The sequence below is a fragment of the Cheilinus undulatus genome, linkage group 8, assembly GCF_018320785.1.
Source record: "Cheilinus undulatus linkage group 8, ASM1832078v1, whole genome shotgun sequence".
NCBI classification, from domain to species: domain Eukaryota; kingdom Metazoa; phylum Chordata; class Actinopteri; order Labriformes; family Labridae; genus Cheilinus; species Cheilinus undulatus.
The window spans coordinates 3,462,726-3,585,882 of record NC_054872.1 but is presented as its reverse complement, the minus strand read 5'-3'; the positions used below and the strand labels follow the sequence as shown (position 1 = coordinate 3,585,882).

General features: G+C 39.3%; 4 protein-coding genes and 2 long non-coding RNA genes across 7 annotated transcripts; 1 reads left to right on the top strand and 5 right to left on the bottom strand.

Annotated features, from left to right (window-relative positions):
* Window positions 1-6,197: 6,197 nt before the first annotated feature.
* On the bottom strand, window positions 6,198-31,094 carry kpna5 (karyopherin alpha 5 (importin alpha 6)). The gene is made up of 14 exons (XM_041793513.1): window positions 30,990-31,094; window positions 23,887-24,020; window positions 22,439-22,540; window positions 22,224-22,323; window positions 21,935-22,029; window positions 19,655-19,786; window positions 19,228-19,316; window positions 16,067-16,166; window positions 15,776-15,939; window positions 15,245-15,323; window positions 13,875-14,000; window positions 11,675-11,802; window positions 11,386-11,564; window positions 6,198-8,177 (listed from the first exon to the last, which is right to left on the bottom strand). Exons 2-14 carry the CDS (start codon window positions 24,013-24,015, stop codon window positions 7,990-7,992), a joined length of 1,611 nt encoding a protein of 536 aa, XP_041649447.1. The 5' UTR covers window positions 24,016-24,020; window positions 30,990-31,094; the 3' UTR covers window positions 6,198-7,989.
* Window positions 31,095-33,468: 2,374 nt separating this feature from the next.
* rwdd1 (RWD domain containing 1) lies at window positions 33,469-38,602 on the top strand. Its single transcript, XM_041793750.1, has 7 exons — window positions 33,469-33,661; window positions 35,307-35,372; window positions 35,457-35,587; window positions 36,293-36,436; window positions 36,715-36,847; window positions 37,078-37,140; window positions 38,242-38,602. The coding sequence occupies exons 1-7, from the start codon at window positions 33,589-33,591 to the stop codon at window positions 38,352-38,354; spliced, it is 723 nt and encodes a 240-aa protein (XP_041649684.1). The 5' UTR covers window positions 33,469-33,588; the 3' UTR covers window positions 38,355-38,602.
* Window positions 38,603-45,583: 6,981 nt separating this feature from the next.
* Window positions 45,584-61,110, bottom strand: LOC121513376 (amine sulfotransferase-like). The gene is made up of 7 exons (XM_041793102.1): window positions 61,044-61,110; window positions 60,619-60,772; window positions 55,965-56,179; window positions 52,443-52,569; window positions 49,161-49,255; window positions 48,894-49,074; window positions 45,584-46,703 (listed from the first exon to the last, which is right to left on the bottom strand). The coding sequence occupies exons 2-7, from the start codon at window positions 60,764-60,766 to the stop codon at window positions 46,579-46,581; spliced, it is 891 nt and encodes a 296-aa protein (XP_041649036.1). The 5' UTR covers window positions 60,767-60,772; window positions 61,044-61,110; the 3' UTR covers window positions 45,584-46,578.
* An 8,315-nt stretch (window positions 61,111-69,425) lies between these two features.
* On the bottom strand, window positions 69,426-100,266 carry LOC121513375 (zinc finger containing ubiquitin peptidase 1). 2 transcript variants are annotated; one of them, XM_041793099.1, is made up of 12 exons: window positions 100,140-100,266; window positions 93,299-93,715; window positions 92,710-92,811; window positions 89,896-89,952; window positions 87,386-87,478; window positions 87,204-87,313; window positions 85,778-85,946; window positions 78,909-79,097; window positions 75,212-75,377; window positions 73,235-73,392; window positions 72,070-72,290; window positions 69,426-69,580 (listed from the first exon to the last, which is right to left on the bottom strand). In XM_041793099.1, the coding sequence occupies exons 2-12, from the start codon at window positions 93,711-93,713 to the stop codon at window positions 69,533-69,535; spliced, it is 1,728 nt and encodes a 575-aa protein (XP_041649033.1). In that variant the 5' UTR covers window positions 93,714-93,715; window positions 100,140-100,266; the 3' UTR covers window positions 69,426-69,532. The 2 variants fall into 2 exon arrangements, with proteins under 2 accessions (XP_041649033.1, XP_041649035.1); XM_041793101.1 differs by having other exon boundaries at window positions 85,778-85,940.
* Window positions 100,267-116,067: 15,801 nt separating this feature from the next.
* LOC121514218 lies at window positions 116,068-117,312 on the bottom strand. The gene is made up of 4 exons (XR_005992266.1): window positions 116,964-117,312; window positions 116,657-116,711; window positions 116,369-116,531; window positions 116,068-116,250 (listed from the first exon to the last, which is right to left on the bottom strand). It is a non-coding gene; the product is annotated as an uncharacterized LOC121514218 (long non-coding RNA).
* A 1,468-nt stretch (window positions 117,313-118,780) lies between these two features.
* LOC121514219 lies at window positions 118,781-121,535 on the bottom strand. The gene is made up of 3 exons (XR_005992267.1): window positions 121,401-121,535; window positions 119,502-119,574; window positions 118,781-119,202 (listed from the first exon to the last, which is right to left on the bottom strand). It is a non-coding gene; the product is annotated as an uncharacterized LOC121514219 (long non-coding RNA).
* Between the last annotated feature and the right edge of the window lie 1,622 nt (window positions 121,536-123,157).

Here is a 123,157-nt window from a genome sequence, read left to right as displayed (position 1 = left end):
GTATAATACCCCCTCTTTAAACTGGTATTTTGACATAAGTCAAGTTAAAGCAATATTGCAACATGTGTGATTTGTAAATTGCAGCATGCCATATTGCAATTTCATCTCATTTGCAATAAATTGCCCAGCCCTACTTTGGCCAGGGACGGCCTTAAATGAAATAGCTGATATCACTCAGGGCCTCACTGTCAGCTGCTGTCTGGGCCACGACTCACTCTGATGATTGCAGCCTTGCTTGGTGCAGAAGCATCAAGCAGCTGGGATTGCTCAGTGATGAGGGTCAGCTGACATCAGGGTTAGCATAAACTAAATAGGAAGCATGTTTGTGTTAAAGTGATGTAATAATAAGAAGCAAAAGATGAACATGAGGCTGGCTGACCATGACCTTTGACCTCAGTTCATTCTGGGGCCATGGAGGATAGAAGTGCAAAGTTTGGAGAAGTTTTCTTTGGCTCTGGCTAACACAGAGACATGATAAAAGTCAAACAAAGAGGCTTTTTTCTAGTGTCTGTTAATGTCCAGCCCTTTTTAAAAAAAAAAAAAAAAAAAAGATATTTCTAATTGTAGGATGTCGAGTTTTTCCGGCCCCTTAGAGACACTCATCTGTGTTTGACCATTGAAAATTATCCACATATAAATGGATTTTTTTATTTTTTATATTGTAAATACAGTCATTATTTTACAGTTGCTGTTTCTTAAACTAACATTCCATTCCCAGCAGTGAGGTTGAGACAGCATGTGTTGGCGTCTCGTTTCCTCTTCCTGTGGTATTCCAGGCTAAAGTAAACTCTGGGGCTAATGGAGATAAAATTACCTTTACTCTGGGTCACCTGTCTGTTCATTTTCATCGTTCCAGTGACGCTGGAATTAGCGTGAGACTGTTGTTTGGTTTGCGATGTTCTCAGTCATTACCAGATAAAACAGAGGCTTTATTTAACCGAGTGAATCATCTTCAGACACAGATAACTGGATTCACAGTCAGCCAAACCGCTGCAGGTGTTTTTTTTTTTTGTTTTTTTCTGTCATAGTTTCATCCTCAGAGAAAATCCCCGACCTGAACCCGTCTGTCTGGTTCAGCCACACATTAAAAGAAGAGGGAAGAATTTAAATATCTGACAGCTTCTCTGAAATCCTCCCACTGCATCCGCATCCTGGAGGAGGGCGTGTCCACGGAGAGGAGGATTGTGGGAATGTTACAGTAAATTAACACTCCTGTCTGTATTTATCAGAAAAACTCCAACGCAGGGAAGTTTACGGTCTGCAGAGAAGCTGAGAGCTCAGCAGAAACTAAAATGTGCCTGCAGAGAGGAATGTGAACGGTAATCAGAGATGAGATTCCTCTGTGTTGTAAACTATTGTTCGAGACCCTGAAGGATATAATCAGTGTTAACAAAGAGAGGCCTGCAGGAACCCAGCATTGTTCTCTGTGACAGGAGAGCAGACGGCTGCAGAACAACAGAAAAATAAGAAATATGTCAGAATACTCCGACGTCTGGACTGTTTAATGATCACAGCAGAAGAACCAGGGATTTACACAGAGTCCAGACCAGCTTGTCCCAGAGTTTCTGAAAATCCTCTAGGACCCCTTTTAGTCTCATAACATGAGACTAAAAGTATTTTCCCGTGTTTGGAGTTCATTAACTGATTAGGGTGTGACACCATGACTTTCCAATATTTAACTTTTTCACAATATTCTAATTTTCGGAGACACTGAATTTTGGGTTTTCATCTCTGTAAGTCATAATCATCAAAATTTCAAGAAATAAAGGCTTGAAATATTTCACTCTTTGTGTAATGAGTCTATATAATATATGGGTTTCAATTTCTGAAACAAGTGACAAAAAATATTGAACTTTTTCATGATGTTCTAATTTTTTGAGATGTACCTGTGTTATGATCATTGAGGCCCAGTTCATCACGTTTCTTTTAGCATTTATCTGTCAGAGCACTGATAAGCAACAGCTAGCCTGACAGATTGGGGGGTTTTGAGAAAGTATTCAGGGCTAAAGCCCCCCTCGCTATGCAGGGAACCTAGAATGTAACGTTCTCATATGAGGACAGGGTTGTAAACCGCAGTGTTTCATTCTCTGTGTTAAACATCTCAGTGTTGGGTGTGTCCAAACTTTCCCACTGAGGGCCACATACATTAATATGTATCCACCTTATTCCTGGGGCCGCTACTGTAAATCTGAATTTGTAACATGTAATTTAATACAGCAGCTGACGATAGACGCTAACTACGAAAGACAGTTGTTGATAGGAATTCAATGGGAATTTGTAAATATTAATATATTTTTGTAATCACATGTTCATATTGTTTGTTTTGTAAGCTGTAAGTAAGTAAATAAGGTGGATACCACATTATTCTTGGAGGGTGGAACTTCTCGTACAGTAACAATAATAGCAAAACGCGATTCTTCCAAGGGTTTACTAAAGTGATTTAGTGTCAACAGTGGTGGAATAAGGATTTCAGCAACCCCACAAACTAGAAATGTTATCTGAAGGTGGTGTCCAAACTCAGTTAACAAAACGTGATCATCTATTACTATACTGATCTGAGCTAATAAAGTTAGCTAAATATGCTAGTCTAGGTTATCTGAGGTAATGTCGTCACTTTACTCTTTAGTCGAGGGCGGAGAAATAATAATATTGTCCTGTTTGAGGTGAAGCAGTCGAAAGTTATATATTTTAATGTCCAACGTTTCGCATCTCGTATTCAAGGCAAAGTCCCATTTAGATAGAAAGGACCAGAAGTTGCGCCCATATTTCACGCAAAAAATCATGGGGACTAGGAATAAGGTGGATAAGGACTTAGGGCAACTTTACTATCCACAAGGCGAGTTATATGACATTGATTAAGTCAGAAGCAGAATAAAAGATGAGCTGGGGTGGAGGAGGGAGGGAATAAGGCAGCATGAGAGTGATTGGCCAACACCGTGCTTAGAGCAAATCAGCTGGCCGTCAGATGATGAGGGCTTGCATTAGATGAACTGATCGGGAGAGAGCTTCACTCCATGGCCTGTCTGTACTTACACTAAACGCTCGATTTAATGGCTGACAAGGCAAATAAACATTCGTTTCCACGTTTTTGGGGACGCCACTCTGACTTCAGGAGGTCTTGTTTGGCCCTAGCTGCCACTGGCTCAGCCACTGGAATATTACTGTTACTGCTATTTGCTGCTTAAACTCATCAGAGAGGTAGAAAACAAGATATTATTTTGATTGCCAATATTTTTACCATGTATAGTGCTGTCCCAGTTTAGTCACAAAGACACATGAATTTATTCTTCTTGCTGTGATGTTTGGACAGACTGTCTTGTGCTGAAACTATGAAGTACAATACTGTGAAGCACAAGCTCCATATTCAAATGTGGGCCATATTTCATTTCTAGATTTCTAGAATTTGATGCGGGCCAAACAAATTTGGACTGTGGGCTGCATTTGGCCCCCGGGCCATCGTTTGAACACCCCTGTTCTAGAGTCTCCTGGTCTGTAGGTTGGGCTGTAATTGTATCTGATTTCTGAACCAGAAATCAAAATTCTAATTTAAACATACCTGTTTGATATCAGAGGGGGAGAGTCATTTTGTACATGCACTCCTGCATACATCTTAATGTAAAACAGCTTAAAGTAATAAATCCAAAAGTCATCAGAGACTACTTCTGTGTAAACTTTGATTTATAGTCAAAACACTGACAGGAACCTCTTCATGTGGTAAGAGACATGAATTCAGAGTTCATGTGGTGGATTCTCAAACCAACTACAAGCTCCTAACGATTAACGATAATGTGCTCAGGCACAGAGCTATGATACTAGAGGGTATCTGCTACTAAACCAGGGAATAAATGAGTTATTTAATGCTTACTAGCATTAGATAACATGGAGATGGAGGGAAATCTGGTTTTAAATCCCTTTTTATCAGTGAGTCTCTGTATTTCTACCTCAGTTTTCACTTAAACATGATTTACACGTTTTAAAATTCCCTTAAAAGAAAATGTATGCTGTTCAGAGATTTTTTAAATGGATGTAATGTTTTATCTCCTGCGTGTTTTGGATTTTGTGTATACATTTTTCTCTCTCTCTCCCTCTACAGGCTGTTTGGGAGGGCAGGAGCACTGGGCAGTTACGACTGCAGCAAATCTTCGGTCTGTCAAGATCTCCTCTTTATCACCCCGTGTTGAGCCTTCAGATGCCAGAGTATACTACAGTTTCATGAGTGGTAACCTGGCTCTCCCAGCATTAACTTATCCTGTTTTAGCTGGTGACCTTTTGCAGTCAAGTTTTGACTTTGCTAATACTTTTTGTCCTCTTCTCTTACTGCATCGTCTACTTCCTGACAGGGCTTCAGCCTGCCACCAGCCAGCTCACTCTTCGTGGTCTTTTTCCTCTGTTATCTCCCGTTAAACTTGTTTCACCTTCGACCTTGGCTCGGGCTCTGCTTCTGGGTCCTGCTCAGCTAATCGACATGCTATACCTTTAAGTGTTTGTAATTTCTTAATCATTGCTGCTGATTTTCTGAGCTGATTCTTCTGTCCTTGTAGAGCAGGTTGTAGCTTTAATACTAAAAGTGCAGTAAGAATAAAGGCCATTACTATTATTGTTATTATTTAATCTTAACAAGGGCTTTATTTGGTGAACATGACGCAAGACTCCTGCTTCATTAATCACTGAGTCACTGTGAAAAAAACCTTGTAAAGATGCTGACTCATGATATGACTAGTTCAGTTTTATGATCTAACATGATGATCTATCTTTTAACCGTTTCTGACTTTGACTTTCGATTATTTTCTGCAGAATTAAAGTCATCCATAAAGAACCAGACGCCTCTGTTTGGTTGTAAAGTGAGAATGGTAAGGTTCCATAATAACTGGGACATAAGCAAACACTGAGGAGTGATTCTGCTGAAGAGCTAACGTGACTCTCATTAATCAGGTCCGTTTGCTGTTTGACAGTAATCCTTTTAATGAGTGTACACAGAGCCCTGTGTTATTCTAACATTATGACTACTGAGAGCCTTTTATAAACAGAGATTACAGAAGAAAGACGGGTTATTTCATTCTCTGATGAAGATTTATTTTAGATAAAGACATATAAACCACAGGTTAACTCCATCAGCTGTTAGCTTTGAGGATTCTACAGTTCATAAAGAGCCCATTGTTTCACCACCACAGTTTATTTTAACTTCTTTACCACCTTTCCCTCTCTAATGTTGAAGAAAAAACCTGGAACAGAAAATTCAAAGCACTACATTTACCTTTAAAAGACACAAAATTATGACAAAAGCAGTCAGACACTTTTGATGAAGAGGTCTTTTTGGGGATTTATTCCCTCAGTGAAGATTTTCCTGAATAGTTTATGATCTCTGTCTCATGTTTTCAGTCTGAGGACTTGACTAAATTTATTAAACAACAATCGTTCCCTTAAGCTGACTGATCTTTGTTGGCAGCTGTGGAAAAGTGAGTGGATCACTGCAGGGAGCAGGGCCAGCTATGAGGCCAACGTTTTTAAGTTCTCTAAGTTTTTAACTCTAAAGTATTGTATCCTCTCTGGTTTTACGACAACACATCTTTTTTTCAAAGTCAAGGATAAACGTAGAAAAAAAAGGGGGTGAGTGCCACATGGGGTTAAAGTATCCAACACTGTGTAGTCAGGATCAGGTGCTCTTCAGGAAATGGACAAAAATATATTGTTTGCAAAAAAAAGGGAGCAATGATTTGCCTGTTAACTCATCAATTAAATTCCATAGTATAGATGGCAGTCAGAACTGAGAATCCCAGGCACTCTGATGTAATAAAAATCCTTTATTAAAAAGGGATATCTACGCATTTCAACTCCAACGGGTCTTCATCAGGACAGGACAGGACAGGTCCTGATCAGGACAGGACAAGAAAGGACAGGTCTGACTGCCATCTATACTATGGACTTTTATTGATGACTTAACAGACAAGTTGTTGCTCCCTTTTTTTTGCAAACGACATTTCTTTTTTTGTTTTATCTTGCACTTTTTGGGTGTATTATGAAAAAAAGTTACTGGTCTTTTTACATTTTCTTAAAAGAATTTTACTCATCTAAAGATGAGCCACATCCATTTCCTGGGAGGGGCGTGGTGAGGGGCGGAGTCAAACAGCTCATTAATATTTAAAGTCACAGACACAGAAACAGCTCGTTCTGAGTAGGGCTGAAACAGAGGGGTTTTTAGACACGCAAAACTGGAGTGTTTTTTTCAGCAGCAAACACAGGAATGTTTTGGGGACCTCTGAGAACAGGATCAGGAGAGGAGGGAGGATCATTCTTCCAAGCGGGGGAGGGCCAACCAAACATAGGGGCAGGACCAACTCCAAACATGACATAAGGGGAAAATCTGAGAACTGGTTTCTGAAAGGCGGAGAAAGAGAGAAGGAAGGGAAGATTTTTCTGATTCTCAGTTGGATTGTGATCAGGCCAGGCGCACATATTTTTGCTAGAAAAGCCTGGAAAAGTGTATTCTGCATATGTGACCTTTAAAACTAAAATAATTGCATTCTTTTATAAGATAATGTAATTGAAAAGTCTGTTACTGTGATTAGATAAATAGTGCAGCACTTTTGACTTTTGCAGACTTCTTTCCCTCTCTCCTGACCATAGATGTGTTAATGACTTTCTGTATTTGTAAACTCTTACTTTGAGAGGTGCTCCACAAAGAAAGTTAAGATTATTATTCTCCATGTGATCAGAAGAGATGGAGAGGCGTTGGCCGTTTGGTTTGTATCCAACAGATCTGTTTATTAGTCGTCATTGTTACACAGTAGAAGTGGGTCACTCTGCGTACACTTCCTGTTTTGAACATTTCTACTGAGAGCCACGAAAACACCGCAAAATAAACCCCAGAGGAGAAATCAGAAACACTACCAAAACCTAAAAAATGATATACAATCATACAAACCAGAGAGATTAGAAAACTATACACCATTCAATGTGCTTAATGTCATTATAAACATTTGATTTTATGTTGGGCTCTTCATGCTGCTGGACTTCGGCCGTCATGGATCAAAATCCTCCGATACTGACGAGAAAACTTCAAAATCAACGAGCTGAGAGGAGAAATAAGACACAGCCGGCTCTGCAGGGCCGGCATCAAACATCATTGCATATGACAGCTTGACACAGCCTGTTAAATACTCTCTTTAGACTTTCTTACATGTATATATAATATACAAACGGCTGATCCAGCGCAGCACGCAGACGACTGCAGCGAGGAAATAAGTTAAGGTGTTACGTCGCTAGAAACAGAAAAACAAAAATCTCATTTAACCTGCGACACACTGCATCATGTAACACAGAGAGCAGCGTCCTGATCCTGCTCTCAGAGCTGAAGAAAAGCAGCAAAAACACCAAGGATGCACCATCCAGGACGCCTTCAGTCAGAGCTGAGGGCGCGGACGCTCCACATGACTCACAGGACAAATAAATTAAAGATTCAGAGCATCCAGGAGCTCGTAGAGTCCTTAAAAAGGGACAGGAGAAGAGAGAGAGCAGCTGGACGTACAGCGGACATTTATTTACATCCACACCTCCCCCGCTTTACTGAACGCCGCCATCAGCCAGGATTAAGGAAACGTCAGTCTGTTCACGCCGGGCTTTCTGTCTGCACAGCACAGAGGTAGTTTCACATTGAAGACGGGATATGAGCGCCGATTTAAGAGTCCGCTTTCTGATTGGAAAAATCCTCCACACCGTTTACAACGTTTGAGCGACCACGACGACAGGAAGTCAGAAATGTCCGATTAGAGACAGGGTTCATTTGAAAGGTGAACAGACGTCATCATCAGCGCGGGGAAACTCTCACTGCTCCTCCATCTGTCTGCAGAGGACGGGCCAATGCACAGGGTCGTTTTTGTTTTTTGTTTTTTTACCTGCAGAGACGAGTCCAAGTCTCGACAGGGTCAGCGGTCCGTTTGGGTTATAAACTAAGGAGAAGAAGAAGTAGGCGGGGCTGTAGAGGGGACCGGGTTAGAGCTGGAACCCCTCCATGGGTCCTTCCTGCTGCTGGAAGACAAACTGGCCCTGGTTCTGGTCTACCTGTGGGGCCAGGCTGGCATCCTCCTCGTCCACACCAAAGTAATGCTCAATCAGGTCAAAGGCCTTCTGGTAGATCTCCTGGTTCTCGTGACTCTGCAGGAACTCGATCTTATCCAGACCTGAAGGGGTCAAAGCATAGACACAGTGAGGTTATTAACTGATAGATAACTCATCTTTATACCAGAGTTATACTTTAAATAACATTCTCTATTCTCACTGAGCTGTTTGAGTTAAAGAGGAACCTGATATTTTAACACCATGATCTGCTTTGACATGACCCCGACTCTCTTTTTCTGGAGGTAGTTCTTCATAAGGAGCCACGGATGTTATGGGTCGTCATCATGTTGAAGACTAAGACACGACCCAGACCCATCTTAACTGCTGACTGCTTCAGGTTTTCTTTCTAAATCTTCTCATATCCTTCTTTCTTCATGATTCCTTACTTTACCAGATTCCCAGTTCCAGACTCACTGAAGCATCCTCATAGCATAAAACTCCCACCACCATGTTTTACTGTGGGGACAGTGTTCTTTGGGTGACACGCTTCTCCTTTCTTTCTCCAAACATCACTAACATCTCTGTGGCCAAAGAGCTCTAGTTTAGTTTCATCTGACCAAAGGACACGCTTCCAGTAATGATAATCTTTCTCCAGGTTGTCCTTAGCAGACTGCAGTCTGGCTTGAAGGTCTCTTCTGCATAAGTTGACTTTTTCTTGGTCCATTCCTGTGCAGGACTCTAGTGATGGTCTTCTTTGACTTGGCTAAGTCCTTCACTAGAGTCTTGGCAGTTGATTTGGGGTCTTAAGACAAGTCTCTCACTCGGGCCGTCACTTTTTATTTGAAATTCATTCAAACCTGAGGGTGAAAGTTCATATTTGAACTGAAATGAGACACTCAAAGTCAAAATACACCCTCTATCGGTGCATCATGCAGTCTAAAGTAGTTTGCCATTCGACCCCACTGAGGGCGCCTTCAGAGAAACTTGTCCGTTGCATGCCCTCTTGACCTCTTAAGACTCTTTTTATAATTTGCTATGCTATTTTACAATGGAGGGCGTTAGCAAGCGGAGCAACGAGCAGACAATTACGACACCAAAACATCTTAGAAGCACTGTGTGAAAGTATTTTGGATTTTACTGTGTAGATGGTAAAATAACAAACAAAGATAGAGCCATGTGTCGATTCTGTACCAAGCAGCTCTCATACTCGTCAACAACTACAAATCTACGGACACACCTGGCGGCTTTTCCCCTGAGTGAGACAGTGGAGGAGGCTCCGCAGAGGAGTGGCGCTATGCCTGGTATACAACCTCATGTGACAAACTATTTTCCAGCAGGCCCTTTGCCAGAAGCTCATAAAAGGGCAATAACAGACAACACTGCAAGATTCATATGTAAGGATATGCAGCCTATTCTGTTGTTTCTGGAGAGGGTTTCCCGGATCTGATAATGGAACTGGAGCCACGCCTCACCATCTCAAGTCACACAACAATATCAAGTCACAGTGTTAAACTATATGATGCCACACAAGAAAACATGACTGACTGTACTGAAGGATAAGACACTGTCTCTTACCACAGATGGGTGGACATCGCTGGCCACTAATTCTTACGTGACTGTCACAGCTCACTGTATCTATGACTCATGGGAGCTTGACAATTATGTGCTGTGCACTAAGGAGATGAGAGGAAGCCATTCATCTGTCCACATGGGGGGGGGGTCGAATATATCCAAGCATCACTTTGTCATATTCTAAATTCGTTCTAGGTTGTTTTTTTAAAAGGTGACAGTCCTGTCTCTCACTAGTTTTCTTTCCAGGGTCTTTGAAATCTTTCTCCTCCTCCCTCTGCCAGGCATGTTCTAGACTGTGTGGCTCTCATTCAGTTTCTTGATTATATTTCTCACTCCAGTTCTTGACTCTTAGAAACGCTGTGATAACTTTCTAGATCCTTCTCCTGCTTTGTGAGCATCAATGTTTTTTTTTCTCCAGTCTAAACGGATTTCTTTGGTTTTTGCCATGATGCTTTCTCCAGCAACAGCTCAAACCCTTACTTGAGCTTTTATACTGTGTGTAAATGTGAGGATAGGCCTCAGTTTTACTTGATTTTACAGCTTTGAGTGTTACAGAGTTAAAGACCATCACTGAAAACCAGTGGTTTGTGGTATGGCTCAACAAAAGGGTCAGTTCTAAAGGGGAATCATCGTTTAGACCCTGGTAGTTTTTGGGAAATATTTTAGTTTAAAATAATGTTAGCATCCAAAATAAAACTAGGATGTTTGGAAAAGCTGGGTTAAAAAGTAAGTATTCTATTTAACAGCACTTGGGAAATACTAAAAAAAATTCATGGGTGGTAATAATTTAATTCCCTGATCCAGCTGTTGCAGGATTTTGTCAGTGGTGATTCAAAGAGGTCATAGAGCAGGTCTATTCAATGAGCGGCCCGGGGGCCACATGTGTCCCAGAAGCAACCCCTAAGTGGCCCAGCCTGTGGTCATGCCAGAGATGCAGAGGGCAATCTGTTTTGCAAGATTTCATAAATTCCCACAGTATTTCAGACTGGGAATGCAACACTAAGTGTAGGCTGGCAACAGTCTACCTAATGCACTGTGTTGTTTTGAAGCATGGCTAGCGATGCTGACAGAAGTAGCCCCAAAATATCGAGTAGCATGTCCTTTTCAACTGTAGCTAAAACTGTGCAGATTAAATTTTTATGCACTTTAAGATATGCCCGGGTAAGATGTAACCAAAATTATTATTTGTAGAACTTCATTTTATTTTTTCATTCTATTTATTTTATTTTTATTCAAGTGAAAAACATTTCTACTACCTCAGGTTATGTTTAAATACAGCTCTGCTGTTGTGTTTTTATGCACTTTTTGGTATACTTTCGTTAAGTTGCCAAATTTAAAAGGGAGACTATGACTTAAAAGTGCATATTTGTCATCAAATTGATCTGTATTGGTTCCAAATTTGATGTTACCAGCTGCTTAAGGGGCGTCAAACATGCCTGGCTCGGCTACATTTCTTGATTTGAAAATTTGGCCCAGTTGAATTTGTAATTGAATAGCCCTGACATAGAGGATCAGCTAAGATCTGTTTTTTTAAAAGCTGCCATTCAAACTATCTGAGAGTATCAGAGGTAGTTACGTGGGCACTCCCCTGTTCAACTGGACCACTCCATGACAGCTGCGGGTCTGCCTCCTTACAGCCTGATAACCTAATGAGACATTTTTCACCATGACAAGAAATCTCGTTATGTTGTAGTCTGCTAATGCCACCAGATCTCATCCCACCTCTACATGAGGTGGTCTGACCTATTTTTTTCATACCGTAAGCCTCCTCGATGAGAGCGCAGTACGGGTTGATGCCCGTCCCGTTCTGTTTGGCCTCCTGTTCTCCCAGTCTGAGGATGTTCTCCAGCCCATTCAGTGACACCTGAACAATCTTTGAGTCCATCACAGTCAGAAGGTCACACATGGGCTTGATGGCATTCAGGGACACCAGATACCTGAAGAGATACCATCAGATTCAAAGAAAAATCTCTGCCTGGGTGGAAATATTCACTGATTTTTATATTTTTTCTTTATTCCTTAGAGATATAGAAGCAGAGTTTTCTACCTGATCTGAGCAGGAGTTCCTCCTGAGGTGGCGTTGGTGATCGCCCACGCTGCCTCCTTCCTTGTACGAAACTCAGCCTTCTGAAGGATCTCGATCAGGACGGGGAAGATGTTTGCATCGATCACGTTCTGATGAGAGAGAGAGGAGAGGTGAGCGAAACAGACACAGAACAGGAGCATCACCTTTAACTGAATCCTCCTAAAGACTGAAAAAAGCTGATTTATTTACTGCACAGATCAGCAGAGATCAGAAAAATCAGCTTAATAAGCTAAAATCTGATGGCTGTGATCATGAAGGGACCGGTGTAGAACAGCTTTCTTTTGTTATTGATCAAACATAAATAAAGATTGATTTACCTTGTGTATGAGATGTGCCTTTGGTTTATCTATGGATATATTTAGAGAGTGGATAAATCTGAGGACTGTTAGTCCATCAGACAGAGAGGATGACCTACCAGGGTTGTCCCTATGGGCACCAATACGCGGTCATTTCTTGGTTTTGTTGTCCATACTTGTCATTCTCCGTTTATCTATCATCTACAGTCTATCATGTTCAGAGATACAGTCGGACCCCGCCGTTATTGCTGACTAGAGGCGGAGCTTAGCCAAGCACAGAGCTAACATACAGAGACAGAAACATTCACACTCACATCTACGGGCAATTTAGTCACCAATTAACCTAATGAGCATGTCTATGGACTGTGGGAGGAAGCAGGAGTACCCAGAGAGAGCCCACACATGAACAACATGTAAACTCCACACAGAAAGGGAATCAAACCAGGAACCTTCTGCTACTGACCACTGCACCACTGTGCAGTCTGGTTCTTCTCCAGGTTTCTGCCTGGTATTGGAACTTTTTCTTCTCCACTGTAACTGTGCTCAGTGTTAATTAGTGCAGAACTCAAGGTGATTGATTTATTGAATAAAGGCAGATACTTGTGATGGACGGTCACTGGTTTTTGCCTTTGTCTGACTTCACACTTTCATGATAAAAATCTTGATTTTTTTCTATATCACATTAAGTTACAGTCCATGGCCTCATACTCATCTAAAAAACTAAAGATAAATTAAAGATGATTACAGATTCTAATAGATATGACAGAGAACGTGAAATACACAAAGAGGACAAGAGGACTGACAAGAGGACTATCCAGGTAAACGCTAACCTGACATGCCAGATGGATTTGCTTCACACATCCATCTAGAAAACCTTTCATAGACAGCGTTTGGGCAAAGCCTTAAAAAAAAAAAAAAAAAAAAAGGAAAAAACTGGGGGGGTGATTGGATGAACGTTCTGTCACATCTTTACAGGCCAATCAGAGCAACAAAACGTGACATCTTAGCGCCAAACCGAGGTGTGCAGCTTCCAAGGAGTAAACTCCATAGAGAACTGCAAAATGTGAACCGTGGCGACTGTAGACATGTCAGTACATGATTTTTGTGTATTTTGACAGCCTGTTCTTCTTTTAACCAAGAAATGTCGTCAACTTCTAATAAAACTGGAGCTTTAGCAGCATCCACGCTGATCTCTTCCATCATAATTGCACCGGCCTCTTCTCGCTGCTTGCTCATGTCTCGATTTGCAGCACCTGAAAGCACTGCCCCTTGTCGCTGATTGGTCACTTTCTATCCGGGCCAAAACGGTTCAGGTGGGAGCTTTGTAAGATGGATTCACCAGTAAGAAACACAGAAACAGGCGAATCCATCTGCTTTGCAAGGTTAAGTGCCGTGCCTCTCCTAGGGCAGGACAATTAAATCACAACATGGCCAGCTGCAATTTTCAAATCGCAGAAGGTGCAAAATTTCTCTAACCTGAAATTTGTGTCAAAATACCAGATTAAAACGTTTTTTTTGCAGCAGAGGCGTTATGCATTACATATTATGGAATCATTTAAGTACCATTTTTAGCAGACTGCAGTCTGGCTTCAGAAGTAATCGCATATCAAATCGCAATATTCAGGGACAAAATCACAACTGGATTATTATTCCTAATCATTCAGCCCTAGTCTCTGCTGTGCGATCTATGTTTATATCAAACAGGATAGGTTTGTATTTTTATCCTTTATGCCTGGCAGATATAACTCAAACAGATCTTCGGTCCAGACGGTGCACAGGGTAGAACTTTAAATCAGTCAGAACTTCTAGCTCTAAGTTTTTCATAACGTTACCCCCAGGTGTATTACCAGGTAAGGCGATCTTACCTGGATTTGAGCTCTGTTTCCTGCAGTGATGTTGGACACGGTCCAGCACGCCTCCTTCTTGATGGACTCCTTCGGACTGCTGAGGAGGTGAAGTAAACACGGGAGAGCCGAGCAATTCAAGATTACCTGAAACCACAAACAGACACAATTATAGTGGTTTATCGTCTTCTATAACGGTGGTTCTCAACCTTTTCAGCCTGTGACCCCCAGAATAAAGGTGCCAGAGACCGAGGACCCCCACTGTACCTGAACGTGGTTGAACAAAGCCATGCATAATCTAGAATAGTCATGTGCAGACAAGGCCGCCCATAAAGGGAGATAAATGGGAGAGCTTTCTGTTGCCCAGCCAAACTGGGGGCCCATGGAGGTCAGCAAAATCATGGTCCATTGTAAAGTTAAGCTGTGATAATCATATTTCATTTTTAACCTGAAAAAAACAAAACAAAACAAAACAAAAAAACACTCCTCTCAAAGAATCTCTTTTGTGTAGTAAAAGCCTTTGTAAATCCCTTTTGTTAAAGACAGGGATTAAAATGGTTAAAAAATGGCTAAAATTGGTAAATAATGGCAAAAAAATGGTGAAAAGGGAGGTAAAATTGGATTTAAAAAGTAGCAGAAATAGGTAAGAAGTGGCAATGATTGGATAAAAATGGCAAAAAAAGGTAAAAATGGGTTAAAGTGACAAAAAAATGTGTGTAAATAATGGTTAAAAAGGATTTGAAATGTGGCTGTAATTGTTTTAAATTGGCATAAATGGGTGGAAATTTCGTGAAATGGGATGAAAAATCAATATTAACTGGCAAAAAAAAAGGTTAGCTGAGAAAGAAAAAATAGGCAGACATTGGCAGAAATTGGTTAAACTAGCAAAAATTGGCATATCAAATGATGAAATGGGGTTAAAATGGGAAAAACTGGGTGCAAAAAGTAGTTTAAAGGTGTTAATAGTGGCAATAATGGGGCAACAGAGGCAACATTCAGCTTGAGTGGTAAGAATTGGTTTAGAAGTGGCAAAAACAGGCAGAAAAAAAGTGGTGGAAAAAGTTTAAAACTGACAAAAATAGGTGTTAAATGGTAAAAATGTGAGAAAGAATGATGAAAATGAGTAAAAACTTCACAAAATTGGTGTAACGTTGCAACAGCGTATTGTTAAAAATATTCTTAGTTTTTTTAAGGCAGCTGGAGACCCCCTCTCAGTGTCTCGCAACCCCCATGGGGATCCCAACCCCAAGGTTGAGAACCACTGCTCTAAGGAACACACAAAAATGATTAACTAATTCTCTGTACAAACATATTTTACCCCAAACACACACGAGTATATAAACATGCATGAACTAGTATAACCATATTACAGTAGTAGGATGAGAGCGTACCTGAGTCTGGATGTCATCTCCTGTCACGATGTTTCCCACTGCTCTGAGAGCTGGAGAAACCACCTTATAGTCACTGTGCCTGGAAACAAACACATAATGAGGTTATAGCGCCATCTGCTGGTGGTAGGATCTTGTGATGTGTCTATCTTCATCTGGTTGACATTTCTCCACCCTGAAGTCTAAACCGGTTAAAGACTTTTGGATGTTAAAGTTGGAGCTCTGGTGAACTCTACATACAGGTGAGTTTGTAGCTCTGTTCTAGTTATATCAGAAGCCTACAGTCCCTCCAAGCTCTCTGCTTGTTTGTGTACAGAAAACCATGCTGACTGAAACCTTATAGAGTTCAGTTATAGCTGATAAATACCAAGCAACAGTCGATGATACTGTAAATGTGGATAGAGTTATGTGAGCCTATGTCTGCTGTCTCTCTGAAGACGTCTACATGTGTGGATCTGATATATAATCATAAATCAGGCTAAGAACTGATCCAAAGACCCTCCTCTCTGTTAATATGAATGTGTCAGTTCTTACATGAGCAGCTCCACCAGCCTGCGGCAAACCCCGGAGTCGATCACTGTCTGGATCTTCTCATTGGGACCGTCAGAAAGGTAGGACAGAGCCCAGCAGGCATCGGCCAGAACATCAGGGTCACTGCTGAACAGCAGCCGGGACAGAACGCTGAGACACGGAGACACCTGGGACAGAGACACAGGGACAGGTCAGTTAGAGTTAACTCTGCAGAGGAGACATGCAGACAGATCAGTTATGAGTTAAATCAGCAGCAGAGACATGCTCTAGTCTTCGCCCTTTTAACAGACTCACTTTTGCAAAGTCTGGAGGTGGGTTCTTCCCTCTGCAGAGGTTGGACAGAGCCCAGACGGCATTACGGGTGGTGGTGAGACGATTCGACTTGGCTAGAAGTCTGCAGGAAAAATTAAACAAAGCATTTATAATCACAATGTCTGAGACAGTGAGATGGCTGATTTCCTGTGTCAGTGCAACTAAAACTGGACTTTAAATCTGTGTGAACATGTCAGTCTGACTGAAATGGTACTGAATAGAGTTTTCAAAGTCAGACTGACACACTAAGGTAATGTAGTTGGAGACAGTTTTACTCTGCGTTACAGCTGCTAGATTCTGTCAAAAAAAACAGCCTCAGGATTATTTAGGATGATACTGAGATAAGCATTATCAAACAGGATTACCAACTAATTTTAAATCTGCATCTGTGGGTGAATTTCTAATGATTAGTCCTCAGTGAATCATTGTGTTCCTCATCCTGAGCTACAGGCTCCATGCTGGGCTCTGACATGAAGGTCAGACAGTATAAAAACTAATGGCAGCAGAAGTAAAGGTTTCTGGAATAGTATTTTTCCACTGTACAGTGTTAGGGCTGGGCAATTATGGCAAAAATCAAAATCACGATTAACTGAACTTTTTACCTCGATTATGATTAACGGACAATAATTCCACTCCCAACCTCCTACTCTGTTTGTTCTGTAAATATTTGTATGATTCTAAAACAAACAACTGAAAGGAACAGGTACAGATTAACAATTGATGGTTATTTATTGAAATACTTGAAATCAAAACACACACTGGCTGAAATGAAAATGTTTTTCGTAAAAAGTCCAATTTTTCCAAGAAAGGTGAAAAATTGAAATAATTGACACAGCAGGTTTACGTCGGTTACAGGCTCTAAATGTCGGTTTCAATTTTTTTTTTCTTCGATTAATTGCCCAGCTCTATACAGTGTGATATATAACAGACACAGCTTTAATGTGATACTGTGGTTGAATCCTTATCTGACCCTTCCCTCTACTTCACAACCATGCCTGAGGTTTGGTATGGTAACAGCAAAGAAAGTTATCCTGAAACAGAGAAATCATCTTCCCCACCTTGTTTTAAAAATTGGTTAAATGGGGAGCAGGTGGCCTAGTGGTTAAAGGCGCTGCCCATGTACAAGGGCGGCCCGGGTTCGAATCCAGCCTGAGGCCCTTTACCGCATGTCTCTCCCCCACTCTTGACCCTGTTTCCGACTCTATCCACTGTCCTCTATCTAATAAAGGCACAAAATTGCCCAAAAATAAATCTTAAAAAAAGACAATAATAATAAAAATTGGTTAAATGACATGATCACTTTCCTAGATCCAGTGTTGCCACATTGAGCAGGTTTTCCACCACAGCTGGGCGATTTTATAATGATTGTGAGGGTTAAAATGGGTTTGGGCAGGTTGACATAATTTAGGCAGGTTTCAACTGCATCTTAACAGCCTGGATACATTCTCAATTGTTCTGTTTAGTTCAGTAAAATGACAGTAACTCAGTTCTCCTTGATGTCAGCGAAGGTGTCCAACTGACAGCAGCTCTCTGAGGCCAGTCACTCTGAGTAGCCTCTAGTGGGGGAAGTCCAGCTGTGATTGGGAGGGAGCACAAAAGAGAGAGAGACGGGTGTGCAGGTGGGGCTGAGTGTGCGTGTGTCTGCAAGAGAACCAAACTTTTGGATACCGATAAAGACAGCTATTTTTTTGTCTGGGCGTTGGCTGCAGCCCACAGTAGCCTGTGCTAATTTAGTGAAAGCCTTTGCAAAACTGGAAAACATCCTATTGTACAGGTAGAGTAGGAATTCATCCAAAGGCCAGATATCAAACACAATCTTCTCTGTCTGCAGTAACACTTAATGGTTGAGTTAATAAGCTGGTTTACCTCTGAAAGTGGAGTGTGTGCTTGTGTGAAACTGGATTCAGATATGAGCACATTATATGGCTAGCTGCTGCACTGATGTAAGGAATGTCCGGTTTACTAATTATGTTGTTGAGTCCTGTAAGATTTGGCATTTTCAAGGACTATAAATTAGGTCTGAGCGATTAATTGTAGATTAGATTAAATCGCAATATGGCCTGCTGCAATTTACAAACCGCAGAAGTTGCAACAAATTTGCAATATGAACAAAAATAACTGCAATTAGGTCTTTTTTGTAATTATTCTGCACTAGTTCATTCTATCTAAAATATTGATGAAGCTTAGCATAAGTTCACAGAAGTCATACCCCCAGCCCCAATTAGCTGATAGCCAGCTGATGACAATTATTGCAATTATCACAGCTCTTTCTCTCGATACAGTGGTGTATTTAAATATGACGTACTTCTCGCTAATCTCTGCTTGCATAAATGCTGATGCACCACGCTGCTCCTGCTGGCAAAGCCTCACCTCCTCCATCCCAGCCTCCTCCTTTATAGCATAAAGCTTGTTGCATCTTTATATTCAGATTCATGCTACTATGGATTAATTGATACTGAAATATTTCTATTGTTTTCAATATCCATTGTCATTAATGTATCTATCACTATGGAAGTTTCTAGCCCTGTACTCCCCTTGAAAGTCAAAGCATGCTGTTTGACTAACCCAGGGAGCATCTTTAGAACAGAGCCTTCTCCGCCAAGTAAAACTGACACATACATTTTGCAATAAAATGGTTAAATTATCGGTTCTATTTGGCAACACCTGGATCTTGAACAATTCAGGTCTTTGACCCTCATCCAAAGGAATGATTTTGGATAATTTATTCATTTTATAGGAAAGGAGAAATGTCACACTGTTAACTGATTATGTTGGAAAATCTCATCATGGACTTTAATCTACTGCAGTGAGCTTCACTGATTCATGCTTGCTGGTCTTTACTCTCCTTCAGCTGTGTTCAGCTTAGGATTGATGGGCTGTAACGTGACCTTGATTTGATTCCCAGACGTTATATGCTGATATGGATATATTCCTATTTTAGGTGGCAGTCTATCTTCTTGTTTAAGTCTGTTGTTGTTGTTTTTATTATTGTGTATTATTTCTGCTGTGATAGTCTGTTTTTATCTTTGTGTCAGAGTATTTATATTGACAAAAATCTTAATAAAACGAATCTTTAAAAACCTCATCATAGCTCCACTTTCCTTAGAATGAAACATACAGATGGATGGAGAGAGGAGACTTACTGCTGCAGAGACGGTAGGATGCCACAGTTCAGCACATAGTCTCTGCACTCAGCGTTATCTCCAGCTATGTTTCCCAGAGCCCACACCGCCTGAAACAAAACACATAGTTAGTTATGATTGGCACAGTAAACCCACAGTGAGCCGGCCTCAAAGTGCTGCAGTAACAGTCATTCAGCAGTGATTATTAAGACTAAGACTGTGATACCAGAATTTTCACTCTGGCATGGTCAAATTAAAACCAAATATCTCCACCTCTTTAATATTGAAGGGAAAAAAGAACCACACTGACAGCTTGGTGCAATGCTGAGAGGATTACAAGAGACCAAAGTCTCTGGTATTCCTGATTTTGATTACAATATTTGGAATAAAATCAAAAAGAAGTGTTTTAATCCTTAAGGAAACTCTTGTAAAACTTCTGACATCTGACCTGCTCCTGGACATCCTCGTACTCAGAGTTCAGCAGCTCAATGAAGATGGGAACAGCTCCTGTTTCAATCACCACCTTAGTGTGCAGGAAGGTTCCAGAGGCGATGTTGGTCAGAGCCCAGGCTGCCTCAAACTGGTGGGGATAGACAGACAAAATAAACACAGGAAGGACAGTCAGCCAGTACAGTAATGTCTTCATAAACATGCTGGTGTACTATTCAGTCAGAGAATGCGTGATAATGGTTTCTTAGAATGAAACTTCCTCCAAGATGAGAGATAAGTTTATGGTCACAGCTGCCATAAATTTGTTTTCCATTTGTTGTTTCTCTTGTCCCTCTCTTCTTCCTGCTTTTCTCTCGCTTTAGGAGCAGAAAGACTGTCTCTTATTACTGAGCTGAGGTGAATAATCCAGATCTATCTCTCTGAAGGGGGATGGATAAACATAAATAAAGCCATGCTTTTAGCTTACAAGCAGAATACAGCAGATCACATCAGCTGACAGGGCAGTCATTAATGTGTACCAGTAAACAGCAGGGCTGTCAATATTTATCTACAGTCCCGTCTTTATTATTTTTTACAGATTTAGAATTACATTTGAACATCTATGCACATTTTTTATTGATATGTATGTAAAGCATTCAATTGCTTTAATCACTGTGTAGTTACACATTTGTCCACTAGAGGACCCTCCAATGTTACATTACAGATTGCAATGAAGAAATAATGAACTAAAAGCTAAAGTGGTTAATGTTCATTTTTATGTACTTTTTAGTGCAAACACAGCCGCCTGCACCATTCAGAGGCCTTTAACAGGTATTTTTGGTACTGATGGTCAACTTTAAAATAAATGGGTTAGAAATTAAATGTCAAACAAAAATATATTAAATTTGCGCAGCTTACAGCAGTGATGACTTCATGTTTATAATGAACAAAACACTTTAAAAAATGTTGGTACTATCTTGTCCCCACATGTTTTTACCCAAAAACACAAGGCGATCCACATTTTCTGAATCAACAACAGAGCGTTTTTTGTTCACTACAGTCCCAGCCGTGGAAAAAAACCCTCTCTGCCCTGAGGTGGTGCCCGGGATGCACAGGTAACGGCATACCAGCTGGGACAGGAGAGGATACCTGGACTGAAACGTTTTCCACCATGACAGAAGGACACTGTCGGTGGGCAGCGTGGTTTTACTCTCGTACATCAGCTTCTCTTTATGTGGCGAAGCCTCACTCGCCAAATCACCAACAGCGTGTGCGCCACCTTGGAGATAAACATCCCCAATGGCGGCCATTGCAGCGCCTCTGTGTTTTGGTGTGAAAACTTTATTGTTCATCATGTCACGTGTCATGTGACGAAACATTTGGTTCCTTCACCTACATATGGGTGAAGTAGAGGCCAAGGAGAGACGGGAGGACTCCAGAACGATTATATACAGCAAAAATACTTTTTAAAACACACGCTCGAATAGTAACTTCAGCTTTCGAATATTAATGAGTTTTTAAAATTGTATTTATATTTGAACCCCAAAATTCATTCCAACAGCCTTAGTACATGGTGTGTCTACACAACCAATCCAATCCAATCCAATCCAGACTAGGATATCCTGGACACCCCTGTGTCAGTCTGAGCTATCAGATATTAAACAGTTTTAGTACACATTGAGGTGATCCACACAAAGCATGGAGGATTACCACTTTGAGTCTGAATGCACAAAAGTACATAAATCCCCATTAATACATGGTATAAACAGTGTCTTAGTGAAAGTTACTAAAGGGCAATGACAGTTTTTGAAGACCTTTACCTGTGAAAATCATGCAGATGCAAACTTTGGAAATAAAAGAATATTCAGATTTAAGTGGTGTTAGACTGTGAATTATTTTTTATCAGAGGGAACATCTGTAAGTGTTCCCCTTGGGCTCCAACACTCTCTGAGCACCACTGATGAACACTGAAGTGTCAGCTAGGGACTAGTTTCTCTCTTTAGAGCCTGGCATTACTCAGTAAACCATGACACATCTAAAAAAGATGAGCAATGTTTCCTGTGACAACTCAGCACTTCAAATACGTGTCAGTACTAATGTGTCAACACAACCAATCTTCTTTAATCAAGAAGAAGACACCCAGATTTTCTCTGAATTAGTCAGAACTATCAGATATCCACACAAAACTTTAAGATCACCACTTGGTATCTGAATGCTCAAAACAGATATCAATCCATCTTAATGCCTTACATATTCAGTCTAAGACTATTGAGACTGTACCTGTGTATGAAGCTCTCACCTGCAGCGTGCAGTTTTCACTCCTCTTCAGAAACTCCACAAAACGGTTCACGACCCCGGCAGTGGAAATGACCTCGTCTATGGGGGGGTTTGGCTCTACATAGAGAGACAGAAATGGTTCATCTTAACATCAGCAGGTTTAACACATGCATGGTTCTGGTTAAAGAGCTTTGGTTCAGTCCCCATCCCAACCTTCCAAGAAAAGTTTGCAGAAAAAGCTGCAAAAAACACTCATAACCCAGAGGCAGAATACATCAAGTAAACCTAAGAAACTGTGGGATAGGACAAACCTTTGGAGAGAAGTTTCCTAAATTTCTGTGTGGCAATGAGCTGCTGGTCGGGGTCGTCAGAGAAGATCATCTGGATCATATCAGGAGTTATGACTCCATCCTGTCACACCAGAAACACCATAATGTTAACAAAGATAAACCAACTCGAGGTTACTTTATTATCCTGAGCAGAAGACCACTGAGAGAGTAAAGAGGACAGATAAATAAACACTTACACCTGCGACAGGTACAGTGGAGCTAACATCTGGATCCTGGATCGGACACTCCAGCATGGACTCGTCGGTGGATGGAACACAAACGTTTCTCCTCTTAAACAGCTGTGGAAACACCAGTTGTTGACACACTTTTTTAACAGCTTTTCTCCCTTGTTACGTGAAATTCTTACTGTTAATAAAAAACCCAACAAAGGGAAGTTCTCATGAGCAGAATCTTTTTCTTTTGTTGTTGTTTTGACTGAGAGGCCCCCGGTGGTGGAACTGATGACATCAAATATAACTGGAGGCTAAATGCCGTTAGTGTGGGGCTCATGGTGATTAACGCAGGTCTATTATAATAGGCTACATCAGAGAGTACGGTCTAAACCTGCCCCCTTTTGTAAAGTTTCTGCAGATAACTGGTTATTGATTGGTGCTGTACAAACAAAGATTGATTGACTGATTAGTCAATTGATTGATTAAGGACTTGTGGGAAACTTGTATTAAAACATGTGACAAGTCAAAGCTGAACATATGATTCTAGACAAAAACAACAGGAAAAGGGGTATCTAAATATTTCTCCCGAAGGTCGAAGCAGTGTTAATTTCGTCGACTAACAAAAACAGATCTGTGATGACTAAAACTGACAAAATTAACTTTAGTTTTTGTCAAGATGACTAAAACTAGACTAAAATGTAATGTAGTTTTTGTTGAACATTCAAAATCTGTGATATTTCTCTACTGGTGATAAATCTGTCAAAAAAACAACACAGCTGTATCTATTCTGCCTCTCAGCTGTAGAAAGCAGGGACCCCAGGTTTGGCAGGGTGCAGAGAACACACTACCATGATTTGGTACCAGATTTAGGCAAGAAAATAAGTGCTTGGATTAAAAGTAAAGACTAAAATGTGAGGACTTTTCATGTACTATAACTAGACTAAAATAGTTTTGAGTTTTCGTCGACTAAAACTAGACTAAAACTAAAATGTATTTCATTTAAAGACTAAAAATAAGACTAAAATTAACAGCTGGCAAAATGAACACTGTTCAGCACATATTTTTTCAAAACCGCATCTGACCTGACCAATCAAAACGCAGGCTGATGGGCAGACAGAGGAGCTAAAATTCCCCCTCTTTATAACACTGCATGATATTTGTCCCTTTTTTACAGAGATATTTGTCCTAGCCAGTGTGAATTTGTTAGTCTTCAATCTGATATTATGTGGCTCAGATGGAGCCAGGTGAAATTAACACTGGTGCTGAATAGGTTTTATCATTAGACAGCGTGTTTATGATATGAAAGCACCAGCAGATGTCCCTCTAAGGTGATACTGGTCAGCTAATTTACTCAGGTGGCTGTAAATATACCTGGGTGTCTGCCGTAGTATTGTAGATATGTGGTAGACACTGCTGTTTGTTAAATACCTATTTGTAGATGGTTTTACTCGTGTGTTTGAGTTAGCGTTTACCTGCTCCTCTCTCTTCTGTTTACGAAGCTGGATTCCTTCCTCCTCTCTCCTCCGACGCATCTCCTGAGGATTCAGTGCTTTGTTTTTATAACTCTTCATCCTGTAGTTCTCTTTCCCCGGACTCGCCATCGTGTCTGAGAGGGGACAATGACGGATGGACGGTTAATACCCAAAACTGAGGATCTTAGTAAAATATCTATGAGAGACTTTCTCTGTTTTTTAACAGTGAGTGTAGGCTGAACATACATGCTTTAACACAGAAAATCTCTGTACTGCTATAAGCCATGTTTTCAAGAACTACAGTATCTCATCTCTCTATCATCATCACAATACACTGATCTTTTGCTTATATTTATTGTCCTTTGTTGGCAACTTTTAGAAAACTGGGTGGAACTGAGAGGAACAGGTTACTCTATAGCAGTGGTACTCCATCCTATTCTACCAAAGAGCCAACTTGTCTTAAAAATACTTTAGCGAGAGCCAAAATCCAAACCAGGAATGTAAGGTAGATGATAGATCAGTGAATCCACAGTTGAAATGGAAAAAAAAAAAACAGTGAATTGGTGGATAAATGTGAGGTTAAATAGGATGCAATAGGCTACATAAAAATGTCTGTATAGTGCCAGAAGAACCAATATGTCACTGATTATGAGCATAGATTTATTTTATTTTTTGCTGATGTCAGGCCAAAACCTTGTATCTACATTTTTCATGATATTAATTCGTTTTTATAAATCACTGCTATTGGTCACCCTTTACCTCTGTCAGTGGGTTCAAACTAGGGCTGGGCAATTAATTGCAAATTAGACTAAATCACAATATGGCCTGCTGAAATTTTCAAATTGCAGAAGTTGCAATATTTCTTTTACCTGAAATGTGTGAAAATACCAGTTTAAAAAATTATATTTTTGCAGTGGCAGAGATTTTATGCACATTACGCAAACATTTAAGTGTCAATTTTTTAAAAATAGTTTACAAAAATCCTCCTTTTTTGCGTTTTATGTATGTTTTTCTTAATCAAAATGAGTGACATACAAATGATAATGCCTTGAAAAAAGAAATGACATCATATTTGCAATACGAGCAAAAATAGTTATCTCATTCTAAATAAAACTGATGAAGCCTAGCATTGCTTCACAAAAGCCATACCCCATCTGCTTTACCTCCTCCACCCCAGCCGCCTCCTTTATAGCCTAAAGCTTGTTGCACCCTCATATTCAGATTCATAATACTATGGATTAATTGCTTCAGAAATAATTTAATTGTTTTCAATACATTTTGTTTTTATTTATGGAATTATTCATTGCTTGAATTTGTCAAAAAATACTTAGGATTGACCCAAGAATAATCGCATATCAAATCGCAATTGCAATATTTGGGAAGTAATCGCAATTAGATTATTTTTGCAAATTGTTCAGCCCTAGTTTTTTAACAATTTTAAAGCAATAAAAACATAAAAAGATGAGTTTGTCATTCCCTGAGAAGTAGTGATTTTGGAGATCCCAGTCTTTGGCCTGACACCAGCGTTATGTGAGTTTCACCTGGCCTAAAGATTTTTTAAGATATTAGCATGTGCTGAGTTTGAGCTCTGAGGTGCTTTTCAAAGAGTTGACGATTTATGGTTGACTATTTATATCTCATAAGGATTTTAAAAAATTAAAGGTTTCATTTAAATTTGGTTGATAAAGCCTGTCTTCTTTGTGTGGGCAACAGATTTAATAATATGACCTACAAAAAATCTTTACTGATGGCGGTGTTACCTTCATTAAGGTTTTCAGTCTTAAAAGAGCTGCAACTGGTCACTAAAGAGCCACACACAGCTCTCGAGTATCACTGCTCTACAGCAACATGTGTGTATTATAAAGGGCATTATTAAATACCAATACAACATATATCCTGAGTTAGCAAGACAAAAGTATCAGAATTACAGAATTGTATACATATAGACAGGTTTTACCTAAATATCTCTGTTTTTATGAAAATATCTCTATTATCTCTACCTTTCTATGCTCTGTTTTATATACATATCACTATCATCTCTATTAGTGCTCTGTTTTATATACGTATCATCTCCATCAGTGCTCTGTTTTATATACATATCACTATCATCTCTATCAGTGCTCTGTTTTATATACGTATCATCTCCATCAGTGCTCTGTTTTATATACATATCACTATCATCTCTATCAGTGCTCTGTTTTATATACGTATCATCTCTATCTGTGCTCTCTTTTATATACATATCACTATCATCTCTATCAGTGCTCTGTTTTATATACATATCACTATCATCTCCATCAGTGCTCTGTTTTATATACATATCACTATCATCTCTATCAGTGCTCTGTTTTATATACATATCACTATCATCTCTATCAGTGCTCTGTTTTATATACGTATCACTATCATCTCTATCAGTGCTCTGTTTTATATACGTATCACTATCATCTCTATCTGTGCTCTCTTTTATATACGTATCACTATCATCTCTATCAGTGCTCTGTTTTATATACGTATCACTATCATCTCTATCAGTGCCCTGTTTTATATACGTATCATCTCTATCAGTGCTCTGTTTTATATACATATCACTATCATCTCCATCAGTGCTCTGTTTTATATACATATCACTATCATCTCTATCAGTGCTCTGTTTTATATACGTATCACTATCATCTCTATCAGTGCTCTGTTTTATATACGTATCACTATCATCTCTATCAGTGCTCTGTTTTATATACGTATCACTATCATCTCTATCAGTGCTCTGTTTTATATACGTATCACTATCATCTCTATCTGTGCTCTCTTTTATATACGTATCACTATCATCTCTATCAGTGCTCTGTTTTATATACGTATCACTATCATCTCTATCAGTGCTCTGTTTTATATACATATCACTATCATCTCTATCAGTGCTCTGTTTTATATACGTATCACTATCATCTCTATCAGTGCTCTGTTTTATATACGTATCATCTCTATCTGTGCTCTCTTTTATATACGTATCACTATCATCTCTATCAGTGCTCTGTTTTATATACATATCACTATCATCTCTATCAGTGCTCTGTTTTATATACGTATCACTATCATCTCTATCAGTGCTCTGTTTTATATACGTATCACTATCATCTCTATCAGTGCTCTGTTTTATATACGTATCATCTCTATCTGTGCTCTCTTTTATATACGTATCACTATCATCTCTATCAGTGCTCTGTTTTATATACGTATCACTATCATCTCTATCTGTGCTCTCTTTTATATACGTATCACTATCATCTCTATCAGTGCTCTGTTTTATATACGTATCATCTCTATCAGTGCTCTGTTTTATATACATATCACTATCATCTCTATCAGTGCTCTGTTTTATATACGTATCACTATCATCTCTATCAGTGCTCTGTTTTATATACGTATCACTAACATCTCTATCAGTGCTCTGTTTTATATACATATCACTATCATCTCTATCAGTGCTCTGTTTTATATACGTATCACTATCATCTCTATCAGTGCTCTGTTTTATATACGTATCACTATCATCTCTATCAGTGCTCTGTTTTATATACGTATCATCTCTATCAGTGCTCTGTTTTATATACATATCACTATCATCTCTATCAGTGCTCTGTTTTATATACGTATCACTATCATCTCTATCAGTGCTCTGTTTTATATACGTATCATCTCTATCAGTGCTCTGTTTTATATACATATCACTATCATCTCTATCAGTGCTCTGTTTTATATAATTATCAATATCATCTCTATCAGTGCTCTGTTTTATATACGTATCATCTCTATCAGTGCTCTGTTTTATATACATATCACTATCATCTCTATCAGTGCTCTGTTTTATATACGTATCACTATCATCTCTATCAGTGCTCTGTTTTATATACGTATCACTATCATCTCTATCAGTGCTCTGTTTTATATACGTATCACTATCATCTCTATCAGTGCTCTGTTTTATATACGTATCATCTCTATCAGTGCTCTGTTTTATATAAGAACATGTGGTTTATAAAAATATCTCCTTATAAGACTGTTTTAATGTATCTAGGCTTTGTTTTGTATAAATATATGTATAATTTCTATTTTTTTTTACCCATCTATGCTCTTTAATTTACAGAAATGTTAAAATTATTTGATATATTCATGTTTGCCATGTTTTCATACAAATTCCTCTGTTTTTATATAAATATCTCCTATAGCTCTATAATTTCTATGATTTCTGTCCATCTATGCTCTGTTTTCTATAAATATCTCCACTATTTAACCCATCTATGCTGTTTTCTATAAATATCTCCACTATTTTAACCCATCTATGCTGTTTTCTATAAATATCTCCACTATTTAACCCATCTATGCTCTGTTTTCTATAAATATCTCCACTATTTTTACCCATCTATGCTCTGTTTTTTTTAAATATCTCCACTATTTAACCCATCTATGCTCAGTTTTCTATAAATATCTCCACTATTTTTACCCATCTATGCCCTGTTTTTTTTTAAATATCTCCACTATTTAACCCATCTATGCTGTTTTCTATAAATATCTCCACTATTTTTACCCATCTATGCTCTGTTTTCTATAAATATCTCCACTATTTTTACCCATCTATGCTCTGTTTTTTAAAAAATATCTCCACTATTTAACCCATCTATGCTGTTTTCTATAAATATCTCCACTATTTTAAACCATCTATGCTCTGTTTTTTAAAAATATGTCTAGATTATAATATATGTCTATCTATCCTATGTTTATACGTAAATATTTGTGGTTCCACATACATACCTTGAGTATCTTATCATCGCTAAGATTTCTATCTGTGCTCTAGTTTTGTATAGTAATCTCTATTTTATCCATGCTCAAAAGCTAAATGTCTTTTTTATCTGTGTTGTTGCTATCTACCTTCACCCTGTTGTATATAAATATCTATTATCTTTATTATTTATATCCATGTGTTACTTGTTTTAACATGATAACTATAATCTATCTTTTTCATTCTATCTGTGCACTGTTTTGTATAAATATGTCCAGTTATAAACATCTCTCTTGTGTTGTTAAATATCTGTGGTTATTCATACATCTCTCCAGGTATGTTGAATACGTCTGGTTGTGTATAAATCTCTGTTATTTTTTTTTTTTTTTTTATCATCATGGGCACTGTATATCGTTCTTGCGTTGCTGAGTATCTCTGGTTAAGAAAAGATCTTTCTTGTGTTTATAAATATCTTTAGTTATGTATATATCTCTCTGGCGTTGTCTAAATATCCCTGGCTATAAATATAAATTTCTGGTTTTGTTTGTGTATTTATCTTTCTGGTTTTATATAAATATGTCTGGTTATGTATTTATCTTTCTGGTTTTGTATAAATACATCTGGTTATTTATATATCTTTCTGGTTTTGTATAAATATGTCTGGTAATGTATTTATCTTTCTGGTTTAGTATAAATATGTCTGGTTATGTATTTATCTTTCTGGTTTAGTATAAATATGTCTGGTTATTTTCTATATCTTCCTGGTTTTGTATAAATATGTCTGGTTATTTTCTATATCTTCCTGGTTTTGTATAAATACATCTGGTTATTTTCTATATCTTCCTGGTTTTGTATAAATACATCTGGTTATTTTCTATATCTTTCTGGTTTTGTATAAATATGTCTGGTTATGTATTTATCTTTCTGTTTAAGTATAAATATGTCTGGTTATGTATTTATCTTCCTGGTTTTGTATAAATAATCTGGTTATTTATATATCTTTCTGGTTTTGTATAAATACATCTGGTTATTTTCTATATCTTTCTGGTTTTGTATAAATACATCTGGTTATTTTCTATATCTTTCTGGTTTTGTATAAATACATCTGGTTATTTTCTATATCCTTCTGGTTTTGTATAAATACATCTGGTTATTTATATATCTTTCTGGTTTTGTATAAATACACCTGGTTATTTATATATCTTTCTGGTTTTGTATAAATACACCTGGTTATTTATATATCTTTCTGGTTTTGTATAAATACACCTGGTTATTTATATATCTTTCTGGTTTTGTATAAATATGTCTGGTTATTTATATATCTTTCTGGTTTTGTATAAATACACCTGGTTATTTATATATCTTTCTGGTTTTGTATAAATACACCTGGTTTGTATATATCCTTCTGGTTTTGTATAAATATGTCTGGTTATTTATATATCTTTCTGGTTTTGTATAAATACACCTGGTTTGTATATATCCTTCTGGTTTTGTATAAATATGTCTGGTTATTTATATATCTTTCTCGTTTTGTATAAATACACCTGGTTATTTATATATCTTTCTGGTTTTGTATAAATACACCTGGTTATTTATATATCTTTCTGGTTTTGTATAAATACACCTGGTTTGTATATATCCTTCTGGTTTTGTTTAAATATGCCTGGTTTTGTATATATCCCTTTTTTTTTTGGCTAAATATCTCTATTATCAACACAAAGCTATGCTCTGGTTTTATATAAATATCCATGTTGTCTAAAAACATTTAACATTTATAAATGTCCCTTGGGTTACCCCAGAATCTCGTTTAAATATCTGTAATAGTTAAAATATCTCTACCTATCTTTGCTCTGGTTTGTGTAAACATCGCCATTATCTCTTTTTCCTTTGCTATGTTTTAATATAAATGTCTCTGATTTTGCCTAAATCTCGCCTGTATTTATATAAATATTCCTTTATTATCATAATTATCTCCCTGGTGCTGGTTTAACATTCATATCTCTATTATCTATTCCTTCCCATACTCTGGATCTATATAACTATATCTGATCTAATATAAATATCTCTGTCATCTGAATTGAACTGTTCTCTGTTTTAACATGAATATCTATAGTTTAACATAAATACCTCTGTATTTTTAGATGATTATATCCACCTCTGATTCTCTGTTTTAATGATTTAGCTGAGCGGCTAACGTTAGCTCCGGAGCTAACCCGCCATTGTGTCAGATATAAGCGCCGTATTCACTCATAATAGCGGTACCATCCGTCCATATAAAACCATTATCTGTTCCTGGGTCATACCAAGAGGAGATTCAACCTACCTGATAGTGTCTTCAGATGTTTAGAAGCTACAACCTTTGCTGCTCTCCCTCTGTTTCTCACAGCAAAATGGCGACCGGCTCAATCTTTCCCACAAAACACCGCGCGTCAACAACACGTGATGTCACTTCCGTCAGCTGTGCGTGGGTGTCAGTGAAACGCTAGGAGGATTGAGCTGGATTGAATAATCTAGAATATGTTTTTATTATAAATCCTAGATCAGGGGTTTTCAAATTGTGGAAGAGTGAGCCTCCCCTAAGAAGAAATTATTCATTCGGTGGACCCCCACCCACAAAAAGGATTCAAATAAAAAAATTAACAACAACATTTCAAACATTTTTGTGTAATTTTTAAATATTTTTAGCATTAATTCATTTTGGATATTTTGGTTTGCAAGTGTCCTTAAACATCTGTCTTTGCCTCTTATTCAGTCATAATGACATTAAATACCCCTTTATCATATATTTTGTGGCCATTTTACAATGTCTTTTTGCCACTTTCCCCCCATTTTTTCCATTTTTGTCCAATTTTTTCCCTTTTTTTATCTTTTGCCTGTTCAAGCTACCTTTCATCATTAAATATCCCTTTTCCCATTTTTTTTGCTAATTTTTGCTAAGTCTTTTAGCCACTTTTATCCCCATTTTTTGCCCTATTTTCTTTTTACATTTTTTTGCCACTTTTTATCTGTTTAAGCTGCCGATTGCCATTTAATACCACTTGTTTCCTTTTTTCCCAATTGTTGCCCTTTTACACAATTGTTTTTGCCATTTTTTCACAATTTTTTGCCACTTTTATCCCTTTTCTTGTCCATTTCTAATTATTTTTTTGCCACTTTTTGCCCATTAAAACTACCCTTTGCCATTATGTACCACTTGTTTCCTCTTTTTTGCCCATTTTTGAGTGAGTCCACTCATTATTTTGCCACTTTTCATCCATTTCTGCTACTTTCTGACCATTTTTCCGCTTTGTCTCCCCATTTTCACCCCTTTTCACCCATTTTTTGTTGCTTTTTGACCACTTTGCCACCTTGAACCTATTTTTATTGCTACTTCAACCCATTTTGCCACTTTTTACCTCTTAGATTGTGGCTCTTGCAAAGGTATTTTTTTAAACATTTGGCTCTTTGGTTGAGTAACACTGCTCTATAGCATAGTCACTAAAGTAACTATAAGTCTATTCATTTTGCTCAATGCATAGCAGAGGTTCACAAAGAAAAATCAAATTTTTAGGTTTATGGCTCCATGCCTCCCCTGAAGCCTTGTGGCGGCCCCCAGGTGAGGCCCACCTCACACTTTGAAAACCACTGTCCTAGATCATTTATATCTTGTCTTAGTGATGGAGGATGGAGCTGTGTATTCAGATTAATAATCCAGTATATGGGTTTGATATTAGTCCTAGATTGAATCCCTAGATTGATGAAATTTTTAAAACAGTCAGTGAAGAGTCTATACTGACACACCTAAAAATGTTTCAGTATCAAATATATTCTTTTAAGGTACAATAATGAACTTTATATCTTTTGAATAAGGTTTGAACATGTGTTTTGTTGTATTCATTCATTTACACAGCATCAATGATTGGTACTATTACATGTTCTTGGACAGAATATTTCCAAGAGAAATGATTTGTTCATCTGTTAATTGTCCCAGAGGAAGCAAATTAATTATTATATATTTCAGAGAGAGTGTCAGATTAAATTAGCATGCTTCTGTGGGGGTTTTTTTGTTTGTTTGTTTTTTTTTTTTTTTGTTTTGTTTTGTTTGTTTGTTTGTTTGTTTTTTGTTTTGTTTTGTTTGTTTTTTTTGACAGAAAAGGATAAGAGCCACCATTTGTCCCCCCTTAGGTCCAACTTTTTTTTTTTCAAATTCTTAGAAGAAAATCTGAATTCTGAGATTAAAGTTGGAATTCTGACAACAACACAATCTCTGGTTTTAATCTTAGAATTCCAACTTTATCTCACGATTCCTTGCTTGATTCCTTATAACACCTGGGCACATGTAGGGATGCCAACTTTAAAGTCAGAATTCTAATTTTTCCTCTAAAAATGTGACTTTTATTTGATCTCAGGGTTCTGAATTTGATAGCAGACTTTTAATTCTAATCTGAGAATTGTGATTATAATATAAGTAGTCTGACTCTAACTTCAGAATTGTTGATTTGATCTCAGAATTCTGAGGAAAAAACATACACAGAAATCTTTTATACAGAGCGAAAACTTTGGTGTCGTCACACCTTAGTGTCAATAAAGTTAATTTTAAAAAGATGGCCTTTTTTTAAGCAGACAGAAGCAGTAGATATCAGATGTGTGACGTCGGCCCTGTAACATCCGTGTAGATGAAAAGCTAATGACTTAAAAAGAGAGAATTAGTTTATTTTATTGAATCTATTATAGTAATATATCAGTGCTGTAGATATTTTATTAATTAGGCTAATTACGTACAGAGATGGACATGCACCGTTATCAGACTAAAGAGGTCGAATGCCGACATCATCGCTGTGCTCGGGGCCGGTGAACACGCAGCGTTAGCCTGTAAGTCTGCTAGCCTGGAGGTTAGCGGTGATGGTTTTTTCTACCTGTAGACACCTGTCAGAGACCCGAACATGACGGACTACGCCGAGGAACAGAGGAACGAACTAGAAGCCATCGAGTCCATCTACCCCGACTCCTTCACAGGTCCGAGTTCTTAAAAGCTGAGAGAGCTAACATGCTAGCATGGAGAGGGGACGGTAGTTAGCTTTGGTTTCAGACTCTAACGAGGGTTACTCAGACATAGATAGTCATAGTATTACTGTAGAAACAGAAAAGGTCTCTGTTAATGCTGCAATGTTAGTCCATTCAAAGTCAGACAGGCAGCTGTAAAAGGAGACGTTGACTTTATCAAATATCCCTAAACTACATCTGGGAAAAGTGTTCACAACTCAGCGAGAACAGGCAGAAATTACAGAAGTAGACGGTAAATGTTAAAGTTGTTTCATATTCTGGAGCTCGTCTTTACAATTCACCATGAATGTATGTTAAAACTTAAGTTTGCTACCTTTCTTGGAGAGTTATTTCTGGGGAATTTACAGAGCTGTGAATGTATTAGATCTTTAAACCAATTTTACTATCAGACAAAGATAACCTGAGTAATTACAAAAGCCACTTTTTAAATGAGGATATCATTAATAAGGGAAAACAGCCATCCAGCCCCACCTGGCCCTATGTAAAAAGTCAGCCCCCTGTTGTTAAATCATGAGTTAAATCTGATTAGCCACATTGTTTTATAAATCTTAGTTTAGTCACTGACATCTATCAGTCTGGAAAGGGTTACAAAGACATTTCTAACACTTTGTGACTCCAGCCAACCACCCTGAGAGCCATTATCCACAAATGGAGCAAACTATGAACAGTGGTGAACCTTCCCAGGAGTGGTCGGCCAAGCAAAATGACTCCAAGAGTGCATGGATGACTCATTCAGGAGGTCCCAAAAGAACCCAGAACAACATCCAAAGACCTGCAGACCTCACCTAAATCAGCTATGGTCAGTGTTCATGATTCAACCATAAGAAAGAGTCCGGGCATTAATGGCATCATGGGATAGTTCCAAGGTGAAAACCACTGCTGACCAATAGGAACACAACGGCTCGCCTCACATTTGGCTAAAAACATCCTGATGATCCCCAAGACTTTTGGTCTTTTCAACAAAAGTTGAACTTTGTGGAAGGTGTGTGTCCCGTTCCATCTGGACTTAACTAACACATTTCATCAGAAGAACATCAGACCAGCAGTCAAACATAGTGGTGGTGGTGTGATGGTCTGGACCAGGACCTGGACCACTTGCTGTAATTGATTGAGAATCCCGAAGGAGAATGTTCGGCCTTCAGCTCATGACCTCAAACTCAAGCGCACTTTTGTTATTTAGCAGGACAGTGATTCCAAACACACCAGCCAGTCCATGCCTGAATGGACTAAAAAACCTTAATGAAGGTTTTGGAGTGGTCAAGTGAAAGTCTGGACTTACATCTGATTGAGATGCTGTGGTGTGACCTTAAACAGGCAGTTCATGCTGGAAAACCCTCCAATGTGGCTGACTTAAAACAATTCTGCAAAGAGGAGTGGGCAAAAATTCCTCCACAGTGATGTGAGAGACTCATTGACAGTTATCACAAACGCCAAGGATGGAACAACCAATTATCAGGTTTAGGGGGCACTGATTTAGGATGTAGTTTGATTGAGTTACTTTTTCCTTTGTAAACAGAAATGTTGTTTGCTCATGGTGCAGTCATGTTGATCAAACAACAACCTGCAGAGACTCTAACATTACTTTGTGTCTGTGTAGTTCTTTCAGATGATCCCACCAGTTTCACAATCACGGTGACTTCAGATGCAGGAGAAAATGGAGAGAGTGAGTCCACTGATGTTAGTGTATATTCATTCTATCACCCAGTGAATATTTGGTTTGTGTTTTAATGCTGTTTTCTACCTGCAGCTGTGGAAACGACACTAAAGTTCACGTATGTAGAGAAATATCCAGACGAGGCTCCGCTGTGGGAGATTCACTCCCAGGAAAACTTGGAGGACAGTGATGTGGACGACATCCTCACTTTACTGCAGCAGCAGGTTGGTATGAACCACAGATAATGTAAAATGATTGTCTAATAGTTTTGTGTGGGATTATAAGAGGGAGACTTGGAGGAAATTAACATTTTGTGCACGATTCCTGCAACCGTCAAAATTCAGGCCCTGCCATACACAGAATGATAAGTCACAAAAGGCTACGATGTATAATGTTTAACCTTTATTTATCTTTTATTTAGTGACAGCATCTTGTAGGAACAGCATGGTTTAGCTCTAGTTTAGTCTAGGAAATGGAGATAAAGTTGTCTAGTGGCTGTCAGACTATACTCACACAGTACTGAATGAATTTGCAGCTTAAGTGAAGTGCTGATCAACTTTGCCTGTATTCAGATGGGATATCAACCGGCTGAGGATGTTGATCATCCTCCATGTTTGTTTTCCTTCTGAAGTCATGTTTGATCCTAAGTTTCTGTGAGATCTCATGTCTGTGAAATTTCCACTGTGAAATCATCACTAGAGACAGAAGCTGTGTGATCTCACCGTCTGTCTAATCGAAGATTATAATGTTTAAAAACAGCAAAACTGTCCTCACATCAGCAGTCTACCACAGTTTTTAACAATAAATATGATTTGAGGATCATCTGGTGTGTAACAAGCTTCCACTCAGCTGTGTGTGAAACGTGTTTGATATGTCCTTGTTTCTTTAAATTTAAAACAGAAATGTGCGTGTGCTCTCTATCTCTGCAGGCGGAGGAGAACCTGGGCATGGTGATGATCTTCACGCTGGTCACAGCCGTTCAGGAGAAACTCAATGAAATCGTGGACGTGATGAAGAACAGACAAGAAGAAGAAAAACGGCGGAAAGAGAAAGAGGCAGAGGAAGCAGAGAAGGTTAGAACAAGGAACCGGTTTATAGTAAAGTGATTGGTCAATAATCTATCTGTAAAGTGATTGACCAATAATCTATCATTAATGTGATTGATCAATAATCTATGGTTAAAATCAGTCATATTTCTGAGCTCTAGTTTAATGTTGATCCTTGTTAAATCAGCCTTGAAGACCATTCATTCCTCTTTGCAAGATTTGGGTAAAGGTTGAAAATACTCTAGGGTTGTCTGATGATGTTGATGATGATGATGATGGTTGGTATTGGTGTCTGTGTTAAACAGAAAGCGTTCCAGGGCACCGTGGTCACTATTGAGAACTTCCTGGCATGGAAAGCCAAGTTTGAGCAGGAGATGGTGGAGCTGAGGAGGAAACGACAGAAAGAGGAAGAGCAGGGCGGGAAATCAAAACTCACTGGTAACCTCAGCTTCAGTCTCTGAAACAAACGAGATCGCTAATCATTTTACATTTAGTTAATTATTAAAATGTGTAAAGTGAAGAAAGTTAATTATTTAGATAATTAAAGTGAAGAAAGTTAATTATTTAGTTAATAACAGTGATGAAAGTAAATTATTTAGATAATGAAGGTGTTGAAAGTTAAATATTTAAATAACTAAAGTTAAGATCATGTGATCTTTCCTCCTCAGGTAAACAGCTGTTCGAGACGGATCACAACCTGGACACCTCAGACATCCAGTTCCTTGAAGACGGTACAACTGTTTGTGTGAAACTGCTGCTGATGATGGGGTTCATACTGCCTCAATTCCATAAAAGTTGGATCACTGTGTAAAATGTAGATAAAAACAGAAGCCAATGATTGTCAAATCTCAAAAACACATATTTTATTCACATTAGGACATAATTTTACCATTTCATGAAAAATATTAGCTCCTTCTGAATTTGAGGACAACACCACATCTCAAAAAAGTAGGGGCAACGAAAAGCTGGAAAACTAAGCAATAATAATGAAATACAGCCAGAGGAGCGTTTTACAACTAATTAGGTGAACTGTCAACAGGTTAGTAAGATGGCAGGGTATAAAAGGAGCATTTTAGGGAGGCAGAGTCTCTCAGAAGTAAAGATGGGCAGAGATTTACTGATCTGTGCTTTCAAGGAGGCCTTGACTATTTCAGCAAGTCAATGCTAAACCACATACCACATCCATCACAACAGCATGGCTTCACAGTAAAAGAGTCCAGGTCCTGAACTGGTCTGCCTGCAGTCCAGACCTTTCACCAATAGAAAAGGAAAAAATCCAGTGAAGAAGACCCGGGACTGTAGAGCAGCTAGAACTCTACATCATACAAGAATGGGACAATATTCCTCTCCACAAAATCCATCAGCTGGTCTCCTCACTTCCTAGATGTTTACAGACTGTTGTTATAAGAAGAGGAGATGCTTCACAATGGTAAACATGACCCTGTCCTTACTTTTTTGAGACGTGTCGCTGCCATCAAGTTTAAATGAGCTAATATTTTCAGGAAATGGTAAAATGTCTCAGATAAACGTCTGATGTTTATGTTCTACTGTGAATAAGGGTTAGGATATTGATTTATGACAATCACTGACTTCCGTTTTTATTTACATTTCATAGCGACCCAACTTTTTTGGAATTGGGGTTGTATACCCTGGTACATGAACAGAGCTGAGTTAGCGGGTTCCACTTGTGTAAATGCATTATAAACGTCTGACATTAGAGGACCTGCGCAGAGTCAGAGCTGTTAGAGAGGAATGTTATGTCTCTAAATTCTCTACAGAGATGTAAACTGGCTCTTCAGCTCAGTGACTCAACATTTATTCTTCCTCTACAGGTGGAAACAATGTGGAAGTGGATGAATCGTTGTTCCAAGAGATCGAGGACTTGGACCTGGACGAGGATGACCCAGACTTTGACCCGTTAGAAATGGGCAGTGATGAGGACTAAACCAGGACCAGGACTGATTGGACTGAAGTGGAAGCCTTTAATCCAACTGCTGCTTTTATTCTGAAAAGACTCTGTGCAGCTGGAGAGAGGATGACAAAGACAACAACCATGACTGTTCATATGTATGTTTGAAGAGCTGATGTTTGACCAGCAGGGGGCGCTACAGTCTCAGCTAACAAGTCCAAGGAAGACTAGAGTGTTCACATACATGAAAGCCAACAAATGAATAAATCACTCTTTTACAGTCACTGTTAAATGTGATCCCTTCACACTCTGAAAAAGGCAAATTAAAGAAGAAACATGAATGGACAGCACTAGTTTAGATGTGTAAAACTCAAATATTTAACAATTATAGAGATTTAATCGCCTAATCTCACAGCAGAACAGAAACTAATGAAACTATGACTATTGGAAGACCTTTACGCATTTATTTGATATGGGTAATATAAACCGGTGGTTCTCAACCTTTTCAGGCCGCGATCCCAAAACAAGGTACCAGAGACCAGGGACCTCACTAAACCGGAAGTAAATAGCCTTCTTAAAAATGTAAATCTCTTTTGTTAAAAAATCATTAAAATGGTTTAAAATTGCTACAATGGCTTAATAATGGCAAAAAAACAGTGGAAAGGATAGTGAAATTGGATTTTAAAAGTAGCAGAAATGGGTTGGAAGTGGCAAAAATTTGACAAAAATGGCAAAAAAGAGGCAAAAATGGGCATATATAGTGGTAAAATGAAGTTAAAAAGTGGCTGAAATGGCTTTAAATTGGCAAAAATGGGTTGAAATTTGGTAAAATAGGATGAAAATTTGTAAAAACTGGCAAAAAAGGGTTAACCGAGAAAGAAACAATAGGAAAACATTGGCAGAAATTAATTAAACTCAGACATTTTACATGGCGAAATGGGATTAAAAAGGGTGTAAAAAGTGGTTTGAAGGGGGTTAATAGTAGCAATAATGGGTCAACGGAGGCAAAAATTAAGCTTAAGTGGCCAGAATTGGTTTAGAAGTGGCAAAAACAGGCAGGAAAAAAAGTGGTGGAAGAGGTTTAAAACTGACAAAAGTACATGCTAAATGGCAGAAATGTGTTAAAATTGGTGGGAAAATGATGAAAAGGGGTAAAAAGAATTGGTGTAAAGTGGCAACAGTGTAATTTTAAAAAATATATTTTGTTTTTATTTAGGGCAGCTGGAGACCATCTCTCAGTTACTCATGACCCCCATGGGGGTCCCGATCCCAAGGTTGAGAACCACAGATATAAACCACTGTACTCTAATTTTTCAGTTCTAGTACTCTATTTTGGCCTACTAGAACCTGATGAGGCCTTTCTAGTAAAGTGTTTCTAGATCGACTAGTAAGGCCAAACGGTCTACCAGCATTACTAGTGTTGGGTATGAATGCTTACATTTGAAATGATTTGTTGCGGAGTAGTTCAAACGGGGGAAATGGACAGATCTCACGTTGGTCGGAGAGTGTTGCAGAGATGAGAGCGAGTCGATGATTGAGAAGGGAAATGCTGCCCGAACAACAGCTTGTGCCCATGCCTTGTGAGTGCAAACTTTATGATCTAGTTATTGTCGCTGTACGCTGCTCCTCGCAATCCGGCCCACCAGGAATTCTCCCGGATCACTTAGCCTCTCCAGGCTGGAGCTGGTTCAAAGAGCTGCCTCCTACATGAATGACAGGAGCTGGGTCCCGATTGAGAGCCGTTTCCTTTATTCTTTTCCTTTTTGTTGCTATAGAGCACAGGTGTCAAACTCAAGGCCCAGGGGCCAAATCCGGCCCCTGGAACAATTATATCCATCCTACAAGATCACATCATATTTGTATTATTACTGGCCCACCAGTATGAGCTCTGCAGATTTCCTCTAGTATAAAAATGTAAACTTTGGGGTGCAGGTAGCCCAGTGGCTAAGGCGCATGCCCCATGTACACGGACGGCCCAGGTTCAAACCCGGCCTGAGGCCCTTCACCGCATGTCTTTCCCCTGCTCTCATCCCTGTTTCCAACTCTATCCACTATCCTCCTCTATCAAATAAAGGCACAAAAATAAACCTTTAAAAAAAATGTAAACTTCAACTTGATTATTTAAAATATCCTTGTCAAGGCATAAAAATCTGAAAAATAAAAGAGTAAGAAAGATTTCATAAAAAGTCAAGAACATGGGGGGGAAATAATTTGTTTTATTTCATATTTTCAATTTTGCATCTCAAGATTACGACTCATACTTATGATTTTGACTTTTCACTTCATTCTTTGACCTTTTCAACTCATAATTTTTACTTTATGTCACGTTTTTATCTCTTAGATTCCCAATTTTAAATTTTAAGTCATATTTTGAACTTTTCAACTCCTTACTTTGGCTTTTTGATCCCATATTATGACTTAAACACATAGTATCAATTTGTTATCATATTTTGACATTTTAAATTAATCGTTTTTACTTTTTATATCATATTTCGACCTTTTACACGCCCACTTTTGAATTTAAATCACATTTTTAACTTTTTAAGTTATCATTTTGAATTCTAGCTCATATTTTGACACTTTCAACTTCTAATTTTGGCTTTTTAATCCCATATTTGGACCAATCAGACTTGCAATTTAAATTTTTAAGTCATATTTTGACTTCCTCCTTGTATATTTGCTCTTTAAAAACATTATTTTTCTATTTTCAATATCGTGTTCTTATCTTTTGAACTAATAAATTGGAGTTTTTATCTCAGATTTGAGCCTTTAAACTTATCTTTTTTACTTTTTTGAATTTCCAAATGATGATGTTTTTTGTTTTTTGTTTGTTTGTTTGTTTGATTGTTTTTTCATATTTTATTACTGGTGAAAATGAGGTCGACAGTTTATGGTTAAATGCTGACCCTGTTAGGCTCTCAGGTTAGACCTAAATCCAGAATCCGACCCCTGCAGTGATTGAGTTTGACACCCCTGCTACAGAGTTAGTAAAGGCTCAGTATTTTCTCCTAGGCCCAGCTGGAGCTAGTTTTCTCCAGCCTGCATGATTTTTTTTAGAAATTTTCAAACATTGAAAAAACACAAGCACAACATGAGAAAAAAACATGCATACATGTTTGTGACGTGAAATACACTGTAAACTTGGCTGAAAAGAAGAGAGGTTTCGGAGGTGAAAAAGCTGGCTTTTCTTGAACCGAGCTAAAAATCCTGATACCTAAAGAATGCAGAAGTTCCCATCGTAACTACTCTTTCTGATCTGTAGGACCGTTGGGCTCGTTGTCAGTTCCTGGAGTTTCGTGGTTCAGACCAGCCCACAACACAACCTTTTACTGGAGGGGTTTTATTGTGAATTTCTCTACAGTTAATCAGTTTGAAAAGTATAAAGATGTTTGGGTAAACACAACTCACAATATGCAAACTAATTTGATCACATGAATCATGACTATCTTATAATTATGACTTACAATAGAATTATTTCATCAATATCACCAAGGAAAGGTTTTACAGTTTTATAAATCTTCCCAACATAGTTTTTATTTTTCAATCATCTTTCGCCAAGTCAGATGAATTTATAAATTGCTCAATTATTGGTTTTTTTTTCAGCACTTTTCATGTAGAACAGGTGGAGACTGTCCTCTTTATAGGAACAACGCTGATTCCTACCTGGCCTCTGTCATGCTTTATGTGTTAGTGATGATGACTCTTCCTCAGTGATGTTCACACTTAAGGTCTTTACATGTTCTCACAGTCCGTTATTTTCAGATTTTTTTTGGGGGGGGGTCCTTTATCTGAAAAATTGTCAACCCTTACACACTAAGTCCATTGCGTTTTTATCTGCCTTCATTGCAGAGTTTGCAGTTTCATACTGCAAGCCTGTGGCTCTGTCGCTCCTTTCTAATCACTCTGGGTCCATCCATCCTAACAGAGAGCTTCATACAGCACACGCTCATGCGTCATAGCGCTGAGCCGAGTTGGAGAGATGCATGCAGAATGTTTTAATTCAGTCTGTTATAACCTGTGAGTAGGCTACAAATGTATGCCTTTATCTCTTATATTTCCATGGTTGATCTCCCGTAATACACAGGCAAATCAGGGTGTTTAAGTGAGGTTTCAGAGAGAGGAAGGGGAGGTAGGGGGGCGAGTGAGCAAGAAGGAAGCACTGATGCTGATCCTCACTAATCAACCATCTAAAGCAGTGGTTCTCACCTGGTCTGACCTCAGGACCCACATGTCTGTCTTATGACAGATGGCGACCCAAGTTTCCAAAACATTTTCAACAATACATGTTAAGATAATTGAATATGTTGCAGTTTGGAGCATGATTGGACCAAAACAGCTCATATAAAAAAGAAAAGGGACAAATTTGACAAATTTAATACCCTCTTTCTTTATCATAATGTGTACATTTTTGCCAGTTTTCCAGAGATCTTTTGAAATTACTTCATTATTATGAGAAAAGTAGCCATTTATTGCAAGAAGAGGAGATAAAATAGTTGAAGTACTGATCAAACATTTAAATTTACCCAATTTCACAGTAAAATAGGATAAAATAAAGGAATTGATGTACGCCCAATAACGACTTCAGGACATTTTTTATCAAACATCTAATCACGACCCACTTTTGGGTCCCGACCCACCAGTTGAGAACCACTGATTTAAATGACTTGGGCTGATGGGAAAATTCACATAAAATCAAACCTGCTCTGAATAAACAATGCCCAATGAAAATATGGGGGGCAGTGTGCAAATAGGATTAAAAATATACATGGACTCCATGTTTTATTTAGCCAAGCAAAAAATTTAGACAACAAAAACGGCCTCAGTGTTCAAAGGTATACCACCATTTTCAAAGAGCTTATTCCCATTGTTCCCATCAGGCTACTACACTTCACTGAATTCATTGTGTTGTGTTCTGTGTTGCACATCTGGCTCTGCTAACTTACCTGTGCCAATTCCTCCTGGAATGCTTGTGTCAAATTAAGAGTTTGTTAAAATTTTAAAAATCTCTTTGTTTTTCAATCATTTTCAGTGACACCTTTGTTCTTTTATTATCCATCCTTTTCTTTGTTAACCAGACACTGGTAAACCTCCCATAGACGGCGTTTGGGAAAGGGCAGAGCCTTTGAAAAAAAAACTCAGAGGGTGATTGGAAGAACGTTCTGTCACATCTTTACGGGCCAATCAGAGCGACAAAACACGCGACATAGCTGCTACTAAGGAGTATACTCCATAGAGAACTGCATAACACAAACCATGGTGACTGTAGACATGTCAGTCCATGACTTTGTCCTTTTTGAAAAGAAAACAACTCACTGCTGTTCTTATACTTTTTTTAACAAAGAAATGTCGTCAACATCTGATAAACTGGCGCTTTAGCAGCATCCACACTAACGTCCTCCACCATAATTGCCCCGGACTCTTCTCGCTGCTTGCTTATGTCATGACTCTGCTACACCTGAAAGTACTGCCCCTCAATGCTGATTGGTCCTGTCACTTTCTGACCGGGCTCAAACGGTTCAGACTGGTGAGAAACACAGAAACAGGCAAATCCATCTGTTTTGCAAGGTTACTGAATTCATCCATAAACTTGCAAATTGTGTTGTGTTCTGTGTTGCACACCTGGCTCTGCTAACTTACCTGTGTCACCTCCCAAAGCTCTTTGTTTTTCAGTCATTTTCAGCATCACCTTTGCTCTTTTATTATCCATCCTTTCTTTTCTATTTATTTATTATCGGGGGAAGTGCATGTTAATGAACATGGACATGTAAATGTTCCAGATTGTAGCCATAGGCTAATTTCCATCTGTAGTCCCTGGAAGGTTATAAAAGTGAACATCAAGCATTCACTTAATAAATTAAAAATATACATAAAATCAGACAACACACAGAGATCAAACAACAAAACCAGAACATTAACCTACAAAGACCCACACGAGCTGCAGACGGACATTGACAGACCTTCTGACCAAGAGTCTGTCTGTCGTGAGCTGGATGGGAGATGCAGTGCGAGAGAGATGAAGGGAAAGAGATGCAGTTGTTGAGGAGAAACACTACTAAAACACTGAATTCTCTGAAAACTGTTTGATCGATTTACTACACGCCCGCTCGGCCCACAGGGAAATCTCCAGGTTCTCCTGGTTTACCCACTCTGGGCCCTGTTGTGGAGAGATGATCTACTGATGGCCCTACCACCCACAGAGAGAGGGACCAACAGAGCGATTTAACAGTGAGTACACAGACGAGACAAACTCTTTATTAGCCTTTAATAAAATTCAAACTGACATACAAAATGTTTCTCCTTTATAATAATAATACAAAAATATAATTTAGATGTGTTTAAATGTGATCTGGGATTAAACAGAATCAGTAACATCTGATAGTAGCCCAGTAGCTGCTCACTCAGTTTGTTCCAGCTAAAAACAAACCGTGTTGAGATCATTTCCATATTAGAATATTTGACTACAACATATTTAAAGACTGTTCAGACTATCTAGATACACGACAGGAACTGTTAAAACATTTAAAAAGGAGAGTAGAATCAGCGGATCAAACAGACACAGGCTGATCCTGTGCTTGAAGACAGAGAAAGGAGGATAAGGCGCGGTGACTGCCCCACTACTACAGGGACAGAAGGTTTAGGTCCACATAGAGCACGGGTGTCAAACTCAATCACTGCAGGGGCCGGATTCTGGATTTAGGTCTAACCTGAGATCCTAACAGGGTCAACATTTAACCATAAACTGTCAACCTCATTTTCACCAGTGATAAAATATGAAAAAAAAAACCAGCACTGATGATAAATCATTTGGAAATTCAAAAAAGTAAAAATGATAAGTATAAAGGCTCAAATTTGAGATAAAATTACAATTTATTAGTTCAAAATATCAGTAAAGATCAGTTTAAAAGTCAAAATATGACTTAAAATCTTAAATTGTGAGTCTGATATTTCAAAATTTGGATTAAAAAGCCAAAATCAGGTGTCAAAAATGTCAAAATATGAGCTAGAATTCAAAATGATGACTTAAAAAGTTAACAGTGCAATTTAAATTCAAAATTGGGAGTCTAAAAGGTCAAAATATGATCAAAAAAAGTAAAAATTATGAATTTAAAATGTCAAAATATGAGAAGAAAATTGAAATCGTGCGTTTAAAAGTCATAATACGTGATTAAAAAGTCAAAGTAAGGAGTTGAAATGGTCAAAATATGACTTAAAATTTAAAATTGGGAATCTAAAAGATAAAAATGTGACATATAAAGTCCAAATGATGAGTTGAAAAGGTAAAAACATGAAATGAAAAGTCAAAATCATAAGTTTGAGTAGTAATCTTGAGATGCAAAATTCAAAATATGAAATAAAACACAAATTAATTCTTGAGTTTGACACCTGTGACATAGAGCCATGGATCTGACAGTGACAGAGTCAAGACCACCTAAAAGGGCTCTCTGGGGCCCAGCCCTATAGTGGGGGCCATGGAGGTCAGCTGATACAATCATTGATCACTGATATTGTTGGCAATGTTTTTAGCACTCTGAAAAGTGTGAAAGTGAGTTTCAGAGGCACCGCTGGTCTACAGGAGAGGGGGTCAGGATGACATGGTGTAAATGTGTTAGTGTTTAACATGGAGAAGGTACCTAGACAGCTTTAAACAGGACTGACAAGCTAAAATACAATATGCAAATTGAGCACCTCGCCATGGACCCACCCTTAAACGGAGGATGAATTCCAGAGGATTGTTTCATCATCCATGTGTCATCTAGCTGTACGCCAAAGAACAAGCTGATCGGATGAAACAAGTTGAGACAAGTTAGTCCTGATATGATCCTGAAAAGGGCCAAAAATAGCCCAGTTTTTGCTAACTCATTCAAGATGACAGATTCCCAGTTGGAGGTACAGTGTTGGCCCAGGAGGCTTTTTGTAGATCTCTCCAAGCTGCAGCCACTCACAAAATTATAACTTTGAAAACTATGAGGAGGTGATTATTTAAGCAATTCTGAATAGTCACAGTGGAGACCCAAAAAAAGAGATTGGATGAACCTGCAAAGTTTCCTAAAACCTGATCATGTTAAGGCCCTCAAAAATCCATGCGATAATGACAAGCTATTAAAATAATAATCTTTACAAACACATTAGGTCCTAGCACCACTTGGGCCCTAATAATGTGTCTATAGCAGACAGAGTTCATGTAGCTGCAGTTGGGACTCTTCTTCTCTGATGTTCTTCTCTGGTGTTTAAGTTGGATCTCTTGATGTTAATGTCAAGATCACATGATGTCCCTGATGTCCCAGATGAACGAAAGGGGGAAATCCTTCATCTCTCTTTGGAAGACCTCATTGAACTTCTCATTCTGAGCCACCGTGAAGTGGTTCTTCCAGTCCCCAATGGTTCCTGGAGATCACAATATATAAAAAAAGTTATGGATTAATGGAACTCAGACCCCCTTCACAGTTTTTCAGTTTTGTTCTGCTTCATCCTGATGCAACAGTCATTGAAATTCTTTTTATTCTAATTTATCTACACTCAGTACTCCATCATGACAAAGAGGAAACAGAACTTTGACATAAGTCAACTGACATAAGTATTTAGAGCCTTTTCAACAACACAGTAAATGTAGCTCAGGTTTCTCCCATTTCTCTGGATCTTTGCTGAGATGTTTCTACGCTTGACTTGAGTCTGCCTGTGGTAAATTAAATTGATTGGACATGATTTGGGAAAGCACACACCTCCTTAGAGAAGACCTCACTACTGACAATGTATAACAGAGCAGTAACCAAGCCATGAGGTCAAAGGAACTGCAGAGCTGCAGAGACAGGACTGAAGACAGGCACAGATCTGGGGAAGGCTACAAAAATCCAGAATTCTCAAAGAGCTGGTCACCCAGCCAAACTGGGTAATCGGGGAGAAAAGCCTTAGGAAGAGAGGAGACCAAGAACCTGAGCTCCAGAGATCCTATATGGAGATGGGACAAAGTTCCAGAAGGACAACCATCACTGCAGCCCTCCACTGATCTGGGCTTTATGGAGGAGTGTCTAGATGGAAGACTCTCCTCAGAGAGAAAACCTGATTGGAGTTCATGAAAAAAAAAAAAAAAAAAAACCTCTGAGAGCAACCAGATTATGTGGTCTGATGTAACCAAGACTGAACTGCTTGGCCTCAGTTTAAACCAGGCACTACTCATCACCATACTAACAGTGAAGCATGGTGGTGGCAGCATCGTGCTGTGGGGGTGCTTCTTTAGCAGCAGGGACTGTGAGACTGGACAGGGTTGTCAGGACCTAAGACTGGGCCAAAGGTCTACCATTCAGCATGACAATGACCCAAAACACATAGTCAAGATAGCACAGGTGTAGCTTAGGGACAACTCAGTGAATGTCCTGGAGGGGCCCAGCCAGGCAGGGCTTCTCAACTTTTTCAGACCGCGACCCCCAAAATAAAGGCACCAGTGACCCCCCACTGTACCTGCAGGTGGCTGAAAACACAGTGATGCACATTTAAGAATAGTCATGAGCAGACAAGGCCGCCCATTTGGGGGGAAAAATGGGAGATCTTTATAGGACCCAGCCAAACTGGGGGCCAGCAAAATCATGGTCCATTGTAAAGTTAAGCTGTGGTATTTTATATTTAACCTGAATAATAACCACTCTTATCAAAGAAACACATTTTAATTCATTTGTGTAATAAGTAGCCCTCTGAAAAATGTAAATCTCTTTGTTTAAACAAGAATTAAAATACATTAAAAATAGCTAAAATGGATTAATAATGGCAAAAAATGGTGGGAAAGGTGGTGAAATTAGATTTTAAAAGTAGCAAAAATGGGTCAGAAATGCCAAAAATTAGATAAAAGTGGCAAGAAAATGACAAAAAAAATGGCAAAAATGGGTTAAAGTGGCAAAAATTGGAATTTAAAGTGGAAAAATGGGATTCAAAAGTGGTTGAATTTGCGTTAAAGTGGCAAAAATAGATGGAAATTTGGGATGAGATTTGAAATTAACTGGCAAAAAAGGGTTAGCCTAGGCAAAAATAGTCAGAAACTGGCAAATATGGGCATATCAAATTGTGAAATGTGGCTAAAGTGGTAAAAGGGGTTAATAGTGGCAATAATATGTCAACAGAGCCAACAATAGGCAAGAGTTGCAAGATTTGGTTTAGAAGTGGTAAAAATATGCAGAAAAAGTGCTGGATAGGGTTAAAAATTGGGTTTTAAGTTGCAAAAATATGTTAAAACTGGCAAAAATAGGTTGAAATTTGGCAAAACTGGTGTAAAGTGGCAAAAGTGTAATTAAAAAATGTTCTTAGTTTTTTGAGGCATTTGAAGGCCTCATCTCAGTGTCTCCCCAACGCTGAGAACCCCTGCAGCCAGGAATCTGACCTGAACCCAGTCTGACATCTCTGAAGAGACCTGAAAACGGCTGTCCACCATCAGTCCCCATCCAACCTGACTGAGCTTGAGAGTATATTTCAGTTTTTATTTTAATCAATTAACAAAAATGTCTACATTTCAGTTTTGTCTTATCATGAAGGGGTCCCTAGTCCAGAGAGTTTAATGATTGTTTCGTCAAACTGATGAGACCTTCTGACCTTTCCTCATGAACCGTCCCTGGCTGTGGTTGAGCAGGTCATCTGATATCTGTTCGTAGGACGCCTGTGGGATCTTCCTCATGTTTTTGAAGGTGCTGTGCTTCACCACGTTAGCCAGCTGCTCCTCCGTAAGATCTTTACCGAGGAAAGACGAGATCCTCCGCACTACCGTCGGCAGATCCTCCACAGAAAACACAGAAATAAGTTAGTATTCTGGTCTGAATGAGGATACAGAGAGCAGAGGGAGGGACAGACCAGAGCTCCTACCTGAATCATCTCCTCATATGTGATAAACAGCATGTTCATGTCGTCTTTATGAGAGTACCAGGTCTTTATGTGCTCGAACCAGCTGCCCCCAAACACTGCACAAAAACAGACAATTATTAACAAGTTAGTTTTGTGACCTCAGAATCTCATCTCTGCCTTTTTACAGTTGATGTGGTTCTGCTGGCTTCCTCAGTTGGGACGTCCAGCAGGCACTAGGACGGTTTGTAGATGAGTGCAAAGCAGTCAGGATGACTGTCAGATAAGACCATGGTTCACTGCCATAAATATTGGATTGCTTCCTTAAGGTTGGGACCGATTCTCTGCTACAGGTGAGGGAGTTCAAGTATCTCGGCAGCATCAGCAGTTCTGTAGATGTTGTACCGTACCGCTGTGGTGAAGAGAGAGCTGAGCCAGAAGGTAAAGCTTTCCATGTACTGGTCAATCTTCATCCCAACTCTCACCTACTGTCAGGAACTCTGACATAAGAGTGGTCTAAATGAGACTCCCCAGGAGGGTAGCTGGGCTCAGCCTTAGAAAATACGGTGAGGAGTTCAGACATCCAGTGGGAGCTCAAAGTCGAGCCACTGCTCCTTCATGTTGAAAGGAGCCCATTAGGGGGTTCAGGTATCTGATGAGGATGCCATCTGGTCGCCTCCCTGTGGAGGTCTTCTGGGCACGTCTAGCAGGGAGGAGACAGGGGTAGACAAGAACTCACTGAAGGGATTATATACTGTGTCCTGTCTGGCCTGGGAATGCCTTAGAATTCCTCAGGAAGAGGTGGAATGTGTTGCCAGGGAGAGGGACGTCTGGGCTGACTTGATTAGCCTGCCACCACTGTGACCCGACCCCGATGAAAGGAAGCAGTGGGACGGATGGAAACTCCAAATATTTGGACCAGAGTGAGGCTGTCACAGTGCTGTTTTTTCTGAATAGATCCAGTTCACAGAAATGTCTGTTCAAAGTCTGGGTGTTGAATGATAATGTGATGATTCTGGGCCAAAAACAGCTGTTTCTCTCATTTGTAAATGAAGCTTTAATGCAGTTGTCAGACTAACTTTGTTGTATCTTAATGAGGTCTTCCTAATGAGGACCAGGTTCATCAGTGGTTTTTGCCTGCTCCTGGACCCCCTCCAGCTCCATCTGGCCACCTATCCTAACCCTGTCCAACTGTCCACCCCTCCACCTGTCCTAACCCTGTCTACCTGTCCACTCGTCCACCTGTCCTAACCCTGTCCTCCATCCACCTGTCCTAACCCTGTCCACCTGTCCTAACCCCGTCCACCTGTCCTAACCCCGTCCACCTGTCCACTCGTCCACTCGTCCACCTATCCCAACCTTGTCCAACGGTCCACCCCTCCACATGTACTAACGCTGTCTACCTGTCTACCTTTTACGTTCTTTTAAGAGTGGTCTTAAAACATTGTTTTTTTCTTATGCCTTTGACTGTTAGATAAAGTACAACATATCAGCATTTTGCCTGTGTACACATGACTTGCACTGTACATATGTATGTGTGTGTGTTGGGGGGGTTGCTTGAATTGCTGATTGCTTTTTTTGTTTGTTTTTAATCTTCTTTAAAGCACATTGAATTTACACCTGTATGAAATGTGCTATACAAATAAAGTTGATTTGATTTGATTTTGATTTGTCTACCTGTCCTAAACCTGTCCACCTGTCCTAACCCCGTCCACCTGTCCTAACCCCGTCCACCTGTCCACTCGTCCACCTATCCTAACCCTGTCCAACTGTCCACCCCTCCACTTGTACTAACCCTGTCTACCTGTCCACCTGTCCTAACTCTGTCCACCTGTCCTAACCCTGTCCACCTGTCCTTACCCCGTCCACCTGTCCACCGGGCCTAACCCTGTCCTCCATCCACCTGTCCTAAGCCAGTCCACCTGTCCTAACCCTGTCCACCTGTCCTAACCCTGTCCACCTGTCCTAACCCTGTCCACCTGTCCTAACCCCGTCCACCTGTCCTAACCCCGTCCACCTTTCCCAACCCTGTCCACCTGTCCTAACCCCATCCACCTTTCCCAACCCTGTCCACCTGTCCTAACCCCATCCACCTTTCCCAACCCTGTCCACCTGTCCTAACCCCGTCCATCTGTCCTAACCCTGTCAACCTGTCAACCTATCCATCTGTCCTAACCCTGTCCATCTGTCCTAACCCCGTCCACCTGTCCTAACCCTGTCCACCTGTCCAAACCCTGTCCCAACCCTGTCCACCTGTCCTAACCCCATCCACCTGTCCTCACCCTGTCCACCTGTGCCAACTCTGTCCACCTGTCCTAACCCTGTCTAACTGTCCACCCCTCCACCTGTCCTAACCCTGTCTACCTGTCCACTCGTCCACCTCTCATAACCCTGTCAACCTGTCAACCTATCCGTCTGTTCTAACCCCGTCCACCTGTCCCAACCCCGTCCACCTGTCCTAACCCCCTCGACCTTTCCCAACCCTGTGCACCTGTCCTAACCCTGTCCACCTGTCCTACCCCGTCAATCTGTCCCAACTCTTTCCCCCAGTACTAACCCTGTGCACCTGTCCTAACCCCACCCACCTGTCCCAACCCCGTCCACCTGTCCTAACCCAGTCCACCTGTCCTTACCCTGTCCACCTGTCCTAACCCTGTCTACCTGTCCCAACCCTGTCTACCTGTCCCAACCCTGTCCACCTGTCCTAACCCCGTCCACCTGTCCTAACCCTGTCCACCTGTCCCAACTCTGTCCACCTGTCCTAACCCAGTCCTCCTGTCCCAACCAAGTCCACCTGTCCTTACCCTGTCCACCTGTCCTAACCCTGTCTACCTGTCCCAACCCCGTCCACCTGTCCTAACCCTGTCCACCTGTCCCAACTCTGTCCACCTGTCCTAACCCAGTCCTCCTGTCCCAACCCTGTCCACCTGTCCTAACCCCGTCCACCTGTCCTAACCCTGTCCACCTGTCCCAACTCTGTCCATCTGTCCTAACCCCATCCACCTGTCCTAACCCAGTCCTCCTGTCCCAACCCTGTCCACCTGTCCTAACCCCGTCCACCTGTCCTAACCCTGTCCACCTGTCCCAACTCTGTCCATCTGTCCTAACCCCATCCACCTGTCCTAACCCAGTCCTCCTGTCCCAACCCTGTCCACCTGTCCTAACCCCATCCACCTGTCCTAACCCAGTCCTCCTGTCCCAACCCTGTCCACCTGTCCTAACCCTGTCCACCAGTCCTAACCTTGTCCACCAGTCCTGTCTGCCTGTAGTAAATTAAACATCATTACTGAACACGCCGTCTCTCACCTCTGTCCGTCATAAACTTTTCAAAGAAATCCTCAAAGTTTTTGGGAGTTTCCAGCATGGTTGCAAAGTTATGGAAGTAGAAATACGACACCAGGACATCTTTGGGGTTTCTGGCCACATAGATCACCTGAAAAGATAAACACAGGTTAAAACGGTGCTCACCTCTGAGTGACTGTGTGTTCATGTAAAAACCCTGAAGGGCTGAGACTGAGAACAGGATTATTCTCTCTGTTTTTTCCTGCAGCAACAGCTAGGAACAACAAACAAGAGGAACACAAACAGAAGAACGACCACCGTTAGTGTTTGCAGTCACGGTAACAGCAGAGCCGCCATGACAGGACAATGCTATGGTTCAATCAATCTATCTATCTAGCTATCTACACTACATGGACAAAAGTATTTGATCACCTGACCACTGTACCCCCCATTTTGCAGCTGTAACAGCCTCCACTCTCTTTGGAAGGCTTTCCACAAGAGTTTTTCTGTGGGAATTTGTGCTCATTCATTCTATAGAGCATTTATATTTAACTGTTGCTGCACAGTTGGAAGCATAGCATTGTCCAGCATGTCCTGGTATGCTAAAGCTTTAACCTCTTCAGACCTGCATGTTCATTTCATACATATTTATGTATTATTATTATTATTATTATCATTATATTTCCCATAACAGCAATTTTTTCTATTAAAAGTTTTTGAGATATTGTCTGAAATGTAAAAAGAAATTGAAATATTTGTTGGAAATTTGGGGATTTAGCTGTAGCCAAGGACCGCCACCTCATACCGGAAGTCGGACAAGCACTGCCATATCTCGTCTTTGAATACCGGAAGTCACTTGAACTGAACGTCTTCTTGTTTTCTCCTGTGTCGCCGCCACTGATGGGCAGTAACGTGTAAGAAGTATATGAAACTCACTGAAAAACCCCCAGATACCCCCACTGACATGATCACTGCAGCTACCACATCCAATTCCGAGGGCCCCTCTCCTGCTAAACAGGTGCAAATAGACTTAAGGGCGACAGGACTTAGTGCCACTGAACTGAAGAAGCTCATGGCTAGCTATATTGTCGAAGACATGTTGCCCATTTCCACTGTAGACTCTGAATCATTCCGACGCATCGCAGAAAAAATACAGACCAAAAGCGGTGTCAAGCTGCCGCAAAGAAAGTCATTTGCAGCATACCTTGAGAGAGAATACGACATAATGGACGCTAATTTGAAGGCTGCACTCAGAGATGTAGACTTTGTTTCCACCACTGCTGACATCTGGACGGTAAATAATAAAAGTTTCATGGGTGTAACAGTTCACTGGATTAATCCCACGTTACAGTGCAACAAGGCCGCCCTAGCATGTAAGAGAATTAGAGGCAGGCATTGCTTTATAGTGTATTCAGGTTGTGCATCATATTTTTGAAAAGTAACTAAGTAAAGTAACTAGTAAAGTAACTAATTACTTTTCAAAATAAGTAATTAGTAAAGTAACTGGATTACTTTCTTGGAGAAGTAATCACTAATCAGTAACTAATTATTATTTCCAAGTAACTTCACCAACACTGGTCGCCGCCATGTTAATAGAGGCAAGTCAGCCACATAAGGAAATACAAGTAGACAAAAAATCGGTGACTTTTCAGACTAACAAGCACAGCGGTTAATAAAATGATTTATGGTCAAAATTCAAGTATCACTTTGCACAGACATAATATGTGACAGAAGATTGGCTGGCCGGACGCCAATGTTGCCGCCATGTTGCCAGAGGCAAGTCTGCTACGTAATTCAATACAGTAGACAAGGACTGTGCAAGTTTTCATAATAAAAAGATCAAATGATAAGATTAATATGTATATATAAATAAAGAATAAAAAATATCTTTACTTATACGAACCTGTATTATAAATTTATTATAAATGATTCATTAAAATCCATGCAATCTTGTCATTTGAGCTTTTTATTCTGAAAACTGTATTGAATTACGTAGCAGACTTGCCTCTGGCAACATGGCGGCGATGTCCACATCCTGCCAGCCAGCAAAACTTTCATATTATGTCTGTGATCAGTGATACATGTAATTGGATCATAAATCGATTCACTAAAATTAATGTAATCGCTGTGTAATCAAAAACACATTTTTTCGTCTACTTGTATTTCCTCATGTGGCGGACTTGCCTCTGTTAACATGTTGGTGACACACGGAGAAAACAACAAAGAAGACGTTCAGTTCATGTGACTTCTGGTATAAGAAGACGAGATTTGGTGGTGATTTTCCGACCTGTGATGTGAAGTGGAGGTCCTCGGCTGCACCTAGGTACTCTTGGGATATTTGAGGGACATGTCTGCATATTTTAGAAAGCTTCATTGGAGGTTTTGGGTGATTTTCCATCAAATTTTTGGGGCATTTTGGGAAATCTGTTTCTAATATTTGGAAATTCGATTTGAATTTCATTTTTTTAGGAAATTTGCATTGAAATATTCTGTTGTTTTTTTTAAATTAATTTAAGGAATTTGGTTGGTAATTTTGGGGTTATGTGCTCTGAATTATTCAAAACTTTCCAATCAGAATTTCAGGGAATTTTATAAGACGTATTTGGGGAATTTGCTTTAATATTTTCAGGAATTTAGAAAGAACGACTGACCAACTGTCTAACACTCAGCCTAGACATATGCTCTATAACTGATCCAGGTCTGGATTTTCTGCAGAAACAAAACCTTCAGGACACTTGTGGACATCATTTTTGGTCCAAACTTCCTGTTCAAAGATGAGGTCCTAGTGATCCCAAAGAAGAGGGGGGAATTTAAAATGCAAAAAACTATTTCTATTTAGACTAATGAAAAATAAAGATTTTTACATTTCTATAACCTTTGTTCTCCTGATTTCTTTTTTGTTTTTTTACCCTCTGTACTGTCCTCCCCCCGTGTCCCTCCTCTATTTCAACCCCATCACTACCCAGTTCAGAACCAGGTTGAAGTCTTGAGGGGGCCCTGGTGGTGTGGGGGCCCTAAGCATCCTCTGACTTGGCCGATGCCTGGGGCCAGCTCTGTCTGTAAATATTCAAACAGTAGTGTTTGGGTTATTTACTCTGAGAAGGACTGAACCTTCAGTCAACCCTGTCTGCTAATAAACACGTTTGTCTTTTGTGCAAACCATGTGATGAAGGGGTGTAAACAGACGCTACGAGCTGTAAAAATCTGTCAGAGTAGATCGGGGGGGTCCACAGGTTTCTCTCTGAGGGACAAGTACAGAAAAATATCAGGCTGATGGGGCCCCTCGACGGCCCTTCACCTTAAGTGTTATAAGGTGAGTGGACGTAGGTTCACACATGCTCAGTGATGGTTCAGATTGTTGGCAAACATTCAGATATTTTTCAGGCTTTAGGAAATCAACAGTAACTTGGTGTAATATTTGCACAGAGTCTGTTCATGTGAGTGTTTGTGGTCTGACAGAGGGCAGCAGATCTCTAGTCCACAATGATGTCTAGACTCAGAGACCAGAATCAGGCCCTGCAGCTTAACCGTGCCCAGAGCTCTTACCTTCCCCTTCTTCCTGCTAAGGGCCGCAGGCATGAACTTGTATGGGAGGTGGGAGACCCTGAAGCGGGGAGAGGGGGCTGAGATGAACCCTTTTCTGGACCCCGTCACCTCAATCCAGGGGACCAAGTCAGCATTGTTGATCCCCTCAGGAGAGACGGACGACAGGTCACCTTTAGCTTCAGTGAGCAGGAGGATCTGCTGCAGCCAGATGGTCCCTGTAACACAGCACAGAAACATAACTGTTGGTCCAAACCCTGTTCCAAAAAAGCTGGGTCGCTCTGTAAAATGTAAAGATAAACAGCAGTCAATGATTGTCAGATCTCATACACAGGGGAGTAGCACGGGGGGAAGAAGGGTACTGATTACCTGGGCCCACAGGACGAAGGGGCTCTTGAGGAGCCTGCAATGGAAAGTGTGTTTTTATCTATTTTTTTTCTTAGTAACTAGTGTCATTATTGAATCAAAAGCAATAAAATGAATTGGTCAACAGACTGAAATTTGTTTTAAATAGAGTTAAGTAAATACTGGGGAGCCTCAACTGCCCCATCAGAAATGCACAAATGATATAGCCAGCCTGCAAAATAATGCAAGTAAATTCAATTTAACCACAGTAAAAATATTACTCATAAATGGGAAAATTATGTTTGAAAAATACATTAACATGCACATATATTTGTGAAAATGATACAACATATGTTGCTTGGCTAGTCAGTTAAAGACTCTGTGAAGGGAAATTTAAAGTTTTTGTCTTAACACTCCAGAAATGTTGGAATATGTTTGCTGTAAACATGTGAAAACACTGAGATCTACATGTGACTGAATTCTGGATTTAGACTGTTAGAAAGTTTTTCACCTCTCTCCTGGCTTGTTTTCATGTGGGCAGGGCTAATACGTGGGCTCATGAAATTTCATCACTTCCAACCCATTATTGCCACGTTTTGCCACTGGTTGCCCATTTTTGCCCTTTTTTAACCTTTAATTGCCACTTTTAAGCCACTTTTTGCCCATTCTGGCAACTTAATGCCACTTTTTGCATTATTCTTTTATGCTACCATTTTTGACCCTTACTGGAAATTTTTTGAGAAGTCCTCATATTACTTTAACTCATCTTTTTGCTGCTTCTTTCACATTTTTGAAACTTTTGTTTTCACTTTTTTCTCATTTTAGCAACTTAACTTTTAGCCCATTCTTGGCACTTTTAACTCATTATTTGAAGTGAATTATTTGAGCAGAGCCTCTACGGAAAATTCTAGTCATGTTTGTGCAGTTTCCATTTGTTGTAACAGTTTCTTTTAGTTTTTTGCATTTTGTTTTTTTGTTGTTTTTGTGCCACTGAAAATAAATCTGCTCCTCTTGGTGTCAAACTTTAGTTCCTTTGTAAGTTTTCTTTGAAAGGAACAATATGGAGGTCTGGGTGATTTGTGGCAGGAAAAAATTCCATAATTCAGTGACCACCTATATGAGTAAAAAGAAGTTTGATACCTGTGATTTTTAAAATGGCAGAGATAGTGCTAAATTGTGCCCAGATGGCACAAGAGAGGATTTCACCTGGATAATTTTTACTGAAACCTCTCTTATTTTGTCCTGATAACCCTCTAGTGGCATTAAAGTTAAAACAGGTAATGTCAAAATGTGGTGCTTTGGCCCACTGGAGATTTTTGGACTACAACTGCATTTTTTCTATGGGATATATATGCTAAAATTGCATTAAAAATAAATAAATAAATTAGACAAAAAGATTTTTTATTTATAATTTGTGTGCCAACTTGATCCACTCTGACCCGGTAACATATATACACATATTTACATTTTTGAAAAAATTTCACAAGTGCCATCTTCATTATTGTACTTTTATCATACTAATAGAACGTGTAGTTACAGAGTTATACTCATTTAAAGATGGACTGGAAACTTCAACTAATAAAAGAGGCTAGGGCTTAACAGCTTAAACTCATTTTTGTCACTCATTTCCACTTTTTCCCCATTTTAGCCACTTTTTTGCAACTTTCAACCACTTTTTTCCTATTATATGTGCTTAATAGCCACTTTCAACCCATTTTTTGTCTTTTCACATGTGTTCAATTCTTTTCCATTAAAGCTTTCTCAGTTTCTTCTACTTTATTTTCTGGGATCCTGATGTTTGTGCACATCTTAGCCCTGAAGTCTGACATTACTGTCTTGTTTATTGAGTGTGTCCATGCACATTGTTAACATTAACAATAAAAGGGTAATTCTGTTTTTAAAAAATTGGTTAATGTTTTGAAAAAGGCTATAATGTACTACAGCGTACTGTACATGGATAAAATGTTCACTGTAAAAACAGATTTTGACTCTTAGTATTTATAACATATAATTATTAAGTTTGTTTCACTAATTTGAATGTGTAATTTAATCCTGCTTATATTTTTTGACTAATTTCAAAATGTGCTCTCCATTTCAAATGAATTTATTTTAATTGTGTAAAAGTAACATAATAAAACTTTGTTCAAATAAGTTGGTTTGAAATGTGTTAAAATAATGTAAAAAAAATTGTGTTAAACTAAAGTGATTTTAATTATGTAAAAGCAATGTTAAAAATGTGTTCAGGCTAGTTGATTTAAATGTGTACCAGGAACATAAAAAAATTGTGTTCAAACGAGGACCACATACTGCCCTGTCTGAGCATGTGCAGGGAGAAACTGCCATTTTGTTCTTTCCTGGTTGGGATTTACACTTTTCCAAGGACATTTTCAGCGCTGCAGTTACCCACCTGTTTGGGATTTACTGTTTTTGGTGGTGAAGCTTGTGTCAGGAAGTTAAATGAGTTTCTGTTCGAAGTATTTTTTGAACACATATAGCTGTTTTTATAAGGTTATAGCCATAGATATCAAGACGTAGCCAACACTTGGTTATTACTCAAATTATTTGAGTTATGAAAAATCTGCAGTTTTCCCAGAATGCCTTTGGGCACTAAACCTGTATGCACGCAGTTTGCTGCTACTGTCTTGGTGAGGACACCCTTGAAAGAGAGATTTTTAATCTCAGTGAGGTTTTCTTCTGGTTAAATAAGGGTTAGATAAAATAATTAAACAAAATGCACCATGAGTGAAGTTGCCCTCTCAATTAAAGAGGTCCCACCTATAGGAGAAAATGTAGCTGTTGTAAATGCGAATGACTATTTAATGGCAGATTAACATTGGTTAATCTTAAGCTACTGGCTCAGTGGATTGCGAACAGTCACTGCTGTAAATGATTGCGGAAGTTAATCCACCTTGGGTGAAATGATAACATAAAAAAAAACCTTTATCATTGAGTACTATTTAACATTATAAGATAAGCAGTTACCTATGATGATAGATATACCTCTAATTTATTGAGCTAAAACTATAAATAAATTAATTTGAAATTATTTAAAAATAATAAGTTGAGTCAACTTAAAAAACGTGGAATTGAGGCAAATTTCTTTTGTGCAACTGCTAAAATTGATAAAATTGAGTTAATTCAACTCCATTCATTTGAGTCTGGTTAACCTAGGTTTAGCTGGCTTTTCTTAAAAAAACATAACACCTTCTACACAAAATTATTAAGTTAAACTTATCTGTATTATTCATCTGCGTTTACTTAAAAATGTTAAGTTCAGTCAACACAAAAAATATATCTAGATCTAGATAAACATATTGTGTGCAATCTGTTGCCTCAGTTTTATTGATTAGTTATGGTGTCTCTTTTTTTTACAGTGTTGGTCGACCATAAATGGAGGATCACTGGAGTCCATATTCCTCCTAGAAACAAAATAAAAACATCCTTTCTTCTAAAATGGACAGCCAGTATCCTCAGTGTTGGAGTCAGGGATCATGAGTTGATTTTTCTTTAAATTAGAAGACAGAAATAAAGCGGAATTCACCTCAAGAATAAAACCTGAATTTAGTGAAGGGGAAACAGCGACACCCAGCGGCCTTAGGGCCCTTAAACAATAATAAACTGAACATAATATCAGATGAAACAGGAGCAGCAGAGAAAGACCATCACTGATACTGATATGGTCTACTTTATTTAGACTGATATCTGAGCAGACAGGGAAAAAAGGAAAGGAAGAAAAAAGACTAAAAACAGATCAAAGACCGTGTTACTCAACCAAAGAGCCAGATTGTTGAAAAATACCTTTGCAAGAGTCACAATCTAAGTGATGAAAAGTGGCAAAAACAAGCAATAAAAATAGGTTAAAGGTGGCAAAAAAGGCAAAAGCAACAAAATTGGCGAAAATGGGGAGGAAGAGGGATGAGAAGTGATGAAAATGAGCTACATGTAGAAAAAATTGTCCCAAAGTGGCAAAAACGTGGCAACAAAATGAGTGAAAAGTGACTAAAATGGGCAAAAATCAGTCAAGAGGGGCAAAAATGGGAAAAAATATGAAACAAGTGGTATTTGATAGCAAAATGTAGCTTACATGGGCAACAATGGGATAAAAGTGGTAAAAATGGGCAAAACAAGTAGGAGAAAGTGGTATTAAATTGCAAAAGCTAACTTGGATGGATGAAAAGTGGCAAAAAAATGGTCCTTTTCACAAATTTTTGCCACTTTTCATCACATCCAATCATCGACCAGAACGCTGTAATTAAAAATAAATCATCAATAACCCATCGCACCAGCCCTCTGCAGCCTCTGACGTCCTCACCTGATTTGGGGTACGTGACGACGAACACGTCCGAGTCACGGATCTCCACGTCAAAGATCTGATCCACATCATCCGGGTCATGGATCCCGCTGATGAGCGCGAATCCTCGGTGAGGGATCAGGACGTGGTTCCCTTCACTCTGCTCCATCGCCTGCTGCAGGGACACCGAGAAGAGGACAGGTGAGCTCACCTGGACTGACGACAGGTGAGCTTACCTGGACCCACTGACCTGGATCGACGACAGGAGACCTGGACCGAGGACAGGTGAGCTCATCTGGACGGATTGTTTTATTATTTAACAGATTTGTACCTTTACAAACTTGACAGTCCTGGTGATAAAGTGATCAGATTCTCATTAATATCAATTTTAAATGATTACCGGTAGAAACCGGTCAGGTCTGATCAGTTAATCGGCTGTTTCTCACCTGCTGAGTCTGCTCGGTGGTTCGGTTTGGAGGATGTTGACTGAAAGCTCTGCTGAATCCATCCTGATCATCTCTGACTCTTTATATGAACTGAACCTCCTCCTCCTTCTCCTCCTCCTCCTCCTCCCTCCGTCTTGGCACACCTGCTGACAGTCAGCTGCACGTGCACAAGAGGAAACAGCTGAGAGCAGAGAACTTCCTGTTCTCCAGCTGACTGAGGAGGCGGGAGGGGAGGGGGTGGAGAGAGAAAGGAGGTCAGTGGAGTGTCAGCTATTCTGGTTTAATCCTGATGTTTCATAACCTAAACAATTTAAACCGAGAAGGGGGCGGAGTCTATGAGAGAGTATGGCCTCAGATAACCCCTCTCTGCGTTAGAGTGATAAATCACTCATGATAGAGGAGCTTTAACCACCTCTGGGGCCCTAAAACCCCTGTATGAGGCCCTCAGAGTCAGAGTCAGCTGTAGTGGCCAAGTATGCTCACACAACAAGGAACTCTAATCTAGATTTCTTTACTCTCAGTGTACAGAATCAGCGTTAATTTTGTCAACTTTGACTAAGAATGTTTGTCGACAGCCTTTTTTTCCATGACAAAAACTAGACTAAGACTAACAAAAATAGATCTGTGATGACTAAAACTGACAAAAACTAGACTAAGACTAACAAAAATAGATCTGTGATGACTAAAACTGACAAAAACTAGACTAAGACTAACAAAAATAGATCTGTGATGACTAAAACTGACAACAACTAAGTTTAGTTTTCATCAAGATAACTAAAACTAGACTAAAATGTGATGTAGTTTTTGTAGGACATTCAAAATCTGTGATTCTCCACAGTGGGTAAATCTTTCAAAAACAATGCAGTTGTATCTATTCTGTCTCTCAGCTGTAGAAAGCAGGGACCCCAGGTTTGGCAGAGTGCAGAGAACACACTACCATGATTTGGTACCAGATCTAGACACAAAATAAATGCTTGGACTAAAAGTAAAGACTTAAATGTGGGGACTTTTTGTGGACTACAACTAGACTAAAACTAAAAAGAATAGAAATGACTAAAATGTGACTAAAACTAAAATGCATTTCATTTAAAGACTAAAACTAAGACTTAAATTAAAAATAGCTGCCAAAATTAACACTGACAGGAATAAATGATTATGTATGAAAAATGTAGAAAACTGGAAAGTATTTTTAAAGAGATGTTTGAATACATTTGCTTAACAAATTTATCAGACCACCTGTCATAAAAATGAGGAAACATAAATATTCTAGAAATCTTTCAAAAACTTGTTTGAAACTAAAAATGTTATTTATTTGGCAAATAACAAACTGAAACAACTAAATAGTCCCCTTTCACACATAATAACCAAAGAACTTCATATTTTGTATGGTTTCCTTTGGTCTTGATAACAGCTTGCATTCTTGCTGCCACTGTTTTTATGGACTTTTCCTCAGTCTCTTTTGTTATTGAGTTCCAAATAGTTTCTAGCTGTTCCCACAGACTTGCTTTAGATGAACCTTTGTGCCATCAATCTTTGGATCTACTAAATCCCAAATTTGTTCAATAGGATTCAAATCCGGACTTTGACTTGGCCAGTCCATCAGCTCCAGTTCTCCAGATTCCTTTTTCTTGGTCAAATAGTCTCTGCACAGCTTTGAAGTATGCTTAGGGTCATTGTCTTGTTGCTATATGAACCCACAACCAATCAGATTCAGTCCAGAAGGGAGTCCATGATGCACTCAGATGTTGTGGTAGACGTTCTTGTTCATGATACCATGGATTTTCAGTCATTTGCCCACGCCATATCCACAAATGGAACCTCATACCATAATGGAATCTCCACCATGTTTCACTGTGGGTGCAATGCATCTGGCATCAAAACGTACTCCAGCTTTTCTGCAGACATAAACACGACCATGCTGACCCAAGAGTTCAAACTTGGACTCGTCCGTCCAGAGTACCTTCTTCCAGTCATGAACAGTCCGGTGTTTGTGCTCCCTGGCAAATCTGGGGCGTTCCTGGATGTTTGCAGGCCTCAATAATGGCTTTTTAGCAGCTATTCTTCCCTTTAAGCCTTGTTCCCTCAGTCGTCTGCTTATGGTCATTCTGGAGACTTTCCCAGACTCTGATCTAGAAGCATTCATCTCTGCCTGAAGATCTGCAGTGGTCTTCCTTCTGTCTTTAGTACTAGGTGTCTGACATCTGCTTCAGTTAACTTTGGTTTCCTGCCTCTTCCTTGGTGCATTTTGTAAGAACCAGTCTGGGCAATTGACTCCAAAGCATACTTGACCACACTGAGAACACTTTATGTCTTTCCCTATTTGTCTCAGAGGCCATCCAGCATCATGAAGTGCTTTAATGCAAACTCTTTCATTTTCAGTGAGCTCTCCACGTTTTACCATTTTCAACAGGAATGAGAAATTTCAAACTGAATTCACCTTTTTAGACCCAAATTTGAAAAAACCTTGGGTGGTGGTCTAATGAATTTGTTAAGCACTGTATATCCAAGCTCTTGTTTGGTATTTTTCCAGTATATGCAAGTCTGTGTGCATTGATAGTATGGTTGCAAGATGTGCAAAGAATGCTGACTAGACATGATTAGAAGTATCATATTTGCGTAAGTATCCACCTTATTCCTAGCCCCCATGATTCTTTGTGTGACATATGGGCACAACTTCCAGTCCGTTCTGGCCCCATCCACATGAAGACGAATTCAGGAGTATATGCAAAAGTTTCTTGTCGTATCGGCGTTTCATCCACACGGAAACAGCGTTTTGGTGACTGTAAACGATACTTTTTGAAAACGGGTCCCAAGGTGCTCAAATCCGTAAACATTTCTAGAGTTCCTCGTCCTGCTCCATGCTCTCTTCTTCAGTTACTGTTTAGAAACAGTCTAATGGTTCACTGAGGTCATGGTTTGGCTCTTTTTGGGTCAGGGTTCAGACTGGATTCAGATTCTGTGTTTCAGTTGACAGAAAGATTACTGTCGCCTGCATGAGAGTGTGGATGTCATGTGTGTTTGTGTGAGCTCTAATTCATCAATCACATGCTCTGAAGGTTTGATGTGTCTGATATTAGAAGCCCTCCAGCATCTCATGACTAACCTGTGATTTGAGGTTAAAATAATCAAGCAGCTGCTCAGGGTCATACAGACACCTTCATCATCATCATCATCATCAGGAGTGTTAGAGGAGAGGACATGAACCTGAAGACTGACCGCTGCTGCTTTAGTCCAGAATATCTAATCAACTACATTTCTCTGTGATTGTGGTGATTCTGGACTAAAGCAGCAGCAGTCAGTCGTCAGGCTCTTGTCCTCTCTTCTAACACTCCTGATGATGATGATGATGATGATGGGGTGTCTGTATGACTCTGAGCAACTGTTCTATCATTTTAACCTCTGATCACAGGTTAGTCATCAGACACGCCTTTGTTCAGCCGCTATCTCACCTCTGACCAGAAACACCTGCTGCTGAACCGGGATTCACACTCACTGACAGTTTAAGGGTTTATTTTTCTATCAATGGAGCAGGAGGCAGGGGTGGACTCAGTTCAGGTGTAAAAATGATCAAAAAAGCCACTGCTGTGTGCAGAGGGGCACCAAAAAGTCGTCAAACATTTAAAGTAGGGATGCAACGATAACCGGTATCACTATAAACCGTGGTAAAATTTGAGATGGTTAGTATTACCATTTCAAATTTTAATTACCGTTAAAACCATGTTTGATTACCGCACTTTGAAAACTCACGGTGATACTGCTCAATTCCTGGAGAAGCTGCAGCGCTCTGTGGCAGTAATGCAACTTCATGGATGCCAGATGCCGTTAAACACCAAAGAAGAAGAAGGAGCAGAGTGAGAGCGAGCGAGAGAGCAAGCAAGAGAGAGAGCGAAAAAGCGAGAGAGAGGGAGAGAGAGAGCGAGCAAGAGAGAGAGCGAAAGAGTGAGAGAGAGCGAGAGAGAGAGTGAGAGAGAGTGAGAGTGAAAGAGTGAGAGAGAGAGAGAGCGAGAGAGTGAGAGAGAGAGCGAGAGACAGAGAGAGCGAGAGAGTGAGGGAGAGAGCGAGAGAGAGTGAAAAAGCGAGAGAAAGAGCGAGAGAGAGAGAGCGAGAGAGCGAGAGAGATATTGTACACAAAGGTACCTGAAACAGTGAAAGTGTTCCTTTGTACCAGTTTTTCTTAGATATGTAAGACTAGATCTAGTCTTGAGCACTGAATGTAAAGAAAAGTATTCTTGGATCTAATCTACAATTTGCACAAAGTGCAGCTACCTCTTATGGCCATAAGGTGCCATCTTTAATGCACATTTGTATGTTTGAAGTTAATATTTTAATGTTCTGCCAACAAAGTACATTGTGTGTGTTATTTATTTTATCTAAAAAAAACTTGGTTAAATGATTTCAGTGTGTGTATAAGTACTTTTTGCACATTTCAACAATACCGTGATATTAATGATAACCATGATAATTTTGGTCACAATAACCATTATATGAAATTTTCATATCGTTACATCCCTAATTTAAAGTGAATAGTTAGAAATCCTGGTTAAGAGTGAGCGTTTTTATTCTGATTACAGCCACAACACCTCTGTAAAAACAGACGAGGAATCCTGAACCATTAATCATTTAACAAAGAAACCCAAGGGAGGATGTCAGTGAGCTTTAGAGCGCTTTATTACGGTTTCTCCACTGTTGGACATGTAGTTTCACCCACTGAGAGGACACCCTGTCTACTGGAAGAAAACTGGAGGAAATGACCACTTATAGGCTACGTCATACTTCCTCTATTAAATGGCCTTGGTGTCTGGCTCAAGTCTTTTCCTTGAGTTTTAGTCCGTCCCACCAGAGACTCATGGAGAGGCTGGAGGAATGGAAGCAGAGGACTGAAGACCAAAGACCGATGTTTAACAAGACATCTTTCCCTCTGCATGATGACGGTGCTGACTGATCATCAATCATGTTGATTTTACAACCTTAAATGTGTTTTATGTTTGATGGTGAATCAGAAAACAAATAAAAGATTAAACTCTGTAGTAAATCACTCTTTTATATGGATTTTATTAAATGTGTTCTCAATATTTCCCTGTATATACTAACTTCAAACGCTCTTTAAATCCAAGCTCATCAGTTATCAACTCTTTTAAAACTGCTGATGTTTATATTCTGTTTAGAGCCCATTTATCATCTATTATTAATCTCCACTGATGTTGTGAAGTTTCATTGACGTCCACTGTGTAGCTAACCTTGCAAAGCAGATGTATCCGCCTGTTTCCGTGTTTCTAACTGGTGAATCCATCTTGCAAAGCTCCCATCTGAACCATTTGGACCCAGTTAGAAAGTGACAGAACCGATCAGCAACGAGGGGCAGTACGGAGTCATGACGTAAGCGAGCAGCAACAAGAGGCCGGTGCAGACATTAGCATGGATGCTGCTAAAGCGCCGGTTTTATCAGAACTTGAAAACATTTCTTCATTAAAAGAAGAACAAAGAACAGCAGTGAGCTGTTTTCTTTTTAAAAAAAAAGGACAAAAGTCGTGTACTGACATGTCTACTGTCACCATGATTTGCGTTATGCAGTTCACTGTGGATTTACTCCTTGGTAGCAGCTATGTCACATGTTTTGTTGCTCTAATTGGCCCGTAAAGATGTGACAGACAGGACATTCATCCAATCACCCTCTCAGGATTTTTAAAGGCTCTGCCCTTTCCCAAATGCTATCTATGGGAGGTTTACCAGACAGATGTGTAAAACAAATCCATCTGGCGTTTCAGGTTACTGTGTAGCAGCATCCAATCAGAGATTGATATCCAATAAGGGGGCGTGTCTTCCAGTACAAAGAGTTCCGGGAAACCTGTCCTCATGTGTCTCCATTCATAAGTCTTCAAATCTGTCCTTGGTCTTCAGATCATCTGAGGGACTTTGGGGCGGTCTTTAAGATAGTGGGTCAGAAACTACTTCCAGTCCAACCAAAGACTGATAAACTGGTGAATTGGGATGTGGCCATTGTCCACTGGGAGGGTAGCATGGAATAAAGTTTATCATGAATTATCCATTTAAAGGCAGAGAAAACAATGTAATAAAACTTCAAATGTACTCACCAGGAGGCGGCCATGTTTAAGTCTGCTGGGGAGTGTGACATCACAAGACTTCAGTGGTCCTCGGCTCATAGCCCTTTATTTCTGTGCATTAGTCACCCTTCAGATCTTTATATTCTAAACATGATTACACTGATAGGGAGGAGAGAATAATGAAGACACTACTTATAAATCAAAATGAATGTAGTCATAGAGGCAAAACACAGCGAGTGGAGCTGATATAAGAGAGAGCAAGAGAGAGTCTATGTGGGCAGTCCTGGCCACCACAAAGCTCTAAGTACTGTTATTCACTCCTGGTCCGATCCTCATCTTATCCTAATGTCTCAGAAATTACCTGATCAGGTCTCTCACTCTTTCTAATATCAGCTCCACTTGCCATCTTTTTGCTTCCATGACTACAGTCATGGATGGAAGTATTGGAATTTTTCCAACCTTTTACTCAGCCTTTGTGTTGTGTGCCTGTGAGTGTCACACCAAGCATGGAGAAGAGAAAGAAGAGCCCAGAATTGTCTCAGGACTTAAGAAGCAAAATTAGCAGAGAAGCAAAAATATGAACAATCTCAAGGTTACAAGACCATCTCCAGAGATCTTGAAATTCCTTTGTCCACTGTGCGTAATATAATCAAGAAGTTTATAACCCATGGAACTGTGGCTAATCTCCCTGGATGTGGACAGAAGAGAAAAACTGACAAAAGAATGCAACACAGGATAGTTGGAATGGTGGATAAACATCCTCAGTCAACTTCCACACAAATTCAGGCTGTCCTGCAGACTCAGGGTGCAAAAGTGTCAGCTGGGACCATACGTGGTCATCTGAATGAGATGAAGCGCTATGGCAGGAGACTGAGGAGAACCCCACTGCTGACGAAGAGACATAAAAAAAGCCAGACTGGAGTTTGCAAAAATGTACCTGAGTAAGCCTCAATCCTTCTGGGAGAACATTTTGGGGACAGATGAGACTAAGGTAGAGCTTTTTGGAAAAGCACATCATACTACTGTTTACAGAAAATGGAAGGAGGCCTACAAAGAAAAGAACACAGTACCTACAGTCAAACATGGTGGATATTTTGGGGTTATTTTGTTGCCTCTGGCACTGGGTGCCTTGACTGTGTGCAAGGAATCATGAAATCTGGAGACTATCAAAAGATTTTGGCCTTAATGTAGGGCCTAGTGTCAGAAAGCTGGGTCTGTGTCAGAGGTCATGTGTGTTCCAGCAGGACAATGACCCCAAACGTACCTCAAAAAGCACCAAGAAATGTTTGGAGACAAAGCGCTGGAGAGTTCAGATCAATGATCAGTTTGCAAAAGAGTGGTCCAAAATTCCAGTTGAGAGGTGTAAGAAGCTTGTTGATGGTTATAGGGAGTGATTGGTTTCAGTTATTTTTTCCCAAGGGTGTGCAACCAAATATTAAGTTGAGGATACCAACAATTTTGTCCAGAGCATTTTTTTTTTAATTTGTGTAAAATTATGTCAATTTGTCTTTTTTTTTTCTCCTCTGTTATTTTGTGTTGTTCCAATGCACATAAATAAAAACATTTGTAATTGCATCAATTTCTGTGAGAAATTGTGCATTTTCTGGAAAAAATCCAGGGGTGCTAATACGTTCGTCCATGACTGTACATTCACTTTTATTTTTGCTGAGAGTGAAGACTTTCTGATTTCCCCTTCCCTACCACTGTGATCATGTTCATTATATAAAGTTCTGATGGGTGACTAATGCGTAGAAAAAGTAGAGGCAGATGACGGCCGAAGCCTCATGACATCACACTACCGAGCGGGGTACGACATGGTGGCGTCCTGGTGAGTTTATAACTTAAAATATTGTCAAAATGCAGATATCTTCTAAATTTTTTGGTCAATATACATATGAGAGCTAGAAATATCTATCCATTAAGACTAACTTGTCTTATCATGTTTGGTTCATTTCAAGAAGTAACTTGTCAAATTTATCCCATCTCTTTTTAGAGATCTGGATCACTTGTCCCAGCTCAGTAATTAGAGCCAGTCTTTTGGCTCCCAAACAGTTCTACAGTTGGCACCAGTTTGGTTTAAATGTGAGCCACTTAGAACAGATTGGTTGATGAATGACATAGTCTCAGACACAGACATGCCAACCATTGTTCCCTCATGTTGGCTGTCTTTTGTCCTGGTGAGCTCACTCCTCACTAGTTCCACCCACTTTTCCAAAAGTTGTCAATTATGGTCTACAATATGGCAAAAATTGAGGTAAAAAAAAAATTCCCCAACATCTCCAGCTTCACCAACAAAAATAAACTGCACACGATGAAGAAAACCTCATTTATTAAAAAAAATAAAATTTCCATTATAATTTTATTACATTAAATAATCAAACATGCTGACAGGGAAGTCAGAGAGCAGCAGACACTCTAGTGTCTTCTTCATGGGATTTTCTCTGCACACAGGGTCCTGGACTTCAAGATGCTGATCTGAAAACACAAACAGATCATGCTCAGAAATGATCACCAATGCCATGGTCACTTATTTTATTTATAACCTGAATAATAACCACTCCTATCATAGAAACAAACTGAATTTAATTTATGTTTAAACTCAGTGAGGTTTTCCTGGTTAAAAACATTCAAATAAATAAAATAAAAGTAAGTTAGGAAAGTACTGACAGATGTCAGGATGCCAGAAAATACAGTAGGGGAAACTAAGTCAAGCTTGGGTATCACATGTGGAAAATTGGTAAAAGCAGCAAGAAGTGGCAAAATAGATTAAAAAAAGATGAAAATGGGTTAAAAAGTGGATTCACCACCTTCAACATAAGGCTCAATAATATCTTCACACACTCTCCAGCTCCAAAATATGGGAAGTGTTAGCCAGGATGCTAGCACCAATGCTACTGATCCAACCAAACGACAACCTCTAGTGTTGCCAACTTAGCGACTTTGTTGCTATATTTAGCAACTTTTCAGACCCCTCTAGCAACTCTTTTTCAAAATAGCAACTGGTGATAAATCTAGTGACTTTTTCTGCTGTTACTGGAGACTTCTGGAGACTCTGACGTGAAAGCACACATCATTGTTGCTCCTCTCAGTGAGCAGTGGGTGCAGCTGTGGGCCCCTCCCCATCCCAAAGCACTCACAAGCAGCCTAGTCATCACGCAGCAGTCCGTCTCAGCTGCAGTTGGAGCAGGAGATGCTAACGCCTAAATGTCTAGACTGCAGATTAACCGCACTGTGAAGGCGCATTCACATTTTTTTTCTATCTTCTCTTTTTGGTCCATTTAGATTGTGAATGAAGAGTGTATACAAAAAATATATATTATAAATGTTATGGATAAAAATGTTAATGTTTCAATGGGATTTGTTGAAGGCTTTGAAGTAGACCATAAAAGTTTAAAACTAAACCAAACGTAAGAAAACTAAACTTCTAAGAAAAATAGAATAATAAAAAGAATAATAAAAATTAAAGTAACTCTACCAGAGTATCTCTCAAGTCATTTTTGCCAGTTGCCAACTTCATTCGTAGTTCTACACATACTGAGGGTCTTTTTACTCAATTTTGGTCTCTTTCATGACGTTTTTCCTCTCTCCTACAGCACCCATTAAAATTAAATCCATACCGCTGATTATGCAAATTAGGTGATGACATCATGTCATAGCTACTTTCCTTACTGAGAAGTTGGAAGCACTGGCAACCTCGGGTCCTGAACAATGAAGCCAATGCAGAACTGCAAAAAATGCATGCAGTTGAGGCTGGCAGCAGGACCAGCAGAAGTCCCGTACACAACACATGTTATAAAGCCGTTTTTTACACTAGAAATAAACTGTTTTACAGCCTGGTTCATTAGCTAATGTTTTCATGTCCTCTCACTGTATGTTTTTTTTTTTTTTTTTTTTTTTTAAACAACGTTTTCGATTATATTAAGGAAAAAACCTCACTGCGCACTGACTGGCGCATCTTATTTGACTGACAGATAGCTTGACAGGCAGAAGCCAGCTCCAGAAGAACGGCTCTAGTGGAAGTCCAGCTCAGTGGGCGGTCTCTTGTCTGCTGTTAGGTTGATCCAAAGTTCGGAGACAATGATTTTAATATGGAGGCCACCAGGGATTGGCTTCAAAAGCTGTTTGAGTCTGCCTGTTGTTAGCAGATGGCTGACATCACACAGGCTTTGTCCTATTCTTTCTGCAGTCTGAGGACCAAACGCACATGCACTGAGATCAATGAATCACAACTGGGGATGGCACATTCACTGGGTTTATCAGGGGTCCATTCTCTGGATAGGGCCAAGTCACCAGCACCAATGAGGGCAGGCAGACCACGCTTTCCATACAGCTAACAAGCATGTCTGCTGACATGAACACAGCTGTATGGAGGAGGATTAGGGCCACGTATTTCTTTTTAATTGAGATCCAATTTTTTTTACTTCTCAGATTAAAGTCAGATTTTTTACTCTTACTTCAGAGAATTTTTTGAGACATTTTTAAAAAACTGACAGTAATGTGACTTTTTCCTCAGAATTTGAAAAAAAGTTTGATTCCATATTTTTTCCAGCATCCCTGATCATCTTCTGTCCCAACTGTGATGATGGGTATTAAACAGAAAGAGCAACTGGTAGAGTCGGGGTAACAACAGGAGCGTCCTTATAATGTCTCCTGAAGAAAAACACAGAAACCAGCTGTGGCCACGTTACAGCCTGAGTTTCTGTGAGATCTCATGTCTGGAATCAAACAGCAGCTGTGTGGATTATGTTAGAATCAGCTTAAACTGTCCTCATGTCTGTGCTCCACCACGCTGTAAAACCAGTTCAGATCTGAGGATCATGTGTAGCTGGCTGAAGGACTCCTGTTTCTGTTGTCTCATAAAGGCCTCAGTGCTGTCTGATTTTAATCAAATCAAGTCCCCTACTGCACTAACTCCACATAACCAGGGTGAGTGCACGAACAGATCAAGAATAACCTTCACTCACCTGTTTCTCCTCTGCAGACAGGACGCCCTGCAGCGCCACCACTTGGTACTGTCTGTGCTTCATGCCGCCAATGGACTTCCTGACGTGTCGGAGGGCGGAGCCAGTGGTGTCTCTGTTCAGCAGCTTCCTGGTCTCTGTGGTGGAGAAGCTCGGGTCGAGCAGCAGGAGAAACAGGGAACCGTTCTTCTTCTGCTCCAGACCCACGATGGAGCGGCTGTGACCTGAAACAACATGGACCATAAGAGGACGAGTTTATCCTCGTGAGACCTCAGCTTTTGTTTGGAATGCTTCTGAAAATTCTTAAAACATGTTTTAAAATTGTCCTACAAAAGGTACTCCAAATTTCTTCAGATATCCCTAAATGTTTTAGAAGAACTTTATCAGAAAGCCTTTTTATTTTCCAAGCCAATTCCCCAAAGTTTCCAATTAAATTCCCCCAAAAAATTACAAAAAAATTTCACAAAATTCCACGTAAACTATGTGAATCCCATTTCCAAAGAGCACCTAAAAAAACTTTTTGAATCTCAGAAGCACTACTTTCTATAGTTTTTTTTTATTCAACTATTAATTTGAAAGCATGACATTTCCTCCTGTTTCTATGTGTCAGCACAAATTAATAACACCCTGGACTCTGAGATCGTCCCAAAGCCTGACACTAAGGAGGAGGAGACTCTCATCCTTATTGTGGAAGGCTTTCTGCTCTACACCTACGAGCCTTTGATCGACGTGCTGAACCAACGTTACTTTATTTCCATCTCGTATGAAGAATGCAAAAAGAGGAGGTGCTCTAGGAACTACACAGTGCCGGATCCACCCGGCCTGTTTGATGGCCACGTCTGGCCCATGTATTTGAAACACAAGAACACCTAAATAAACTTTTTATTGAGTCTCAGAAGCACTACTTTCTATAGTTTTTTTTAATTAAAATATTTAGTTTGAAAGCATGACATTTCCTCTTGTTTCTATGTGTCAGCACAAATTTTAAATACATTTATTGGGAATAATTTTAACTTTTATATTTTATTCTCTGTCTTACCTGACATATAATACCACCAAAAAACAATCTGAATAATATTATGATCTTTAAAAATATCAGAATGGGACTGGAACTGGAAAAAAGTGGATCGCTGCATCTCTAGTTCAGGTATCAGGTGTTGTTTCTGACCTTGGTGCTGCAGGTAAAGGGGGGGCAGTGAGGTCTGGACCAGTCTGGGGGGAAGTCTGGAGCTGCTGGTCTGACTGAAGTACTGCTTCACCCACTCAAAGAGGCGGGGGTGAGTGTCAGCGGGACCCGTGGGACGGTGAAAGTCAATGATCCGAGCGCTGAAAACACAAAGAGAGAACAATCACTGCAGGCTGCAGATAACCACCATCTAATAATGATCACACAGGATGTCTGTGTTTTTAATCTTCTATCGTGTAACCATGTCTATAATACTGGAGTAAAAATTCCAGGGTAAATTACAGACCATATTCCAGCACACAGAGGTCCACAGGGATTTCTAATCCTGTATGAAACATCTCTGTGACTGAGGGTGGTAATTGTGTTTTTATAGCATCTGAGCCTTTAAAAAATAATAATAATAGAGAGGAGGAGGTTGTCAGCAAATTTTTGACAAATATAGGTTATAAATAGGGCTTCTCTATCAGTTAATTTCAGCTCCCGAGCAAAAAGGCTTTATTTTACTTTAATTAGTACCTGAGCTTTAACAAGTACCTGATCTTATTTCAGTATTATCTAACTGTACATTTCATATGCAACACAATGTATGATTTGAAATGTGTTGCTCAACATTCAGTGGTTAGACTGCAACAGCTGATCTGAGAGGACGGTTGTCATGGATACGCAAAGAACCCAAATTTATAGAGCTCAGCCTAACATCAACATCATCACCTGTATATAAAAGCTGTTTAAAGTACAATGAGCATGAGGTGCTCATTAACATGAGGTTAACAGTCTGTATAGGACACATGAAGAAAATGTCACCTGCAGAGCATTACATGCACAACATTACATTTTTTTGCATAAACCTTACAAATAAAAATTCACTATTTTCATTCCTGCAGCACCCTCATGTTTTCCCAAAGAAATTTGAGGACATTACAGACTTCACTTATCTTGAGTGAATGCACCGAACACTGATGTCAGAGTGATTCGCTGACTATCAGAGGTCCACAGGTGTGACTAGTACTTTAGTCCCTGTGCATCTCCCTCTGTCAGTGTTTGGATTGAGTTCAGTCAATACTAGAGTTAGAGTGCTGTAGAAAGAGATTCTAAAGTCAGAACTTCAGTAACTCCATGTCCTAACTGCCCCTGAGCATCGACACCACGTAGCGCAGTACACTCACTACGCTTCACCATTAAACCCCTGAGCTTCACGGCAGAGTGGCTGGACAGAAGCCTCAGTACAAAACACAAGAAAGCCTGTTCGTTTGGAAACTCCATGTGAAAAAAGGTCAGGATTTCATTTGTTTCTCTCGGAGGAAAGTCTGCAGTCTCTGCCGTGAAGCCCAGATCAGTAGAGGGCTGCAGTGATATTGTCCTGAATGTATATGAACCAGGGATAAAGATATTATAAATGCACCACAAACCCTGTTACTCAGTTAAACAAACTAACAGCTCTGGGAAAGAGGAATGTGAATTTGAGATAATCTCCCTGTAGGACCATCCTGGAGCCTTGGCCAGAAAAACAGGAACAGGATGATGGGGAAAAATGTTGGACTGAGTCCTACCATGCTCTGCTGTCAGGATACTAAACAGTGTCCAATGTAATCAAGCAGAGTTTCTATGCTGTTGCTGCAGTCAGGACATGCTGTCCTAAACAAGGCAGGGAGACTGAGAGCAATGTAAAGGAGGATAGAGTAGAGAGGTTAGGATTAGGACGGAAACTCATTCTTCTGTTTGAGTTCAGAAAGAGTACAGAGAGGAGGACGGGCCCTCTAAGGACCGGCCCTCAGGGGACAGGTCCTCAAAGGACCAGCCCTCAGAGGACAGGTCCTCAAAAGAAGGGCCGTCAAGGGATTGGCCCTCAGAAGACTGGCTCTCCATACAGGGAGGGGAGACCCTCAGGCCCTCAGGTCTGGTTTCTTAGTCCCCAATGCCCACAGGCTGAATCTGTCATCAACAGTCTAATGTTCTCACTTTATTCTCAGAGACGTCAGCAGGCTGTAGATCTCCGTGGCTCCGATCCAGGCTCTGGTCCCCTGCAGGCGCTGGTTGAAGTGGGATGCTCCCTGAGCATCCATGCCTTCTCTCCACGCCACCTCCATCATCGTCTGCAGCCGAGGGATGCTGGGAACGGTCCGCTCTGTGGGAGAGGATACAGGTAAATAAAAGGATGTCAAAGTGTACTTAAATAAAAAACCGTCTGTCTGGACTCTGATTGGTCTGCTGATCCACCAATCAGAGAGCCCCATCTCATGGGAACCACTGCTTTATAAGCCTCTCCACCTGATAATACAATCAGGAGCAGCATACCTGGAACTCCTTTTACCCATTTATAGACGGACTTTGGGGAAAGAGAGCAAAAGTCAGTCATGTGATTGAGCCACAAAGGGAAGACTGGAGCTTCTAGAACTTTTTACCTGAATAAAATCACACAGGTGTGATGGTAGCTGGTTTAGCCTTCTAAAATAAGGATATGTTGAAAATTTCATCATTGGAGGCAATCTAAATGCAGAGAGATATCGAGATGAGATTCTGCAACCAGTGGCAACCCCATATCTCCACAGTCTGGGACCGAACTCTATCCTCCAAGATGAAAACGCTCGCCCCCACAGAGCGGGGTTTATCAGAGACTACCTCCAGAATTTGGGAGTGGAGAGGATGGAATGTCCTGCCAGCAGTCCTGACCTCAACCCCATTGAACACTTGTGGGATCAGCTTGGGCGTGCTGTTTGTGCCAGAGTGACCAACACAACCACGTTGGCTGACTTGCGACAAATGCTGGTTGAGGAATCGGATGCCAACCCACAGCAGTGTGTGACCAGGCTGGTGACCAGCATGAGGAGGAGGAGCCAGGCTGTTGAGGCTGTGTATGGTTCTTCCGCACGCTACTGAGGCTCCTGTTTGTTAATTGAATAAATTGTTAAATTGCCAATATGTCTTGTTTCTTCAAACTTCAATCATCCAATCCACCAAACACCAAACAAGAGTCAATGGCAGAATCAGCTGTTTGGCATTGGCAGAGAAGATTTGGCACATTTTTCATGGGTGCAACCTACATACTCAGCTCTGCTGCTCATCCCACAAATGCATGTTTCTTACAAATGTGGCATCATTTAAAAGGGTATTAAACAGGCTTTCCAACGGTATACGATTTATTGCCAAGAAGCATTGTTACAACAAAGAAATAATCTACCAAACACAAATTTCTTTTTTAGGCTTTTTGTGCTAAGTTTAGTTTAACATCTCCCTGCATGGCGAGGCCTTCGTGCTGTTTCTCCTCCACACTAAGGTGAAATGTGAACATGAGGGCGATGTCTCAGTCTGATGGTTCCAGAGCAGTGACAGAGCAGAATGACATCAGAGAAAGTCTCAGTCATTAGGACAAGAAATCTGACAGTGTGTTTTAGAACATGACGAACATGCAGTGATAGTGATCTTTGCAGGAACAGCAGAGTCGCCAGACCAGACTGAGAACAAGACATGATGTGCTCTAACACCAGACACGCCCCACAGAGGCGTGTCTATTAATACTCATCACTGTTATGGACCGGCTACTATCAGACACAAAGGAATGAACATTCTCTTTACAGGCTAAAATAAAGAAAGAGTAATGTGACAGAGCTGGGAGAGGGAGGAGGATCCACATAAGATCAGACCAGCTCTTCAGTATCTAAGAAATGGAGAGTTAAACAGGCTAGAACAGTGTTATTCAACCCTACTCAAACAAAGAGCTAAATTGTTGAAAAATACTTTTGCAAAAGCCACAAACTAAGTGAGGAAAAGTGGCAAAAATTGGCTTGAAGTAGCAATAAAAACAAGTTAAAGGTGGCAAAAATGGTCCAAATGTGGAAAAAAAATGTGAGAAAGGTGACTAAAATTGGCAAAAAACAGTTAAGAGTGGGAAAACAGGGCAAAAAAACAGGAAACAACTGGTATTTAATGGCAAAAGGTAGCTTAAATGGGTGAAAATTGTGAAGAAATGGTGAAAAGGGGCATTAATGGGATAAAAGTGGCAAAAATGGGAAAAAGTTTTAAAAAGAAGTGGCAAAAAAAAATGGTGAAAGAGGGAAAAAATTGGGAAAAAGTGTCAAAAAAACGTGTCAAAAATAGGCAAAAAAGTAGAAAAAGTGGTATTTAATAGCAAAAGGTAGCTTAAATGGGCAAAAATTGCCTGCCAGTGCCAACAGATGCACTGACAGTCTCACCCATTGTCTAACTGGACAACTGGAAGTCGTGGCAGAGGGTGTATATTCCTCTATTCCTCCCAGCATTGTATTCTCGCTACAATTCGCTGTCTTTCTCCCTGTTACGCTCCAACTCATCTCCTCGACTGGGTGTGCGTCTTTCAAACTCTATAAAATCCAAAACCTTGAATGGAAACACAGTCAAAATTATACTGGGATTGAAGTTACTCATGTCCGCCATCTGCTGGTGTAAAGTGGTAACAGCGCAGAGCTCCTCCATAAGCCCTATCTCCCAATAGCACAGAATCCTTAAAAAAAAATCCTGGATCCAGACGGTGATCCGGATCACTCCCAAAATCTAGTCAGTTTTTCCTTATGCCATTTCTGACATTTCCTGAAAATTTCATCAAAATCCGTCCACAACTTTTTGAGTTATGTTGCTAACAAACAAACGGACCCAATCACATAACCTCCTTGGTGGAGGTAAAAATGGGCAAAAAAAGAGGAAACAAGTGGTATTTAATGGCAAAAGGTAGCTTAAATTGGCAAAAAATTGAGAGAAAAAAGGGCAAAAATGGGAAAAGTGTCAAATAGAAGTGTAAAAAATGGGCAAAAAAGTAGGGAAAAGTGGTATTTATTGGCAAAGGTAGCTGAATCAGATGGAAGTGGCAAAAAATGGTGAAAAAGGGCAAAAATTTGATAAATTTGGCAAAAACAGGATACATGGGACAGTTAAATTTGACAATTAAAGCCTCCTGTATAAGTCTGGGAAACAAACTGATTAATGTGATTAATTTCTGAGGCCAAAGTTTCTCCTTTCTAAGGTTTTCTGGGGGAATAATATTTCAAATTAAGACATCAAAGAGCCACAAATCCTCACAAGAGTCAAATGTGGCTCCACATCCACATGTTGAGTATCACTGGGCTAGAACCATCAACCAATCACTGCAAGGGAAAGGAAGAGTCCTTACACCAGTGAACATTCATGTAGGTTGTTTGCAATCATGTGATCCAAAGGACGACTGAAAGTTAGATGTGGTCAGGGAGTGAAGAACAGCTGTTCTGAATCAGTGATAAGATAGTGAAGTTAGTCTGTTCAAGATCAGAGACCAACATTATATACAACAAGAAGTGATGCATTATTTAAAGTAAATAACTTTAGAACCATATATCATAGTCTCTTACTGTTCATCCCCTCCTAAAGCCCTCTGTTTTACCGTTCTAATGAAGCTATCCATGCCTTAGAATCCCTCACGGTAGATTTTCTAGTGAGTTTGAAACTTGGGTGACTTTCCAGGGTCGTTAGAGGTTAAATCTGCAGCAGTAACTCCAATTTAATACATCTATTTATCTATTTTTTCATCCTTTTGTGATTATTTCTGCCACTTATGCTAAACAGCATCTTGTAACCCACAGTGCTTTGTGATGGGCTGTAAACCAATGGCAAGCTGTTCCATCGCTGCGTCACTTTTGGTATACGTCCTTACCTTGCAGGACAGCGGTGTACGTGTCTAATCTGTGCAGAGCGGACAGCATCATCTGGAGGTTCCTGTAGCCACAGCCCCAGCCTTTGTCCCCAGCTGAGGAGCAGAAGTGATCGGTTTCAGCACTCAGCCACACGTGGGCGCAGTCTCTGGAGTCAGTCTGATAGTACTCATAGAGCGCTTTGATCACACCTGGACACAGGTGAGCAGAGAGATGAGATCAGAATATCAGCAGCAGAGACAATGTTAATAAACCCTGGACATGTACGGTATCAGAGAAAGTCAAAGGTTACTAAAGTTCATTCCGCTAGACAACATTCCACAAAGTTAATCACGGTCATTGACTTTATTGGAGTATTTGTTGTTTTATGAGAACATAATTACCACCTGATGGGACATGATTACTAAATGAAGACATTATTAATACCAGGAGCTAAAACAATCTTCACTCATGAAGCTAGGAGGTCCCAAAGGAACCCAGAAGAACATCTAAAGATCCTCAAAGGTATAGATGGAATGCTTCATTAACTTTGCTGACATCATTTTTAAAGGAAAAGATGGAATGTTTACAATATTTGATGATACTTTAAAGGCAAAGATAGAATGTTTCAAAACTCTGAATAAACCATCATAACAGGTAAGGATGGAATGTTGTTATGCTTTGATATCATCTTAAAAAGCAGAGATGGGATGCTAAGATGATTTGATCATACTCTGTTTAAAAGCAAGGATGGAATGTTTCATAAGCCTTCATGAACTCATTTTAATAGGCAAGGCTGGAGAGTTTGAAAGACAAGATGACATCTTCAAAGGCAAAGATGTAATGTTAAAAAGATTTGATGATACCATCATTAAAGGAAAGGAAAACGTGGTCTAAAAACTTTGAACATCATTTTTAAAGGCAAAGATGGAATGTTTTATAAACTTTAAAGGAAAACATTATTTTCAAAGGAAAATACAAAATGTATATAGGATTTTATGATACCATCTTTACCAGCAAAGATGGAATGTTTTGAAAGTTTTAATGATATCATAAAGGCAAAGGATGGAATATTGGTGAAGCTGGGGACACTCAGGCCTTTTTCCTCAATTTTTGCCAAATAGTTCACCTTAGAGCCACTAACACTAGGCCAATCATACCGTGCCTGGGCCTGTTTCAGCCTAAAGTCCGGTACATTTGGCCAGTGTAAATGCAATCGTTCTGTGCTTCGGCACGGCACACTTTGCGGCCCCAGCACGGAAGGACGAGGTGGGCCTAGGCACAGCACGGATTCAAATGTAGGAGCACAAGCGCAGGAATGTGATGTAACATAAAGTAACAACAAAAGGACCTGACTCAGTGAGCTCTCATCAGATGGTTAAAGTTGTTCTTGTCGCGGTTAAAAAAAAAACAAAAAAACAAAAGCTTTTATCGGAACATTTAATCCTGCTCTAGACACAGGCTGTCCTGTGACACGAGAGCTAGTTTGGTGCAGCACTGAAAGGCATCCAAAAGTACACAGAGATGGCACAGATCATGGTGCATAAAGGAATGCAAGGGGGAATCAGATAATACACGGACAAGAAGAGGAATGACTGTAGGGGCTCATAAGAGTTAAAAAGTCTGGGTTTTATTCAGCAGAAGTGCTTGAAACTCTGATCAGGCTCCAGATTATATGCTGTGAGCGATAACTCTCCACTATGAACCGCTTTCTCTCCCTCCTCACAGGGCTCTGTATAGTTAACGTAGCTACTGATCCCAGGTCAGCTGAAATAATTCTGGTGTCAGATCAGATATCGTATAAATTTGTTGCTATTTTACAACCTAAAAAACAATACTTATGTATACTGAGTCATCAACACTTATAAATTCATCAACAGTGGATGCTTCATGTGATGACGTCGGAGCGTGACGTATCCATGCCCAGGCCTGGATGCGTTGAGCAGTGTGAGTGTGGGCCAAAGGGGGGAAAGGGAAGGGGGGCCAAATGGGCTTTAGCACGGTTAGAATACAGCACGGAATGGATGGCCTAGTGTGAGTGCGCCCTTAGTTGGCAACTTTTGGAAAAGTTGGTGGAGTTGGTGAGTTCCATCACTTTTACAAAAGTTGCCAATTAAGGACAGCCAACATAAGGGACTGTTTGTTTATACAACAGAGGTGAAATTTCACCTCTGTTAAGTAATCTGTTAATTCTTAAGGTTTTGGGACTCCAGCCAACCACACTGAGAGCCATTATCCACAAATGGAAAAAAAACTGTGAACAGTAGTGAACTTTCTCAGAGAATGTCTGGCCATCAATTCATGACCTCAAGCTCAAGCATACATGGATTATGGAGGAGGATAATGATCCCAAACACACCAGCCCCGTCTAAATGAATGAAGATTTTGGAAGTTCCTAGTTAAAGTCTGGACTTAAATCTGATTGAGATGCTGTGGCATGGCGTTAAACAGGTTGTTTATGCTGGAAAACCCTCCAGTGTGGCTTTTTCACATAGGACCAGGTAGGTTTGGATGACTTCTTTTCCTTTAATAAATAAAATCATTATTTACAACTTACTTTTGTATTTACTCAGGTTATCTTTGTCTGATATTTAATTAGTTTGATAATCTTATACATTTAAGAGGGACATATATGCGAAAAAATAAATCAGAAAAGAGAGAGTACTCCTGACAGGTCTGTCTTGGTGTTTTTCCTCCTTTAGGGCGCTGTTACAGCAGCTGTCCTCAGTCGTCTGTATTAGGTGACCTACTGTCATGTTAGTATTGTACAAACCTCCTTGTACACGTTGTAGTGATATTAGCACAAACAGAGGAGACGTTACTGAGCTGCTCCTCCTCCTCCCCCACCACGGCCCCTCCCGTCTTAAACAAACAAGAATTATGAAAGAGCCTCGAGTACAAATCAGCTCCTGCCTGGCCCTGCATGTGTGAATGTGACATTTCCTGGAAATATCTGAGCCTCTGTGTCCTCAGACTGTTGAGAAAACACGAGGAACAAAAGTGTGAAAGAAAGCCAGGAGTCCCGCAGTGCCTGCAAAGATGAGGGAGGGACTACTGCTGTTTGTCTCCATCCAGACTTAGTTTCAGCCTGTTCTAGTTCTCTTTGTTTACTCCTGTTTCAGCAGTTTAGGCTACGTGCTGGTGAAGCCTTCATGTGGAGAAGAGAAGAGACAGAACACAATCCGTGGTAATAAAATCCTTGAAAACATCAGCAGACATGTAATGGCCTGTTCACTGTTAATAAAAGCCTGGAATACCCCTGAGAGAAGTTTAAAGCTGGTTATTAAACAGGTAGGAATGAATACTGGCACCTCTCTATGACCTGCTACAGCTAATAAAACAGACTCATTTTCAGTTACTCTGATGTCTGAAACTACTAAATGATAAACAGCATGATAAAAGTACCAAAGCTTTAATAAATGTCAGAGCATCAGCCTAACCAAAGTTGGCCTTTGTCCAAACATCAGCAATATTTTAGTAGCAAAGTGTTTCCCATGCATTTTTCCAAATTAGACAGATTGAGGGGTTTGTCTTTCTATCCATCTGTCTGTCATTATTGTGAACGCCATATTCCAAAAACAACTTTCTTTAAACTTCACACATCCACTCTGACTGATAGGTCAAAGGTCAACAGACCTGCCATCTTTTCTGTATCCATGGTATCAAGTAGTTGACCGTCTTGTTTAATGTTGACTGTCCTTCGTTGGTCCTAGCAAAAATGGAGGTAAAAAGCCCAAATCCCCAGCTTCACAAACATTCCATCCTCTGCCTCTAAAGATGGCTGTGTCCAAAATCACTCATTATTCGCTATATTGTGCATTATGTAGTGAATAAGCCATTTTGTAGTGGTGTCTGAATTCTGAATACTGTTATTCACTAACCTTGCAAAGCAGATGGATACGCCCATTTCCGCGTTTCTCACTGGCGAATCCATCTTGCAAAGGTTCTGTCTGAACCGTTTGGGCCCGGTTACAAAGTGACAGGACCAATCAGTGACTAGGAGTGGAGTTGTGACGTATGCAACTGCAAAAAGAGGCCAGTGCAATAATGGCGGAAGACATTAGCGTGGATGCTGCTAAAGTGCCAGTTTTATCAGAACTTTATGACATTTCTTTGTTAAAAGAAGAACAGAACAGCAGTGAGTTGTTTTCTTTTCAAAAATGACAAAAGTCGTGTACTGACATGTCGACAGTTGCCATGGTTCGCGTCATGTAGTTCTCTATGGAGTTTACTCCTCGGCAGTGGCTACGTCACGTGTTTTGTTGCTCTGATTGGCTCCTAAAGATGTGACAGAATGTTCATCCAATCACCTTTCAAGTTTTTTCAAATCTTCTGCCCTTTCCCAAATGCTATCGAAGGTTTTCCTGATGGATGTGTAAAACAAATCCATCTGGAGTGTGAGGTTAGTTATTCACTATATAGTGCACTCTATCCCAAAATGCATTGTGAAAAGTAGTAAACAAGCGATGCTCACTAGCCCAACAATATTTACCATCATGCATAGCGGTTGCTGCTCTCAAACATGACGGACGAATGAGAGGAGCACAGGAACACATATAAAAACTTTTTTAATACTTTTTTTGTCTGTTTTTAACCAAAGTATTTCATCTGTAAGAAAATGTGAAGGATTCAAAACTGAGTAACTTTGTTGCCCCTGTGAGGATAACAAGACACGGGACCATCACCTTTATGCAAAAATAATTATAATACACAGAAAAATGTAGACTATTTTGCCACTAAGGACTCAACACTTTATCTATTGGTGTTTTTGTGAAAATAAGTTACGTTCAGTATCAGTTTGCAGCAAATTCCAACTTTTATTTCAATCCACAACTATTGTTAGAAAATGTACGAGCCATTGGTGCTAAATATTTAAATTTTGAGACAGGGATGACATCATTGCTCGTGGCCAGAGTAGCGTCCAAAATCATGTTTGTGTTTTGCAGCTGAGTCCTCTATATAGTCCACTATGCTGCTCACTATAGAGTGGTGTAGGAATGAGTCCTAAAACGCGGAAATAAGTAAGCATTTTAGCACTTCCGGTTCCCTCGTCTGAAAGTCTCTGGGATTTTTGAATGAGTTTTTGGTTAAATGCCTGAAATAAGGTCTGTGGTGAACACAAGCTCAAGAGAGTTAAACGTTTTATCCTACAACATAAAATACATCTAAAACGTGCCCCACCTTTGAATTGTGTATCTTTTCAAGTCTTAATAAAGGCTATTGCTAAAAGACAGCTAGCAAGGACTACAGCGTACCATAAGTCATAAGAAGCATGGCAACTGAGCCTGCCGTTCACTTGTATCTGCGGGTGATGATGTTAAATTCAGTTGACCGTGTTGTAGTTTAATATAGCATGACGTTAGCTTTTTACTTTTGCCAGTCAGACTAACAAACCAGATGTGATGCTTATATTATCAATTTGTGAAGATTATCTTTATGAACAAAACATGTAAGTTTCCAAAATTTTATTGGACACAGAGCTTATTTTCAGCAATAATCCAAAAACTCATTGAAAAACCCCATAGGCTCGACGCCGAGGGAACCCATACAACGCGAACTTCCGGGTTTGCCTACAAAATTACGTCACGACTGCACCACCATATAAGGTGGATAGGAAGTAGGCAATGGGTAAATGGTTTCAGACACAGCCAATGTCATGAATGTCATCCTTTAAAGCTTATCAAACATTCCATCCTTGCCTTTCTCTTTTTGTGGGGGTCTAAAGGTCATTGGGCCTGTTCTGGTTTTGTTCCAGTCTTTCTGTGGGGTCAACAGGTCATCAGACCTGTTCTGGTTTTGTTCCAGTCTGTCTGTAGGGGTCAAAAGGTCATTCGGCCTGTTCTGGTTTTGTTCCAGTCTGTGGGTACTGGTCTAAAGGTCAACAGGCCTGTTCTGGTTTTGTTCCAGTCCGTCTGTAGGGGTCAAAAGGTCATTAGGCCTGTTCTGGTTTTGGTAGCCATGCTATCAGTTAACTATTGTTTTGATATTTCCCAGAGTCACATCAGAGTTTGATGGTCTGTTGTCATGAAGAGAGCGTCTGAGCTGAGCTGACAGGAGTTTGTGTAAGCCTCGTAATAACACATGCCCAAACACACACCATGACTGTGCAGATTAGTCGGGAACACTGAATGGGAGAGGGAGGAATGTGGACGGGCAAGTTCAGGACAGAAACACAAACAGAAAGAGATATGCACATAAAATTAAAAGAGGAAATGATTTAAAGCCTTTGTTGTCCCGTTTCTGTTGATCTGTTTTTATAAGTTGTTTTTATATTTTTACTGGTGTAATTGCACATTTATATGATTAAAGTTTACACTATAAAAAATATGTTCGTAATTTTAGATAACCCACCTCCACTTTAGTCCACAGGACAGGGGAACACAGTGTCTGTGGTTTACAAAAAGAGTTTAAAGTGTTGATTTTTCCGACCACAGAACAGTTTTCCATGTAGCCTCAGTCCATTTTAAATGAGCTTTGGCCCAGAAGAGACACCAGTGTTTCTGGATCCTGTTCACATATGGCTTCTTCTCTCCATAATCCAGCTTTAACTGTCATTTGTGGATAGCACGGCCAACTGTGTTGACAGACAATGATTCCTGAAGCCATGCAGTGATTTCCAGTCCAGAATCATGCCTGCTTTTAATGCAGTGGTCCCTGAGGGCCCCTTCAGCCTTGTCACTTGCTCACAGAGATTTCCCCAGATTCTTTGGATCTTTTGATATTATGGACTGTAGATGGTGGGAGATTCCATCCTTTCTTTAAAAAGATATCATCCCTTAAATCCTATAAAACATTCCATCCTTTCCTTGAGAAGATGATGTTACCTTTAAAACCCATAAAACAAACTGTCTCCCTTTTAAGATGGCATCATGATGATGACACACATTCCTACCCTGCGTCCTGGTCCTGCCGTCATCCACCCCTGAGGCCAGCGACTCCAGAAGCTCTGCCCTCTTACTGTGAAACTCTGCAGGTCCCATCAGACCGCGCGCCACCGCTCGCTCCATCGTCCTCTCCACCTGTCGGCTGTATCCACCACTGCCATCCACGCCAAACTGTCTCTGCACAGACACAGAGGATTGGTTACTGATGAAATGTTCCAGCCTGTCCTCTCTGAACCATCGTCTTAACCTCACTGGTTATACAGAGCCTATAAAAAGTATTAACCTCTAGGATGTTGCACCCTTTTATTGACTTTATAAATCAATCATGGTTAGTAGTTAGGTAATTGGTTTTTTTGACAAAAAAAACCTTCAAAATGTCAAAGTAAAACAGATTTCTATAAAGTAATGTCAGTTAAATAAATACATGTAATAAAAAATAAGTGACTCTTTAAAGTGACTGACCTAATTCAACAGGTCCAACCAATTGGTGCTAGGAGTCTCACAATTAGTGAAATGGGGATCAGCTGAGTGCAGTGAATGTTTCTCAACAGGTGACTGTAGTATAAAGACTTGTCTCTGGAAGGTCTAGTCACTGGATCATCAGTATTCCTGGCAACCATTACACCATGAAAACAAAAGAACAATTCAAGCTACTCAGAGAGAAGATTATTGAAACATCTAAGTCAGGGAATGGAGACAAAAAACCTTTCCAAGGGTCTGAATATCAACCAGAGTTCAGTTAAATCCATCATCTAGAAATGGAAGAAATATGTCACGTGTAAATCTGCCTAGATCAGGCCGCCCTCATAAACTGAGTGACCGTGCAAGAGGGAGACTAGTGAGAGAGGCCACCAAGACACCTATGACTACTCTGAAGAAGTTCCAAGCTTCAGCTTGAGATGGGAGAGACTCTGCAGACATCAACTGTTGGCCGGGTTTTTCACCAGTCACAGCTTTATAGGAAAGAGAAAGCCACTGTTGAAGAAAACTCTGATTAAATCTGGACTAGAGTTCACCAAAAGGCATGTGAGAGACTCCATCGTCAAGAGGAACAAAGTTCTTTAGTCTGAGGAGTCCAGAATGGAGCTTTTAGAGCTTTTGGCAACAGACAAGATGCCAAACACTGCACCATCCCAGCTGTGAAACATGTTAGTGGCAGCATCATGCTGTGGGGATGCTTCTCAGCAGCCGGCCCTGGAAGGCTTGTAAAGGTAGAGAGATCTTTTTAAGTCTGTTAGAGAACTACGGCTTGGGAGAACATTTATTTACCAGTAAGACAATGACCTGAAGCAAACCAGCAACAAGAAGAATGTTTTGGCCTAAAAATGAATCAAATCGCAGTGTCAGTGTGGTTGTGGCTGTAACACCTGGCTATCACTCATCAAATCCTAAACCCTGACTATGGAGCGTTCCTGTAACCTCTCTCCTCATCACCTGCAGCTTCTTGAACTCCTCCCTCTCCTTGTGCGCCTCCTCACGCCGCCTCCTCTGCTCCTCCTCCCCCTGCAGCCGTCGGGCCAGCTCCAGGTCAGAGTCCTGACTCCCTGCAACAGCACAGGGATAAAAGGTCACCAAAGTACCTGAGTGATGTCACAGAGGTGTGGAGGTTAACTCACCTGCTCCATGGTCTAAATGAAGCTCCACATGTTCCTGTAGAGAGAAGCTGTTGGAGCAGAGGATGGAGCAGAGCGGACACTCAAACCTCCTTTCTGATAAAAAACACAGTGAGAGAGAGAGGTTGATAGGGGCCTATAGAGGGTGAAAGAGGACAGCCACACAAAATCTGATAAATGGATAGCATTAATTATGGATATTTTGTCTCAGACAGAGCTGGTCTGGGATGTCTTCATCTGGACTGGACTGGTTGTGTAGATGCTACACATTTCCTTTAAAGATCATGTCTTCTTTAGAGCTTTAAAACATTGCCTCCTTGCCTCCTAAGATTATTTCATCTTTAAGAGTCCATAAATCATTCCATCCTTTCCTTTAAAGATTATTTCATCCTTTCCTGGACTAGGGCTTAACGATTAGCAAAAATAATCTAATAGCCTTTTTTACCCCCAATACTGTGATTGCAATTCAATATAAAATTATCATATGTTCCTCTTTTTGTGTACTTTTCAACTAATTCAAAAAATAAATCATTCTATATAATAACCTACATTAAATCAGGAACACTTATCGTTAATTTAACCATTTTATTGCAAAATGGATTTACAGTTCTACTTGTTGGAGAAGGCTCTGCTCAAAAGATGCTGCCTGGGTTTTTCCAAGCAGCTGCTTCAATTTTCTACGGAGCACATGGCTAGAAACCCCCATATGGACAGACACATTTATGAAAATGTATATTGAAAACAATGAAATTATTTTAGAAGAAATTAATCCATAGTAGCATGAATCTGAATATGAGGGTGCAACAAGCTTTAGGCTATAAATGAGGAGGCTGGGGGGGTGAAGCTTTGCTAGCAGCAGCAGCATGGTGCATCAGCATTAATGTAAGCAGGGATTAGTGAGAAGTACGTCATATTTAAATACATCGCTGTGTTGAAAGAAAGAGCTGTGATTGGCTGTAGGAGCTGGGAGGCAGTAATTGGTATCAGCTGGCTATCAGCTGATCATGGCTGGGGTAATGACCTCTGTGAATTAACACCACGCTTTATCAATATTAGAGAGAAGGAACAAGGGCAGAACAGTCAAAAAAAAAAATTGAATGGCAGTTATTTTTGCTCATTTTGCAAATTTGTTATCAATTGCTTTATTGAAGAGATTATCATTTTTATATCGCTAGTTAATAAATGAGAGACAGAAAGGAGGATTTCTGTAAACCATCTTAGAAAAAATGACACTCGAATTTTCGCATAATGTGCATAAAATCTCTAAAAATTACCAGTATTAAATGATTATTTTGACACATTTCAAGTTTAAGAGATTCTGCAACTTCTGCGATTTGTAAATTGCAGCGGGCCATGTTGCAGTGATCGTCAATTGGCGGCCCGGGGACCACATCAGGGCCCCCACGTCCTCCCATCTGGCCCCCACGGCATCACCAAATTCAGAACATGTGCAGAGGGAAATTTATGTTGTGGTATTTTTTTTTTTTTTAATAAGCTCCCAACAGCTATTAAACTCCAAAAACAGTTGAGATTGAAACAGTTTCATCAAGATGACTGTTTCCATCCATTTTATTTTTCTCAGAAAAAACACTTGTCAGCCCATTCCTGATAAAACTGCCATTTTCTATGTCAACCTTTGGCTTCAGGTATATTCAGCTAAAATATCTCAATCGCCCCCTTGTGGCTGGCTGTGATAACTAGGACTGATCTCACTGTTAGGGTCTAACTACTACATACATTTTAAAGAAAATTAAAATATTTAAACAAAAACATGTTAATGAGATAATTTAAAAACAATGTCTTTAGTTTTTTAAGAGGTCGCCCCCCCAATGGGCCTGTATAGGAAAAACCCGGCCCATGTTCATATGTAGTTGATGATCCTTGCCATATTGTGATTTTATCTAATTTGCGATTAATTGCCAAGCCCCAGCCTGGATCAGCTCTTAGAATCAGCTCGTCTACAAACAATACTTCGTACCTTGCTGTTGGCTCCTTAAGGACTCTTCATGTGGTACCCTTCTGTCTTTTCTATGTCTTTAAAATCATTCTTCCAGTCTGTCTACAGGGATCTACAGTACTTTCATTAGATTAATATAAAGAAATTTTGGGGGCCTTTTGAGGGGCTTGGGTCTTGATTTTAGGGCCAGGGGTCCTCCTCTTTCTGACTGAACGATATCTACATCCCTCAAAGACACATCTTAACCACTGGAAGTAGTTTAATGGCCTATAATCTCTAAATCAGTATTACCTGTGGATGTCTGGTAATTTGTTATTATCACAGAGAATGTCTGTGTTCAATCCACCATGTCTGTAATCTATAAATTGAAAGTTCCAGGGTAAAATATAACTATATTTAATAACACAGAGGTAATACTGATATAGAGCTGTAAATGTATACCATATACTTAATTCACACCAATAGAGACTATCTCTGGAGGACCTTTTGGGCATACAGCCCAGAATGCTGCCTTCCTTCCTCAGATAGTAAAACCCCATGGTTATATTAGACTGACCTGAGGAGGTGGCCCCTGATGATGTCACGGCTGGTGATCCCGCCCCCAGTGTTGTCCCTGAACAAACAATCAGACATAAATAAACACACGATGTAAGAACGCCGTGTAGTCTTCTGCATAAAACATGTTCAGAACAGGATGATCACTGTTCATTCAAAGAACATCACAAAGCATGCCACAAGGGCGACCACGCCCTCTCTGATCCACAGCCGACCACGGCGTCTCTGATCAAAATCCAACCACGCCCTCTCTGATCCACATCCAACCATGCCCTCTTTGATCCACAGCACATGCTGTCAGTGTGGAGTCCATCACATTCATGTTTTTACTTTTATTTACACAAATAAATCATTTTTTCAAAGCAAACAACAGATCAGGTAAAGATATGTGCCACAGAGGCCTAAACAGGGCTCATATAAGGGTCTCTACTGGAAAAGGATTTAACAGAAATAATGATTTCATTTAAAGGCAAACATAAAGGCTAAAAGAAGAGACAAAAAAATTAACATTTAAATATGAGTGAATAAGTTTAAAAAAAGATGGGACAGTAGCTGATGGACAGTTACTTTGGCTCATGGACTCAGCAGCAACAGGAGTTACAAAAAGATATACATCTTTCCCCTGAGTTGACTGTACTTTGTTAGCAACTTATGAAAGAGAGGTTTAAACTTTTCAGTTACCACTAGTTGTCAAAAATAGAGGGAAAAAGCCCACAACATCCCCAGCTTCATGAACATTTCATTATCTTCCTTTGAAAATTATTTTGTGTCAAAAGTTTATAAAATATTCCACCCTCTGCCTTTGATGATGATGTCATCCTTTCAAGAGCTGAAAATATTCCAACCATCTTGCCTTTGAATATGTCGTCTGCTGAGTCTGTAAAATATTCAGTCCTTGTGTTTTAAAGATGTTGTCTGTTGAGTCTATAAAATATTCCTTCCTTGCCTTTGAAGATGTCGTCTGTTGAGTCTATAAAATATTCCTTCCTTGCCTTTGAAGATGTCATCTGTTGAGTCTATATAATATTCCTTCCTTGCCTTTGAAGATGTGGTCTGTTGAGTCTATAAAATATTCCATCCTTGCGTTTGAAGATGTCATCTGTTGAGTCTATAAAATATTCCATCACGACTTTTAAGGAGGTCGTCTGTTAAGTCCATAAAATATTCCATCCATTCCTTTGAAGATGTCGTCTATTAAGTCTATATAAAATTCCATCCTTGCCTTTGAAGATGTTGTCTGTTGACTCCATAAAATATTTCATTCTTGCCTTTGAAGATGTCGTCTGTTGAGTCTATAAAATATTCCATCCTTGCCTTTGAAGATGTCATCCAGTGATTCAATATAATATTCCATCCTTGCCTTTGAAGATGTCATCTGTTGAGTCTATATAATATTCTATCCTTGCCTTTGAAGATGTCGTCTGTTGAGTCTATATAATATTCCATCCTTGCCTTTGAAGATGTCATCTGTTGAGTCTATATAATATTCCATCCTTGCGTTTAAAGATGTCGTCTGTTGAGTCTATATAATATTCCATCCTTGCCTTTGAAGATGTCATCTGTTGAGTCTATATAATATTCTATCCTTGCCTTTGAAGATGTCGTCTGTTGAGTCTATATAATATTCCATCCTTGCCTTTGAAGATGTCATCTGTTGAGTCTATATAATATTCCATCCTTGCCTTTGAAGATGTCGTCTGTTGAGTCTATAAAATATTCCATCCTTGCCTTTGAAGATGTCATCTGTTGAGTCTATATAATATTCTATCCTTGCCTTTGAAGATGTCGTCTGTTAAGTCCATAAAATATTCATTCCTTGCCTTTGAAGATGTCGTCTATTAAGTCTATATAATATTCCATCCTTGCGTTTGAAGATGTCATCTGTTGACTCCATAAAATATCCCATTCTTGCCTTTGAAGATGTCGTCTGTTGAGTCTATAAAATATTCCATCCTTGCCTTTGAAGATGTCATCTGTTGATTCTATATAATATTCTATCCCTGCCTTTGAAGATGTCATCTGTTGAGTCTATATAATATTCTATCCTTGCCTTTGAAGATGTCGTCTGTTGAGTCTATAAAATATTCCATCCTTTCCTTTGAAGATGTCATCTGTTGATTCTATATAATATTCTATCCCTGCCTTTGAAGATGTCATCTGTTGAGTCTATATAATATTCTATCCTTTCCTTTGAAGATGTCATCTGTTGAGTCTATATAATATTCTATCCTTGCCTTTGAAGATGTCATCTGTTGAGTCTATATAATATTCCATCCTTGCCTTTGAAGACTGGGTGGGGGTTAAATATCCTGATAAACGGGGGTTGCCCCTTTGTTTAGTTAAATGTTTTTGTGGTTTTATGGTATATTTTGATCATTGTTGTAAATATTTTTGTCTTAATCAAATAAAGGATTGTCTCATGTTTGTTTATCTCCATAGTGTGTTCATATGGTCCTGAGAGAATCAGCAGCAGTTTATTTATTTCACACAGCCATTATAAATGTTCCATCCTCCATGGATCAAATCCAGCCATCCTGTAGTTCTGGTTGGTCTGGTTGGTTTTATGTAAACTTACTGAGCAGTGCTCTTCTCTGTGGTCATCAGTACATAAAACTGTATGGTGTGTTGTTCCAGTCATAGTCTGCTTTATCAGCAGATTCATCACATCTCCTCCCACATCTCTGATATCTCTGGTATTTGTTGGCAAGTTCTTGTTGATCAAATCTGATAAAACCTCAACCGTTCAGGGCCAATAATAACCAAATCTTTCTGTAAATGTCAGCAGAGAATCAGATCTTTAAAGGTGGAGTCTTACCTTCAGGTGAAGTCTGCTCCATCAGGTGGAGCTCCACATGATCCTGCAGGATGAAGCTGTTACTGCAGACCACAGCACAAATAGGGCACTTCAGCTGATCTCCTGACAAAGGACAAGGGGCACAGAAATGTTAGAACCAGGACGACGAGGCACAGAAATGTTAGAACCAGGACGACGAGGCACAGAAATGTTAGAACCAGGAAGATGTTTGTTTTGAGATGTCTGGGTGTTCTCTGACTACCAGCTCCTCCATCTCTAATTTTTTTCCTTCTGTCAGTTAAGTTTTACCCTCAGATGTTTTCAAATAAGCAGTTAGATTGAGGCTGTAAGTGACCAATAATAGTGGCATACATAGATATACACTAATATTAATATCTAATGGGACATTTTGGTCACCAAAAGCCTGAGTGGATACAAAACCATTACAGAGACGATAAATGATCCGATACAGGTTCTGATGTTAGCATTTAAAAATTCTACTGAAAAAAAACATACTCTCATTAATGTCTGTTATCAGCATAAACACAGACAAAAAAAGGCCTCAACAGCCTTGGAGGTTAAATTGACTATAATAAAGACACAGACTGACCTCTAGTGGACACAGACAGGTGTTTCTGTCTGTCTGGGCTGTGATAGGTCGTCTCACTGCTTATTTTCTGTCTCTGTGATGATGGACTGATGGATTCAGTGTCTCCACATGATGAACCACCACTCTCAGTGTTTACACCAGAGACGCCGCTGTGACCCGTCCTCCAGCTCACCTCGGAGAAGGAGACAACTGTGGAGTTTTTTCCTGCAGAGCAGCGGGATGAGGACCTGGACTGATCCCGATAGTTCTCCTCTGCGTGGGCGGAGCTGACGTGGAGGCGGAGCTCATCATATGACACGCCACTGAGAGAGCACAGCGGGCAGCTCATGGCGTTCTCCTCATGGCTCAGCAGGAGGTGGGTCTTCATGTCCTCCTCCAACAGGAGCTCCTCGCCACAGATCTCACAGGTCAGCATGGCTTCACAGACACAAAATAAAAATGATAATATTAAAATTATTAATAACAATAATAATAATATTTGAAATCATTTAATCATTTTTAATGAATAAAAAGTAAAACTCCTCATCAGTGAATCTCTGAGTGTAAATGTTGATGGCAGTCGTCTCTGACCTCACCAGGATGGTTCACTGACAGCTGGAACTAAAAGAGGTTTTTCTGTGTGAAATCACCACCAAGCGGTCACAGTGTACCGAGACTGTGTCTACAGATATTTCTATTAAAGATGCAGTCTGTAATTTTTAAACTGGTAGTGATTAATCACCTAAATATATAAAATATATTATTTTTTATTAAATCAATTTAATCTCAGATTTTTGTATCTTGACTGTTTCTGTCAAGGCTGATACCAGAACTGAAGATTAACCTCCTCAGACCTCCACGTACAAATAAGGACTTAACATTTGGCTCACCTACGACAGGTTTCATTTCTGCTGTTAGGATTTCAGAGATATTTGTCCAGAATGTCAATGTCTCATACTTAAAATGGTTGGAGAATGTGCTCTGAAATTTTTATGTACTTTTGTGAAATTTCACTGCATTTTTGTGAGAGTTTAGGATATTTGTTTGGAATTTTTATTTCAAATTGATCAGGATTGCTTTGAAATTTTCAGGTATTTCTGTGGAAATCTGATCGTGGATTAGTAAACTTTTTAGAAATATAGCTAACCTGGAATGGGAAGGTGGCCTCTGAAATGTTTCAGGGAATTTCAGGGAAATTTGTTTGGATTTTTCAGGGAATTTTCCATCATTTTCATAGAATCTTAGAGAAAGCATATGTAATTTTTCAGGGAATTTTAGAAGAAATTTCAGGGTATTTTTTATGGAATTATTTTACAAATAGGTCTTTGGTCATTTATTTGAAGTTTAGAGACTCTGTGTGGATTTCAAAGGAAAATTTCCACTTAGAGACCCTTTAAGAAGAAGAGTAAATGTTTCTGATGCTCTCCTTTAAGCAGTGCTTGTGGTCCATCATCAAAATGAGTCCCCCATCTGGACTCATCAAAAACACTCAAACATCTGCTCTAAAGCCGATCCAGGTCTGGATTTTCTGCAGAAACAGGGCCTTTATCATTTTTGGTCTATTTGGGCTGAGAAATTAATTGCAAATTAGATCAAATCGCAATATGGCCTGCTGAAATTTTCAAATCGCAGAAGTTGCAATATTTCTTTTACTTGAAATATGTGAAAATACCAGTTTAATAAATCAGTTTTTGCAGCAGCAAAGATTTTAAGCACATTATGCAAACATTCAAGTGTCATTTTGTTTTTTATAATGGTTTACAAAAATCCTCCTTTTTGTGTTTTATGTCTGTTTTTCTTGATCAAAATGAGTGAAATGAAAATGACCTTAAACAAAGCAAAGGCATCTCATTTTCAATACAAGCAAAAACAGTCTGCTCATTCTAAATAAAACCGATGAAGCCTAGCGTTACTTCATGAAAGTCATACCCCAACTGCAATCAGCCGGTACCCAGCCTCACCTCCTCCAACCCAGCCGCCTCCTTTATTGCTTAAAGCTTGTTGCACCTTCATATTCAGATTCATGACACTATGGACTAATTTCCTCTAAAATTATTTCATTGTTTTCAATGCACATGGTCTTATCTATGGCATTATTTATTACTTGAAATTGTCAAAAAAAAAAAAAAAAAAACATAAGATTAACCCAAGAATATTAAATCGCAATATTGGGAAAAAATAAAACACTATTAGATTATTTTTGCAAATCGTTCAGCCCTAGTCTAAGCTACTTCCTGTCCAGACACAAGGCTGAGTTTTTAGACTGATCAGGTCCTACTGGTCTTAAAGAAGAGGGAGAAACTAAAAACATATTCAGACTAAAGCTCAGCTCTCTGGAGGTTAAAGCAACTATTCAGCTGATACCAGTACTGCTGTTTAAAATACTTCTTTTAGTCTCAGACTCCTGGTATGTCTACATTTCCTCTCACATTTGACCAGAGCATGTCCAAAAGCTGACTTTTTCTGCTCTACAAAAACTCTGTGATTTAGCAGTTAGGTTTACTAGAATAAATCTGATTGGACAGAACAGATCAACACTGAAAACTGAGATCTGTTCATCTACATCACAGGTGTCAAACTCAAGGCCCGTGCAGTGGTGCAGTTTTACCTGGCCCTCAAGTTCATTTTTTATTTTAATTAGAACTGGCTCACCCGAATGAGGTCTGCAGATTTCCTCCAGTACAAAAATGAAAATTTAACCTTGAAAAAAATCCTTGTTAAGTCATAAAAATCTGGAAAAGTAGAGCGTAGAAATAATTAGATAAAAGTCAGGAATAAGGGGAAGAAATTAATTTGAGTTTTCATTTCATATTTTCATTTTGCATCCCAAGATTATGACTGAAATTTAGGATTTTGACTTTTTATTTCATATTTTGATATTTTAAATTCATAATTTTGACCTTTTCTCTCGTATTGTGAACTTTAAGGTTAACACTTTATTTTAAATCATACTGCGACCTTTTAAACTCCTAATTTTGACTTTTAATCTCATATTTTGACCTTTTAGAGAATTTTTTTCTAATTTTATCATCTATTTTGACCTCTTTATTTTGTATTTTATCTAGTATCTTGACCTTGAACTCATGATTTTAACTCTCTTTCTGAGATATTTGCTTTTTAAAATCTTATTTTGATTTTAGTTCTGTATTTTGACCTTTAAGACTTCTAAAGTAGACTTTTTAATCTCAGATATTGAGCCTTTAACTCATTTATTTATTTATTTGACACACAGTAACATTGATGCTGTGATATTTTATCATTTTGCCTTTTTTTTTTTTAGAAATCTTGAAATCCTTTATCATCACTGTTTAATTTTCCCTATAATTCATTACCTGTGAAAACACAGTTGACAGTTATTGGTTGAATCTTGACCCTCAGGTTAGAACTAAATACAGATTTCGGCCCCTGCTGTGGTTGAGTTTGACACCTGTGACACCTGACGATGGCTGATGTTTGTAAACAGCGCTGATATTTTCAGCTGAAGTTAAACTGATGCATTTGTGCATCCCTGCCATACCAGCTTAAAGTCAGAGTTACCTACTGATAAATGCTGTCTAGTCAGAACAGCTGCACAGCTGATTTAATGAAAACAGGAGCTTTTAAATGTACTTTTCACCATCATGCTCTTTTTGTCCATCTCATCCACAAAATTCAACATAAGTGGGAAATTCCACAGAGTGATGACATGATCCATTTTATAAGATCTGTTGTAACAAAGACTAAGGAACTGTGCTATAGGGGTAGAGGAAACCCCCCTCTTTAACCTCTCACCATCCAGGCTGATTCTTCTAAATACCTGAGAACAGAGTTAGACACCTGTCTCACCTTTTCCCGGTATGCCCTCTCTATCTACAAAAAAGCACAACAGCGCCTCCACCTGCTGAGGAAACAAAAGAGTTTTAATGTCAGCAAACACGTTTTAACCCTTTGACCCTCACTCATAGAATCCATTCTCAGCTTCAACATCTCAACCATGTACAACTCCCTCACCATCAACATAGAACCAAACTTTCTCACAAAGTTCATCAGGCCAGCAAAAGGTCTGGTTCACGTCAAACCACCCCTCTCTGAACGGTGCAAACTAGGGGTGCACCGATTGCAATTTTCTGGCTGATCACCGATCTTTAAAAAGCCTGACCTGCCGATACCGATTTTTTATAACTGACAGCATACATCTTCAATGTTCCAATCTTATTTTATTGAAAAACATTGAACAATATCTATGAAACAATATAAACTTGTTTTAACTGCACATGAGGTAGTTCTCTCAAATATAAATTAAAAGTTTAAAGCATTGCTGTCCAAACTACTGAATTATATCAGTTCCTTTAGTCTTTCATTTTTCACATTTTAGTAGGTAGAGGCATATGAAACCGATCTTATCCACCGATCTTATTTACAAGGATCGGCCGATCACCGATCTCCTAAAATTAAGGAAATCGACGCCGATACCGATCTTGGCCGATCAATCTGTGCACCCCTAGTGCAAACACTCTGATCAGGAAAGCCACCCTGATCACAGAGGACCCCTCCAGCCCCTCCACCATTCCCTCCAGTTACTGCCATCAGGCAGACGGTACAAAGTTCCTCTGGCCAGAAAAATATCTATGAAAATCCTTCATTCCCTCTGTAATCACCACCTTAAACACTCTTAAACAGCCACTCACAACACTTGTTTTTATCAGTTGTTACAATATATTTTTGTTTTTCCTTTTTTTAATCAGCTGTTTCTTTTAATACCCCCCCCCTTTATAATGGCTGAGCTTTTGGTTTTAAACGTGTTTTTAAATGTGATTTTAAATGTGTGTTTTTATGCAAGTTCTTATTTGTTGTTTGAGGAGTTGTCACTCCTCAGAGAGAAAAAAGTTTCTATCTTAAATAAATATAGTACGCAAAACCAAAGTTAAAAAAGGTAAAACAAAGAATAACAAAATAGATAAAATTAAATTTAAAAAAAAACAGTAAAATAAAATAAATGTTAGATAGAAAGTGAGACCCCAATATTGTGGCGTTAATTATTAATATTATTATTATCGTTTTCGTGATTATCGTAGATAAACTCGGGTTCAATGTTTAAACTTTACAAAATCGTTATCAACTTTTCTAAACAGAAACATTAATGTTTGTTTAATTTATGATAAAATATTGATAAATATATTTTGATATATTCATACATAGACATAATATACGTAGACGCCGCATTGGCCAGTGGGCCATATGTCAACGCTGCTGCCATTTTTCTAGAGGCATTCCTGGGCAAGATGCCTCCCTCCTGTGCTGCTTGGGTCTGCACTAATAGATGCCCAGAAGACACAAGATCACATGGAATAACATTTTATAGGTACGTAAAACTTTTTTTTTTCATCGTATTTGGCTAAAATGACAACACATTCATAGCCTATTTCCTCAATGTTGTTGTTAAGTGGATTAATACCCTCTGCCACTGTCAGTAAAATAAGATTCAATATAAAGCATATCAAACAGAATCCAATTAAACAATCCAACTGTATAGATCAGAGTTAATTTTGGTAGATATTTTTAATTTTAGTCTTAGTTTTAGTCTTTAAATGAAATGCATTTTAGTTTTAGTCATTTCTACCCTTTTTAGTTTTAGTCGACGAAAACTCAAAACATTTTAGTCTCGTTTAAGTCCATAAAAGTCCTCACATTTCAGTCTTTACTTTTAGTCCAAGCATTTATTTTCTTGACTAAATCTGGTACCAAATCATGTTAGTGTGTTCTCTGCTAAACCTGGGGTCCCTGCTTTCTACAGCTGAGAGGCAGAATAGATACAGATGCATTGTATTTTGACAGATTTATCCACAGTGGAGAAATATCAATGAATGTCCGATGAAAACTAAATTACATTTTAGTCTAGTTTTAGTCATTTTGACAAAAAACTAAACTTAGTTTTTGTCAGTTTTAGTCATCACAGATCTATTTTTGTTAGTTTTAGTCTAGTTTTTGTCATAAAAAAAAGGCTGTCGATGAATAGTTTTAGTCAACAAAATTAACACTGTAGATACCGATTATTGTTATTTTTATAAGATATACTGTATTGTAACTTAACCATGGCATGTTATTGTGAATATAATCATTTACTAAAATTTTCTCTAAGCGTGTATGTGTCATTTAAGTTCTTAAACGTAAGCAACACAGACGCACCTCCAGATGCAGTATATTAATACTTGAATTGTCTATATTTTTTGGCTCTGATAGTCATTTTGAACATTTAATTAAACAAAGAAATATACCCGTAAACCACTTTATATACGAACGACTCATTACCATCACTTAAATGTAAAAGTGTGTGTTTTTTTAATCAGAAAACCTTTCATCCCTAAGATAGGCTTCTTGCATTTGTTTATGGAACGGTCTTGCCTCTGGCAATATGGCGGACACGTTGACGTAAAGCGGCAGCGGGCAAACACGGTCAATGAGGCGTCTACGTATGTCTATGTATTCATATACCTGAGCAGGTAGTCTGGGAATGAAGAAGAGTGCTGTAGAATCACACTAAGGATATTTATGACTCCTTAATCTTCTGTTTTAGTTCAATGTTTAGTGACTTTTCCGCATGTACCACGTGATCAGTTCAGTTTCATTTTTGTAAAAATAAATACATATATTTTCATGAAGATATAACAAGATTCATATATGCAGAAAAACCCAGGATGGTTTTATATTTCTTAAAATTTCAGATTATTTGACGAGCTTCGACAGAGGAGGAGGAACACTGTCGGCAGGTGTAACGGTCATAAATTTTGCCGTGCAGACTGCTGACAATGACGCGTGTTAACATACCGGGTTATTTACATTAGCACAGAGATTCTGAGTGTTAATCCGAGATAAATCTACTTACTGTTCCTGGTGTGTAGTCACAGGAATAACCCGGGTCACATCTGTTTTCGTTCTGATGATTCCAAACCGCCATGGAACAGTTCTTTACTGAGTTTAAATCAGGGTTGTAGACGTGTTTTTAATTGTTTACCGCCACCTGCTGGACTGGAGGATTAAATCTGTGTACTGGTAGAAACTAAACGATTGTTCTCGGTGTTTAGTTTAGAATATCTTAATTTAAAAAATACTGTGACTGATTTAAATCTTCTTCTAATGTAAAGTTTATTGGTATTTAGAGAAATGTATCAAATTTAAAATTTGATAAATTTTAAAAAATGATGATCATATGGAATTATATTAAAACAGGAGCATGATGATAACCTATTCTAATTCACAGAGAATCAATGGGATAAATAAATTAGTATTTACATATTTATCCTGATTCATTAAGTGCTCATGTTTACTTTCCCATCATTTCATTGATTTACTTACTTTGTCTCTGAAGTTTATGCAATCATTTTAAATTTTTCTTTTTTTATTTTATGTTCAAAATTATTATTTTGATTAATCAGTGAATTAATTCTAACAATAAACCTCGTATTCATTAATTTCAATGAACATATTATTTTGTGAGAAATTCACCCTTATTTTTGTCTTTACAGGAGTCAAAAATGCAAAACCAGTTCCAAAAAAGTTGGGTTGCTGTGTAAACGGTAAATCAAAACAGAAGTCAATGACTGTCAAATCTCACAAACTCATATTTTATTCACAACATGTCAACACAAAGAAAATCTGCATGCACGCACATATACACCCTCACTCTCTCTCTCTCTGTCTCTTTCTCACACACACACACGCACACACACACACACCCTCTATACACAGAGAACATCCTCTTTTTTTTTTGTTTTTCATCTCTCCTAAAATCTGTAAAAAACTGTAAATCTAGCCATTTAATTTTTTTCATTATTCTGTTTGGATCTAATGTCTGTATATTCATAAACAGCGCTTGGTAAGAGGAGTAAAATGAGACTACTGCAAGATCTGTGTCTCCATATTCCTCTGTAATCAGCAGTCAAAAATTCTACATAGCTCCAGGTATCACCGACCAGTCAGCTCTGCCCCTGATTTATTCTCTACCCTGATTGGCTGAGGGGCAGGGCTTACCCCCTCACCCTGATTTGTCAGGTTGCTGGTCTGGCTTCGTGAATGTGCTGGAGAAGTAAACAACATTGATAATGGCTGACAGTGGTAACTCAAGGACCAGAGACAGATTCCAGATCTTTCTTCGGCCTAAGCAGCTATCAGCATACCAGTAACAACATGACTAACACACTGAAAACGTCTGGAGAGAAGAGGTCCGTTGGAGGACGCTTCAGGAGCTGAAAAGTTTCATTTAAGATGTGGGGGTTACTACTTCTCTCCTGGACAGGTAACTGGCCCACACTGGTAGATCTAAAATCCATCTGAATAGATACAGGTCAAATTTGACCCGTAACAGCTTCAATGTGCAAAAATGTGTAGCACCTAGACAACAATATGAATTAATAAAATATTTTTATTTGTATGTTTTTTTTTTTGGGTCACTTCAGGAAAAGTAATCAAATTTCAGGCTAAAAGAATGACATTTAGGGTTGTTTTTTTTTACTGCTGTCAAATGTCAAAACAGGTCAAATTTGACCCAAACAGTGTGTAAGGGTTAACATAGCATTGCTGCCTGGCGAGGCTTCTGGCAGAGTTTACAGGTCATAGTTAAAATTCAATTCATTTTGCATTGACAGCTGGGAGGTTGATTTACTCCATTTTAGTTTCCAAGTCATTTTACCTGCTAATCAGAGAAGGTAACAATCTCCTGTACTTACCTCGGTAGCTTGCTTAGCACGGACGTGGTTTTAAAGTCATTATGTGGAAACAGAGAACACTTATTAGAAGGTGGAGCCAGTTTCAGTTATTTCTCTTTTCCCTCAATTTCAAGTACCATTATGTTGTGATATAGAATAACTGACAGTGAATTTACGGCATCATTTTAGATATTATTGGGTTAGAGACACAAAAGATTTGAATTTGGATTAAACTGTTGTCTTCATAGCATGCAGTCACTGGAGGTTATAAGCCCTTCTGTTCTGTTTATCCTGACATTTTCTTCATTGCAGTAATGACCTGCATACTTTATTACTCCCAGGAAGTGATCAGGAAACACTTGTGACCCTGAATAAAGAGGACAGTTTCATCTATGATATATATGTGTCAGAGTGCTCAATACAACAGCAAGGCCAATGAAATAGAGCGCAGATAATCTACAGCCACACTGTTGAATTTACAGGCATTGGACTGTGGATCAGTGTGTTCTGAGATGTGTATATATATATATATATATATATATATTTTTTTTTTTTTTTTTTTTTTTAAACAGGACAGGTGGTGATCTCCAGAAGGAGCAATGGTGGGATAAACTCCCAGCCGTGAAACTGTATGAAACCATGGCTGAAGATTAAATGATTCAACTCCTGAAGATGTACTCCCACCTCCAGACCATGTCCCAGTCTGCTGCACTGAAATCTCATGAGACAAGCATTCATTGTTTATTTCAACTGTCTCAGACAGCTAGCTGCGTACCAGATCTTATGCACAAAAATGCTATTTATTTTATCTAAAAATACTTTTGGATCATATTTTTTTCATCTTTTATGCAGCATTGTACTTGGTGATGTATTAAACAAAGTGACAGTGATTTCTGACACAAGAGAGGATGATAAGTACAGTGCTGTAAAAAAGTATGTGCCCCCTTTCTGATTCCTCATTTTTTTGCATATTTTTCACACTTAAATGTTTCTGATCATCAAAACAATTTTAATATCTCAAAGACAATCCAAGTAAATACAAAATGCAGTTTCTAAATGATGGTTTTATTTATTAAGGGTAAAACATCTGAACCTGTCTGGCCCTATGTGAAAAAGTAATCGCCCCCTGAACCTAATGACTGGTTGTGCCACACCTGGCAGCAATAACCATCATGCAAGTATTTCTCTAACAGTTAGATTCACTGTGTTAAAGGTTTTTTGTTGTAGTTAAATATAAACTGTAGTGCTTACATGACTTGTGTTTAGTAATGTGCTGTTTTGGTGTCTTTTGTCTATTTATGAACAGGCAGGGGGTTCTGGGTACCACCATGCTGTGCAGCAGTGGCAAGTTTCAATCTGCCTGAGTCTCCTGACAAGAAGGGAACATTTTTAATATGATGATACATAACAACAGGTCTGTTAGCTGTGCTAACTGTGTTAATCATATGAATAAATCTTCTCTCCCCGTTGGTTCTTCTTGTGTGTGATTCCCACCTGGAGCCATCACTGATGGTTTCGTGTTGATGCCAGAGGGGAAACTTTCCTTCAGCGTCATTTCTACACTAGGGGGCGCTGCACATGAGGAGAGGGTGGAGCTGACTGTCCATATTTAACAGTGCACCTAAAACAGTGTTACTCAACCCTGCTCAATCAAAGAGACAAATTGTTGAAAAAGACCTTTGCAAGAGCCACAATCTAAGTGTTGAAAAGTGGCAAATAAACAGCTTAAGTAGCATTAAAAGTAAATCAAAGGTGGCAAAAATGGTCAAAAAGCAGCAAAAATGTGGGAATGGGGCAAAAATGTGGAGGAAAAGGTGGAAAAAGGGTTAGAAAAAAGCAAAAATGGGTAAAATATGACCAAAAAAATGAGTTACAGGTGGCAAAAATGGTCCAAAAGTGGCAAAATGGGGCAAAAAATGGGTAGAAATGGACTGAAATGGGCAAAAAAAATAGGAAACAAGTGGTATTTAATGGCAAAAGGTAGCTTAAATGGACAAAAAATGGTAAAAAGGGGCAAAAATGGCATATAAGTGGTGAAAATGGACAAATAATGAGGAAAAAGTGCTTTTGCTGGCAAAAGGTAGCCTAGATGGGTGAAAAAGGGCAAAAAGGCTAAAAGAAGTTGCAAAAATGGGATAAACGTGGCTAAAAAAGTGGCAAAAATGGGCAAAAATGAGGAAAAAAGTGCTATTAATGGCAAAAGGTAGCTTAAATGGGTGAAAAGTGGCAGAAAATTGTGACAAAGGGTAAAAAAGTTTCCCCTTAAGGTTTTCTGGGGGAATAATATTTTAAACTAGAAAAGCACTCAGAGAGCGCAGACTTAGTGAAGAATCCTTTAAAAACATTCCTGGATTCAGACGGTGATCCAGATGACTCCCAAAATTTAACTTGCCGATTACTTCCTCCCCGGTGGGGTGGGGACAAAAGCATTGGCTTTGCTACGTGTGGACTGTCATGGCGTAAGCACCCATGGTCTCACCAGACGACTGAAAGTCATGGCAGATGGTGAATATTTCTCTATTCCTCCCAGCATTGTGAGTATTGTCGCTACAGTTCGCTGTTGTCAAGGATTTCAGGCAAAAAACTCAAAAGGGAGGACCCAAATGCTGATAAAACAAAACTGGCTTAATTAACAAACAAAAGAACTACTTACAACTAAAACACTGGAATCAAAATCAAAGAAACAAAACAAAATCCACAGGAGCACGAGGAGTAACTGACACAAGGAAGACATCAACAATGAACAGACACAGACACAGGGAGACACAGAGCTTATATACACAGGGAGTGATTAACAATGGCAGACAGGTGTGGACAATCAGACACAGGTGAAACTGGTGAAGGATAATCAAAGTGGAGGGAAACTCAGGCAGGAAGCAAAACTGGAATCACACACAAGGGAAGGCAACTACAAAATAAAACAGGAAACATGGGACCTAACACAAGAAGCACACAAGGACTGAAAACTGGACACAAGAAGCTAAACTAGAGAAACACTGAAAACACAAGAGGATACAAAGAACCAAGGAGGGAAACTCAAACACAGGGAGTAAAACTTAAACATGAAACAACAAAACAAGAAGCACAGGGAAACTTAACATGAAACAGGGAATTAACTAAACATAAAACACAAGGAGCAAAAACTGAACATGAAAAAGGGAAATAAACTAGACATGAAATACATGGAGTAGTACACATGAAACACAGGGGACAACCTAAACATGGAACACAGGGAATACTTAATACAAAAATAACAAAAGTCCAAAATACACAGAAACAAAGACTATATAAAACACTAAATGAACTGAACTAAACACTAAAAGCTGAACAAAGGAAACACAAGGGCTACAGATAACATCTAAGAACTAAACACCAGAAATATACAAACTAGAAAACCTAAGTACAATGTAAAACTAAAAACATGGAAAACACAGAACAAGGAAAACGCAAGGGATCAAAACTAAACACAGGAAATACACTAGAAAAACTCATAACCTAACAAATCAGAACCTGGATCATGACAGCTGTCTTTCTCTGTGTTACGCTCCGACACGTCTCCTCGACCGGGCGTGCGTCTTAAAAAGTCTATACACTCCAAAACTTTGAATAAGTCACTCATGTCTGCCGTCTCCTGGTGTAAAGTGGTAACTATCTCCCAATAGTACAGAATCCTTTAAAAAATTCCTGGATCCAGACGGTGATCCGGATCAATCCCAAAATCTAATCAGTTCTTCCTTATGCCATTTCTGACATTTCCTGAAAATCTGTCCACGACTTTTTGAGTTATCTAGCTAACAAACTAACAAACAAACAAACAAACAAACCCACCCGATCACATAACCTCCTTGGCAGAGGTAATAATTACAGCCAACTGTGTGAGTGTAGGGAAACAAACTGATTAATGTGACTCGCAATAGATAATTTCTGAGGAATTATTTTTCGAATGAAGACATACAAGAGCCACGGATCATCATGAAAGAGCCACATATGACTCAAGAGCATATCACTGATTTAGATAACATGTAAAATTTACAACATTGACATAAAATGTTGACCAAAACCCAAATATAACACTGATCAACAGGAGTCTGGCCAAGTTAAACAAAGAAAAATAAGTTTAATGATGAAGAAGAGTCTCTGGCCATCACAGTACAGGACTCCTAAAAATATTCTTTTGAACTGATATATGAACTTAAAGCAGATACCCATGAGGCTCAGCATCCTTATCCAGCCAGTGTGGATCCAGTTTTCCTGTTGAAGGCTTGGTTGTTGCATTTTCTGCAAATGAACGCTCTCACAGAGGTATTGTGAAAATGCTGCATCACAGTGAAAGAGAAAAAAGCAAACTAGCTGTGTAACATCAAAACACACTTGTTTTAGGTCAGTGATACTCAACGTGTGGCTCTTTTATGTCTTAATCACATCAGCCAAGGAGGTTATGTGATCGGGAGGGTTTGTTTGTGGACTGACTGTGGAAACTTCACACTGGACTTCAAGCAACGCGGATTCTGTGCCTCTCCACTCTTCTTCCAGACTGTGGGACCTTGAATCCACATTGCTTGAAGTCCTGTGAAGTTTCCACAGTCAGTGATGATTTTGGCTGCTATGGCATCTGCTGGGGTTGGTCCACTGTGTTTTCTGAAGTCCATCTACCAGGACATTTTAGAGACCTTCATGCTTCCTTCTGCTGACAAGCTTTATGGAGATGCTGATTTCATTTTCCAGCAGGACTTGGCACCTGACCACACTGCCAAAGGTACCAAAAGCTGCCAAAGCATCCCAAATTTTTCAACATCACATTTTAATATAACATTATGGTCATTATGGCCTTCAGAAAAATGTTTTTTTGGCGAGGTAGGGTAGTGCTCTATAGGCCCCTGTGGTGTGGCCTGAGCTTTTGTCCTTAATGATATTTTTTCTCCCTTACATTACTTTTACTTTTACTTTTATACTGTAAGTAGTTTTGAAACCAGTACTTTTACACTTTTACTTGAGTAAAAAGCTTGAGTTGATACCTCAACTTCTACAGAAGTCTTTTTAAACCCTAGTATCTATGCTTCTACCTGAGGAATGAATGTGAATACTTTTGACACCTCTGCACACGACACTAACGAGCAGTGGGCTCAGGCTGAATGAACGTGCTGTATGTTGGCTGTCTGCTAAATCACACTTTAGAAACTTGACCTGGATTCTGACCATCCGCTCTCCTCTTTGCTGAATTTTCCTCCCTTCAACTCCCCGGCCTCCACATCTACCAAAGATTGCATATTGCTGACAAGAGCACTCACTTCATCCCCAATTCATTCACAATCAATAACTGAACGGAGGAGTGAGTGGCTCTGAGATGGGAAAGTTTCGGGGCTTTCATGAAAACATCCAGGGCTTAAGCCCATGTAGCCACCCCCTAACCCCGCCGATGCTTTCTAGTGGAGTTGATCTTTATGGACCAATACAGACACGTTTAAAGTGTTAGAGGTCACTCTAGATGAGTTGAACCCACCATGTCAGTTTAGCTGTGTATTTCCTTTATTCTAGAGGTGTGGCTTTACCTGAACTACCTGGTTGGAGATCTGCTCTCTTGTTGTTCTCACCAATAAGGAAAGATGAGATTTGACTGTAAACTCCTCAGTATCTACTCAGAACTCAGAACTGAAAGTCAACTTTCAATCAAAGACGTTTGACTCTTACTTGAGTAGATTTATAGAGCAGTACTTTGACTTGAACTAAAGTCCATTTAAAGCAGAGGAACTGGACTTTTACCTGATTACAATAGTCATGGACTTTTCCTCCACTGCTATTATATATGCTGACCTCTCTATATTATTCCCTTCTACACAAACATGTGAAGCTGTTCTAAGGTCTATCTGCTTTAATATCAGAGTTCTGGATCCTGCTGTGAGCCTTTAGAATCCTGTCCAATCAGGTTCATTCAGCACAGGTGGACTCCAATAAAGGTGTAGAAACATGTCAGCAAAGAGCAGAGACATGGAGGAACCTGAGCTTCATTTACAGAGGTGTTTAAAGCCTCTGAATACTGATGAAGATGTCACATTTATGTTTTTACCTGTAATTCATCTGAAGAAGAAAATCTGAAACTGTGTTTGGACTTTGTCATGATGGGTCCTGAGTGTAGATGAATGAGAATAAACATGAATTTAATGGACCGTAGCATCAGGATGAAACAGAAAGCTGAAGAAGTTCCTGGATGAGCTGGATCTACCTGAACAGGTGAGAGCAGGAATCATGGATATGAATAAGAACACATATTAAAGAGGGACTAGTCTGTGACAGAATGAGAATTTCAGAACATCCTCAAACTAAAGAGAGAAATGTTAAGGCTCTGACTGGGCTCTACATCTGATTGAAAGTACAGAAGCTCATTTCCTCCTCCTTGAACTAAACACAGTCATCCTTATTGCTCTGTAAATACTGATAAGGAGCTAATAAAGTCAGCTAAATATACTAGTGTATGTGATCTGAGGCCATGTCTTCATATTGTTCTCTCATCCCTCCATAGTAGAAGGCAGAGGAATAATCACATCCTCCTGTTTGAGCTAGATGACGTTCATTTTTAAATGTCTCTCCTGGTAAACACTGCCCTCTAGTGTCCACATTCAGAGCTACATGCAGGTTCATATTTGGACTCAAAGCCAGTGAAGTTGAACTGTTTTTGGTCCAGCATGGCTGAGCTCAGGTCACCAGAACCTTCAACAATGATGCAGCACAGTGAGCTTTACACAGCTCACTGGAATCAGTGTTAGTGTAGAGAAGCAGAGTGCTGTGGGTTTACATTCACATCAATCATCACTGACTCTAGCAGGGAGGGATTAGTGCTCACTAAAGGATTCAGAGAAGATCTACTTGATGAAATCCCTCCAGGAGAATCATTTTAATAGTGATTTTATAATGACTATTTAATCAGTGAGATCAATGTGACGGCCTGTGTGTCACACTGAGCCATGTGGAGGATCTACAGCTACAGCAGAGATATTCTCATAGAGACAGGCTTCATATGAACATAGAATGGATGTTATAGACCAGTCATTCTCAACCTTTCAGCCCACGACCCCCAAAATAAAGGTGCCAGAGACCGGGGACCCCCACTGTACCTGAAGGTGGTTGAACAGCCATGCACAATCAAGAATATGTGCAAATAAGATCACCCAGGGGGGGAATGGGAGAGCTTTCTGCCAAACTGGGGGCCCATAGAGGTCAGCAAAACCATGATCCATTATAAAGTTCAGCTGTGATATCCATATTTATATTTAACCTGATAAAAAAAAACATTTATCAAAGAAACAAGTATCTTTTTAATCATTTGTGTAGTAAATAGCCTTCTTAAAATGTAAATCCTTTTGTTTAAAAAAAAAAAAAAAAAGTTAAATGGGTTAAAAATAGCAAAAAAGGTGGAAAAAGTGGTAAAATTGGATTTAAAAAGTAGCAGGAATGGGTAAGAAGTGGCAACAATTACATAAAAATGGCAAAAAAAAAAAAAATATTGGCAAAAATGGCTGTGGAAAAAATGGGCATAAATAGTGGTGAAAGGGAGTTAAAAAGTGGCTGAAATTGCTTTAAATTGGCAAAAACGGGAGGAAACGGTGAAAAAATTGAATTTAATTGAAAAACTGATATAAACAGGCAAAAAAGTGTTAACTATAAAAGAGAAAATAGGCAGATATTGGCAGAAATTGGTTAAACTAGCAAAAACTGGCATTTCAGACATTGAAATGTGGGTAAAACAGGAAAAATTGGGTGTGAAAAGTGGCAAAAAGGGTTAATAGTGGCAATAATGGGTCAACAGAGGCAACATTAGGCTTAGGTGACAAGAATTGTTTTAGAAGTGGCAAAAACAGGCAGAAAAAATTGAACGGGTTTAAAACTGACAAAAAAAGGTGTTTAATGGCAAAAATGTGTTTAAATTGATAAAAGGGGGTTAAAATTGGTATAGTGGTAACAATGTAATTTAAGAAATACTCTTAGGTTTTTAGGGGGTCTGGGGACCCCCTCACAGTGTCTCACGACCCCCAAGGGGGTCCTGACCCTAAGGTTGAGAACCCTTGTTATAGACAATGATTCAGCTCTACTCCATCAAAGTCAGCTCATATTATGGGACATCAAACATGGTGCAGAGCAGGATCTGGACAGCTCAGTCCAGTTCAACCAGTCTTTCATGGATGCTGGTCCCAGTGGGGTTCATGGTCTAACTGTAATCACTCCATGGTTGTTCTGAGCCTGTTTGTCTTTGGTGGTCTGTTTCACAAACACTCTGCTGTGAGACGACACGTTTAAAAAGCCCACATGAATCACAGAGACTTCATCTTTGTGTCAAACAATGTTTGATTTCAGAGAAAAGCAGAGCAGAACATTCTTTTACAGCCTGAATCAAAGACTAAAGCCATGACTGTGATATCTGATGAAGAAGAGTTGCTGATGTTTGGTTTTTATTCCACATTTCTGTCATATTAGACTCTATGTGGAAGGACTGGAACTGATGACTAACATCCTGGCAGTTATCCTGATAAATCACTTCAAATGGAGAAAAGATTGTAGGAACATTCTTTTGTCCAGGTATCTAGAGTCACATCCATGTCCAACATGACAGAAATACAGTCATGGAATAAAGTATTGGCACCCCTGGAATTTTTCCAGAAAATACACCATTTCTCCCAGAAATTGTTGCAATTACAAATGTTTTTGGTACACATGTTTATTTCCTTTATGTGCATTGGAACAACAAAAAAAAAAAAAAAAAAAAAAACAGAAGAAAAAAATTGACATAATTTTACAAAAAACTCAAAAAATGGGTCATACAAAATGACTGTATTAGTGTGTTTGTGTTTACAGCAAGAGTAGAAATGAAAGAGCAGCCTCTGTTAAACCCTGGGTTAATCTGATCTCACAGAAACATGGAGATCATCTGTTGAACTGATGTGGTGGGGTACATACCCAGAGAGCACTAGCCGTGATTTCAACAACAACATTTGGTTCAAAACACGTTCAAATCAGCTCCAAACATCTGAGAACACATTTCAACCATTTTAATCCTGATAAAATAGCAGGAGAACATCAACGGGACACAAAACAAAGTTTGATCTTTGAATGTTAAAAACGTCTTCATGTTAGAGCTGAACGGATGAAAGGAGATTTTTAACGGCTTTTCTCTGAAATCTCTGCTCACATGAATCCCCTCTACACAAACAGGTCATTCTCTGAAATATAAATATAAACACAAAGACTTGTGACAAAATAATTGGGACGGTCCCTCTGACAGAAAGATTCCCAGTGAGGATTTCTGTTGAAAAGATGTTCAAATTGGACGTTTTTAGAGGGTCGATTGTTGGGTCGTGTTGACCAGATTTAGCAGTAATATCACAGATAAATCAATAATCAATCATGGAACCAAACTGGAAGTTCCTAAGAAAAAACTCTGCCTTTTAAACTTGTTGTGAGCGTCTTTGAAACAGAAAATCCCTCTCTGGGTTTACCCTCTAAAATGAAGATGAACACAGCAGACAGAGCCGAGTAAAGCTCAACTTCTTTAAAACTTTAATTCATCACAAATCTGACTCAATGTTCTCAGAGCAAACAGATTATTCATCATTTTATCTGACTCTGGAGTGCTCCACTCTCCTGTCCAGTAGGGGGCAGCAGTTTAAAAACAGAGAAAATAAACAGACTTGAAGATGACATTCAGAAATATCAGAACTAATGTGAGAGTTGACATTAATTCTCTCTGTGAGGATTTCAAAGTTGGTTTCCTGCTCACAGATAAAGAATGTATTCAGATCCATCAGTCTGGGAGAAAACGTTGGAAATGGTGACATCTGCTGGCAGAAAGCAGTGATAGCAGGAACAGGACGCCCCTAAACATGAATTTGATCAAGAATCAAACTCCACTGATGGACTTGATTTCAGTTTATAATCCCAGAATCAGAAAAGAGAAGGCTCAAACATCAAACTGTAGTAAACATCAAAATGATTGGTTAAAATGACAGATGATTGGATCTTCTAATGGATCCTTTGTTACGCTGACATGACTCATGAAAATAAAAGAGTGAGTCAGCATTATTCAGCTGTTTCCACACCATCAAATATCACAACAACTCAACTCAGCTTTCTCTGTGTAAAAGCCTCCAGACTAGAGGTGGATCCATGATGGTCCTGGCTGATTATCAGGGTCCAGATTTGACATTTTCATCATTAAGACGTCTGCAGGTCATCATCAAGCACTCTGGCTCTTTAGCGCCATCTGCTAAACTGTTAGCTTAGCTTAGCAGTTAGCTTCTCTGACTTAGGCTTGTTTTTCTGCCTCTCCCTCTGCTGCTCTCTCCTGCCTTTGTGCTAAATGTTCAGTTCCTCGTAGCTCTCCTTTACAGACAACAGCACATGTCAGAAATAGAGTTGATTTCTAGCTTTGGAGGCCAGGGTTAGAAAACGGACACGTTTATGTCCCTTACATGTTGTTAATCTAACATTTAAATGACTGAAACCAACGGCTCATCCTTACTTTAAATACAAATCAGCTCCAAATATCAGTTATGGCTAATAATCTGTAACCGTATCGGCCCAGAGAGAACAATATCTGTCCACCTCTTTTCCTTTTCCAGCCTAAAGTACTTCACAAAGAACAGACAGACACAAAATAACAGAACAATCAGAATAAAAGCAATCAGATATTTACAAATGAGCTGATAAAAGAAATACAATACAGCAAATAAACACTCAAATCCAATCATCAATAATATGAATAAAATCAGTGAAAGGTCAAAATAAAAGCAGAGATTAAACACTGGAGAAACATGGCTGTCCCATTTATTTTGGTAATGAGCTATTTGTTAAAGATCAGGGATCAGAAAATGTTTCTCTTGGTACTGGGAGATTGTGGTGTGCCAAAGCTAGCCTCTACCAAAGTTGAGCTAACCCTGGTTCATGTATTTCCACAGGGGGGCGCTGTGACAGAAAGCTCAACATCTGTATCCAAATGGAGGCGTTCATCTTCAGTCATTTAGTCCTAAAGCAGTTTACGCTGAGAATCTGTGTTAGAATAGAAACATGAGGGAGGTCCACAGTGGAGCTGATCTCAGAGCAGTCTCATCTCCACTGGTTGGGATTGGTCTGTCAGTCTCCCAGTAACACGGCCCAGTTACAGACTCACCACACACAAGCTGCTGCTGCTTCCTCCTCTCTGACCAGCAGGACAATCAGGATCCTCTCTTTAAACACTTTACCACAATCTGAGGGTATAAAAGAGAGAGAGAGAGATTCCACACTGTGAGGGACTTCATGAGTTATTATCAGTGATCAGAACATCCAGTAAGAAGAGCAGCAGGGACTTCAGTCCTGCTCACATCACAGTAATCCTGTAAAGTAGCACGCTCTCTCTCAGCTCTCCTCTTCAGATGTTGCTGACTTGAAGCTTGAAGGCAAACAGAGTCCTTGAAGGCATCATGATGTCAGAGAGCGTTTAGTGACTTATTTCCTGTTTGAAATAGAACAGCAGTAGTTTGTGATTTCCTCTGCCTTTGGAGAGGCTTCAGAAATAAAAGCACTCATTTAACAAACTTAAGGAGCCTGTGTCCACAGCTGCTGTTTTTCACACTGTCAGGATTCATTTTTAATACCAAACCAACAGAGTTCAGTGTTTTCAGCGTTCTCACATTAAAACACTTTCACTTCTAGAACAGCACTGAGCTCATCAAGGTCACGTCTCCATCACTGGCCAATCAGAATCAAGAAGGGGAGGGACTTATGACAGCAGCTTTGACCATGGTGGAGGAGAAAGCGATGGGACTGGTCTTTGATGGTAAAGGTCTGAGGTCTACAGCTGCTGTGTAAATACAGGATTCCTTTACATTGTTAAACTGCAGTTTCATTCAAGAGTCTCCATTTGTTTTCTATGTATTTCCCTGAATTTCTGAGCAGTAGGACATAGAAGGCATTACTAGTGAACACTTCAATATTTCAGATCTGTGCTAAAGCCTCTCCTCATATGCACATTTTCACCAATCAATCATCAATTCTCTTCAATGATCTTATCCTCCTCATGGATATCTGCCCACATCCTTGCATGTTTAATTCTTCTGATCATGTCTAGTCAGCATCCTTGCACCCTCTGCACATCTGGCAGACACTCTATCAACACACACTGACTTGTAGATACTAGAAACAATTCTTAACTAGAAAAGCACTCAGAGAGCGCAGACCTCCACCATCAGCCCTTTCTCCCAATAGTGACAAATCCATTAAAAACATTCCTGGATTAGACGGTGATACGGATTACTCCCTCCCCGGTGGGGTGGAGACACAGGGAGGAAAAGCATTGGCTTTGCTACATGTGGACTGTCATGGCGGAAGCACCCATGGTCTCAAAGTCTACACACTCCAAAACTTTGAAAAACGTTACTCATGTCCGCCATCTCCTGGTGTAAAGTGGCAACAGCGAAGACCTATCTCCCTACAGAATCCTTGAAAAAATTCCTGTATCCAGACGGTGATCCAGATCAGTTCCAAAATCTAATAAGTTCTCCCTTATGCCATTTGTGACATTTCCTGAAAATTTCATCAAAATCCATCCACAACTTCTTGAGTTATGTTGCTAACAAACTAAGTAACAAACGGACTCGATCACACAATCTCCTTGGCGGAGGTAACAGGAGCTTCTACATCTTTAAATCTTCATTTTCAAATACTTTTTTCCAGTTTTGATTTTTTATTGACTGTTTCATTCCTGTAGACTGAGAGCAAAGCTAATAGGAGTCTAATTCCTTGTTGTGTTAGCATACTTGGCCAGTAAAGCTGATTCTGATTGGACAGTTTTCACTAAATCTCTTGTTTTGTAAAGAATATCAACAGACTGAGAGACTTTCTGTTTGAAGTGATCCATGTGTGGCTTCCAACAAAATTTGGAGTGTATAAAAATCTGAAATTCTTGTTTGTTTTTTTAAAGATTTATTTTGGGGCTTTTCATGGCTCTATTCCATAGTTTACACTGCAACAAATTGACTGTAGAATTTACAGTAAATACCTGGCAAAAAAGTTGCCAATAATGTCCTGTTAAATTGCTGTTTGTTACTGTAAAATAAATTACAGTCATTTACAGCTATTTATCTACAGTTAAATATTGTATTAGAATTACAGCTGTTTATTGTAGTTGTTTTACAGAAACAACATCTAACTGTAATCCAATTTACAGCATGTTCTTGCATTGATCTAAAATACAGAATTTACCTGGCAACTCCAATTGCCAGGTAATAACCATTAAATGTTCCCTACAGTATGTTGTTGTAGGAAATTTTACACTTAAGTTTTGTTTTAACATTAGCTGTGCAAGGTTTACCTGTAAACAAAGATAACAGTACAAAGACATTGAACTTTAAATCCTAATTGCATCAACACTGCATTCTAAAGTCACTTAACCTGTAAAATAAAAACAGAGTCAAAGCTGCAATAAACACAAGACATTTATTAAAACTTCATAGTTTTCATTACATGCTAAAATTTGTCAAACATGACTTGCAACAGCTTTAAAAATAGGATCCATTCATTACAAACATGTTTTGATATTAAAGATAATTTTAACCTGCACATTTAAAATTAATCATAGTAGTCTGAGTTAAAACAAAGCCAAACATTCTTAAAAGGGACATTAAACTGGTTTTAAGGCTCAGTCTGATATCTTCATAGAACAATGCAATACAATGTTACTCTATTAATGTTATGAACTCCAGTAATTCACTGTCAGGAGAATTATGGATAAACTGACAAACACCATGAGTGAAATAAAAATCTGGATTGGCACTAATGCTGCTCATACCTGTAACTTAAGTTAAGTCTGGTCAGCCTGTGTACAACTTTTTTTTTTTTTTTTAACTACAGTGAGGAAAATTCTCACCTCCAGTAAATCGGTAGCTGTCTTTTCCAGGTATTGGATACAGGATAATAATTAGAGCCTGTGAGTGGCTGCTAGCTAAATAAATCTACTTTTACACAACATTTAGTAGTTATGAGTGACACAGACCACAAATATGAATACAAAACATGTTCAGAAATAAAGGACCTACAGCTAAAGATATAGGTAAAAGATGTAAAAGCACAACAACCAACCACGTACACAAGAGTCCACTTATTTGGATACGACTCACGCACAGTCCTTAGAGTCCATTCATAGTCTTAAGACAGGATAGCTGAGGTTTGACTGATGTTTCCCCCTCTCATGGACCTTCCTCCTTTTTTGGCTGATGAGGTCTGATGTCTTGGTGCCTGACACAGGTGGGGCTGATTCACACTAAAGGTCTGAAATCACATGAACAGAAATAAAGACAAATTATTTCAAAAATGTTGTTATTCATTACCTGTGAAAATAAACTCTGAAAAAAAAAAAAACCAAATTCTAGCTCTGTCAGAAAGTTACCTTGTTCAACTCCAGCGTGATCAGAGCTTGCTCCTGATACCCCAGGCTGAAGATGTAGAAGCTTGAGGAGAAAGCTGCAAGTCACGCTGCAAGTGGGGATGTGGAGGCAAAACCACCTGACCATCTATACCCAACATCCAAAGAGCTGCTGGAGGAACTTCACCTGAAAAAATAATCATATTCTTAAGTTTACACACAGACAAATATACATGTTGTGGACACATGTCTTAAATATAGTCTCAATAATTCCAGTGCTTCACATCAAATTAAAAACAAAGGTATGCATACCTCAGACAGTTAGTCTTGGACAGTCAGGAGGCCTCGCTGTCAGCAGGTGACAAGACTGACAAAGACAGAGAAAAACAGAAATCAAAATTCAAAAAGTCACTTCCCTTACAGCTCATCTTCTACTCCCTAAGCTTTAATGCTGGGAGTAGAAGAATAAAAAAACAAGAAAAAACTTCAACCTCTAAAAATTCAAACTTCATCTGAACACATTATATAGAATGTGTGAAGTAAACAACAGTAGATAGTTTTTAATCTGATTAAATAAGCTTCTCTATTTAAAAGTATAATAAAACCATTTCAAACATACCTTCAGTTCGCTGTGCTCAGAGGAATCTCAGACACTGGAGAGGTATGATGATGGTAGGGAGACCCTCCTCTGATGGAGTACAGGTCATGATGACCAACCTGCAGATTTGGTTTCCACCATGGTTCTTGCCAACCGGTTCAGAGGAGACTGTGGGTGCGTCTCACATCTCTAGTTATAAGGCTCGTGTCTCTGGCGTGAGTCTTTTCCTTGAGTCTTAGTCCCGCCCACCAGAGACTCATGAAGAGACCGAGGAATCAACGTGGAAGACTGAAGCCATAAGACTGATGATTAACGGTCCATGGGACGTCCTTCCCTCTGCAGCGTCACTTGAAGCGACGTCAATTTATGATGACGGTGCGCTGATCATCAATCAGCTGATCATCAATCAGCTGTCAGGAGGCATAAACAGCTGTGTCTGCATAACTTGTACTGTATTTATTCAAAACAAATATCCACATTTACAGAGTTTTGTTTCAGTGTGGGATCAGAAAACACCTGCATGAAGAGAAACCTGCAACAAACATCAAGAGTTTTAAAAGGCTTAATAACTGATGGGCTGGGATTTTAAAAAGTGTTTGAAATAAGCATTTATAGTCAAATATTGAGAATAAATTTAATAAAATAAATAAAAAAGAGTGAATCAGAAGAGTTTAATATTTGATTTGATTTCTGATTCACCCTCAAACATCAAACATGTTGAAAACTCATAAAGTCAACAGAATCAGATATAAACCTTCCCTTTCCCCCCCAAACACAGACATCATTTAGATGTTTTTTTCTACATTCGGTCCGTCATAACCCTAAATTTAGACAAAAGATAGTCGTAGAAAATTAATAAATTATTCTGTCCACCTGATTTAGGCCAAATTTAGCCCAATAATAGTCGTTAAAATATGACCATACAGCGACGTCTTTACAGAGACGTCATTTCAATGACCTGAAATTACATCTTTTCACCGTTCACTTTTCTATTAAATCTAGATGTTGTTTAGACAGAGTGGAGATGTTTTTTAACGTCATTCTAACCTATTTTTTGATATCCAAAACATGCAGACTCTTTCTACCTACAAATGCTATATTACAAAATTATTTATTATCCTAATTATCCAGTGTGAAGGCTATAATCAAACCCGACGCTCACTATCAGACTGATAGAAACTTTATTAATACCGCTATGATTTAAACACGTTTCTTCTTAAAATCAGACAGACTGCCGCTGTCTGACTTTAATTCTCTTCATAATCTAATAAACAGAAATTACTAAATAGACTATAACACCCAGCAAATAATAGTTGTAAAGATGTAAAAAAAAAAAAAAATGTCTCCACTCTGTCTAAACAACGTCTAGATTTAATAGTAAAGTGAATGGTGAAATGCAGTTATTTTCAGGTCGTTGAAAAGACCTCTCTATAAAGACGTCGCTGTAATATTGTCATTTTTAACGACTGCTATTGGGCTAAATTTGGACTAAATTAGACGGACAAATGGCTCACTTTTCTACGACTATCTTTTGACTAAATTAAGGCTATGACGGACTGAATGTAGAAAAGAATGTCTCAATGATGTTGGTGTTTGGGGGGAAAGGGAAGATTTATATCTGAATCTTTAGATTTTATGAGCTTTGACATGTTTGATGCTTGAAGGTGAATCAGAAAACTAATCAAATATTATATTCCTCTGATTCACTCTTTATTATTGATTTTATTAAATTTATTCTCAATATTTCATTGTAAATGCTTATTTCAAACACTTTTTAAAAATCCCAGTCCATCAGTTATTGAGCCTTTTAAAACTTCTGATGTTTATATTCTGTTTACAGTCCGTTGAGTCCGTTTACCGTCTGTTATAAACTCAGTTTCTCCTCCATTATTTACCTCTGCTGGTGCTGTGAAGTTTCACTGACATCCACTGTGTAGCAGCGTCCAATCAGAGAGTGATATCCAATAAGGGGGCGTGCCTCTGAGTAAAAAGAGTTCCAGGAAGCCTGCTCTCATGTGTCGTTGCTCATCGGTCTTCAAATCTCAGTCCTCGGTCTTATGGCTTGAGTCTTAAACCCCTGTAGTGGCTTTGGCACGGCCGGCAAGATGGTGGATCGGAAACTACTTCGGGTTCGAGCGAATCCGTAGGATCTGAGACCGATCTATAAGCGGGGATGCGGCTTGTGACTTAAACTCTGGTAGGATAGGTAAGACTGCTGCCACAGCTTGTCCTCCTCTGTTAACATCCTGATGACAGAAACCTGGGAGGAAGTGATCAAATATATATTTTTTAAATCATACAGATTTTACTCCATCAACTAGGGGTAATGAATGAGGCCTTCTCCTTGCTGTACAAAGTTACATATCAATTATTTTAATCAGCAGCTCATTTATTCTGCAGTGTAGTAGACCAAACAAACTGAGTTCAATTTCACCAACTAAATGGTTAAACAATCACTGAGTTCATGGTTAATCACAAATGTGTCTCATTTTAAAATCCTACACAACAATTAACACATAAATATATACAAAACATGAAATGACTGTTAAATGTTATTACCTTGAGATCCTGTTCACCTGTTCCCTGCACCAGTCCAGTCCCTTACTGCAGGTATGTTGCAGGACACCTGTAGCTTAATGACACAGAGAGAAAACAGTTTGAGACTTTATTCGTTCGTTGTCAGTAGGGCTGCAGTAATAGATTCTTTTTGTAGTCCAGTATTTTATCCATTCTTCTGACCATTAATCCAGTACTCTAATAAGAAATATTGCATTTTTTTCATCTGTCACTTTTGCTTTTTTCAAGAGAAGTAGTACTAGACAAATGAGAAAAGAAGCTGAGTCCCTTAAATCAACTACTTCTATATTAAAAATTGGTATTAACAGGTTCTCTAAAAATATATATATTTTACAAAGTGCAATTAAGTTCTGATAACAGTTCACATTTCTTAAAGTCGCAAGGAAAGGAAGTTAAATAATGGCATTAGATTAAGCCATATTTAGGGTTTTAAGGATCCTTTACCAGGAATTGTTTGGTGCTAACACTTTATTTCTTTCATTGTAGTTTATTTCTGTTCTCCAAGTTGTCATTAAAGTAAAGGGACACTTAATCATTTTAAAATCCTCTATTTATGCATGAATGTAATATTTCACATTATAGCAAGAATAAAGCTCCATTATTCACACAGCGGTCTGATGATGTCTGAAAGCTGAACCTTTAGATTACAGGAATATGGTCTGTTTTTCAAAAGGGGGTTCACTTTCAATTTTTGCACATTTTTTGTGATTTCATCCACCATAAAATAAATATATGACTTTTTAAGACCATCCACTGACATGGAGAATACATTTTAAGGGACAAAGCTGCTTGTATGTTGATTCCTGACTGTATGATGATGAACTTTGACCTACTTAGTCTCTGTCATTGTCTGTGGCAATAAGGTGTTTCTATTTAATTGGTGTCAATTCATTATCATTATAAGTCTTATCAAATCATAAGGGATGCTAAATATTTTGAAAAATACGCTGCAATCAAGACATCAGTGCGCTGAATTTGAGAGAATTTAGAATTCAAGAGTGTGTGTGGGGGGGGGGGGGGGGGCACCAAAACAGGACTTGAATCGTGAAGCCTGACGGTGTTCTGTAAAACTGTCGGGTCAATCAGAGAAGTTTATGAAATTCCCTGAAATCTGCAGACACACAACGAGTGCAGCGAGTCATGCAGGCAGGGCATAAACTCAGAGATCTGCGTAGGTTTACAGGTGCAGGCGTAGTGCCGTATCTGCCATGAAGCCGCAGCCAGCGGATGCGGAAAAACGCAGGACGAGTGCCTGTAAACATCACTGCATCGACTTCTCTTCCCTCGGATAATTCCAGGAATCCTTTCAGCCCTAGTTCTCAGTCACTTAACATGTTAACAATATCAAAGAAATATATGACTAGTTCATATACAGGACCCCTTCACTCCAAACAAAGCTCGTTTGCCATCACGCGTTAATGTCGAGGAATTTATCATCAGCCGAACTGAAAAGTCTTAATAACTGAGTCAAACGGAGTCTTATGTTGGGACTGACATTGTTATTTTAACGTTACCTGATAAATCAAACCATTTATGAATGGAGTCTGGTAATCTCAGCTCAAACCTGACTGTTTACATCTCTTCGGTGTAATGGGCTTTTATGTCCAAAATAATGAGCCGTTACACTACGTGTTTCTGTTCACTCGGACATTTACTAAACTACAGAGGAATCACAATACCTTTTAAGATCATTAAGACAAGTTTAGAGCTCTCTGCAGACAGATGGCCTCAATACATAACGTTAACATTAGCCAGCTTTAGCCATAGTTAAAATACTACACCGAAGCTAGCGTTAGCCTCCGCTAACGTTAGCGGAGCGGACGCTAACGCTAGTGCTGAACCTTTTCTCCAAATTGTAACGATAGACTGTATATAACGTACCTTATTAACTGCAGCCATTTCCTCTTGTATTTTTCGTTGCAAGGAAAGCGGTAGAATGACAGCTGAGTGGTTGTTTGTCTCCGATCGATTGAAACATGTTGGCACACAGCACTGAGGAACTTTAACAGGTAGGGCGTTTGGACCCGGAAGTAGAATTCCAGGGAGCAGTGACGTCACAGCTTAATAACTGAATTGCATTTAATTGAAAGCATCACAAATTATTAATTCTATCTTAAACGATTCGCCAGTGCAGCATGCGAGCATCTGCTGGGGTGTAATGAGCTAAAAAAAAAAAAAAAAAAAAATTAAGGATAAATGACCCCCGCAGTTCAAGTAACACTGTAGTGAATAGATAGTGTAGCGGCACTGCCCTCGGGCTGCGGTGTAAGAGGTTGCGTGTTCGGGCCCTGTGGTGGCAGATGGGGACTCCCCGTAAAACGCTGGTGGTGAAGAGGGGGAGCGGGGCCCGAGCCGATGGTGCACCATTGGTATGCACGTAGACTGAATCCGCTAGGCGAGTGTGGACAACATCGGTGCCCTGCACACTTTATTATTCCTACCCCAAGAGGCGGAGCTGTGGCTGCACTAATAGTGCTCCCTGCACCCGTGAAGTTTTTGGAAAAAAACATGTTGCATTTGCCAATCTCAAAGTAGCCTGGCGGACTACTCACAATTATCTGAAAGCCATTAATATTCATTGCTCAATTATGAGATTCAAAAATCGAAACGATGGCATTAAAAGTCATAATTATGAGATAATAAAGTCAAAATTATGAGATTAAAAGTCAAAATTATGAGATAATAAAGTCCAAATTATGAGATTAAAAGTCATATTTATGAGATTAAAAGTCAGAACTATGATATAAAAAATCGAAATTATGAGATTAAAAAGTCACTGTAACTGCTGCATAGGCTGTGGAAGCCCATTTCCGCCACTTATAAAAATTAAAATGTTAAAGCTAGGAATAAAAAAAAAAAAAAGGAAGAATCCTAAGTCATAATTATAAGATTAAAAGTCAAAATTATAAGATAAAAAGTCAAAATTACGAGATAAAAAGTCATAATTATGAGATAGAAAGTCGAAATTATGAGATAATGTGTGTGCCTAATGTGTGTGGCTGAAGTCTGTAATAGGAGTTGACACTTCTATAAAATTTAATCAAAAGTTCAGTCACTGACAATAAAGAGTTTTTGATTTCTTCCACAATTAAAAGTGAAATGTCACACAGTGTTTTTGTTGGCTTGTCAATGAGGTTTGGTATTAAATGAATATTTCCAAAAAAGTTTAATGAAAAAAATCGTACTTGGTCGCCCGGCGGCCGCGAACTCGCGACCTCCGGAATGAAAAACGACCGCCCTCCGCTGTGCCAGCGTGTTAACATAGCATTTTCGACAGAAAAGGAGTTTTATCCTTTCATCATTTAATACCCCAGTAGAGTTGTGGAATTGTGGGGCAGTCAGCATGTGTACAACTTCATTGATTACTTTATGACTTTATTTCCCGAACTTCGTCCTGATATGGAACCAGTTATAACTAACATTGTCAATCAACAGGAGAGAACCACACACTCACACACTCTCTCTCTGAGATGGCGGAGTGAGTGTGCGAGAGAGCTGACGGCGGATTATCTGAAATCTTGAGTGAGTTTTTTGACAACTTGACTTTAGCTTATTCCTTTGTGTTCCATGTTTTTCTAAGTTTGAGCACAACTTCCTCCCGTAGTCCTACTGCGCGGATGTTTACGTTCCTGGGGTGA

Bases quoted from the DNA above. Each gene is read 5' to 3' on its own strand.
- kpna5 (XM_041793513.1), bottom strand. From the start codon at position 24,015: ATGGCGAGTCCGGGGAAAGAGAACTACAGGATGAAGAGTTATAAAAAC. The intron at 22,030-22,223 runs GTTTGTCCTATC...CTCTCTATGTAG, and splicing joins TAGGAAACTTCTCTCCAAAG to AGCCAAACCCCCCCATAGAC. The intron at 14,001-15,244 runs GTACGCTCTCAT...TTGTGGTTTCAG, and splicing joins GAGATGACATCCAGACTCAG to GTAATCTTGAATTGCTCGGC.
- LOC121513376 (XM_041793102.1), bottom strand. From the start codon at position 60,766: ATGGAGCAGAGTGAAGGGAACCACGTCCTGATCCCTCACCGAGGATTC. The intron at 56,180-60,618 runs GTGAGGACGTCA...GCTGTGTTACAG, and splicing joins CGTCACGTACCCCAAATCAG to GGACCATCTGGCTGCAGCAG. The intron at 49,075-49,160 runs GTAGGAGCTCTG...TTTTCTGTGGAG, and splicing joins CATATGAGGAGATGATTCAG to GATCTGCCGACGGTAGTGCG.
- rwdd1 (XM_041793750.1), top strand. From the start codon at position 33,589: ATGACGGACTACGCCGAGGAACAGAGGAACGAACTAGAAGCCATCGAG. The intron at 35,588-36,292 runs GTTGGTATGAAC...CTATCTCTGCAG, and splicing joins TCACTTTACTGCAGCAGCAG to GCGGAGGAGAACCTGGGCAT. The intron at 37,141-38,241 runs GTACAACTGTTT...CTTCCTCTACAG, and splicing joins CATCCAGTTCCTTGAAGACG to GTGGAAACAATGTGGAAGTG.
- LOC121513375 (XM_041793099.1), bottom strand. From the start codon at position 93,713: ATGCTGACCTGTGAGATCTGTGGCGAGGAGCTCCTGTTGGAGGAGGAC. The intron at 87,479-89,895 runs GTCAGTCTAATA...GTTTTTTATCAG, and splicing joins ATCAGGGGCCACCTCCTCAG to AAAGGAGGTTTGAGTGTCCG. The intron at 85,947-87,203 runs GTGATGAGGAGA...GTGTCTGTGCAG, and splicing joins AGGAGTTCAAGAAGCTGCAG to AGACAGTTTGGCGTGGATGG.